Raw genomic sequence first — 144179 nt, forward strand, 5'->3', positions numbered from 1 at the left:
GAATCAACAATAAGTGGGACACAATCATTAAGTGGAACGACATTTATTGGATATTTCAAACTTTTTTAACAAATCAAACTGAAAAATTGGGCGTGCAAAATTATTCAGCCCCCTTAAGTTAATACTTTGTAGCGCCACCTTTTGCTGCGATTACAGCTGTAAGTCGCTTGGGGTATGTCTCTATCAGTTTTGCACATCGAGAGACTGACATTTTTTCCCATTCCTCCTTGCAAAACAGCTCGAGCTCAGTGAGGTTGGATGGAGAGCATTTGTGAACAGCAGTTTTCAGTTCTTTCCACAGATTCTCGATTGGATTCAGGTCTGGACTTTGACTTGGCCATTCTAACACCTGGATATGTTTATTTTTGAACCATTCCATTGTAGATTTTGCTTTATGTTTTGGATCATTGTCTTGTTGGAAGACAAATCTCCGTCCCAGTCTCAGGTCTTTTGCAGACTCCATCAGGTTTTCTTCCAGAATGGTCCTGTATTTGGCTCCATCCATCTTCCCATCAATTTTAACCATCTTCCCTGTCCCTGCTGAAGAAAAGCAGGCCCAAACCATGATGCTGCCACCACCATGTTTGACAGTGGGGATGGTGTGTTCAGTGTGATGAGCTGTGTTGCTTTTACGCCAAACATAACGTTTTGCATTGTTCCCAAAAAGTTCAATTTTCGTTTCATCTGACCAGAGCACCTTCTTCCACATGTTTGGCGTGTCTCCCAGGTGGCTTGTGGCAAACTTTAAACGACACTTTTTATGGATATCTTTAAGAAATGGCTTTCTTCTTGCCACTCTTCCATAAAGGCCAGAATTGTGCAATATACGACTGATTGTTGTCCTATGGACAGAGTCTCCCACCTCAGCTGTAGATCTCTGCAGTTCATCCAGAGTGATCATGGGCCCCTTGGCTGCATCTCTGATCAGTCTTCTCCTTGTATGAGCTGAAAGTTTAGAGGGACGGCCAGGTCTTGGTAGATTTGCAGTGGTCTGATACTCCTTCCATTTCAATATTATCGCTTGCACAGTGCTCCTTGGGATGTTTAAAGCTTGGGAAATCTTTTTGTATCCAAATCCGGCTTTAAACTTCTTCACAACAGTATCTCGGACCTGCCTGGTGTGTTCCTTGTTCTTCATGATGCTCTCTGCGCTTTTAACGGACCTCTGAGACTATCACAGTGCAGGTGCATTTATACGGAGACTTGATTACACACAGGTGGATTGTATTTATCATCATTAGTCATTTAGGTCAACATTGGATCATTCAGAGATCCTCACTGAACTTCTGGAGAGAGTTTGCTGCACTGAAAGTAAAGGGGCTGAAAAATTTTGCACGCCCAATTTTTCAGTTTTTGATTTGTTAAAAAAGTTTGAAATATCCAATAAATGTCGTTCCACTTCATGATTGTGTCCCACTTGTTGTTGATTCTTCACAAAAAAATACAGTTTTATATCTTTATGTTTGAAGCCTGAAATGTGGCAAAAGGTCGCAAAGTTCAAGGGGGCCGAATACTTTTGCAAGGCACTGTAAGTGTATGTAAACTTCCGACTTCAACTGTATGTAAACAACCAAATGTTCAAGGACTTGAAGATTACAACGTGGCTGTGAGTGATAGCTACCTCCTGTTGAAGTAGTCCCCGATACATATTTGCACCGCATCACACATTATAAATATGGATTATTTAGTTTTTTACAAAAACTTTTTTCCCTATTTTTTTTCATGTGGTATGGAACCATGGACTATGTGGACTTAAAATAAGGTTGGACTTATGTTAATGCAGAATGGGTATGATGAACAGATCCTTTTTCTATTTAGGCAATATGGAACTTATGGACGTTATATCAGGTTTTGATTTAGGGGAAGGAATGGATGGGTAAGGCTGACTTTTTTTTCCTTTATGATTTTTTATATATTTAATTAGAAGATTGTACATTAGAAATACCAAGGTCGTTTTTTTATGTTCAATATGATAGGGCCTAATTGTAGGGGTTGGGTATATTATGACTTAAAAGTTGCTATATAGTGCGGTCCCTCTTCGCCGATGTGAATCGGAAGGATCAGCTTTTAAGATAAAACGTAATAAATATGAATATATTTAATATAGGGCTAAGATAAAGGATTAAATCATTAAAAACCTGCCTAGGTTCTCTATTGGAATACGCCTATATGATTCTAAAATAAATCTCAATACGAAAAATGTAAAGGATGATTATTCTTCCGATACACACCGGCAAATGGATGGATTAGGTATTGTCAACAGGGTTGTTGTCTCTAGTGTGTGGCAGGCTGGTTAACACTGGGATAAAGTGATTCAAGTTAACGGTAGAACTAATAAATTGGCTTATGGAAGCACTTATTAAAGCGAGAAAAAGGTATAGTATATATTTCTATATAAGCAATTTATTCTACATTATTGATCTTAATGATAATGGCATAGGTGTAAAACAGCCTTGTTGATAGAGCAATGATGATGGAATAAAAAACAGAATGTGTGTGGGTGGAGAGAGGGTTGGTTTTACAGGTTCACTTGCTCTGGATTGTCAGTACTGCATGTATGTGTCGGAATCGATGGGTATGCCTTCCCATAAGTGAGTGCCCGGGGTTGGCTTGCGGCGGCTCAGGCACAGCCATGGCACAAAACAACAGGATATAATGTGAAGCCTAAGACACATTTTTAGTTAGTCATTAGCGGCCGTTAGAATCTTTCTTCCTTTTTATGTCGGAATACAACAGGATACAATGAGGACTACATGAAATATATCTTGGATGTAATGGACATAACAAAGGACTGGTCTTGCGATATACAGTGGGGCAAAAAAGTATTTAGTCAGTCACCAATTCTCCCACTTATAAAGATGAGAGAGGCCTGTAATTTTCATCATAGGTACACTTCAGCTATGACAGACAAAATTAGAAAAGAAATCCAGAAAATCACATTGTAGGATTTTTTTTGAATTTCTTTGCAAATGATGGTGGAAAATAAGTATTTGGTCAATAACAAACAAGCAAGATTTCTGGCTCTCACAGACCTGTAACTTCTTCTTTAAGAGGCTCCTCTGTCCTCCACTTGTTACCTGTATTAATGGAACCTGTTTGAACTTGTTATCAGTATAAAAGACACCTGTCCACAACCTCAAACAGTCACACTCCAAACTCCACTATGGCCAAGACTAAAGAGCTGTCAAAGGACACCAGAAACAAAATTGTAGACCTGCACCAGGCTGGGAAGACTGAATCTGCAATAGGTAAGCAGCTTGGTTTGAAGAAATCAACTGTAGGAGCAATTATTAGGAAATGGAAGACATGCAAGACCACTGATAAATCTCCCTCAAACTGGGGCTCCACGCAAGATCTCAAAATGATCACAAGAATCCCAGAACCACACGGGGGGACCTAGTGAATAACCTGCAGAGAGCTGGGACCAAAGTAACAAAGCCTGCCATCAGTAACACACTACGCCGCCAGGGACTCAAATCCTGCAGTGCCAGACGTGTCCCCCTGCTTAAGCCAGTACAAGTCCAGGCCCATCTGAAGTTTGCTAGAGAGCATTTGGATGATCCAGAAGAAGATTGGGAGAATGACATATGGTCAGATGAAACCAAAATAGAACTTTTTGGTAAAAACTCAACTCGTCGTGTTTGGAGGACAAAAAATGCTGAGTTGCATCCAAAGAACAACATACCTACTGTGAAGCATGGGGGTGGAAACATCATGCTTTGGGGCTGTTTTTCTGCAAAGGGACCAGGACGACTGATCCGTGTAAAGGAAAGAATGAATGGGGCCATGTATTGTGAGATTTTGAGTGAAAACCTCCTTCCATCAGCAAGGGCATTGAAGATGAAACGTGGCTGGGTCTTTCAGCATGACAATGATCCCAAACACACCGCCCGGGCAACGAAGGAGTGGCTTCGTAAGAAGCATTTCAAGGTCCTGGAGTGGCCTAGCCAGTCTCCAGATCTCAGCCCCATAGAAATCTTTAGAGGGAGTTGAAAGTCCGTGTTGCCCAGCAACAGCCTCAAAACGTTACTGCTCTAGAGGAGATCTGCATGGAGGAATGGGCCAAAATACCAGCAACAGTGTGTGAAAACCTTGTGAAGACTTACAGAAAACGTTTGACCTCTGTCATTGCCAACAAAGGGTATATAACAAAGTATTGAGATAAACTTTTGTTATTGACCAAATTCTTATTTTCCACCATAATTTGCAAATCAATTCATTAAAAATCCTACAATGTGATTTTCTGGATTTTTTTCCCTAATTTTGTCTGTCATAGTTGAAGTGTACCTATGATGAAAATTACAGGCCTCTCATCTTTTTAAGTGGGAGAACTTGCACAATTGGTGGCTGACTAAATACTTTTTTGCCCCACTGTACATAAACAGTTTAGCCGGAGTTATAACACTATCAGATTAAATACATGGATAAAGGAAAAATACATAATTGGCTGCTTATTACCAAAGGGAGAGGAATTCAAAAACTTCACACTTATTATTCCTGGCATGAATTCATGCTTCATCGTTAGTTATTATAACGTTACCATCCTAACATACACACTTCAACCTTTACAAACTACACCCGAAGACATGAAAACTTAGCTAACACTGCGCGCGATTGCCTTCACTCCAAAGGTGTGTTGCTACGATAATGATCCCCGTTACAACAGTTATTAGCCACGTAGGTCCGCTTGTCTTATCATTTCCCCCACATAGCGAACAAATAAACAATTCAAACAAAAAAACATCGACATAGACTCACAGGTTAATTGTCAGTTACATTATTCCCCATGGTTTACAATTACTCCTTTGTTTAATCCAGTTCTGGTGTCCAATGATATAATTAACTATAATGAAGATCAATTTGAATCTGTTTATTCAGCATAGGTATATTTGTAACGTCTCTCCTCTTCGTCTGATGATGAGGAATAGGAATCATTAGACCAACACGCAGCGTGGTAAGTGTTCATTGTAAATTTAATTGAATAAACTGAACACTGAATGACAAAAAAACAACAAAAGAGAATGCACGAGACCGAAACGGTTCTGTCTGGTACAGAATACAAAGACAGAAAACAACTACCCACAAACACAGGTGGGAACAGGCTACCTAAGTATGGTTCTCAATCAGAGACAACAATTGACAGCTGACTCTGATTGGGAACCATACCACGCCAAACACATAGAAATACAGAACAAAACACAATGCCCACCCCAACTCACGCCCTGACCAAACCAAAATAGAGACATAAAAAAGGAACTAAGGTCAGGACGTGACAATATTGAGTATGTTATTCTTATTCTTGCGCCTTGATTAAGGGATAAGAATTGTGTGGTGGTTATGAAATATTATACCCTGCTTGGATATTCAAAAAAAGTATTTATATGTAATATGGACAAGCCTAATCGTAAATTAAGACAAAAATCTCCCAGGGCCTGCAGATTGATTTCACTCCTGTAAAATCAAAGTTCATTTTTGTTTATTTAGTTTAATTGTTTTTTTTTCACTGATATTTGCCCTTCATAATCTCTGCTTACCAGAAATGGTATTTTACACCCCTATTAAACTCCCGCTTGCTGAGTGACAGACGTTTCTTTTAAACTTCAATAATTTCTGTCCTACATTTGTCATGGTTCCTTGATTCTATAAAGTTGTACTGCACATTTTCAGTAACATATTGTTTCAAACCCTATCTCTGTTGTTTCAGAAGTTGATGTCACTGGCCATTTTTTCATGATAGAGACCCAGGGAGAACACACTGATTGGACCTGGTCCAAACTTTCTTCATTACTGATGCATGACATTTGTCAAGAGCAGACCAAGCCCTGGTGTGCTACTCTCAATAGAGTCATCTTGTTTGCCAAACAAAATAAAACATACGGTTGCACAATTAGGCTCTACTCAGAAGCGCTCTGTTAATAATCAACCAGTCTGTTAATTACTAATCAGGGAACAGGGGACCCGCTCTCTCCCTAACTGTACACTGGAGATATCTGGCAACACAGTGAACATGCCTCCCTATTCATCAAATGCAATTCATGCAAGTTCCCTCACAAACAACCCCATCCCAATGTTTCCTTTACGGTTTCATCATTCTCAATGAAAACAATAACAAACGCTGGTTGACGGACATGCCTTTTACTCTAGGCCCTGGTCTGCATGCATTTCACCCAAGGTTGATAGAACACCCTTTAAACATAGAACAAGGTTTTAGACATATAGTTGATACTTTATTACATATACTGATATCACAGTACTGAGAACAATAAACACATTTGAAGAAACTTTGATGTAAATTCATAAATAGCAGGCCTCCTTTTCAGCCTTAAACCATTTTTTCAAGCTGGAAGACGATGGCCAGAGCTTTCCCAATGTTTTGCACAGTGATTTAAGTCGTTGTTTCAGACAAAGTATGATATATTTGGACAAATCGGAAAAGCCCAACTCATTCAAATCCATGTGAATGTGGTGTATTATCCTATGATATGACATGAATTGTGTGTGTGCCATTCAAAGGGTGAGTAGGCAAGACAAAAGATTGAAATGCTTTTGAACAGGGTATAGTATAGTGGAGGCTCCTCAGAGGAGGACCATCCTCCAGCGCGAATCTCCTAAAAATATAAATAGTGAAACATTGAAAAAGTTATCCTTTAGATAAAACTAGACTAAATACAGTTGAAGTCGGAAGTTTACATACACCTTAGCCAATTACATTTAAACTCAGTTTTTCACAATTCCTGACATTTAATCCAAGTAAACTTCCCTGTCTTAGGTCAGTTAGGAACACCACTTTATTTGAAGAATATGAAATGGTATAGAATAATAGATAATTATTTATTTCAGCTTCTATTTCTTTCATCACATTCCTAGTGGGTCAGAAGTTTACATACACTCAATTAGTATTTGGTAGCATTGCCTTTAAATTGTTAAACTTGGATCAAATGTTTCGGGTAGCTTTCCACAAGCTTCCCACAATAAGTTGGGTGAATTTGGCCCATTCCTCCTGACAGAGCTGGTGTAACTGAGTCAGGTTTGTAGGACTCCTTGCTCGCACACACTTTTTCAGTTCTGCCCACAAATTTTCGATAGGACTGAGTTCAGGGCTTTGTGATGGCCACTCCAATACCTGGTAGTATGCTTGGGGTCATTGTCCATTTGGAAGACCCATTCGCGACCAAGCTTTAACTTTCTGACGGATGTCTTGAGATGTTGGTTCAATATATCCACATAATTTTCCTGCTTCACAATGCCATCTAATTTGTGAAGTGCACCAGTCCCTCCTGCAGAAAAGCACCCCCACAACATGATGCTGCCACCCCCGTGCTTCATGGTTGGGATGGTGTTCTTCGGCTTGCATGCCTCCTCCTTTCTCCTCCAAACATAACGATGGTCATTATGGCCAAACAGTTCTATTTTTGTTTCATCAGACCAGAGGACATTTCTCCAAAAAGTACGATCTTTGTCCCCGTGTGCAGTTGCAAACCGTAGTCTGGCTTTTGTATGGCGGTTTTGGGGCACTGGCTTCTTCCTTGCTAAGCGGCCTTTCAGGTTATGTTGCTGTAGGACTCGTTTTACTGTGGAGATAGATACTTTAGTACCTGTTTCCTCCAGCATCTTCACAAGGTCCTTTGCTGTTGTTCTGGGATTGATTTGCACTTTTCGCACCAAAGTACGTTCATCTCTAGGAGACAGAACGTGTCTCCTTCTTGAGCGGCTGTGTGGTCCCCTGGTGTTTATACTTGCATACTACTGTTTGTACAGATGAACGTGGTACTTTCAGGCGTTTGGAAATTGCTCCCAAGGATGAACCAGACTTGTGGAGGTCTACAATTTTTTTTTTCTGAGGTCTTGGCTGATTTCTTTTGATTTTCCAATGATGTCAAGCAAAGGGGCACTGAGTTTGAAGGTAGGCCTTGAAATACATCCACAGGTACACCTCCAATTGATTCAACTGATGTAAATTAGCCTATCAGAACCTTCTAAAGCCATGACATCATTTTGGGGAATTTTCCAAGCTGTTTAAAGGCACAGTCAACTTAGTGCATGTAAACTTCTGACCCACTGGAATTGTGATACCGTGAATTATAAGTGAAATAATTTGTCACAAAGTAGATAACCGACTTGTCAAAACGATAGTTTGTTAAAAATGAATTTGTGGAGTGGTTGAAAAACGAGTTTTAATGACTCCAACCTAAGTGTATGTAAACTTCCGACTTCAAGTGTATATTCACGTCACCAAATAATGGTTTAAACTTTTGCGATACATGGCTAGTAGAAACTCTAATTTGCAACTGTTGGACACTGTCTGTCACCTCAAAATTTTCAACTGTTGGACACTGTCTGTCACCTCAAAATGTTATCTCGACTTGTGTGCACCTACATTGTAAACTTTCATTCATAGGCTAGGTTGTAGCAACCTCATGATGGTATAGGGAAAATCTTATATCATGTAGCCTAAACCTATCGATGTTACATTGAACTGGGTGAATGAAATATGAATGAAAATCATCCAATATGCTGTAATAGAAATAAGTCCATGTTCCCCAAAATATAATCCTCCTTCATCTTAAACGGCACGGACCACCACTGGTATGGTAGTAGGTGCCAGGCGCACTGATTGATTTTAGTGTGTCAAGAACTGCAACGCTACTGGGGCTATCATGCTCAACAGTTTCCTGTGTGTATCAGGAATGGTCCACCACCAAAGGACATCCATCAAACTTGACACAACTGAGGGGAGCATTGGAGTGTCCATTGGCCAGCATCCCTGTGGAATGCTTACAACACCTTGTAGAGTCCATCCCCCTACGAATTGAGGCTGTTCACAGGGCAAAAGGGCAACTCAATATTAGGAAGGTGTTTCTAATGTGTTGTCCAATCAGTGTATATTTTGCCTTGTGTTTTAGGTTATTGTCCTGCCCAGAAGGTGAATTTGTCTCAGTTTCTGTTGGAAAGCAGATTGAACCCAGTTTTCCTCTATGCATACCAGCAAAGCCACTACACAACACTAAACAATACGTTAATTGCACTATAACAGTGACAAAATGGTGCCCAAAAACTGTTAACTGTCACAACAGCAGTCCCAACACTTTACCACTACTACACCTGGCTATCAGCAGAGCCCCACCTGGCCATGAAATATTCATTAATTTACTGCCTTTAAAAAAACATAGCTGATATGGCTGACTTGCTTCTACAAATGTGGTTTCTACTGACAGTTGAGATGTACAAACTATGGCATAAGGGGACGACAAGCGGATAAGAGGCAATCCGTAATTTCGAATAAGACATTAATGAATGAGCTAGGACAGACATAGTCAATATCACTACTTGTTCAGCATTTTTTAAATGTACAGCAACAGAATTCAGAACATGGGCTGTTCTTTCATTGTTCTTCCTGTACACCAAGTCAGAACCGTATGATAAATAAAGTGGCAATATAAACAGACAAGGAAAGTTCTTACAATGTTTGATGATTACATTGCTCTAAAACAGGCTATAGGCTACATCTACACCACCAAGTCAGAACAGTAGCCTGTAACGCCTTTCGTCGGAAGGAGTGGACCAAAGCGCAGCGTGAAAAGTGTTCATGATTTATTTTAGTATCAAAAAACACTCAAACAAAGTAACAAAACGAAAGCGAACAGTTCTGTCAGGTAACAGTGAAATACAGGTGGGAAAAAGGCTACCTAAGTATGATTCCCAATCAGAGACAACGATAGACAGCTGCCTCTGATTGGGAACCACACTCGGCCAAAAACAAAGAAATAGAAAACATAGAATGCCCACCCCAAATCACACCCTGACCTAACCAAATGGAGAAATAAAACGGTAAGGTCAAGGCGTGACATAGCCGAAATTAAGTGGGGAAAATAGACCAAATTATTAGGGTGAGGCACATGGGCTACTAACAGCTTACTACACAACATACACTTAGCAACAGTATACAGTACATATTTCCCTGGCATATTACATAATTTATGCAGCAGCATACAATACATTTTTGGACTCACCTTGTTGTGCTGTGCTCACTTGAACAGGAAGGTGGCGCGGCGGTCCTTCGTGGGCATATTTTGTCATCAAACTTTGTCGTCAAAGTCTGGCATTCTCTGGATTTATGGTGCTTTCAAGACAACTGGGAACTCGGAAAAAAACAAGGTCGAATCATGATGACCTCAGTGATCTTCAGGTCGTAGCTGTAGGAGGCTCGAGTTCCCGACTTACAATTCTGAGTTGGATGACCGTTTAAAACCTATTTTCCCAGTCGGAGCTCGTTTTTTCCCCGAGTTCCCATTTGTCTTGAACTCACAGAAGACAGATTTCCCAGTTCCGAATTAGTTCCCGAGTTTTATCTATAATTTCTCTTCCTTATTTCTCTTCATTTGACAAGGATTTAAAAAGATTTTCCAGTAGATTGTCGACTTGATGAATAATGATGACTGCTAGCTAAAAGTATGATGTTGACATGATCAGTCCAGTCAAAGCTACTCTACATGTAACGTGATTTGACGTAATTTTATCTGTGGCCAATGACCCTGAGTCTTTTTGGAATGGAACTTCTAATGTAACTCTATGGCAGCACCCAAGGGGCTTGAATTTTCGAGCTCTACCCTTAAATTTGGCAGTGGTGTAGTGTCCCCATGAGTGACAGAACACTGAGCCAATCACGGTGCAACTAGAGAACATTACCAACCCCTACGCTTCGTATTTGGTCCCACCACCACAGAAAGCACTGAGCTAGGCTGAAACACCTGGATTTTGGAGCTGCCTTACTCAAGAAAGCAAAAGAGAGACCATGTTTGTATGGAGGCTTCATTAACTCAATTATTAAACATCTATTTTATTACATTGTTTGCAAACGGATATGTGACAGGTATTAATGTCAAAATAACATGCAAAACATTTTTTTATTTGCTCTGCCCCACCTGTCCTGAATGGCAGATCATCACTGTTCATGACATAACATTTTTTTCTTAGCAATATTTTCAGCAGTTTTACTTACATGAGCATGTTTTGGAATATTTTTTTATTCTGTACAGGCTGAGTGTATTGATACACCTTCCAAAGTGTAATTAATAACTTCACCATGCTCAAATGGATATTCAATGTCTGCTTTTTATTATTGTTTTCACCCATCTAACAATGGTGCCTTTTGCAAGGCATTGGAAAACCTCCCTGGTCGTTAAAAAAACATGTGACACTATTATTGCATACTGAGTGAGTCCATGAAACGTATTATGTGACTTGTTAAGTACATTCTTACTCCTGAACTTATTTAGGCTTGCCATAACAAAGGAGTTGAATACTTATTGACTCAAGACATTTCGGCTTTCAATTCTATTCATTTGTAGAAAATGTGAAAATCAGAATTACACTTTGAAATGATGTGGTATTGTGTGTAAACCAGTGACACAAAATCTAAATGGAATAAATGTTTAATTCAGGCTATAACACAACAAAATATCAAAAAAGTCAACCGGTGTAAATACTTTCTGAAGACAATGTATATGATTTTGCACAAATTACTTAAACTGAGTGAAGATGGCTCTGTTAGCTAAGTTGGATGGAGCAAGGTTCTTGCTTCTTGCATGGGCCATATAATTGCTCAAAGCATCAATTTAATGACTATACTATGTTATTATTACTTCTAATGAGTTCCCTAAGTAAAAGTTAAACACGAGACCTTTTTTCTGTTGAGGAATAAGCAATAATTATGAACATTATGACAATGGCATGAAATTAATTTATCCCTTGAGATGTTTGGAAAAGGGAATGCCTCTGTCTTGCATCATGGTGGTGCTATGGAGAAAATGTATAAATCCACAACCCATCCCTCCCAAACCTTTACGTTCTCCATCAGAGGACAAGTTGAGGTTAGTTCATGACTTCTTATTCATCTTTGGGATCCAGTATATTGTCATGAATTGTTGTTCTGTGTGTATATCAAGGCGTTGTTTTCTTCAACATTTCAGAATTGAAAACAATGACCATTCCTCAAGCAGGCCACACTGAAAAATGCAGAATCTGACCGACCTTCCAGGCAATGCCATCAACTCACAGAAGAGTCTGTCTGTGATAATCAAGGTGTGTGTGGTGATCCCTTTCTTCTGCATCTTTCTCTACTGCATTGTGGTCATGCTGCACACCTTCGCCTCCCACAGACAATTCCTGGACAACTCCCGATACATCCTGTTTGCCTACATGCTGATCAATGACACTCTGCAGCTCCTCTCCTCTGTCCTCCTCTTCCTCTTCATTGTTGGCAACGTGAAGTTTGCTATCGTCTACTGTGCCCCTCTACTCTTCTTCTCCACCTCCACCTTCCACAACACCCCTCTGATCCTGGCAGCTATGTCCCTGGAGCGCTACGTGGCCATCTTCTATCCTCTGCAGCGTCCAGCTGCCTGGCACGCTGACCGTATCTGGATCATCATCCTGAGCCTGTGGCTGGTCAGCTGCATCCTGCCCATTGTGGACTTCTCTCTGGGAAAGCCTCAGCCTGGCGTGAATGTCCTCTCCACCCCGGTGCTCTGCAGAACCATGGTGCTCAACTCGTCCCCTGTCCAGACACTGTTTAAGATGTCCCTGAATGGGCTGTTCTTCGCGGTGGTATTGGCCATCATCATGTTCACCTACATGAGGATCCTGCTGGAGACCAGGAAGATGCGTCAGGACCGGGCGTCGGTGGCCAAGGCCATGCATACAGTGCTGCTCCACGGCTTTCAGCTACTTCTGTGCATGATCTCCTTCACCCAACCGGTCACAGAGAGCCTCATCAGTGTGTACTCCGGCTTGCTGGCCGAGCACATCTCCTTCTTCATCTACTTCTGCTTCATACTGCTGCCGCGCTTCCTTAGCCCGCTCATCTATGGCCTGAGAGATGAGAGCTTGAGGTGCTACGTGATGAGAGATGTACTGTGCTGCTCACACAAACACAGGTTCAGCGTCAAGGTCAGGGTCAGCCCCAGAGCCCCGGCCACCACACAGACACTGGGTCAGGGTCAGCCCCAGAGCCCCGGCCACCACACAGACACGGGGTAAGGGTCAGCCCCAGAGCCCCGGCCAATCTGTGTATTAGTCAATTAAAATATCTCAAAAGAGTAAAACCCTGGCTGGATGAAAGGGGTGTCTTTAAAAAAACGTTTTCTTCAAACACAGAAGCTTACTTTGGCATTGAGAAGGTTGCTTTACAGTAAACTGGAACACCAGATGTCATTATTATTCCAAACTTGTCAAGTTGTGGACATGTTGCTGGTGCACAGATACTGTAACTTGAGCCACCGGGCTAGATGAATGTGCGCCCATAGGAAGACTTGCAGTTTCTTTGGCAAAATAAAAAGATTGATATTGAAAGCAATAAGGGTTAGATTATTTGACATTCAGAGAGTTATTATAAAACCATTTAATGAGACTAATATACGTAGAGTGGAAAGGCGGAGGGACTGAGCTCATTAACACATTATAATTCCAAAGTGCAAACTGTTGCTATAAAGTTGGAGCAAAACCAGTTTTCCTAATTACTATACCTACCTACTGTAACATGAATTTTCATTAATCATGCACCTTCATGTATGAGATTGTTATTAATAAATTAACAAGCGTTCTCAAACATTCCTCCTGATGACAGATGATGTGAAGTAATGACTGCTCATATCTCAGCTGTCAGAGCAGCTCGTGCTCTGCTGAGATAGAACATTGGGGGAGAATCACACAGAATGGCAGGACCGGTCAAGCGCAGCTTTCCTAACGTAGGACAGTTTTGAGTTAATTTAAGAAATTGACATAAATGTCATAATTTTACAGCAAGACCACAATGGCGATTAGAGTCGACCAAAAATCTGCTGCAAGTTTAGGCAACATTTACATTTTAAACTTCATCCAGGACATAATGTGCGTGCAAAATGCTATATTATTTCAAATCCATTTACAAAGTCTGTTTTACAATCAATTCGATTATCTTTGGTGAGATGTATACGTCCTTATTGAACGTCAAACAAGCCATGAATGTTGAAAGCCAACTTATTGATAATTTAGAAACTGATATCGAACATGATTCGGAGAGACTTTGAAGACATCAAAAGGTGAGTGACAGTTGGATAGATACAGTGGTGTAAAGTACTTAAGTAAAATACTTTAAAGTAACACTTAAGTAGTTTTTGGGGTATCTCTAATTTACTATTTATCTTTTTGACAACTTTTAGTTTTGCTCCACTACATTCCTAGAGCGGACTCACTAAACACAAATGCATTGTTTGTAAATGATGTCTCTGTGTTGGAGTGTGCCCCTCACTATCCGTAAATTAAAATAACAAGGAAATCATACAGTCTGGTTTGCTTAATATAAAGAATGTGAAATGATTGATACTTTTACTCTTTACCTTTATTATATTCCGCTCCATACAATTTCATGATACTATTATCTTCTAGGTAACTAGAAGGAACTTAACATTAGTAATTCATTAAATATACTATTAGCCTATCATGAACTCAAAATGCATTCTAGGGGCAGGTTGATTTCCATGGAAAGCCTCATGCATATATCATTGCATGGTTGTCTCCCCCTTGTCCATCTATCATGGTATTACCGTAGAGTGAAGTCTTCTCTCTAACTTATAACTGCAAAGGTGTCAGAATTGCACAGTGAGGTGTACAATGGACCATCAGCTGCTATGGCAAACCCTTTGGTGGCGTTTACTCTTATCAAGCTCTTGCAGTCCGTGTGGCTGAATCCAGTCTACAGTGATGAAGCACAAGAGAACACCAAATGTTATGTCCCTTTTAAAAACACACCTTGTCATTATAACTGATATCCCCACTTGGTGCCTGAGGGGCTACATGAGGGGAGATGTCCTGCGCTGCTCACACAGACACAGGGTCAGGATCAGCCCCAGAGCCCCGGCCACCAAGCCCAGGCTCAAATGAACTGGTACACAAGCAGAGCCACTGGTCAAGTCAATTACTTTATTTGAGCCTGTACAGACTAGTAGCCTAGATATGCTACCTATTGTAATGCACAACCTCAACTTTTTGTATATTAGTCAATTAAAATATATCAAAAGAGTCCAACCCTGGCTGAATGACAAACAGTATATCATTATAAAGCATGTGTATTTTCATTCTTAGATGTTAAGTCCCCCTTATGGGAGCTGACTTGAATTGTCACATTTTCTGGCCTATCCAGACAAAGAATCGATTTGCTCTCCCTCTGAGTGATGAAGCCCAGACTGGGAGACGGCAATTGAAATGTGACAGTTCTGCAAATCCAACAGTTGTGGTTTCATCTTTCTGTGATATTACCAGCCGGATTTACGGCTCTTAACATAAAAGAATGCTGAGCAATTTCATAGAATTTAGAACTTTCTCTTGGTCACAAAGGAATGAAATCACATTGGGCCTCTTTCCGACCTGAGTTTAAATGGAATGTAATTCCGTTTTTGTTCCGTTCTCTCTATGAGTATTCTGACCTTGAACTTAAGCATGAGAATAGCATGCTGTTCACCTGCTATTCGTTTGGGGTGGAGATCAAATAAATGAAGGTTTGCCAGGTGTGTCTGATACGCCGTATTCTGACCTTGGCTTAATTCCCTAATAAAAGCCTTGATGTTCATCAGTCCACGGTAAGACAAATTGTCTATAAATGGAGAAAGTTCAGTGGGACGTGGACCCCACTTCACCATAGTCCTTGTCCGCCTCTTAGCCCGCCTCCGTGGCCTCTTTAGAGCGGCGACCCTCGCCGCCGACCTCAGACTGGGGACCCTAGCAATGGGTCCCGAATGGACGGGAGATTCCGGCAGCGCCGGAGTGAAGGACAACTCCGGCAGCGCCGGACAGGCGGGAGACTCCGGCAGCGCCGGACAGGCGGGAGACTCCGGCAGCGCCGGAAAGGCGGGAGACTCCGGCAGCGCCGGACAGGCGGGAGCACCTGTGGGGAGGAGACAGAGAGACAGCCTGGTGCAGGGGGCTGCCACCGGAGGGCTGGTGTGTGGAGGAGGCACCGGATACACAGGGCCGTGGAGGCGCACTGGAGGTCTCTAGCTAATGGTCTGCACAACCCGTCCTGGCTGGATGGTGACTCTAGCCCGGCACGTGCGGGGCGCAGGCACAGGACGCACTGGGCTGTGCAGACACACGGGAGACACAGTGCGCAGCGCCGGCGCAGGATATTCTGGCCCGAGGAGACGCACTGGCTGTCTGGAGAGCAGGGCTGGATCCTCACCCTAGCCCGGCAGATGCCGGGATGTAGCGCACCGGGCTAAGCCCGCGTACTGGGGACATCGTGCGCTCCACCGCATAACATGGTGCCTGACCAGTACGACGCCCGCCACGGTAAGCACGGCTTGGAGAGCTGTAGCGCTGAGCTGGCACAGGACGTGCAGGGCTAGGGAGGCGCACAGGAGGCCTGGTGCGTGGGGCTGGCACAGTCTTCACCAGACGGCTAGCGCGCACCTCAGGGCGAGTATGGAGAGCTGACTCAGGTGACATCAAATCCCAGACACGCTCCGTCGGGCGGATGTCGTGCCTCATGCACCAACACAGCAACTCCCTCATAACTCTCTCCTCCAATCTCCCCATCAACTCCTTCACTGTCTCTGCTTCGCTCCCTTCGCTCACCTCCAATTCCGCCCTGACCGGCTCTGGTTCCATCCTTGGCTCCTTACGGTAACACTCCCCGTGTTCCCCCCCAAGAAATTCCTCGGGCTTCCTTGCCAGCCGTGTTCCCTGGTATCGCTGGTTCCCTTTTCTTGCTGCCTCCGCTCTCCTGGCTGCCTCCACCTGTTCCCATGGGAGGTGATCCCTTCCAGCCAGGATCTCCTCCCATGTGTAGGATCCCTTGCCGTTCAAGATGTCCTCCCATGTCCATTCCTCCTTTTCACCATGCTGCTTGTTCCTTTGGTGGTGAGTAGTTCTGTAACAATTCTCCTCGTCATCTGAGGAAAAGTAGTCAAGATCGGACCAATGTGCAGCGTGGTATGTGTCCATGTTAATATTTAATAAATCAACTGAACACTGAATAACAAAACAACAAAGAGAGTGAACGAAACAGTCCTGTAAGGTGCAAACACACAAAACAGAAAACAACTACCCACAACCCACAGTGGGAAAACAGGCTGCCTAAGTATGATTCTCAATCAGGGACACCAATTGACAGCTGCCTCTGATTGAGAACCATACTAGGCCGAACTCAAAAACCAACATAGAAAACAAACATAGACTGCCCACCCAACTCACACCCTGACCATACTAAAACAAAGATATAATAACAGAACTAAGGTCAGAACGTGACAAGGACAACGACCCAAAACACAGAAGTAAATCAACAACAGAAGAAAATACACCTTCTGGAGTGGCCCAGTCAGAGTCCTCACCTCAACCCGATGAAAAATTCTGTGGCATGACCTGAGAGCGGTTCACACCAGACATCCTAAGAATATTGCTGAATTGAAACCAAAATTCTCCCTGACCATTGTGCAGGTCTGATCTGCAACTACAGAAAACGTTTGGTTGAGTTTATTGCTGCCAAAGGAGGGTCAACCAGTTATTAAATCCAAGGCTTCACATACTTTTCCCACCCTGTACTCTGAATGTTTACACGGTGTGTTCAATAAAGACATGAAAACATATTGTTTGTGTGTTATTAGTTTAAGCAGACTATGTTTGTCTGTTGTTGTGACTTAGATGAAGATCAGATAAAAGTTTATGACCAATTTATGCAGAAATCCATACTTTTCTTGCCACTGTATATCATACTAAATGGGTCAAATGTGATCAAAACGTAGGATACTATACGTCTTACAATTTCTATTGTATTGTACAACCACTATTATATTTAGTATGATTCGTAAAGTAACATATCATACTAAATAAAGTGGTACGAATTTTGTAAATTATAATACGTTTTGCTCTGTGACCAGGTTGGTTCCACCATTTCATCATAGAGTTATCCAGAGGGCACTCCTAACATGAATTTCCTTTCTCCACCTTTATGCCCCAGACTGGGGAAATTCTGAACAGTGCGGCGGCACAATTTTTGAAGTTCACATTTTGCCTTCAATCTAAACATTTGTCTTCTGACATGGGTGCCCAGGCTTGAACTCAATGGGATTCACAAGCTCCTCACTTGACATGTGGAGATGTGGTTGAGTGGGTCACATTACAAATAAATGTGTCCCTCTTTCTGCCCTACAACTCAGGATTTTTATTCCTTTCCCTTTCACTCCTTCTCTGTATTCTCGGTATAATTATAATCTGTCTAAATAAAGCATTTACAAATAAAGGTGAAATTCCACACAGGAGAAGGTAGAATTCCTATTCAGACTTGAGATAAGTTGATTTAACATAGACTTAAGTAAAATAAATGTCCATGTTTTACTGACTTAAGTCTATGTATCTCAAGTCTGAATCGGGCCCCATGTGCTCAGTGTAACATGGGTGGTTCAGCAGAACCACTAAGACTGAAGACTGGCTGAGTGGAGTAAGACAGTCTTTTGAAAAGCAGGAGACCCAGGTTCAAATCCACAGTCACACAAATACTAGCTTTATACTATACATGTTACCTCTTATGTAACTCTAAACATATTGATTATATCCTCATTTATAATCTCACAATGAGCCTAGCAACTGTAGTAGCCTACAATTGTCATACCTGCTCCTGCTCGAAGGCTCCAGGCTGCCCTTCGTTATGCACACCTGTCGCCATCATTGCGTGCAGCAGTACTCACCTGGACTCCTTCTCTTTGTTGATTGCCTCGTCTATAATTGTCTGCTCACCCGTTTGTTCCCTGTGTCAGCATAGATGTTGTTATTTTGTCCCTTGTCCTACTTCATGTCCGTTGTCTATTAAATGTTCTCCCTGTACCTGCTTCCTGTCTCCAGTGTCGATCCTCACAGAATGCTGACACCAAAATTGGAAGCATCAGGGTGGGTTTGTTTTTTGTTGGTGACGTCGGGACCGGATGCTGTCACCGATGGAACCGGGGGTGCCTCAGCTAGCTCGTCGGGCTTCCATGCCGGCTCGAGAGGTTTTCTTGCCCCGGTGGGCTCGGCAGGCGCCCACCCCACGTCATGTTGCAGCCGGCCATCTGGCCCCCATGCCTCAGCCGGTTTGGCAGGCTCCCGCGTCGCAGCGGGATCGTCAGGCTTTCGTGCCGCAACTGGATCGTCAGGCTCCCACGCCTCAGCCGGTTCACCAGGCTCCCACGCCTCTGCAGGTTCGTCAGGCTTGTCCAGCACCCATGCCTCGGCTGGCCCGTCAGGCTCGCCCAGGTAGGACGCCGGGTGGCGCCCCTAGAGGGGAGGGTACTTCCCTTTGTTGTCTGCTCCCCCCATTTGTTCCCTGTGTCAACATTAATGTCGTTATTTTGTCCCCTGTCCAGACGCTGTTCCTGTCCTGTTTCATGTCTGTTGTGTATTAAATGTTTTCCCTGTACCTGCTTCCTGTCTTCAGCGTTGATCCTCACAATAATAAGTGCCACGTTCTACCCTAGGAACATTATTCAAATAACCTCAATACATAAAAATAAATGGTCAGTGACAGTTTAATGAGAGGGTTGTAATAATCCAGGTCGTAATAGTCCAGGTCCTGAATGCCATCTGCTTGATCATCTTCACCGTCTTCAAAAAGGACAAACACACGCTGAATCTTCTTCGCTCACACACTGCTGGTTGACTGCCTGTACTTAATAGTGGCTAACATCTTGCTCCTACTTAGTTTCTTTGCTGTCCCCATGCCAGTTGCAGTGTGTATTATCATCCGTGTGTTTATGAGTGTATTGACCTTTGCCACGCCACTGACACTGACAGCCATGAGCCTGGAGCGATATGTGGCCATCTGCATGCCTCTGCGCCATGGAGAGCTCTCCACTGTACGCAGAGCCATTCACTGCATCCTACTCATCCACAGCATCAGCGCCATACAGTCCATCATAATGGTCTCCATCTTCCTTGCCTCAGTACCTCTGGACTTTTACACTCTGGACAAGCAGTGCTCAGTGGAGATGCTTGTTGTACATAGGTGGCAGGGTCACATTAGATCAGCAGTAAGTCAGTTCTACTTTCTGGTCATGTCCATCACCATTGTGTTTACCTATGCTAGAATAATAGCAGTTGCTAAAGAGGCATCATCAGACAGTATGAAATCTTCCTCTAAAAGTCATAAAATGGGGATCCTCCACTCCATCCAGCTGTTCCTCTGTCTGATCCAGATGTGATGCCCATTCATCTAGGCGGCTGTCTTGCAGATTCATTTCAGAATTTTTATTAGTGTAAGGTACTTTGATTACATTGTTTTTATTCTGGACCCACAATGTCTGAGTCCACTTGTCTATGGCCTAATGTCACGACTTCCACCGAAGTCGGTTCCTCTCCTTTTTCGGGCAGCGCTCGGCGTCGCCGGTCTTCTAGCCATTATCGGCTAGAAGACCGATGATGAAAAGTTTTTATGTATTTTGTGGATTGAATAAGAGAATATTTGTTGATATTTAAATAGCTTATTATATGAAAAGACATCACTTACTGGAACAGGTTAACAGAGATTTTTTGTTGTATTGCATGATGTACTCATTAATAATGTCTTTACTGTTTCAGATTTGGATATATAAAACATGACTTGCAACAGCATGTAACAACGTATTGGATTTAATTATCACATGATCTTGTGGTATTGAAATGCACTTTTCTTTGTCAAGTCCCCAGACAATGACGTACTGTGTTAATGTCTTGGTACATATGCACAGCTCTGTTAAATGCACTTATGTATGTTTTTAGGTCTACAGCATCAATAATTATATGCATTGCAGTGAAATGTGTTCTTCCCCCCAAAAAAATGTCATAACATAAACCATGTACAGTGCCTTCGGAAAGTATTCAGATCCCTTGACTTTTCCCACGTTGTTACGTTACAGCCTTATTCTAAAATGTATTCAATTGCTTTTTTCCCTCATCAATCTACACACAATACCTCCTAATGATAAAGCAAAAACTGGTTTTTAGACATTTTTGAAAATGTATTAAAAACTAAAACTTAAATATACATTAACATTTAGACCGTTTACTCAGTACTTTGTTGAAACACCTTTGGCAGCAATTACAGCATTGAGTCTTCTTGGGTATGATGCTACAAGCTTGGCACACCTGTATTTGGGGAGTTTCATCCATTCTTCTCCTCAGATCTTCTCAAGCTCTGTCAGCTTGGATTGGGAGCATTGTAGCACAGCTATTTTTGATCTCTCCAGAGATGTTCGATGGGGTTCAAGTCCGGGCTCTGGCTGGGCCCGGACTTGAACCCCGAAGCCACTCCTGCATTGTCTTGATTGTGTGCTTAGGGTCGTTGTCCTGTTGGAAGGTGAACCTTCACCCCAGTCTGAGTTCATGAGCTCTCTGGAGCAGGTTTTCATCAAGGACCTCTCTTTTCTTTGCTCCGTTGAACTTTCCCTCGATCCTGACTAGTCTCCAAGTCCATGCCGCTGAAAAACATCCCCAGAGCATGATGCTGCCACCACCATGCTTCACCGTAGGGATGGTGCCAGGTTTCCTCTAGACATGACCTTTGGCTTTCAGGCCAAAGTTCCATCTTGGTTTCATCAGACCAGAGAATCTTGTTTCTCATGGTCTGCGATTCTTTAGCTGCCTTTTGGCAAACTCCAAGCGGATGTCATCTACCTTTTACTGAGGAGTGACTTCCGTCTGGCCACTCTACAATAAAGGCCTGATTGGTGGAGTGCTGCAGAGATGGTTGTCCTTCTGGAAGTTTCTCCCATCTCCATAGAGGAACTCTAGAGATCTGTCAGAGCGACCATCGGGTTCTTGGTCACCGACCTGACCAAGGCCCTTCTCCCCCGATTGCTCAGTTTGGCTGGGCAGCCAGCTCTAGGAAGAGTCTTGGTCATTCCAAACTTCATCTAAGAATGATGGAGGCCACTGTGTTCTTGGGGACCTTCAATGCTGCAGACATATTTTGGTACCCTTCCCCAGATCTGTGCCTCGACAAAATCCTTTCTCTGAGCTTCTATGGATAATTCCTTCAACCTCATGACTTGGTTTTTGCTGTGACATGCACTGTAATTGCAGGACTGTATGTAGACAGGCGTGTGCTTTTCCAAATCAGGTCCAATTTACCTGATTTACCACAGGTTATCACAACTCAGGATATGACCCAGATCCAGACACGGGAGGCCGATAGTGTCACATTCTGACCTTTATTTCCTGGTCAGGGCGTGAGTTGGGTGGGCAGTCTATGTTTGTTTTTCTATGATTTGGGTATTTCTATGTTTCGGCCTAGTATGGTTCTCAATCAGAGGCAGGTGTCATTAGTTGTCTCTGATTGAGAATCATACTTAGGTAGCCTGGGTTTCACTGTGTGTTTGTGGGTGATTGTTCCTGTCTCTGTGTTTGCACCAGATAGGACTGTTTAGGTTTTCACTTTTCTTGTTTTGTTTAGTCTGTTCATGTATAGTTGTCTTTATTAAAAACATGAATAACCACCACGCTGCATTTTGGTCCGCCTCTCCTTCACCACAGGAAAACCCTTACAGAATCACTCACCACAACAGGACCAAGCGGCGTGGTAACGGGCAACATCAAAAGCAGCAGCAGGAGAAGAAACAGAGGCAGCAGCAGCAGGAACAGCAACAGTGAGGTCAGGATTTCGGGACATGGGAGCAGAATCTGGACTACACAACTTGGGAGGAGAAAGACAGGTGGGCGGTCGACCCAGGCAGAGTGCCGGAGCCAGCCTGAGATTCGATGGAGCAGTGTGCGGAAGGTTACAGGAGAATGAGGTTGGCGAAGCAAGCACTACGGCGCGGACGGAAGCCCGAGAGTCAGCCCCAACAATGTATTGGGGGGGCACAGGGGGAGTGTGGCAGAGTCAGGAGTCAGACCTGAGCCAACTCCCCCCGTTTATCGTGAGGAGCCAAGGAGGAGCTCAGAACCAGAGCTGGTGTTGGAGGTGAGCGAAGCAGAGACCGTGAAGGAGTTAATGGGGAAATTGGAGGAGAGAGATATGAGGGAGTTACTGGTTTGGTGCAAGAAGCACGACATTCGCCTGACGGAGCGTGTCAGGGATTTAATGGCACCGGGGTCAGCTCTCCATACTCATCCTGAGGTGCGTGCTAGGGGTCTGGTGAAGACTGTGCCAGCCTCACGCACCAGGCCTCCTGTGCATCTCCCTAGCCTTGCACGTCCTGTGCCATCTCAGCACTACAGTGCTCCTAGCAGTGCTAACCGTGGCGGGCGTGGTGCTGGTCAGGCACCGTGTTATGCGGTGGTTCGCACGGTGTCCCCAGTACGCATGCTTAGCCCGGTGCGCTACATCCCAGCTTCCCACATCTGCCGGGCTAGGGTGAAGATCCAGCCAAGGCGGTTGGTGCCAGCCCTGTGCTCAAGAGCTGCAGTGCGCCTGCACGGTCCGGTCTATCCGTCACCACCTCCACACAACAGCCCTCCGGTGGCAGCCCCCCGCACCAGGCTGTCTCTCCGGCTCATCCTTACAGGGGCTCCCGCCTGTCCAGCGCTGCCGGAGCCTTCCTCCTCTCCAGCGCTGTCGGAGTCTCCCGCCTCTCCAGCGCTGCCAGAGCCTTCCTCCTCTCCAGCGCAGCCGGAGCTTCCCGTCTCTCCGGCGCTGCTAGAGCCTTCCTCCTCTCCAGCGCAGCCGGAGTCTGCCTGTTCGGCGCTGCCAGAGCTCCCGCCCCTCAGTCCAGAGGCGCAAGAGCCCCTCATTCCAGAGGCGCCAGAGCTCCTTAGTCCAGCGCTGCCAGAGCCTTCCTCTCCAGCGTTGCCGGAGCTTCCCGTCTGCCCAGCACCATCTGAGCTACCCGTCTCTCCAGCGTTGCCGGAGCTTCCCGTTTGCCCAGCGCCATCTGAGCCACCCGTCTGCCCAGCGCCGCCTGAGCCACCAGTCTGCCAGGAGCCGCCAGTGCCCCCAGTCTGCCAGGAGCCGCCAGTGCCCCCAGTCTGCCAGGAGCCGCCAGTGCCCCCAGTCTGCCAGGAGCCGCCAGTGCCGCCAGTCTGCCAGGGGCCGCCAGTGCCGCCAGTCAGCCAGGGGCCGCCAGTGCCCTGTCTCCGTCTCTCCTTCACCACAGGAAAACCCTTACAGATAGTACAGTTCTCAGATGATTTATTAGAAGCCAGGAAGCCACGAGCCAGGAAAGGGCAGGTTGAGGGCAAGCAGAGGTTTGTGATCAGGTCCAAGTCAGGCAGGTAAAGGACAGCAGGCAGGCTCGGGGTCAGGGCTGACAGAATGGTCAGAACCGGGTAAACTAGGAAACAGAACTAGAGAAACAGGAAGGCGGGAGAGAACGCTGGTAAGACCAGACAAGACAAACTGGCAACAGACAAACAGAGAACACAGGTATAAATACACAGGGGATAATGGGAAGATGGGCGACACATGGAGGGGGGTGGAGACAGGCACAAAGACAGGTTAAACAGATCAGGGTGTGACACAGGTGGGCTCCAATCAAGTTGTAGAAACATCTCAAGGATGATCAATGGAAACAGGCTGCGCCTGTGCTCAATATTGAGTCTCATAGCAAAGGGTCTCAATACTTATGTAAATAAGGTACTGTATTTCTGTTTTTTATTTGTAATGCATTTAATGCAGTTTTCGCTTTGTCATTATGGGTTATTGTGTGTGGATCGCTCAGTTTTTAATTTTTTTTTAATCCATTTTAGAATAAGGCTGTAACGTAACAAAATGTGGAAAAAATCTAGGGGTCTGAATAATTTCCGAAGGCACTGCATGTTATGATGACTTGATCAGGAGAATAATAAAATACCCCAGTTCCTCCCAAGAAAACCTGCAAGGAAATCAAATATTTACTGTACTAGCTTCTCATAAAGTGCACTTGATTTGATCTTTAGGCCAGAAACCCACCCGGCCTCTACAGTGGTAGGGGAAACACTAACATGTCTTAATGAACCTGTTTCCCGGTTAGAGTATAATCAACTGTTATTGGAATGTTTTCATGTCTATAGTCCTACATTATTACTACTCATATAATGTCCTCTTTCTCTACACGTCTGAGTTGGGTTTCTTTTGATATTCAAACTTTTTTATTGATTAATAAGGCAGCCCCAACATTTTTCAGGTGTGTTCCCTTACAAAAAAGTCACTAACTTTTTTGGGCTGTTATAATTTTCACGAGTCAGACATGGTTTTCGGACACGTATGTGAAGTTTCCCATTTTAATTCTTCACGTTTTTCCCTCATGATTTATTTTCCCTTCACATATTTATTTTTCACTACTTCGAGCTACATCTGGTCTCCCATAGAGGGACCGACCAAAACTGACCGTGCTTAACTTCAGAGGCAATCCAGCAGTGGGATGCAGGGTGAGATCAGTGGCATTTCTAAGATTTTAAGACATTTGGGCTTTGCCCAAAGCCAGTAAGGGATCTGGGGTTATCCTCCCCTGGCATAAAAAAATAAAGAATTTTAACAGCTAAGTGCATGAATTTGATGCACTTTGATATGAACATTGAGAGATTAGAACATTGAGAGATTATATATTTTTCACTTAACTTGTCTCGTGTATCCTCATCTCTCTTCCTGTCCTGTTTGGAAAAAGTTTATATAGCAAACAATTGTTTTAATAGTAATTTCACAGGCTTTTTCACCTCAACTGCAAATGTTTTGTAAACCATGTTTTACGTTTTCACTGTATTTCACCTGTTATAATTTGGGCAAATAAATAAAACAAATTAGAATCTATAGAGCCGCTTGAAGTGACGTAGTCTACTCTGTGCTCATCAAACCCTCTCCATCTCTTCTGTCACTTTCTCGGTGTCTTGTCTTTTGCTGTCTTGTGTCTTGTCTGTTGCTGTCTCAGGTTCTTGTTTGTTAGTGTCTCCTTTGTCTATCCTCTTCTGTTAAGGCCTGTTTTGTTCTTCTGGTGTCACTCCCCATCATATCCTATTCTTCTGTTGCTGTCTCTGTGTCTTGCCTGTTGTCTCTCTCCATCATATCCTACTCTTCTGTTGCTATCAAGGAGCTTGAGCAATACTTATGAGCATGATGCATTTTGACAATGGCATGAAATGAATTTATCTCTTGAGAAATCAAGACTACCAAAAACTGTAGAATAAGGAAATGCCTCTTCCCGCAGATGTTTTGTGTCATAGTGGTTTATGGTGAAATATGTATTAAACGCCCACAACCCATCCCTCCCAAACCTTTACGTTCTCCATCAGAGGACAAGTTGACGTTAGTTCATTATATCTTATTCATCTTAGGGATCATGTACAGTGCATTCGGAAAGTATTCAGACCCCTTGACGTTTTCCACATTTTGTTACGTTACAGCCTTATTCTAAAATTGATTTAAAAAAAAAAACAATTCTCATCAATCTCCACACAATATCCCATAAGGACAAAGCAAAAACAGGTTTTTAGAAATGTTATCAAATTGATTAAAAAAGAAATATATATATATTTACGTAAGTATTCAGACCCTTTGCTATGAGACTTGAAATTGAGCTCTGGCGCGTCCTGTTCCCATTGATTGTCCTTGAGATGTTTCTAAAACTTGATTGGAGTTCACCTGCGGTAAATTAAATTGATTGGACATGATTTGTAAAGGCACACACCTATCTATATAAGGTCCCACAGTGCATGTCACAGCAAAAACCAAGTCATGAGGTCAAAGGAATTGTCCGTAGAGCTCCGAGACAGGATCGTGTCGAGGCACAGATCTGGGTAAGTGTACTAAAACATTTCAGCAGCATTGAAGGTCCCAAAGAACACAGTGGCCTCCATCATTCATGGAAGAAGTTTGGAAACATCAAGACTTCATAGAGCTGGCCGCCCAGCAAAACTGAGCAATAGGGGGAGAAGAGTCTTGGTCTGGGAGGTGAACAAGAACCTGATGGACACTCTGATAGAGCTCCAGAGTTCCTCTGTGGAGATGGGAGAACTTTCCAGAAGGTGAACCATCTCTGCAGCACTCCACCAATCAGGCCTTTATGGTAGAGGGGCCAGACAGAAGCCACTCCTCAGTAAAAAGTACATGACAGCCCGCTTACTCTCAGACCACGAAAAATACTTTCCGAATGCACTGTATATTGTCATGAAATTTTCTGTGTGCATATCAAGGCGTTGTTTTCCTCAACATTTCAGATTTGCAGACATAGACCATTCCTCAAGCAGGCCACACTGAAAAATGCAGAATCTGACAGACCTACCAGGCAATGCCATCAACTCACACAAGAGTCTGTCTGTGATAATCAAGGTGTGTGTGGTGTTACCTTTCTTCTGCATCTTTCTCTACTGCATTGTGGTCATGCTGCACACCTTCGCCTCCCACAGACAATTCCTGGACAACTCCCGATACATCCTGTTTGCCTACATGCTGATCAATGACACTCTGCAGCTCCTCTCCTCTGTCCTCCTCTTCCTCTTCATTGTGACAACGTGAAGTTTGCTATCGTCTACTGTGCCCCTCTACTTTTCTTCTCCACCGCCACCTTCCACAACACCCCTCTGATCCTGGCAGCTACATGTATGTCCCTGGAGCGCTATGTGGCCATCTCCTATCCTCTGCAGCATTCAGTTGCCTGGCACGCTGACCGTATCTGGATCATCATCCTGAGCCTGTGGCTGGTCAGCTGCATCCTGCCCATTGTGGACTTCTCTCTGGGAAAGCCTCAGCCTGGCGTGATCGTCCTATCCACCCTGGTGCTCTGCAAAACCCTGGTCCTCAACTCATCCCCAATCCAGACGCTGTTCAAGGTGTTGCTCAACGGGCTGTTCTTCGCTGTGTTGGCGGCCATCATCGTGTTCACCTACATGAGGATCCTGCTGGAGACCAGGAAGATGCGTCAGGACCGGGCGTCGGTAACCAAGGCCATGCACACAGTGCTGCTCCAAGGTTTTCAGTTGCTGCTGTGCATGATCACCTTCACCCACTCGATCTTAGAGAGCCTCATCAGTATGCACGCTGGCTGGCCTAGCACATCACCTTCAACTACTTCTGCTTCATTTTGCTGCCCCGCTTTCTCAGCCCAATTATCTACAGCCTGAGAGATGGGAGTCTGTCCTGTGCTGCTCACACAAACACAGGATCAGTCCCAGAGGCCTGGCCACCAAGCCCAGGGTCAAAATAACTGGTCCCGAAGTGGAACTGCTGGTTAAATCAATGTTTTTCTTTGAATCTGTACAGACTAGTAGCCTGTTTTATGTTAAAAGGAGTAAAACCCTGGCTGGATGACAGCTATAATTTCATTATAAAGCAGGTGTCTTTTAACACTTATATTTGTTGGTTGCTATCTAACAAAACTGTACATTTTTCTTGAAACAGAGAGGCTTGCTTTGGAATAGAGAAGATTTCTTCACAATTTGAAAAGACTTCCAGAAACCGTAAACTTGTTCACTAGGTGTCACTGTAATTCCAAATTTATCAAGAGGTGCAGCTTGGGTTACCGCACTGGCAGTGGTGAAGAAAGTATTAAATTGTCACACTTGAGTAAAAGTAAAGATACCTTAATAGAAAATGACTGAAGTAAAAGTTCATGTAGATTCTATTTGATTAGATAGATTGAAATTGTACGTTAAACATCATAGCATAGTTGAAAGATATGTGTTGAGTAGAAACACGAAGTGGGTGGCCAGCAGAGATAGACGGGATGGGCTGAGGGAAGCTGAGGGTTGGGATGTGGAATTGGAGACAAGTGGGAGTGGAGTTGCTGTGCGAGAGAGAGAATGATGGACAAAAGATAAAGGTGAAAAAAGTCTAAATAAAACATAATAAAAGTATATTTGAATGACACTAAGTGGCAGTGTTTTTACAACTAATGCCGGTTTTCCTGAGGCTGATGCCGTGCAGGTGTTTGTACACATGCATATGCACACACTCTCATTCAAATAAACACATACAAGAACACACACATACGTGTAATAGTGCCAGACATGCACACAAACATATACAGTTGGCATTGCTGTTATGATTTCAGTTGTCCTTGATGTCCTTTGTTTTAAATGTATTATTAATTATTTGCTGTTTTCTTCTGTCTTTACCTTTTTTCCCTTTAGTTCATTCTCTTGGTTGTTGGTGCATTGGGGGGTTCTTGGGGGTGGGGAATGGAATTAATTGTATTTGTTTTCTTCCAGGGGGGACTGTAGGAGGGGTCTTGAATGGTTGAGGGACAGCTATTGGGGAACTGCGGGGGGATCTTGGAGGATTCGGGTGTCACAAGATTGTGATCATGAAAAAGGAAACTATGACATATATTTTATATCACTATCATGCACACGCACCCTCACACATAAGGATGGCTCTGTTGCGTAATGACTGATACATGTTTGATCGTGTCTTGATGTTGTATTGTTTGTCCTTCATGTTCTAATAGTTTAATGTTACCCCTTCCTTGTGTTTTTTGTAATAAATCATTTTTCAAAAATTAAAAAGTAAAGTTATCCAGTGAACTACTCCTTGAGTAAAAGTCTAAAAGTACATGATATTAAATATACTTAACTATCAAAAGTAAATGGAATTCTCAAATGTTCTTAAGTATCAAAAGTAAAAGTATAAATAATTTCAAATTCCTTAAATTAAGCAAACCAGAAGGCACAATTAAAAACATGTTTTATTGAGAGATGGCCAGGGGCACACTCCAACACTCAGACATGATTTACACACAAGGCATTTGTTTTTAGTGAGTCAGCCAGATCAGAGGCAGTAGGGGTGACCAGGGATGTTCTCTTGATAAGTGCGTGAATTGGACCATTTGCCTGTCAAAATGTAACGAGTACTTATGGGGGTCAGGGAAAATGTATGGAGTAAAAAGTACATTATTTTCTTTAGGAATGTAGTGAAGTAAAAGTTGGCAAAAATCTAAATAGTAAAGTACAGATACACAAAAAAACTACTTAAATAGTACTTTATAGTACTTTTACATAAGTACTTTACACCACTGGGCACTGGATGAATGTGTGCCCATAAGAAGACGTTCAGTTTCTTTGGCGAAATAAAAACACTGATATCTAAAGCAGTAAGGGTTAGATTATTTGATAGTCAGAGTTGTTATAAAATCATTTAATTAGACTAATATATGTTAAGTAGAATGCAGGGACTGGGCACATTTACGCATGACAATTCCGAAGGGAAACTATTGCAATACATTTTGAGCAAATCCAAATCCTAAAATACCTCATGTAATAGGACTGTTCATTAATCATGCAAATTCATATATGAGATTGTTATTGTTGAACCATTCTTCTTGATGACAGATGATGTGAAGTGGTGAAAGCTGATCTCTCAGGTGTGAGCAGCACGCATTGTTGAGAAAGAACATTGCGGAGATTCACACAGAACGGCAGGACCGAGCTAAGCTTTCCCGTAGGGCAGGTTTCAGTGGTTTGAAACAAGAAACTGCGCTACATTTAATAGATTTAAAGCAAGACCCATTGATAGAGATTAGAGTTGACAAAAAATCTATCGCAAGCATAGGCAACTTTTTAAACGTCATAGAGGTCATCATACGCGCGCAAAATGCAATATTATTTCAAATCCATTTTCTCAGTCTGTGTTATAATCAATATGATTTTGATTCCATTATCTTTTGGTGAGATGTATACGTCATTATTGAACGTCAAACAAGCCATCATTGTTGAAAGACAACTTATTGATAATTTAGAAACTTATATTGAACACGAATCGCAGAGACTTGAAGACATCAAAAGGTGAGTAACAGACAGGGAACGTTGTCATGATGCACGTGTGCTTGATAGTTTATCACTCGTTTATGTTGTAGGCTTACTTATTAAGGTTTAGAGGGTGTTGTTTTAGAAAGAAAGAGAACAAATAAAGCTAAATAATTGTGTCTAAGAATTAGTAAGCTATATGTTTGGGCTGTGTGTCCTTTATTGTGTTTTGTTCCATATAATTTCATGATAGGCTACTATTATCATCATACTTAGGCCGTTGTATTCCTTGCAGAACATATGCCATTGATGAATCACTGGAATGGAAAACCTCATGCATACAGTGCCTTGCGAAAGTATTCTGCCCCCTCGAACTTTGCGACCTTTTGCCACATTTCAGGCTTCAAACATAAAGATATAAAACTGTATTTTTTTGTGAAGAATCAACAACAAGTGGGACACAATCATGAAGTGGAACGACATTTATTGGATATTTCAAACTTTTTTAACAAATCAAAAACTGAAAAATTGGGCGTGCAAAATTATTCAGCCCCCTTAAGTTAATACTTTGTAGCGCCACCTTCTGCTGCGATTACAGCTGTAAGTCGCTTGGGGTATGTCTCTATCAGTTTTGCACATCGAGAGACTGACATTTTTTTCCCATTCCTCCTTGCAAAACAGCTCGAGCTCAGTGAGGTTGGATGGAGAGCATTTGTGAACAGCAGTTTTCAGTTCTTTCCACAGATTCTCGATTGGATTCAGGTCTGGACTTTGACTTGGCCATTCTAACACCTAGATATGTTTATTTTTGAACCATTCCATTGTAGATTTTGCTTTATGTTTTGGATCATTGTCTTGTTGGAAGACAAATCTCCGTCCCAGTCTCAGGTCTTTTGCAGACTCCATCAGGTTTTCTTCCAGAATGGTCCTCTATTTGGCTCCATCCATCTTCCCATCAATTTTAACCATCTTCCCTGTCCCTGCTGAAGAAAAGCAGGCCTAAACCATGATGCTGCCACCACCATGTTTGACAGTGGGGATGGTGTGTTCAGCTGTGTTGCTTTTACGCCAAAAATAACGTTTTGCATTGTTGCCAAAAAGTTCAATTTTGGTTTCATGTGACCAGAGCACCTTCTTCCACATGTTTGGTGTGTCTCCCAGGTGGCTTGTGGCAAACTTTAAACAACACTTTTTATGGATATCTTTAAGAAATGGCTTTCTTCTTGCCACTCTTCCATAAAGGCCAGAATTGTGCAATATACAACTGATTGTTGTCCTATGGACAGAGTCTCCCACCTCAGCTGTAGATCTCTGCAGTTCATCCAGAGTGATCATGGGCCTCTTGGCTGCATCTCTGATCAGTCTTCTCCTTGTATGAGCTGAAAGTTTAGAGGGACGGCCAGGTCTTGGTAAATTTGCAGTGGTCTGATACTCCTTCCATTTCAATATTATCGCTTGCACAGTGCTCCTTGGGATGTTTAAAGCTTGGGAAATCTTTTTGTATCCAAATCCGGCTTTAAACTTCTTCACAACAGTATCTCGGACCTGCCTGGTGTGTTCCTTGTTCTTCATGATGCTCTCTGCGCTTTTAACGGACCTCTGAGACTATCACAGTGCAGGTGCATTTATACGGAGACTTGATTACACACAGGTGGATTGTATTTATCATCATTAGTCATTTAGGTCAACATTGGATCATTCAGAGATCCTCACTGAACTTCTGGAGAGAGTTTGCTGCACTGAAAGTAAAGGGGCTGAATAATTTTGCACGCCCAATTTTTCAGTTTTTGATTTGTTAAAAAAGTTTGAAATATCCAATAAATGTCGTTCCACTTCATGATTGTGTCCCACTTGTTGTTGATTCTTCACAAAAAAATACAGTTTTATATATTTATGTTTGAAGCCTGAAATGTGGCAAAAGGTCGCAAAGTTCAAGGGGGCCGAATACTTTCGCAAGGCACTGTATATCATTGCATGGTTGTCTCCCCTCTGTCCATCTACCATGGTATCACCTTAGGGTGATATTCTCTCTAAACCTTTAGCACTTATAGACTCTTTCTGCAGGTTTTATGCAAAGGTGTCAGAATTGCACAGTGAGGTGTACAATGGACCATCAGCTGCTATGGCAAACCCCTTGGTGGCGTTTACTCTTATCAAGCGCTTGCAGTCCGAGTGGATTAATCTGATCTACAGTGATGAAGCACAAGAGAACACCCAAGGTTGTTTCCCTTTATGACTCTCTTTAAAAACAAATCTGGTCCTTACAACTGACATAACCTGGGACATAAGTTTGACAAAGGTCCATCCCCGCTTTTTGTGTTCTGTCGTCACCCCACCCCCACTCACTTCGCCGTGTTGTGTTTCAGCCTTCAGGTCTGGTTATGAGGAGGTAGAGGAGGAGGGAAGCTTGCCAAAACTGGAGGACCTTCAGGGGGCGGCCAATGGGTTGATGAGACTGCAGGATGTATATGCCCTTCAAGTGGGGGGACTTGTGAGAGGTCACTTCCAGAGGATCACTAACGGCAACCCCATTGACATCTACAGTCCCACAATATCTGTTCCTCTTTCTGGGGATGACTGCTTCCTGGTCGGGAAGGTAAGCCACCAATAACCCACCCATTTTATCATTGGCTGCACCTGATTCTCCACCCTTCTCCTCTTGCACACTGTCTCGCATGGATCTAACAATGATGAAAGCTCCCTCCAGCCAATGGTTACACAAATCCCACACGTAAGCTGAACAGGCATAAGCACTCTTTCATTCCCATGTCCATCATACCTGAACGTCAATAGTACGCCACTGACTAAGGGAATGTACAATATTTATTACTTACAGTATGTGGCTTTATGAGAAGTGTGTATGATAAGGGTAATGTGCAATGTATGTGTTGTGTTGAGTGTGTAATGTACACTGTCTTTTGGGTCCTGGTCAAAAGTAGTGCACAATAAAGGGAATAGGGAGACATTTGGAAGACGGACGAAGTCTTCCTCGTGATGAGTCACTCCTCAATGGATCCTACTGTTTATGTACAGTGGCAGTGCACACGGTGCACTGTGTGGGAGAGACAGTATGGAAAATACATCATATCTGTTTAGGGAAGTCTACGAATGTGGAGTAAGGGCCTTTGCCTTCACTTGTGCTAACACCAGGATTATCTGACTGTGACCATGTGTAAACAAATGCTCCGTTTGGCATGTTGCATGCAGTAATAGTTCTTCAACTGCACTTTTGTGGTGGCTAAAACCTAGTCGTTAAAACCAGCAGGGTTATCTAAGGGTTAGCTTTATTTCTCACGTTTCCAGGGCCCGTACAAAGCCTCAGCCACCATCAACAATCATAGTACTTCTCTTCAGCTCTAGAGAATGATATTTACAATGCTAAAAAGGTGTTCACTCTTTCCTTCCAACATATATTTTGAGTATGGTGTATGGCTGTTCAGGAAAAGAATGTGTCTCAATTTGTCATTATAAAATCTTTCTGTTGTTTTCTAATGCTAACATCCTGTGGTTTTGTATGGTAGGTTGCCTATGAGCTGGAGGACTACTACCACTCAGTGCAGTGGCTGGAGGAGTCAGTGCGTCTGTTCCGAGGGGCGGGGAGGGGATGGAGCCCAGAGAATGAGGGAACTCTGGAAGATGCTCTGGATCACCTGGCCTTCTCTCACTTCAAGGTGTGTCTATTTTGCACATAGAAATACAAGTCATTCTGATTTTGAATGTGATTCTTTAAAAAATAGACCTACTGGTTGAAAATAGTATTTGTAGAGAGATGTGATTCTTTCAGCATTTTGTTGACCAAATGTAACTTTTTTGTTTTGCTTCAGACAGGAAACATCTCCTGTGCACTGAGTCTCTCTCAGGAGTTGTTGAACCATGGTAAGCCTGTCTAGTTAAAACATCCCACTATAGTGTGGCCTGGGGTGGTCCAGCAGTCTAAACTGCTCCCACTGGATCTCATGGGGTTTACTCCGGCCCACTTCCTTTTTCTTTATCCTGTCCAATGAAAATAACATTCTGAAAAAGGAGTAGGACTGCCCCAATCCATAAAAAAACATCCCACTACGTATATCATGGTCACCATCTGCTTTGTATATCAGCCTATTTCCCCATACGGTAGCTGAACCCTGAAGTACTGTATACTTACTGTGCATGATGCAGACATGGACCTGGACCTTACAATTCAGGCCTCCTTTTAATAAAACGACATACATTGACCAGGAAAACATCTGTACTGCTCGCTTGTTTCTATTTTACCAACTGTACGCTGTGATTTGTTTCTCCAAACTCATGGTATCATATTGATGGTATTAACATGATTCCCTTCCTGAAGATCCCATGAACAGGAGAGTTTTGAAGAATGTAGAGAAGTATGAGCGACTACTTGTTGACAATCCACCATTACTGAGCGCTGACACTGGGTTGAAGAGGCCTAACACCACCTATCTACGGACAAGGAACACCTACGAGAGACTGTGTCGGACACAGGGCACTCCGGTATACTCATCTATAATATTGTAATCTCCTCCACCCAGCCGGCTATATGCGGAAGCAATTGAGTGATACAGTACATTTGCTTTTAGAAATGCTCCAAACAGAACTGAAATCATGCTGTCCTTTTAAATGTACGACACCATATGAGACACCATATGTGGAAAACTAAGACTTGGCTACATTCTGGAGCTCACAGAGAAAGAAAATAGTTTTTAAAGTTCTGAGGATGAAAAGGAAATACTGCTGCTTTCTTTCCATGTTTCGGATCCGGTAATGACCTCAGATGCCCTTCTCTCCTCACAGCCAATGCGTTATGAAAACCCCCGGCTGTTCTGTGACTATTTCAACAATGACAGTCCTGGGCTACTACTGCAGCCAATCAGACGTGAGGTGCTGAGCCTGCAGCCATATGTGGTCCTCTACCACAGCTTCATCACTGGCTCAGAGGCAGAGCGCATCAAGGACCTCGCCCAGACAGGGGTAAGTGTCTATCTACTGCCATGGTGTCACCCCTTTTACTCAGAAAAGGCCTATCAGGGCAGTATGTATCAAGCATCTCGAATAAGAAGTGCTGGTCTAGGATCCAGTCCTCCCTGTCCAGTCTTATTCATTATGATCTTAATGGCTAAATGGATCCTAAATCAGCCATCCAACTCTGATGCTTGATGCATATGGCCCCAGATTCTATTGTCATGACATTGATTCTGATTACCACATTCACTTTCCAAGTCCATTCAAAATGACGAGTGTCTTTTAAATAACATAACTGATAGAAGAGATCCTCCTTTGTCATGATTAGTTTTTGCGCATCTGAAGGATTATTAAATGTATTACATGTCAATGGCCTATTTTATGACTCCAGTAAAGATTGAGCAGGAGAGTGACTCTACACACAGAACACTGTTTGTTTTGGCTCTGCTGGGATAACGGTTATTTTAGGAAATTTCCAATCTGCTTTTTTCCCCCTGTGGTCTGGCTGCTTAGACTGCCACTGAGGTGCTAGTTTTTCACCCGAGTAATAGTTACAGCTTAGATTACAATGGCAGGTATGATAGGATTGATAGGTATGATAGTATTGTCATTTCTATTCTTGCATGTTTGTGATCTCAAATACTTAATCTATCAAGGGCTTTAGAAAGGCTCAGTCTCTGTTCTGTGACCTGGTTGCAATATTTACAATATTAAGAAATATTAACAAATAAGTAATAATGCCTGAGAAGCCGATGTTTGTTGGATATATTGGCCCAAGAACAAGCCGAGGGCCGGCAAACCGTGCCAATATATCCAACAAACACCGGCTTTGAATGCATAATCACTTTTATACAACGGGTTACCAGCATATTGAAATAATGATTGACATATTTTCATTAAAAAACATAATTTTGATTAATTTATTCGTACTATTTCATCTTTCCGCAAGATATATAGTCCTGACACAAATCTAGGGTTGCTAGAGACGCGACCCTTTCGTGAGTTATTTTTGTTCTGTATCTATGGACGCGACCCAGTTGTTTGTTCTAAGTGTTCAATTGCCATACAGAATAACAACAGTAGGTGCATTTGTTTAAGCTGTCTTTTAGTGACATTTATTTGGATACATCCATAACAATGAGCTAATGAGCCATGATTTCGCCTGGCATAGACAATGTGCTCTCTCGTTAGGACACTGTTGTTCAGAGGAGCTAGCCAACAACACAGCTAATACAATAACTTCAAACTGAAGCTGGAAAGACTGTAAACTAGTTGCACTTCGTTTCGTTTTACCTTTTTCAATTGCTTCTTCTTTGTATACATCTATAAAAACGATGCTAGCTGATTCATGATTTCGACTGGCTGAGAAAGCTGCCTGCTTCTCTTTCTCGTCTCGACTCCCGACCCCTACACGTTCATTATATTACTGTGGGACAGTTGGAGATCGAATTTGAATATTGAAACAATGACAGTGAGGTTTATACAAATCTCCGCTGTTGAAAACTAAATATTAGTCTAAAAGAAATGTGAGATAGTGTCTAGATTATTTTTGTAGTGGAAATCAAGTTTATAACTTCCCTGCATGGGCTGATGAGACAGTGGATTGCGCAGTCAGATGGAACTGAGTAAATGGGCATTTAAACGTCATAGATTTAGCCCGCTAAAATATGTCCAAACTGGTTTGGAAGAAGAATGTCTGCGTTGTACTGATGGGCTCATTTTAATGACTGGAATGGAATTAATGGAACGGTATCAAACACAAACATATGGAAACCAAGTTTGACTTTGCTCCATTTATTCAATTTTAGCCATTACAATGAAAGCGTCTTCCTACAACTCCTCCCACCAGCGTTCATTGGCTGACTTAGTTTTTCTGGCGAGATGCTGTAACCCAAATGATCTCCTAGATTTTGGGATGTTTTGGCATTGTTCAACAGGTTTTCCACCCCTTCTTCAAATTAAAATCCCTCCACTCATTATGTCAACATTTCATGGCGCTCTGGTGGGTTGATTAAAACCAGGCCTGGCCTGTGTCTCAAATTGCACCATATTCCCTATATAGTGCATTACAAAAGTATCACACTATATAGGGAATAGGGTGCCATTTGGGACTCGCACTGGAGTATTAGTCATTTGGAGCCTGGAGCACATGCGGTACTCCTTGCCCTGAGCACATAGACACATACATCATTGCCTGAGCATTGGTATTCAGGTGTTCATGCTTGGCTCCAAGGGTTTACTATTAGCTGTCTAGTTCAAAGTATTTAGAGAGGGTGTAGATAGAAATGGCAGTCAAATATTTCCGTCAGACACAGCTTCATTGGAAAATTACTGCGGTTGTTGAGTTTTGACGTTCATTTTTGTATGTTATTTACTGTGCTCTTTCAGATGTTTTCTTCTCTATCCTCACACCATTCATGTTTCTCTTGTCAGACAGAGCCCTGCAATTTGATCCTACAAAGTTACTGCTGTATAAAATGATTGAGTATTGAAAGTCTTCTCTCTTTTTGTGCCATAAGTTAAGGAGATCTGTGGTGGCATCTGGAGAGGAACAGGCTACTGCAGAGTATCGCATCAGCAAGAGGTACTACTATCAGAAACATGTCACTATTAAATGTATAGTTTACAGTTCCTTTTCATAACACTGCAAGCAGTAATAAAAGCACCAGCAGAACAATGCACCCTCACAGCAACCAGTGAATATACCGTATAACACTATAACATGCTTGGGCTAATTTTATGGTGCACATGTGATTTTCAGGCTTATTAGTTATAACATGTAATGTATGATAGTTAACTGTGGGATAAACTTTAACTGTTGAATGGAACGTAGCTGAACACCTCTGGAACCTACAGTATCAGTGGAAGGTGAAGTGTACATTATTGTTTTACATCAGGTAGAGCGACGAGTCAATCTGCATTGATCGGTTGAGGACTGCACATCAAGAAGGAATGACGCCACCTGTCAGAAGACAGAGTGTACAAAACATCAGGTCGAGCTCAAACCAAGACAGTGACATGATCTGTATTATGAGAGTGTGTGTTTTGTTTTTCAGTACATGGCTAAAGGACACAGCCCACCCTATCATTGGGAGGCTGGACCAGAGAATCACCTTGCTCACAAGTCTCAATGTGCAGCCTCCGTTTGCAGAGTACCTCCAAGTGGTGAACTATGGGATTGGAGGACACTATGAACCTCATTTTGACCATGCAACTGTGAGTGTTTACTAAACACTTATTACTAAATGAATAAACACTTAATGCAATAGTGAACCCTCATTTTGTGTGTTAGTGTTGAGTGATGGTCTGTGTCCCAAACATCACCCTATTTCCTAGTACAAGGGTTCCTAAACTTTTACACTCTTCCAGCATTTTATTTGATTTAACTAGGCAAGTCATTTAATAACCAAATTCTTATTTACCTTGACGGCCTAGGAACGGTGGGTTAACTGCCTTGTTCATGGGCAGAACGACAGACTTGTACCTTGCCAGCTTGGGGATTCGATCTAGCAACCTTTTGGTTACTGACCCAACGCTCTAACCACTAGGCTACCTGTCGTCACCTGCATTTGGGAATGTCCCGCGCCCCCCCCTGTGCATGCCACGTCTATTTCTATGGGCACAAGCCCTGTTCATTGCACAAACTGCTCACACCCCTCTTGCTGGCGGAGAGAACATTTTGCAGGTTTAAAGCTTATTTCCTGTAATTATACACATCTTGTCATGGCTGTAGAGAAAATGTTGCCGTTTTAAAGGACATTTTCTGGCAATTCTATAGATTTTGCCATGTCTAATGTGTATTCGTCTGATATTTGAGTGACTCGAACATTAATCCAAAATCTATGGACTAAAAAAATCTAGCTACAAAACGTTAGCTGACATGGGCTAGTTGATGTGGACATTTCTGACAGGATATAAATATCTCTCTAAGGTCTGCAATAACTGACATGACAAGAGGAAAACTACCCAATTTCGAAATTGCACCTTTTGCATTCTAGTATTACAACTTATTTTGGGGAGGGGGACCCGCGCTCCCCACCCCCCTCTGCTGGGCGCGCCCCACTGTTTGGGAACCACTGCCCTAGTACACTACTTTTGACCAGGGCTCATAGTTCTCTGGTTGAAAGTAGTGCTCTGTATAGGGGAATAGGGTGCCATTTGAGACGTAGCCATGGTAAGGACATGATATATTTATGTGTACTATTTCCTACATGTAACCAGTCAGCATCAAGCCCCATTTTTAGGCTCAACACTGGGAATCGAGTGGCAACCTTCATGATATACGTAAGTGTTTTATCTTGTTATCCTGTTATGTGCATGCTTGTCTCATTTGTGGATATACAGTAAAGGCATCTTTGGAGATACTGTACGCTATATCGCTTCAATCAGAATTAGAATTCAGTATTTTCTTATTGAAATTGCAATGAGATGTCAAACTTCAAGTTTTTTATAATTTTTGTATTTATTTCACCTTTATTTAACCAGGTAGGCTAGTTGAGAACAAGTTCTCATTTACAACTGTGACATGGCCAAGATAAAGCATAGCAGTGTGAACAGACAACAATACAGAGTTACACATGGAGTAAACAATAAACAAGTCAATAACACAGTAGAAAAAAAGAAAAAAAGAGTCTATATACATTGTGTGCAAAAGGCATATGAGGAGGAAGGCAAATAATTACAATTTAGCAGATTAACACTGGAGTGATAAATGATCAAATGGTCATGTGCAGGTAGAGATACTGGTGTGCAAAAGAGCAGAAAAGTAAATAAATAAAAACAATATGGGGATGAGGTAGGTAAATTGGGTGGGCTATTTACCGATGGACTATGTACAGCTGCAGCGATCGGTTAGCTGCTCAGATAGCAGATGTTTAAAGTTGGCAAGGGAGATAAAAGTCTCCAACTTCAGCGATTTTTGCAATTCGTTCCAGTCACAGGCAGCAGAGAACTGGAAGGAAAGGCGGCCAAATGAGGTGTTGGCTTTAGGGATGGTCAGTGAGATACACCTGCTGGAGCGCGTGCTACGGGTGGGTGTTGCCATCGTGACCAGTGAACTGAGATAAGGCGGAGCTTTACGGAGCTTTAGTTAAGGTGGTATGAAAAAGAATGTCTGCTTGTGAGATTTGGACAAACTCCACACTCCTTATTCCGGCATGGATGGCTTTTTTTTGACGTGTGCACAGTGGCTAGACTAGACACAACTCAGTGAGAATGTTGTCATCCTCCACAGCTCAGCTCTGTGGACGCAGGTGGGTCCACAGCCTTCATCCACGCTAACTTTAGCGTTCCTGTTGTGGAGGTAAATGCACTGCTCACATCAGCTGCTGGCTAAACTTGTTTAATGTCCCAAATGGCACCCTATTCCCTACAGAGTGCACTACTTTTTACCAGTGTTTATCAAAAGTAGTGCACTCTATAGGTAAAAGGATTCTATTTTGGACATGGGCTTTACCTTCTTGTTTATCCATCAAAATTGCTTCAAGCCAGAACACATACCCTCCTAAACATTCACTCTGTGCAGGTGTTAAAATGCCATCAAAAATAATAAGAGATTCTTTCCTCAGAAAGGTCACATCATTTCTTAAGATGTTTTGAGTAGGACTGTTCTTATGACAGAAGGCCTGATGAGTAAAGAGGAGCCATAGGCAGTGCCCCAAATGGCACCCAATTCTCTTTATAGTGTACTACTTTTAACCAGGGCCCTGTACATAATATTGGGAATCTGATGCCATTTGGGATGCATCCACAGTGTAGTGTTTGGTTTAATAAATGAGCTGCTGTTGAAAAGACACAGGACCTCACCAGGTTTTAACCTATGAACCTGGATTTTATTGAGGTTTCACTTCCTTTCCTCAAGTGGTAGAAAAAATTTCTCTCACTGGGCACCCTTTCCCTCATATCAATGTCAAATATGTTGTACTTGGAGCACAGCTATGCACGTGGGATTTTAACATACATACAGTGCCTTGCGAAAGTATTCGGCCCCCTTGAACTTTGCAACCTTTTGCCACATTTCAGGCTTCAAACATAAAGATATAAAACTGTATTTTTTTGTGAAGAATCAACAACAAGTGGGACACAATCATGAAGTGGAACGACATTTATTGGATATTTCAAACTTTTTTAACAAATCAAAAACTGAAAAATTGGGCGTGCAAAATTATTCAGCCCCTTTACTTTCAGTGCAGCAAACTCTCTCCAGAAGTTCAGTGAGGATCTCTGAATGATCCAATGTTGACCTAAATGACTAATGATGATAAATACAATCCACCTGTGTGTAATCAAGTCTCCGTATAAATGCACCTGCACTGTGATAGTCTCAGAGGTCCGTTAAAAGCGCAGAGAGCATCATGAAGAACAAGGAACACACCAGGCAGGTCCGAGATACTGTTGTGAAGAAGTTTAAAGCCGGATTGGGCCTGCTTTTCTTCAGCAGGGACAGGGAAGATGGTTAAAATTGATGGGAAGATGGATGGAGCCAAATACAGGACCATTCTGGAAGAAAACCTGATGGAGTCTGCAAAAGACCTGAGACTGGGACGGAGATTTGTCTTCCAACAAGACAATGATCCAAAACATAAAGCAAAATCTACAATGGAATGGTTCAAAAATAAACATATCCAGGTGTTAGAATGGCCAAGTCAAAGTCCAGAACTGAATCCAATCGAGAATCTGTGGAAAGAACTGAAAACTGCTGTTCACAAATGCTCTCCATCCAACCTCACTGAGCTCGAGCTGTTTTGCAAGGAGGAATGGGAAAAAATTCAGTCTCTCGATGTGCAAAACTGATAGAGACATACCCCAAGCGACTTACAGCTGTAATCGCAGCAAAAGGTGGCGCTACAAAGTATTAACTTAAGGAGGCTGAATAATTTTGCACGCCCAATTTTTCAGTTTTTGATTTGTTAAAAAAGTTTGAAATATCCAATAAATGTCGTTCCACTTCATGATTGTGTCCCACTTGTTGTTGATTCTTCACAAAAAAATACAGTTTTATATCTTTATGTTTGAAGCCTGAAATGTGGCAAAAGGTCGCAAAGTTCAAGGGGGCCGAATACTTTCGCAAGGCACTGTATATACAACATTTGATTTTCATTGAGGTACAATGTTTAGGATTGTCAAGTAGAGGAGGAGACTATACACATTCCAGGCACAATAGTGGCCCACAAAATCCAGGCAAGATTTGAAATGTTTTCTTCCAATGTTTTTAGTGACACATTTCCAATGTCTCTTGTGTTCCAGAATGCTGCCCTATTCTGGTGGAACCTCCATAGGAACGGCCAAGGAGATGGGGACACTCTGCATGCTGGCTGCCCTGTGCTTGCTGGGGACAAATGGGGTAAGAGGCTTTAATGAGACAACTGGGAACGCCACATAGTTCCTATAGAAAAACACACAGGTACAGTGAGCAGTGTCAGATGTGGAACGCTAAGGACCCTACGTCTATTCCAGTAGCCCCTGCCTGTCATACTGAAGTCACAGCTGGAGCCTGGGGCCACATCTGCACTGCATTATACAGATAGAGTTGGGGACAATATAGAGAAGAGGTCAGGCACTGAGCACTGCTCTGGGATGCTAAACATGTGGGCCTCCATTCCACATCATTTAACTCCATCTTGGATCCCACAGTCAGTGACAAGGCTAAAGGAAACACAGAGGGGTATCAGTAATTAATGTGAGTGGCTGCTTCTGAGAGACACTTAAAGGAGAAAGTATATACTTTTTATTTTTTATTTTACTGTGTGTTCATGTATTTGAACTAAGATTATAACAAGGAAATAAGGCCCCATTTCCCATTATTGACTGCCTCGCCTGGTTCACTAACTACTTCTCAGATAGAGTTCAGTGTGTCAAATCGGAGGGCCTGTTGTCCGGACCTCTATGGGGGTGCCACAGGGTTCAATTCTCGGGCCGACTCTTTTCTCTGTATATATCAATGATGTCGCTCTTCCTGCAGGTGATTATTTGATCCACCTCTACGTAGACGACACCATTCTGTATACATCTGGCCCTTCTTTGGACACTGTTTTAACAAACCTCCAAACGAGCTTCAACGACATATAACACTCTTTCCGTGGCCTCCAACTGCTCTTAAATGCTAGTAAAACTAAATGCATGCTCTTCAACCGTTCGCTGCCCGCACCTGCCCGCACGGCTAGCATCACCACTCTGGACGGTTCTGACTTAGAATATGTGGACAACTATAAATACCTAGGTGTCTGGCTAGACTGTAAACTCTACTTCCAGACTCACATTAAGCATCTCCAATCCAAAGTTAAATCTAAAATCGGCTTCCTATTTTGCAACAAAGCCTCCTTCACTCATGCTGCCAAACATACCCTCATAAAACTGACTATCCTACCAATCCTTGACTTTGACGATATAATTTACAAAATAGCCTCCAACACTCTACTCAACAAATTGGATGCAGTCTATCACAGTGCCATCCGTTTCGTCACCAAAGCCCCATATACTACCCACCACTGCGACCTGTATGCTCACGTTGGCTGGTCCTCGCTACATATTTGTCGCCAAACCCACTGGCTCCACACCATCTACAAGTCTTTGCTAGATTAAGCTCTGCCTTATCTCAGCTCACTGGTCACCATAGGAACACCCACCCGTAGCACATGCTCCAGCAGGTATATTTCATTGGTCATCCCCAAAGCCAACACCTACTTTGGCTGCCTTTCCTTCCAGTTCTCTGCTGCCAATGACTGGAACGAATTGCAAAAATCACTGAAGTTGGAGACTTGTATCTCCCTCACTAACTTTAAGCGTCAGCTGTCAGAGCAGCTTACAGATCGCTGCAGCTGTACATAGCCCATCAGTAAATAGCCCATCCAACCAACTACCTACCTCATCCACATATTTGTTTTTATTTTTCTGCTCTTTTGCACACCAGTATTTCTACATCCTCATCTGCACATATATCACTCTAGTGTAAATTGCTAAATTCTATTGGCTTATTTATTGCCTTACCTCCTTACTTCATTTGCTCACACTGTATACAATTGTTTTTCTATTGTGTTATTGACCGTACGTTTGTTTATGTGTAACTCTGTGTTGTTTTTGTCGCACTGCTTTGCTTTATCTTGGCCAGGTCATAGTTGTAAATGAGAACTTGTTCTCAACTGGCCTACCTGGTTAAATAAAGGTGGGGGAAAAAAAAAAATATATATATATATATATATATATATATATATATATGTATATAGTTAAAAAATTGATGGCTCCATATAAAAATATAAAAATGTGTGTCTACACTTTTTGGTGATTTTAATGTCAGTGAATTTTTAACAACTCTTTTTTACACACCTGTATATGATATTTTATGTTTGTTTGACTACTCTGTGACATACACTACTAACACATACTCTCTGTTGTCCATGCCCTGTTCCAGTGGCTAACAAATGGATCCATGAGTACGGCCAGGAGTTCCAGAGACGCTGTAGCCCAAATCCTGAGGAGTGAGAAGAGAGAAAGCAGCTGCTGGGACCACTTGGAGTACAAGAACCAGCCTCCACAATGGAGCCATGCGCGCCACGCAGGCAGAGAGGGAGGGAACGAGAGAGGGAGCAAGAAAGGGCATGCTAGAGCACTTGAGGCAGGGGGAGAGGAAGGCAGCCAAAGCAGCCTGCATCTGTGATTGGAGCTTCAGGCACTGCTGGAGGGGGCTGGAATGGCAGGGGGCTGACTTGGTTTTGGGAAGGAGGAGGTGGTGGGGGTGGAGGAGGGCATTTGGCAATCAGCCCCAAAAGCAGAGTGGCCTCTTGCTCCCACTCCCCAGTCAGTCCCTGCTGGAGCAGAGCTCTCTCTGAGAGAGGCCTCTACACTCACACACTGGGCTGGTTTCAGTTAACGCTGCTAGGCTGTTTGGCTCCGGTGTCAGTTTGTTTGAAAAAAAAAAAAAGTATAATGCAGCCTTTTGAAAACTGATGCACTGAATCTGTCAGGATGCGCTTCACACGGACTGATCTCATTAGCACAGCGCTAATCTTTACCATCACAATTTATTTCGTATTATATTTCTCTAACCATCTCACACCTTAAGAATGTAGTTAAGAGCGGCGCTGTGATTCAGAGGAAAAAGGTTATTGTGACTTTTTCCCATTCATGCTGTCAGTTCAGGAGATGAGGTAGTCATCTCTCCCACTGAGGGGCTTGCTGACATTTGGTGTGCTCTCTATTGCTCATCTTCTTGTAGCTAATGGGGTGCATATGAGTCAAACCTGTTTAGTCTTCTAGCTCCCATTCAGAGGCATAATTAATTAGTCATGGTCTGTAAACCAGATAATTGGATGAATGCATCTGCTTTAGCACAGAGTCTCTGACCTCACTACAAATCCTAGGTATCTAGCTGCATACCAGCAGGCCAAAATATGTGTTTGTATGTAGGTCAAAACACCTCTGAAAAGAGTGCATACAGGCTTTCACACCTAGTCTATGAGGGAGTGAGGAGTGAAATGTACTGTAGGCTCCCAGGGGCTTCACTGTCAGTATGATTCTTTGGGCTGGCTGCTGCCTTTTGAGTGACAGGGAGTGTTGAAGGGAGAGGGGTTCAACAAGGATAATATCTCTGCCTGCTGGGATGTAAGGAAGTATTCCTTCCAGTGCACAACCCCGTACCACCCCTACCCTTTAGACACACACCACACACAGATACAAACACAGAGGTCGTATACTACAGGAATGCTACATGCTCCCAGCTGCATTCCTTAACAGTAGACCTTGATTGTTCCCCCTGGAGTGGATTGACAGGAGGCCCATGTTTGATAAAATGCATGGAGGATGGAGGTTATGCCTTTGGAGTTTCTCCAACCAAGAACATTTCTATTCTATGGAATTCTCAAACTTTATATGATTTCAAAATAAATAACTTCAATAAAAATATGTATGTCTGACTCATTACTAAGCAGTTAAAACGAAACATACACAAAATAATATTTACTCTGCGTACAGTCCGCAGACTATTTATAGTTGACCTGACTAATATGTGAGCACAAGACACATACAGTTGAAGTCGGAAGTTTACATACACCTTAGCCCAAAACATTTAAACTCAGTTTTTTTTACATTTCCTGACATTTAAAAATTCCCTGTCTTAGGTCAGTTAGGATCACCACTTTACTTTAAGAATGTGAAATGTCAGAATAATAGCAGAGAGAATGGTTTATTTCAGCTTTTATTTCTTTCATCACTTCCCAGTGGGTCAGAGGTTTACATACACTCAATTAATATTTGATAGCATTGCCTTTAAATTGTTTAACTTGGGTCAAACGATTCAGGTCGCCTTCCAGAAGCTTCCCACAATAAGTTGGGTGAATTTTGGCCCATTCCTCCTGACAGAGCTGGTGTAACTGAGTCAGGTTTGTAGGCCACCTTGTTAGCACACACATTTTCAGTTCTGCCCACAAATGTTCTATAGGATTGAGGTTAGGGCTTTGTGATGGTCACTCCAATACCTTGACTTTGTTGTCTTTAAGCCATTTTGCCACAACTTTGGTAGCATGCTTGGGGTCATTGTCCATTTGGAAGACCCATTTTCTACCAAACGTTAACTTCCTGTTAAGGTGCGTGAATGAGGACCCAAAAGCGAATTAACAAAACAGAGCTTCTTTAATAACAAAACAAACGTAGGCTCAGATGGACCGGCAGATTCCGACAGGACAGGACAAGGTTGCAGCAAACATGACGATAGTCTGGTTCAGGCATGAAACACAAACAAGAATCCGACAAAGACAGGAGCAGAAACAGAGAGAGATATAGGGACCTAATCAGAGGGAAAAAGGGAACAGGTGGGAAAAGGGGTGAATGAGGTAGTCAGAGAAGACAAGGAACAGCTGGGGGAAAGAGGGGAAGAAACGGTAACCTAGTACGACCAGCAGAGGGAGACAGGGTGAAGAGAAAGGACAGAAACAAGACACAACATGACAATACATGACACTTCCTGATTGATGTCTTTAGATGTTTCTTCAATATATCCACATCATTTTCCTACCTCATGATGCCATCTCTATTGTGAAGTGCACTAGTCCCTCCTGCAGCAAAGCACCCCCACCACATGATGCTGCCACCCCCATGCTTCACGGTTGGGATGGTGTTCTTCAGCTTGAAAGCCTCCCCCTTTTTCCTCCAAACATAACGATGGTCATTGTGGCCAAACAGTTCTATTTTTGTTTCATCAGACCAGAGGACATTTCTCCAAAAAGTACTATCTTTGGAAATTGCTCACAAGGATGAACCAGACTTGTGGAGGTCTACTATTTTGGGGGGCTTTGGTTTTGGCTGATTTCTTTGGATTTTCCCATGATGTCACGCAAAGAGGCACTGAGTTTGAAGGTAGTCCTTGAAATACATCCACAGGTACACCTCCAATTGACTCAACTGATGTCAATTAGCCTATCAGAAGCTTCTAAAAGCCATGACATCATTTTCCGGTACCCTAAATCAGTGATTAGAGTGGAAGCATGAAACAAAGCAATAGAACTGACTTTGAGGTCCAGATTTTAATTTGAGGGCTCAAGCAAATCTGGATTTATGTATAAACTGCTCATCAGGACCTTGATTTGCTGAAGTAGGTGTGTAAAGAGCAGGTTTTGGAGCAAAAGCCTGCAAACTCAGTAGTTCTCCAGGAGGCGATTCCACAAATAATTGATGACTAGGATTTGTGAACGTTGATTTTAGTTTCACCCTCTATGACGATGGTGGATCAAAAAATTACTGTATTGTACAGAAAGAACAGTGCTGCACTGCTGCTCTCTGGTGGTAACTGGTGCTGGTAATGAGTTGGGGTGGAGCAGGGTTGCCATGTCTGCTGTTTTCTGACAAAATTGTGTACTTTGAAAACAACGTTGCGGATGAAAATGTATTGGTCGCGGGTTACAGTTTTTTGAGCTACTTCTAAATTGCACCGCGGCCGCCATGGCATTATTTTCACTTTGACTTGCTGCAGTTGACTATCAGTAAGAGGCAGTCTTTTACTGAGTGAGTGGTGGGGAGGGGGAGGGCTGGAGGGGTGTGTGTGCGTTGAGACTGAGCGCTGCGGCAGGCAGCCGAGTCACGTGAGTGACCACTTTTTTATAGACATCGGTCAAAACAAATCAAATCGTATTTGTCACATGCTCTAATACAACACGTGTAGACATTATAGTGAAATGGTTACATACAAGCCCTTTACCAACATGCAGTTTTAAGAAAAATAAGAGTTAAGAAAATATTTACTAAATAAACTAAAGTAACAATTAGGGATACATGATATATCGGTAAGCATATCAGAATCAGACGATATTAGCAAAAAAATGTCAACATCGGCATCGGACTGATGTCTAGTTTAACGCTGTTGTGCAAAACCGATGTCAAAGCTGATGTACATACCTATATAACGTAGGTAGATGATGTAATGACGGCACAAAAAATACAGCGCTACACGTGCATTCCTAACCTAGCCCACAATGTCTGCTGTGTGGATCTATTTAGAAGTTTCAAAGGAAGATAACAAAAAGGCCGTTTGTGCTGCTATTATTTCCAGAGGAGGGGATACAGTGAAATCTTTAAATTAGGGATGCACCGATATGACATTTTTGGCCGATACCGATAACCAATATTTTCCTTGACAAAAAACCCGATACCGATACAATAACCAATATTTTAAAAAATTGCGGCCTTTTAAGTATTCTAGTACAGATAGTTGAAACACACACACTTCCCAAAAAGTAATTTTGTTGGCATTTACGTATGTCCCCATTCCCAGTGAAACATAATCAAAACGTATTTCTTTCACTTACTTCCTGTGCGGTTTCGTTGTTCATTTGTTCAGTCATTTCATTCTCAACCAGGATTTCATCATACATACACAAGCAGTGAAGTTTCAGCTCTGACAGGCCTCCTGTCGTGGGTTCTCTTCCTCGGTGCACACTGTCATTGTGTCTGTGTCTATCTGGTCCAGCTGTGTCTGTAACATTTCACGTCAACCCTGTTTCTTGTCTGCATCGAAGTAGCGGTCCTTGTACCTAGCATCGAGCATGGTGGCGACACAGTAAAGAGGCTCAGAGAGAATTTCACCGAATCGCATGTTCACAGCATGAGAACCAGCACATTCTTGAGCATGCGATACGGCTTTCCTCAGTACAAAATCCTAGTCGACCCACTGTGGTGTCAGACTCAGCACACTCATGGGGCTCACATCGCTGGTCCAAATGTCAGCCGTGAAGCTAATAGCAGTTACGCCCATAGCAAGTAGCTCATGGATGTACGCTTCAACAATACTGTGTAACTCCGCCAGGGCAACATCTGAAAAATAGCGCCTACTTGGAAGTGTGTCCTGGTGCTCGAGGTGCTGGACCAGTCGGCGAAAGCCAACATCATTCACTACAGAGAACGATTGATTGTCAAGGGCAATGAATTCCATTATCTTGGCTTTAATGGATTTCGTCTTTAAGTTGTCTCACAGAAATGTTCTTACTCTTTCAAATGCCTGCTCGGCTTGAACTTGTTTAGTTGTTGGAATTGTGTGCTTAGTTTTTTCTTCTTTTGTTCTAAGTAGTCACTAAACGTCTGGGGGTGATGCACTTTCAAATTAGTAATTAGATTTGTGGTATTTGTTTATCAAGTTGTTTCAAAGTTTCGCTGCTCAATGTTATTCATACAAGTCCAGGATTTCAGGGCCCATAGGGCTCTGGTCAAAAGTAGTGCACTATATAGGGAATAGGGTGCCATTTGGGATGTATCCTTCCAGTAGGGTCAACCATTTTGATTGTGTCCTTTAACACCTTGTTGATGATTGATGGTTGTGAGTCCTGTGTTGTCTCCTTGGCAGGCTGTCTTCTAGCTGAGCGTAGTGGAGGGCTGCCTAGATGTTGTGTGTCCTACGTAATGGCGGACTCTGCTGAACCAGTCACCACAGCTCCCATAGCAGACAGTCACTGCCCTGTTTGAGACCGCCAGCATGAGTACAGGTAGACTACCTTTGTACCATCTATATACGTAGCTTACTCCAAAGGTTTAGACAACACATACTGTTTATTTAATATTCCATTTTAATGGGCCCAAAGATTCAATGGTTAACAATTCATATTATTGATTGTTTGGATGATTATGAACAAATGTGCTGATGAGATTATTGGAACCAGCTTAGTTGAGAATGCCCTCTGTCAGACCATGTCATGATGAACTGATCTACTGTTTGATAAACACAGGCTACTTCTTCCGGATCCACAACAATCCCTTGTGTTCAAAGTCTGGCATAAAGGAGGTACAGTACAGCAATGTAGTAACACACAATAACACACACACAATAGTAACTCTAGCTAACAGACAACAATTCTTGATGTTTTAATATGTGGAATGCTCTTCTTCATTGGTCTTGCCTTTTTAGATGTGGAGTGGGTGATTGGGTTTGCCTCAGTGGACCTGTCCCCTCTCCTGTCAGGCTTCCAGTCAGTGTGTGGCTGGTACAACATCACTGTCTTCAATAGCCAGTGACAGCTCAAAATGTCTGTCTCCCCCCTGAAGGGAGTCCAGGAGCTGCGGGGTCAGAGACAGGCAGTGTGTGACGACTGCAACAAAGACACCTCAGTGAGTACAGCAGTGGCTTTCACTGTTAGTCTGACCCTGAGATGGGAGAAACGGTATTAGGTTCTTCCTAAAGCATCTTAGCATTTAGTAAGTAGCCTTGTCTGAGCCATAACGGCTCATAATAATCACAAAAGGATTTGAGTGCATCAGTGTTTTCTTCTACTTGAAGATCTGTGTGGGTTTAACAGCCGTGGTGTGTGTGTTTATTTGTCAGGCTCTGTTCCAGACCCTCCTCCTCTAGTACCACACCACAGCCACCCACATACAGCAGCTTCCCCTCCCACATCAGCCACTACACAGAGCAGAGGATCAACTCCACACCCCAACAATCTCGACAGGCTGCTGTCAGAAAGGTACTGTAGGGCTCGTCTCTCTAGCTCTGTCCCTCACAATTCTTTCTTTAACATGTAAGAAATGATTTTCAATGAGAAGCAATATAAAGTGTATGGTATCATACACACCTGCCTGAAATTCACTTTGGAGAACCACTTTAACAAATGTAATGGTTACATTGGGGGGGTAGTGGGCCGTCCCACCAGTGCTGCTGCGAGGGACGCCCATCCCTCCAGCTCAGTTCTGTTCTCAGCACTCGGGTACTGTACCTCCTTCCACACCTCACAGGCTGTGTCCCAAATGTAATCCTATTCCCTATGTAGTGCACTACATTTGACCAGGGCCCACAGGGCAGGACTGTGTTTACTGTATACCCACACAGAAAGTTTCACCAATGTAACTTTTCAGTCAGGAATGTGCTTGTTGTGTTTTTGGATGACATCCAGAGGTACTTCAGCTGTGAGTTGTCCACCCCTACCTTCCTCTCTCCAGACTGGATGAGCACAGGGACAGACTCCTCCCAGCTCCTCCTCAAGTCCACCCACCTGGTTGGGGATGTTAATAACCTCATCAGTGGTGAGATGCTTTCACATCTCCTAGATGGTACCTTATTCCCATAGGGCTCTGTTCAAAAGTAGTGCACTATATAGGGACTAGGGTGTAATTTGGGACACAAACCTTGTGGCGAAATCCTGCACGGAGCCTTCACTATGCGCTGCCACTTTAAGAGCGCATCAGCAGTAAGGAAGGAGGAATTAAATACTGCTCTTTCAGCCCTCTGGGAGGGAGCTCTTGGTTGGCGCTACAGTTTGATTGGGTGTGCTATGCTGCAGATGTCCTTGTTCATTTTCAGCGTGTGTAGTTTATGAAGTATTTAACTCAATCATTGCTGTGACCGCTCTAGGTCGTGGTTGTTATCGTTTGGGACCGCAGCCGGTTATGGATTAGTAGCAACTTTGTTGCGAAGCTTCCGGCACACCTGAAGACCACAGCTAAGATCTCTTGTTCTTCCCTCCATCGTTCCAGTGCTTTACCCTGCAACAGACTTTCTATTTTTCAAATACACTTCCCATTGAAGTTCATTAAAGCTGGACTATAATTGCCCTGCCAGAAGTATTTGGGTGCATATTTTAGTTAAAAGGAAGGTTGCTTTCAAGTTGTGTATTGTATTTTAACTGTATTGGGATGGGGTGTACTAATGACATGTGGCAGAGAAGATTGTGGACATTTTAAGGCCTTTGTTTTGTCTATGAACACCCCCCACATTCATACCTTCTGCACTCCTCCACTGGAAGGTAATACAGATTATTGTAAATCCTCTGATGACAGGGTTCTTGTAAATTGTTTCTAATGAAGTTACCGTTCAATTGATCTGCCATTTATTATTGTATGAGACATTATTGATGGGGTTACCCTGTGCTGTGAAGTGTGTCTTCTATTTTCTCTCCACTGGCTATCTGGCAAACAGGCTACCCTTTAGGCAGTCTCTTCTGCTGATGTGTGTGGGTCTGATAGTGGTACTCTCTCTATTCTACTCTTTTCCTTTCGGCATGGTTAATACCTGCCTGGCGCTCAAACAAAATCTTTATATTTACCCCTCTCTAATAAATACCGCTACAACCTATCCAAAGGGCGTCCAAAATCTGTTACTTAATGTGTAAGTCTTGGGGATTTCCTTGTTGATTACATTATTATTATTACTTATTACAGTCAGGCCACTCAACACTTCCCTCTCCTTTCTAAAAGGTCTACAGGAACATAATTGCATGGAGACGATACTGTAACGTCTGCTTCCAACTCTCACACTCAAACACGTAGATCCCCCTGAACACAGCTCACTTTCCAGCTCACACTGTCAAACACACAGATCCCCTGAATGCTGCTCACTCTCCAGATCCCAATCCCCTGAATTCTGATCACCTGTTCACACACCTGTATGTCATCGCACACTATTTAGTTCAGTTCTTTGCACCCTTTTATTGTGAGGTATTGTTTGTTTTGTGAGCTCTGTTTTTCCCGTAATTTAATCCTGTGTATGATAGTTTTGGCCTGCCTCACTAACGACGCCTTTTGCCTATTCCCTGCCTGTACTTTAGCCTATCGGATTTCCTGTTATCTCCCGGACGATGTTACTAGCCATTTCCCTGCCTGTACTGTTGCACTTTTGGACCCCTTGTGTATGACCTTCTGCCTGCCCCTGGACCCAGCTACCTGCCTCCTCCTGTGTATGACCTTCTGCCTGCCCCTGGACCCAGCTACCTGCCTCCTCCTGTGTATGACCTTCTGCCTGCCCCTGGACCCAGCTACCTGTCTCCTCCTGTGTATGACCTTCTGCCTGCCCCTGGACCCAGCTACCTGCCTCCTCCTGTGGTTTTATACAATTAACACCTGCTGCACCCTGCACTTAACCAGCTCTCTGTCTCCCATCGTGTTCATTACAGATGAGGAGGCAGTGGTGTAGCCCAGGCCTCTGAATGAGGTCACATCTCTAACAGACAGAACCAGCCCCTTGTCCCGCCTGCTGTCAGACCCAGACCTGGCCTCTCTGGATAGGCTGGAGGCACCAGAGGAGCACCAAGCCTTAGACTACTCCTACCACCCCAGCCTCACCCAACAGGGGGGGAGAGGGAGAAGTTGGGTCTACAGACTGACACCCTGGAAGCTTGGAGCTCTGGTGAGCCCATAGGCAGTACACTAGAGGAGAGGGAGCAAAATGTTTTATTTCCTTAACTTACCTTATTTGCACTCACTGTATATAGACTTTTTGTTTTCCTTTGTTCTACTGTATTATTGACTGTATGTTTTGTTTATTCCATGTGTAACTCTGTGTTGTTGTATGTGTTGAATTGCTACGCTTTATCTTGGCCAGGTCGCAGTTGCAAATGAGAACTTGTTCTCAACTAGCCTACCTGGTTAAATAAAGGTGAAATAAATTTTTAAAAATGAACACAATGGTTGACATTTAAATATTTGCAGTGAAGACAGAAGAGACCAAGAGAGCAGCAAAGATATTTGCATCTCATTTTAAGGATGAACATTAGCACTTTCTCTAAATACTATTTGATATTGTGTCGTGATGTATATACGGTTGGGTGTATGTTTTCTAAAGGTTTATGAATGTCCACACATCTTGATTAGTCGCTGCTCATGTACAGTGCTTTCTAATTATGTAAAGAATGTGAATTTAATTTAAATATTGGTTTTATTAATTAAATGGTTTGCCAGTGTAACTGATGTTTTTCTGTGTATTTATTATTGCTGTGTGCACCCATGATCAAGGATTGTCACAGGGGAAGAAAAAAATTCAAGTAGTCAACAGGATTGACAAACCTGTCTGGTTGTCCTTGTTTTTCCAACAAAGGGATAAACAGTTTGTTCTTAAAGTGATGTCACCTTTGTTTGGATTTCTGCAGGTGTCCGGGTTAGTGGGCTAGTGTTCTATTCTGTGTCCCAAGGCAGTCACACACTATTCAAGAGCCACTTCTGTTCCTGATACCAGAGACTGCTCAGGCACACAGCCTATCAAGGACATGTATGCATTGGCTGAGTAGATGGGTGGCCACACCACTTATGGAGTGTTACATGATTATTATAAAGTCTAAGTTGGGTCTATGCTATTTCAACTAGTCTTATTGCCTTGGCTCCCTGCTGCAAATTAAATTCATTGTTTGTAAGACCTACGGTATCTTGCAAATCGGTTTGTTCAGTATTACTGAAGGTTACCAATTTTTGATAGATATAACTAAATGCATGTTTTTAAGGTTCAACAGAACATTGACTGTTATGATCTGTGAAACTGACATAATTTAGCATAATGTATTTTGCCTTAGACCGCTGCGCCATTCAGGTATGCTGGTATGGTCATTGCAATGTAGCCATGCTTTACATAATGATTGCGTAAAGGTATTCTGTCTTGATTAAATAGTCACTAGGATTACTCTCAAGACAGATGAATTAACACTCGTGTTTGTCTTTCTTAGATCCAAGGCGATTCCAAGTCCTCTGAAGGGAAGATGGTGAAGTACAGAGGTGTGGTTTGGCACCATCAACACCATAGTGAAGACGGAGGGGCCCAGGAGTCTCTACAACGGCCTAGTGGCGGGTCTCCAGTGACAGATGAGCTTTGCCTCGGTCCGCATCGGTCTCTGACTCCATGAAGCAGTTCTACACCCAGGGAACAGACAGTACGAAACATACATTTTCAGTATAAAATATCAGTTTATTGATCTCTCAATCACATTTTTATCTGAGTTGGTGGAAGTAGAATATAAGGAATGTGGCTGAAAGAATATGGCTTGGTGTTTTATGACTGCATATCTCATCCTCGCTACTCCTCTCTACTCTCATAGATGCAGGCATTGGGAGTCGGCTGGTGGCAGGCTGTACGACCGGGGCCATGGCAGTAGCCTTTGCTCAGCCAACAGACATGGTGAAAGTGCAGTTCCAGGCTCACGTAAGGGGAGCCGAAGGGGAAGGGGTAAAGAGATATAGCGGCATCATGGATGCCTACAGAACCATCGCCAGGACTGAGAGCATCAGAGGACTCTGGAAAGATAGGCCGACTGCAATTAGAAACACTACTTTTGCTTTACATGCATAAAAAGAAGATTCTGAAGTTATAATTGACAGTTTCATTAAAAATGTATCTTCCAGGTTGTGGCCCAAACATAACTCGTAACGACATAGTGAACTGTTCGGAGCTGGTGACTTATGACATCATCAAGGAACTTATCCTGAAGTATAACATCATGACTGGTAGGCAGGCATTTGTTTTACACCTACACGTTTACATTTTAATAGTTACAATTACTTCAAAGTGTATATTAAGTAATATAATTTGTAAGTTTTATATATTTTTTATTTTTACAGATAACCTGCCCTGCCATTTCACGGCAGCCTTCAGTTCTGGATTCATCACCACTATTGTGGCGTCTCCTGTAGATGTAGTGAAGAACCGGTTCATGAACTGTTCAGCTGGAAAATACAACGGTACTATTAACTGCGCTGTTACAATGATGAGAAACGAGGGACCCAAAGCCTTCTATAAAGGGTGTGTAGTGATCAAAAGCCAAATTGCTTTCAAATCATCTTTAGCTGAATCAAGACAATTCCAAGATATGAACAGTGAATTAAGCAAATCGTTCTGCTTGGTTAAATAATCTGATTCTCCTTCCCCTTCAGGTTCATGCCTTCTTTCCTTCATGTTGGCTCCTGGAACATTGTAAGATTTGTCACAAATGATCAAATCAAGATGCATGTGATGAGATCTCAGCAGTCTCTTTATCTAACCTGTATCATCCTGACGGACTGCTGTGTGGATTTCTCCTACTGACTATGATGTTCAAAACTATGACCGCTTGTACAGGCAGAGCACATCTTCATTTAAAGGAGGAACCACACAAGTATTAGCCTGGTCCCAGATCTGTTTGTGCTCTTGCCAACTCCATTGATGTCCTTGTCAAGCCTTGACAATGATTGACAAGGAGTTGGCATGATGGCACAAACAAACTGGCACTCAGGCTACGAGTCTGACTTCTGTACAGGAACATACACCCCCTGCAGGGATGTGTGACCCCACGTGTATCCATGATGCCTTGTACCAGAGACTATGGGCCACACACAGACTATTGATACAACTTTGTGACTCAATAATGGAATTAATGGCCCGACAGACTAGCGTCGGTTTATGTAGCTTGTGTTTACAGTAGGTTAGGGATGATATATTATGCTTCCCCGCTGGTCTATAAGGTTCATAATGTGACCATCAAATGTTATTTAAGTTATGTATTATGCCTATTTGTAACGTGAGAACTTTTCCTCAAAACATCCATAATCATTTATTTTTTGTTTAATGCCTAATCCTGGTGGTTTTGTATTCATAACAAATAATCCAACATTCTAGTAAGCAATCCAATGCCATAACCATTAGCTTTTAGATAAGGAGGTGGTACTGTTCATATTACCACTGCATGTGAAGTTGTTTTATAATACTTTATTACTGCTGGTATACAGTAACTGACATTTTGGAACAAGTCTTGAAGAGTCCAAAATAATTATGAATGTTGGATGTCCTAAATATGTTATTTATTATGTCATGTTGTGCTATTTTAGGAGTAAAATATAATTTATTATTAGTAAAATAACTACATGGTTATTTGGTTGTCTGTTGTAGCCTTTTTCTGCTTAGTGTTCAGAGTTGAGTGCCAAATGACTCCGTATTCCCTATTGAAATCACATGTATTTGTCCCATACTTAGTAAACAACAGGTGTAGACTAACGGTGAAACGCTTACTTATGGGGCCTTTTCCAACAATGCATAGTTAAATATAAATGTAAAAAAAAATGTAAATAGTGACATGAGGAATAAATACACAGTGAATAACTAAGTAAAAAGAAATGAAGCTAATTACAGGGAGTACCTGTACTGACTCGATGTGCAGGGGTGCACTACTTTTGACAGGGCCCATGGGGAATAGTGTGCCATTTGGAATGCAGAACACAGGTGCTTGTTAGTTAGAGAACATTCACAGAACTAGGTCAGCCAAAGCTGCCCCACATGTATTCTTACACTATTAAACCCCTCTAAGAGTCACCCAATACCTACTATACCAACGGATAGTGACACAGATACCCCATAATCCCTATACACATAGCTAGTTGTTCTAGGAAGGAAACATAAACACCCTCATGAAGATGTATTCCTGAGTGATAGCCTTATTTGGTACTGCTGTGCATTGAAGAGGTTCCTTACAGATACTTTTCAATGATGGGATAGTGTCATTAAATCTAAACTCCTTTAGTAATTGTGATCCTTTGTAGCATCATTTGTTGCATGCAAATTGTATCTAGTGCTCACCTATTGAAATAAAATAACTTGAGCCCATTAACTTCAACCAAGAAAGGAGAGACACAGAGATGTGGAGTTGACAGGCGCATGATGATTAGATGACAGATGAGAAAATTGCCCAATTTGAGCCGCTTAGGACAATAGGGGCTGCTGACATAGCTGTAACAGAAGTAAGCTGTCTGACAAAGGCCTTCACATCCTCCGCATCACTAATCAGCCCCTGTAAACTCACTGGCCTCTCTCTGACAGCTAATTAGTGCAGTGAGCTTGATTAGGCTAGATGGCAGTCTGGCTAACCCTATGGCTGATCAGGCGAATCCTTGGTCTGGTGATCCACGTAACTGGGGGAACAAATGACAGCCACTGAGTACTGTAGACAGTGTTAGTCATTCAATGGAATCAGGCAACTGTGCTTTCATTAAAAAAATGTCAAAGACTCCACTCACCCAAGTCATAGACTGTTCTCTCTGTTACCGCACGGTCCTAGCGCCAAGTCTAGGACCAAAAGGCTCCTTAAGAGTTTCTACCCCCAAGCCCTAAGGCTGCTGAACATCTAATGAAATGGCTACCTGGACTATTTACATTGACCCCCCCCCCCCTGTATTGTAACCTGGATTTTCGGTACAATGATTCAACATTAGGTTTGGATGTAATAAAAAGTATAGTGAACATGTGTAATTTTGAGGCTTGAAGAAACTGTCAGTTTGACAGTTCTAGATGTGGTCCTTGGCTGACCTTAGCAAGAGTCTCTGTGGAGAGAGGATGATCTGAGCTATCAAATATAGCTAGGTGAAGCGTTCAAGTTCACCTTGTGACCCACTGCACTGAGGCACAGTGAGTTCAGGGTTTTCCTAACCCAAGAAAGCATTGATGCCTACAGTATGATGTTCCAATGACATGAGGGGAGCCTGGATATGAAACAAAACCCACAATGTGTTTATTCAACGCTCTTAATCAACTTGTTTCTTTTGTCAATCAATTCTCAATGAACTTGTTTCACATGTGGGGTACTGTTTTACAGACACAATCATAAAGTACACAAATTCATTATAGTCCAGAGAGTAACAGTTGATGTCTTTTTTTACCCAACAGTGTCAATGTGGTGGTGGGTCCTGCTGAAGATGTCTGGACTGTATGTTGTTGAGTCGCTGCAGACGTACAGGCCTGGCTGGCCACCTGGGAGCATGTCCCTTTCCATACACTCTAAGGCCCACAGGTTGACATGTGTCAAAAGGTGAGGCTACAGGCCTCATAAGTTGAGCATTGTTGATGATGTGGTCACTCAGGGGCGGTAGATATGGACCCATCCGGAAGTGGACCGGAGCAGAGCTGACAGAGTGGTAGACATTAGGCAGAATAATAGCAGGGGTGAGGCCATAGAAAACATGGCAGATATTGGGATGGGGGCTCAGGGGGAAGTAAACTGATGGCTCCCTACTATTGTGATTCTCAGTGGGCCTTTGGGGTTTGTGTTCAGGCTTGATAAACTCTTGGATTTTCTCTGCCTGAACCAGACGAATATGGTAGAGCTTACAAGATCTTTGACATGACTCCACAAAATGCTCCAGGGATATTTTCCCATCTGTGAATCTCTGTGAGAGAGCCTATAAGATAGAAAGACACAATGTTTGGTATAGTCTACTATTACACTCAAATATGATATTAATATGATTGCTTAATTGATCATTTGATCATTTGTGTTACACAATTAGTCCAGCCTTACATCACATTCTTCTTCAGAGTGGGCCAGCTTGTTCAGAAGAAGCCACTGGACCATGTGAAGGCTTTGTTTCTCTACTAAAACTACCAGAAAGGCAACAGTAGATTTGTATAATGAAAGGGGCATAAGCACAGTTGTGACTAACTGACAAAATTGCAGAAGTAGTTAGTGAAAATGGCAAGTATTCTGAAACTTTGATGTTCCCAAAAATAATACAAAACAATTTGACTCACCAAGTTGGTTCTGTTTGGCTTGGATGATATTGGTGAATTTCTCCAGTTCCTGGTACTTCTTGGCTAACCATAGCTTACCAGTATTGAGCTCTGGCTCATGAGAGAGACTGGTCTCTGCCAATCTACTGTTGGAGACCAACACAGTCTCCTTTGCTCCCTGAAGCCCCTGAAACTGGACAGGATAATGACATTCAAAAAACATACAGTACATTCGGAAAATATTTAGACCCCTTCACTTTTTCCACATTTTATTCTAAAATTGATTAAATAAAACATGCTCCTCATCAATCTACACACAATACCCCATAATGACAAAGCGAAAACAGGTTTTTAGATTTGTTTGCAAAATTATAAAAAATAAAAAACAGAAATACCTTATTTACATAACTATTTGGATCTTTGCTATGAGACTCAAAATTGAGCTCAAGTGCATCCTGTTTCCATTGATCATCCTTGAGAAGTTTCTACAACTTGATTGGAGTCCACCTGTGGTAAATTAAATTGATTGGACATGATTTGGAAAGGCATAAGGTCCCACAGTTGAAAGGGCATGTCAGAGCAAAAACCAAGTCATGAGGTTGAAGGAATTGTCCATAGAGCTCTGAGACAGGATTGTGTCGAGGTACAGGGGAAGGGTACAACAAGTGTAATTGAAGGTCCCCCAGAACACAGTGGCCGCCATCATTCTTAAATGGAAGAAGTCTGGAACCACCAAGACTCTTCCTATAGCTGGCCAAACTGAGCAATTGGGGGAGGGCCTTGGTCAGGGAGTTGACCAAGAACCCAATGGTCACTCTGACAGAGCTCCAGAGTTCCTCTGTGGAGATGGGAGAACTATCCAGAAGGACAACCATTTCTGCAGCACTCCACCAATCAGGCCTTTATGGAAGTGGCCAGACGGGAGCCACTCCTCAGTAAAAGGCACATGACAGCCTGCTTGGAGTTTGCATAAAGGCACCTAAAGGACTCTCAGACCATGAGAAACAAGATTATCTGGTCTGATGAAACCAAGATTGAACGATTTGGCCTGAATGCCAAGCGGCATGTCTGGAGGAAATCTGGAACCTTCCTTACAGTGAAACATGGTGGTGGCAGCATCATGCTGTGGGGATGTTTTTCAGCGGCAGGGACTGGGAGACTAGTCAAGATCGAGGGAAAGATGAAAGGAGCAAAGTATAGAGAGATCCTTGATGAAAACCTGCTCCAGAGCTCTCAGGACCTCAGACCGGGGTGAAGGTTCACCTTCCAACAGGACAATGACCCTAAGCACACAGCCAAGACAACGCAGGAGTGGCTTCGGGATAAGTCTCTGAATGTTCTTGAGGGGCCCAGCCAGAGCCCGGACTTGAACCTCATCGAACATCTCTGGAGAGACCTGAAAATAGCTGTGCAGGGACACTCCCCAACCAGGCTGACAGAGCTTGGGAGGATCTGCAGAGACGAATGGGAGAAACTACCCAAATACAGGTGTGCCTAGCTTTGTAGCGTCATACCCAAGAAGACTTGAGGCTGTAATCGCTGCCAAACGTGCTTCAACAAAGTACTGAGTTGAGGGTCTGAATACTTATGTAAATGTAAAATTTCTACAAACCTGTTTTTGCTTTGTCATTATGGTGTATTTTGTTAACATTGATGAGGGGTAAAAAAATAAATTTAATCCATTTTACAATAAGGCTGTAATGTAACAAAAACATTTGGAAAAAGTAAAGGGGTATATTTTGTCATATCTTACTAATGATACTAATTATATCCTGTATTTGGTCATATTTTACAGGAGCGAATAACTATATTGCAATATTTGCTGACCTTAAAAAATATGCCCATTCTAATGTAAATTAAACGTTTCATCATTAAAAAACAAGAAGGAAAACACTCTTTATACACACACAGTAACCACATCAAACTGTGTGTAAGATTTTCGGTAAATAAACGGGAAATACCTTTTGGCTGAATCTGATGATCTGGCTAATTTTTTCTTCATCCCGCAGAAGCTCCCGCAATTCAACAGTCCTCAAAACCCTTAATTGGTCAGTTACTGACTTTGAGTCGAAATGCCAAGGCATCATGTCCAAGCAACAGACCTTTGATATGGAAATGTTCCTTTATTTGGACCCCATGATGCGCACCAGATGCTTAATTACGCACGAGCATCACCCAAGTCACCCGTAATGTCATGACAGTGACATTATCTTCACCATCAAACTGCAGTTTACCCGTCCAATGAAGAGCAACATAGAAAGCGCTCTAAAATAAAGATGGTATGTGTCGTCCTCTACTGTAGGTTTTGAGAAGCACACGCGTTTCTGAGATGAGTACTGTATTACCAGTACATCGCGGGAGGGTCGTAACTAGTTACCCCAGCCACAAAGTCATAAACCCCGCCTATTTGTAGGGGTAGCGTTCAGGCTCACTCTAAAGACATCAGGGCCAATCAGAACACTCCGTTTCCTATACGGTCATTGCTATTACGTATCCTTTGGACGTCACTACATTGAAGTTAGTACCACCCTGCATCCCACTGCTGGCTTACTTCTGAAGCAAAACAGGGTGGGTCCTGGTCATTCCCTGGATGGGAGACCAGATGCTGCTGGAAGTGGAGTTGGAATGCCAGTGGGATGCACTTTTTCCTGTTTTAATTTTTTTTTTTATGTCCCATTGCTCCAGGGCAGTGAGTGGGGACATTGCTCTGTGTACGGTCTTTCAGAGGGGACACTGAACAGGTGTCCTCTGTGGACACGAATATCCCATTGCCTTTATCGTAAGAGTAGGGTTGTTAACCCTGGTGTTCAGGCCAAATTCCCAATCTGACCATCATGGCCACCTAATCATCCACAGCTTCCAATTGGCTCATTCCCCAGGTCTTTGCTGTAAAGGAGAATGTGTTCTCAGTCAATTTACCAAAATAAAATGTAAATGGTTAGGGTTTGGGGTAGCTGTGTGAAGCTAGCCACAATAAGGATTAGCCACATTAGTGGAATTTGCAGTTTGCCTTTAAAATAAAAGTTCCCCATTGAAAGTGATACAAATAGTGGAATAGTGCCATCTTTGAACTAGATAACGCTAATCAAGGTTGGAATCAATTTTGAGACTGCAGCTTCGAAATATCAGCCTACAGAGAGAAGGACGAGATTGGTCACCCACCGGTTGATCGTGATTCAACATCGATTAATTATTGAAATAATGAAACCGTCGACCGCATAAGTTGTGTTGCCGAGAGCTTAACTGATAATGAAAAAACAGAGATCTTATATAGGCCCTAAATACTTAGTCAGTCATTTTTACCCTTCCCATAAGCCACCATGGTCCGTCCATCTCCTGGTTATCTGCACTGGATGTTGTTTTACTAACAACTCCGCTTAGTTTCCCAGATGCCAGGATGATGAGACAATGAGGCATTGTTCTAAACTCTTCCAGGCTCTCTCTATCTCGGGTCACAGACACCACATCTTGTCTATAGAATGACAGCTTTTAGGTTTTTATCACCAAGTCATTGTCAGCTCAAGCTATCCCTAGCAAACCCCATTTCCTTAATCAGACGCCCAGACTAACTGCAGGAAGCTAGAGTGGAAACCATCTCTTTAACACAGCATTAGCAGAACATAAATATCTTACTGTTTGTTAAATAAAGAGTTGTTAAATATCCACCAGGTAAATATGTATTTTTTCTGACACACCACTCAGCGCTACAACAAGCACTGCAGCATTAATGAATGAGTAGGAAAGTGTATCTATAGGCTTGCATTGTTGTTGTTGTTATTATTAGCAGCTTGGGTCTTTTTTAATATCAAGGAATATTTCTCTTTTTCTGTTCATAGGAGTAACAACATGAATGTGTGGATGAGGCAAAAATAATGTGGTGCGACTCGAGATTCGCCATCAGTTGGAAGATGGTGCCCCTTTTTGGTCAGTGTCAGTGGAGGAAAGGGAGAGGGGAGGGATGTTGAGAGGCAGACCTTCAATCTGCTGCTCTCTCCCTCTGCTGAGACTGACCATCAGATACAAGCACCATCAGCCCAGTAAAATAAAATATTGAAATGTATGCTCACTCAGCTGTGCCTCACAAGTACTGTAATACAACAATGGATCTACTACCAGTGTGATCATATAGCTTACCTCAAATTTTAGAATATAATGTTTAAAAAAATGGCCCGAACAACAATGCATTGGCAGGGCAATTCAAGCAAAGCTAATATGCAGTGATAATGTATTGGGCCTATAGCTTACTGCAAATAACTAATCTCTATAGTACTGTTTTTAATTGGTTAATGTTGCATAGGCTTACGTCATGTTTAACATTTTTTTAGTGGTAGATCTCGGGTTGCATTTTGTCTCAGAAAGTGACCTTGACTCAGTGATCTTAACACTATCAATGTTTCCCTTTACTGTGGCAATTGTGAACGAATCAATGCAATACCATTTTGTTGTAGGCGGAACTCATCTGAGTAGGATTCTATTACATTGACACGCATGACTCAGCCCACACTCTACACAGGCCGGTGTGGCACAAACAATCAGAGCTGAAGTAGACCTATATGCAAATAAACCATTGCCATATATGGATTTGTGCCATTTACTTTCAACTGGATTGTGTTTACAGCATGAGTGGTCATGAGTAGATGCACATGTTTTAAGATCAAAGCGAGAGCTGCATGTAGCCACGTGCACATTTTGTTCATATCCTTTGCTAGTTAGTGAATTATTAGCACAGGTATAGATCATTTGTAATCAAAAATAGGGGAGTAATTGCTTTCTACAAGAGCACAAAAGGTATACATTTTTGACATCTTTGAAAAGCGAGTAAGGTAAAGAGCTTTATTTTGTCTTAAAGGGTCAGTGTTGTATTTTGAGACAGGCTGTAATAAACTAAGTAGCTAATAGACAGAGGATAGTATAATTTGTCTGATTCTCTGTAATAATGGTATGAGAATAATAATGCATTTTATTTTGTAAAGTGGTTTCTTGCATCAAACAACACCACAGTATTTTCAGTCACCTCCTTGTCAAAAGGTCAAGTGGATAAACAGGTTAATGTCAAGTCCTGCATGTTTGTTTCAAAAGTCTCATGGAATGTAGGCCTACATTGAACACCACACATTGGATGCTACTGTAGGCTGAATGATAGAACAGCTATTTCCATGTTAAAATGTTATGGGATGCATTTTCTCCATTGTTTTTGATGGTAGGCCACTCTGGTAGGCCTACATTATGATCAAATAGCCACAGTAGCCTACATGACCTCTGTTAAACCTGTAACTTAAAGTGGGTAGAGCCTCAGTGTTCACAGTAAACACGCACTGGAATTTGCACAGAAGTTTGCGCTCAGCAGACCTGAAATTTGCTCAGTGCCTGAAAGAATTAGAGTGAACATTAGTTGGAATGTTGTTATATAAATTCAACAAAAGACAATAATTAGTTAATTTGGCACAAAAAAGTAAAAATCTGTTGAAATCGCACTGTGGCTGAGGGTGGCAGTCATTAGAATTGCATTGGGGGCATACTTACAGTATGTGCACTGTACAGCCTTACTTATGGATCTTGGGTCCATGAATTGGGGTATCAACATACTCAGTGACACCCACAGATTACAATTCTGAAGAGTTTACACAAATATTAGCCTAGCAGGTGATATTAGGGAGCTTGAGCTGTGGGAAATCACCTCACTAAGAAAGCCTATTGTGCATATTGACATTCATATTGCACATTAAGCTCACCAGTCAACCTATTCCACGTATATTGAACAATCATATTGCAATGTTCAGCCTTACCTATGGATCTTGGGTCCATGAAATGGGGTATCAGCCTACTCAATATGATATAATATACATACAGCAGGTTGACTGGTGTGCTTAATGTTGTTAATTTCTCACCGGTTTCAAAGTTCCGCAATAAGTGCTAAGATGCTCATATTTGTGTAAACTCCTCAGAATCTGTTGGTATCACTGAGTAGGCTGATACCCCAATTCATGGATCCACGATAGGTAGGTAAGGCTGTACAGTGCATATAAGTATGCCCCCAATGCAATTCTAATGTCTAATACATCCACAGTGCAATTTCTACTGTTTTGTACACGTTATTTTATTTTGTGGAATTTATATAACAACATTCAAACCTTGTTTAACATTATCTAGTCCAAATATAGCATAATACACTAGTATTATCCATTTGAAACACTTTCAATGGGGGACCTTTATTTTTAAGGAGAACTGCAAATTCCTCTATAGTGGCTAATCCTTATTGTGACTAGCTTCCACACAGGTCAGTCTACCTACTGCAGCAAAACTGTACACAGTATTGCCTAAACCAGTTAAGAATAAGATAACTAATAACAATACAAGTAAATAGCTATATCTTAAATTGCTGCAAAATGTGACTGGGCTTGTTGTAAATTAACTTTACATCATGTCTATTCTAGTTTGATATGTTGCTGTCACAACAAGTTATTACATCTGATTAGCGCAAACCTCACCGCTCAGGCAGTATCGATCAGAGAAGAGGTTACAGGAGAATGCATCCACATCGGTCTCTGGATTAATGACATACTGTACCACTGTGAGACAAATGCAATGGAGGGGTCTTTTGCAGCCTGGTTTCATCCAAGACACTCAAAGTAGTATGATATGTTATGTTTGGTATGGTTACATAAGACAGGCAATAACAAAAACAGGATGGTTGGGCGGGGTGGATGGATGGATAGGCGTATAACACGAACGTCTGACAACCCAACAGTTACGTGTTTGAATCTCATCATGGAGAACTTTAGCATTTGAGCTAATTAGCAACTTTGCAACTACTTACTACTTTTTAGCTACTTTGCAACTATTTAGCATGTTAGCCAACTCATCCCCTAACCCTAACCTTAACCCTTTAACCTAACTCCTAACCTTAACCCTAACCTTAACCCCTAACCTAGCTAACATTAGCCATCTACTGTAGCTAACATTAGCGTTAGCCACCTAGCCATCTAGCTAACAGTAGCCACAACAAATTGTAATTCATAACATATCATACATTTAGCAAATTCGTAACATATTGTACGGATTTGTACGAACTGCAATTCGTAACGTATCATACCAATTGTCATTTGTACCATATCACAAACATTGGCACACACACACACACACACACACACACACACACACACACACACACACACACACACACACACACACACACACACACACACACACACACACACACACACACACACACACTACATACACATTGATTTAGTAATGTAGATATGTGGTAGTGGTGAAGTAGGGGCCTAATGGCACATAGTGTGTTGTGAAATCTGTGAAAGTATTGTAATGTTTGAAAATTGCCTGAATTGTTCTGGACCCCAGGAAGAGTAGCTGATGTGTTGGCAGCAGTTAATGGGGATCCATAATACATACAAATACAAAAATACATGAAATGAATGATGAACATTCACAAATTAATACATATCATGTATTTCAAATCGTTTGATACAATTCTATTGTTTTGTATTAGAAGTCATCCAAACAAACACTATCTTCAACCAGTTCTGGTTGGTTGATTGGTATTCTCTGTTCAGTGTTGGAAACTTTTCTCCAGGGGTTTTATGTAACACTTGAGCCAATTTGTTCTGAGGTAAACAGCAAGCTTAAGAACTTCCTGGTGCACTCAACTCAGCTAGAAATCACATACAGATTAGAAGGATGTTCCACCATCAAGCCTTCCCTTCCAGTGGTTTTCCTAACAGCAATCTCATGTCTCCATTATGGCTGATTTAACTGTTTCCTGGCCGTAACTCCCAGTATGTGTCCCAAATGGGACCATATTCTCTACATAGTACACTACTTTTAACCAGAGCCCATAGGTATTTGGTCAAAAGTAATGCACTATGTAGGGAATAGTGCCATTTGGGACACAGACCTAATGTCCCGATGCTTTGGCCCACAGACCTAATGTCCCGATGCTTTGGCCCAGGGGTGGAGTTGATCAATGTATACACTGACTGCCACCCTCAGAATAACCTTAACGAGGCTAAATACGGCCAGGGTTTATCGTTAAGGCTGGAGTAATCCTGTAGTCCTTGGCTCAGCAGTGAAAGTCCTGACCTGAGACACAAAGGGGTTTTCCTCACTTAAACATCAGCAGGACAGACCCTGCAGCTTATACACACTGAGAAGCAATGTAGGATCCTCAAGCTGTGTGTAAGTAAAACAGCCATAATATGAATATGCTTCCTTTATGTAATTTGCAGAAAATCTGATTTGTGTGGATGTGAACGTTTTAGTGGTGGATTTGGAAGGGATTTGCAGTTAGTGCTATTTGTGTTGACAGGAATCGGTAGGCAGCAGAGCTCAGGTGGTTGTCATCTATGATGCATTTAGACATATTATTTCCATGAAAAGTCATAGTCATTTAGTTTTGTATTGTACATGTAGAAATGTACAAGCCAATTACAGTTCATTCAATTGCCATACTGTTTTTTTGCTTACTTACCCTTTAAATAATAAGCTATTTCTAGTTCATGTGCATGCCTTAATTCTACAAAATAGCATTTGGAAAACATTTTCGATATTCAAAATTGGAAAGCCAGTTGAGTGTAGTCTCCCATATCGGGGAGATGTTACAGTTGAATCTTGGTTAAGTAAGTAAGCCTTGACTGAGGAATCTCTAGGGCAGAATCTCCTATTTCTGTAGCAAGAAGCAGCTTGATGAACAAGTACAGAACGCTAATGAATGTCGGTTAAAATGTACGATTTAATGTTAATTATCTAATTAGCTGGCCCCTATGACATCTCTGACCTTTCTCTGTGATTGAACCGGGAAAGGAACGGGGTCAGGGATAACCATGAGTGAAGACACTGATGGACTGACAGAGCTGGCAGAGCTGGACTCTGAGCACAATGCAGAGCTGGCTGACATGGTGGCCGCCATGAACGTGGCATCCAACCGGATGACCCCTCCCAACGGCCACCGAAGGCCCCTTGCACCAGCGCGCCGGAAGCTGTCATTGTCAGACAGGAAGCTATCATTGCAGGAGCGATCAACCCAGCCGCGAGAGGCTCGACAGCCCACCATCGAGTCCAAGCGGGTGTCCATTTCAGATTCCCAGGTCAGAGGTCAGGCCTGTGTCCCAAATGGAGGTCAGGGTTCTGTCCTGAATGGCACCCTATTCCTTATATAGTGTACTACTTTTGACAAGGGCCCATAGGGGAATAGGGTGCCATTCGAGACACAGTATATGGGGGATAGGGTGCCATTTAGGACCCATCCATGAAGTCTCAAAAGAAATAGGCATGAGCCTAAATAATGTGTAGTCAATGTGCATTATCCCACCACCAAATGCCCTTCACTTTGTATCTCCCTAGGATTGTATCCAGCTCAACCAATACAAGTTGAAGGATGAGATTGGAAAGGTAAGAAAGGAAAAGTTAGAATAGATGCTGAATTTGTCTGACAAGAGAAAACATTATTTCATAAAGAACTCTTGTGTAATAAATCAAAATGATTCTGTCAGACTTTCTTCTTTTTCTATTGTAGGGCTCATATGGTGTGGTGAGATTAGCTTACAATGAAGATGATGAACAATACTATGTAAGATTCTCTGCACATTTCGTTCTTTATCATCTCCTTTGTGGGAGCAGAGAAATGTACAGTTCCTCAACTCTCTTTTTTTGGCCTTTTTGACGATTATACTATAGGAGCAAACTGATCATGTCTTTCCTTGCATAGGCAATGAAAGTTTTTTCAAAAAAGAAGCTGATGAAGATGTGTGGATTTCCTCGTAGGTGAAAATATTCCTTTTAAGTCTAGTATGTGCTTTGGTACTGGTATGAACATGAACTGGTGATGATCACCACTATATATAATGGCGGTTGGTTATAGGACGCCCCCCTCCCCGAGGAGCCAGCACAGAACAGGGACTGCCACCCAAACCCCTGGGGCCACTGGAGAGAGTCTACCAGGAGATCGCCATCCTGAAGAAACTAGACCACCTTAACATTGTCCATCTGGTGGAGGTGAACACACTGACATACATAAGTGGAAGATTTAAAAGGTTCATTTAGTTCATTTACATTTAGTTTTATTAATTTCAGAGATTTACACCTTCCAATTGTAGGTTCTTGATGATCCTGCTGAAGACAATCTCCACATGGGTAAGTATGCATTCATCATGTCAGTGCACTGAATGGTGATACAAGGTGTTACATGGTAAACTATGTTTTCTGTTGTATCTCCTTGTACTAGGTCCATAGTTTGTATATTATAATAGTCTGTCCAGTTTGATTATTACATAGAAACTAATATGACTAGTCATTTAATTCTCTGTTTGTTTATTTTCTAGCCTTTGAGTTACTGCCAAAAGGGTACGTTTTACTCCTTTCTGAAATATACTGTATTACATTACATTATAACACTGGTCCTTTGTAGCTCAGTTGGTAGAGCATGGTGCTTGTAATGCCAGGGTAGTGGGTTTGATTCTTGGGACCACCCATATGTAAAACATAACTACGCATGTAAGTCACTTTGGATAAAAGCATCTGCTAAATGGCTTATATTCTTATTATTATATTATTATACTGTATATAACACTTAAATTAAGAATTTTGTTATTTATATATAATTCCTCCAGTTACTAAATTTGGTGAATATAAGGTATCCATTTTTAAGGAATATAAGATACCAATGACAAGCTTCAGGCATTGTTATTGGTAGGAAGACCACTGTTTGGAAGATTATGGTGGTGATGCTTACTTACCTTTCTCTGTCTCTGTTGCTTTTCCTGGGTCCTAGCCCAGTGATGGAGGTGCCCTCAGACACTCCCTTCACAGAGGAACAAGCCCGCTTTTACTTCAGGGACATCATCCTGGGGATTGAATACTGTAAGTCCTCCACCTGGATTTCGTCTCAAATGGCACCGTGTTCCCTATATACAGTAGTGCACTACTTTTGACCTGAACCCTAAGGGCCATGGTCAAAAATAGTGCACTAAATAGGGAATAGAGTGCCATTAAGGACGTATGGCCTAATAGTATTCTGCTCAGAGACCTGCAGCATACTGCTAACCCTGCTCATGTTTTAGCAAGACATTGGTTTGCAAGTCACTAGTCAGATCCTTCCTGAAAAGACAGGATCAGTTGGTGCTTTGACAGCTGAATGTCAAAACCTAAATCAAATGGGCAATGCTGTTTGTATACTTATAAAAGTTTATCTAAAAAAAGAGAACTAAATCAGTGTTTCCTGTCCTTTTTCCCTGGTCCTATTCTCTCTTCCTCCTTCTCAGTGCACTACCAGAAGATCATCCACAGAGACATCAAGCCTTCCAACCTGTTACTGGGAGACAATGGGCATGTGAAGATTGCAGACTTTGGTGTCAGTAACCAGTTTGAGGGGAGTGATGCTCTCCTGTCCAGCTCAGCAGGGACTCCAGCCTTCATGGCCCCAGAGATGATGACTGATCATGAACAGAGCTTTACTGGCAAGGTTAGACACTAATTGCTAATTTATCTAATCAGGTCACTCATCTTTGATTGTATCCTAGAATAATATTTACCCCATGAAAATGTATTACATTGACTGGTATCAAAAATACTTAGAAATTGACTTGGTATCAAACGTCAACATTTTACTGTACTGTAAAATATACAGCAAGCTCTCTTTGTAAAGTAATGGTCAATGTTCATGTTTGTTAGGCCTTGGATGTGTGGGCCATGGGAGTCACCCTGTACTGCTTTGTCTATGGGAAGGTAGGTTCTGTTATTATCATAATGTACGGTATTCTGCCATGGATTTACTGTGTCCATTATGCTGAGGACTACAACTATATTTTGATCAACCGTTGCATCCCACAAAATAAATACATTTAATGGTTTATGTGGGAAACAGACAGCATGTGTATGCATGTAGCCTATCGTTTTATAGCAGCATTTTAATGCCTTTTCTTCTTCACTATCTTCCTATATCAGTGCCCTTTCATCGATGAATACATCATCGGCCTGCACAATAAGATCAGGAACAGGCCTGTGGAGTTCCCAAACACGTGAGTTCCACTAAGGGACACTATTTACCATGCAAAAACAATTTAGTCTGTTCTCTATGCACCACTCTAAAATATGGGTAGAACTTCACATTATAGCATGTAATAACTTGATAATAACATAGTAATAGTATTGTTTTAACGTTCCTAGCCATTCACTGCTACTGTAGTTACTGTACTGTAGATGGTTCTATTCTATTTGGTGGGTGGTCATCTCAGTCACTCTTTGGTACCACAGGCCTGAAGTATGCAAGGAGTTGAAGGAGCTTATTATAAGGATGCTGGATAAAAATCCTGATTCAAGGATCACCATTCCTGAAATCAAGGTAAAAGGGGGCAGATCTAGACCTTCAATAGTGCCTATAAAAAGCAAATCCTTCATGAAACCATCTATGACACTTCAAATGAATGTTTTACTGTCCTGGTAGAGCTGTCTTATATGTGTTGTGGGACGATTGTGTTTCCCCTCCTGTTTGTTGCCAGGAGCACCCGTGGGTGACGGAGGATGGCACTGACCTTCTACCCCTGGAGGAAGAACACTGCACCGTGGTGGAGGTGACTGAGGAGGAGGTCCAAAACTCCATCAAACTCATCCCCAGTCTGTCTGCTGTGGTGAGTCAGTTCACTAGTGTCCTGTCCAGGGGATATACAGCTCTTGTTCTGGCTCGGACAAGACTTACTTACTAACTTACCCATCTATCACAAATAGGGCCAGGAGTTTTTGTGTTTTAACAAGGGAAAAAGTTTGGGACCTACACCAGGGCCCAGAGTTTTTCCAGGTCAATACCTATGGTCAGGGAACATTTTTGTCATAAGGCAGATTGCTACAGTGAATATGTTTCCCAAACGGCAGCCTTTTCACAATATAGTGCACTACTTTTGACCAGGGTTTATAGGGCTCTGGTCAAAAGTAGTGCACTATAGAGAATAGGTTGCCTTTTGGGATGGACCTCTGACACTCACTCTCCCCACGTTAGATCCTGGTGAAGTCCATGCTGAGGAAGAGGTCTTTTAGTAACCCCTTTGAGTGTCACAACAGGAGGGCAGAGAGGTCTATGTCTGCTCCAGGAGGTCTCCTTGCGTAAGTCCCCTATAAATCCTCCTTATCTGCTTTCTTTATCTGCCGATTTTGGGATTAGGAAACAAACAAAACAAAACAAAGTGACAGAAATACACAGAGTCGGTTAGATATATAGGCTACTGTAAATGGGCTTAACACAAAAGAAGCGTACATATACAGAATACTGTAAGGACAGGTGTATGGCAGAAGACTGAAGCTACAATGAGAAACATGACATATAGTGAGTTCCAAATGTATTGAGACAGTCACACATTTTCTGTTGTTTTGACTCTGTACTCCAGCACTTTGGTTTTGAAATTATACAATGACTAGGAGGTTAACGTGCAGACTGTCAGCTTTAATTAGAGGGTATTTTGTTAGATTTTTAGCATTCTGTGTAACTTACTTTTTTCTTTTTTTTTTTACTTATTGTGTACATAATGTTGCTGCTACCGTCTCTTATGACTGAAAAGAAAAAACGACATTGATCCATCTAATATGGCTATGAGAAGAGGAGACACAAATACAATAGGACGTCCATCTAACCTGGGGGAAGAAATTCTTGTCCAAAAACAAACTTTCAAGTGGCACTGATCCAACAATGATAAAGAGTGAATATACACACTCACTGTGGACATGGCCAATGCTCTCCACTCGCAGCAATAAGATAGGCTACACTGTTCGCTAAATTAAGTTGATAATTTTGATAACTAAAAGACAAGAGTATTTTCTTTGTCTTCTCTTTACAGTAATAACCATTTGCTTTCCAAACAATTTTCCTGCAATTGTATTTTGAAATATTGCAATATACAGTGCCTTCAGAAAGTATTCAGACCCCTTGAATTTTTCTAAATTTAGTTACAGCCTTATTCTAAAATTGATTAAATCGTTTATTTTTCCTTATCAATCTACACACAATACCCCATGTTTTGCTAATTTATATTTAAAAAATGGAAATATTACATTTACATAAGTATTGAAACCCTTTACTCAGTACTTTGTTGAAGCACCTTTGGCAGTGATTACAGCCTCAAGTCTTCTTAGGTATGGCGCTACAAAGCTTGGCACACCTGTATTTGGGGAGTTTCTCCCATTCGTCTCTGCAGATCCTCTCAAGCTCTGTCAGCCTGGTTGGGGAGTGTCCCTGCACAGCTATTTTCAGGTCTCTCCAGAGATGTTCGATCAGGTTCAAGTCCGGGCTCTGGCTGGGCCCCTCAAGAACATTCAGAGACTTATCCCGAAGCCATTCCTGCACTGTCTTGGCTGTGTGCTTAGGGTCGTTGTCCTGTTGGAAGGTGAGCCTTCGCCCCAGTCTGAGGTCCTGAGCACTCTGGAGCAGGTTTCCATCAAGGATCTCTCTATACGTTGCTCCGATCATCTTTCCTTCGATCTTGACTAGTCTCCAAGTCCCTGCCGTTGAAAAACATTCCCACAGCATGATGCTGCCACCACCATACGTCACCGTAGGGATGGTGCCAGGTTTCCTCCAGACATGCCGCTTGGCATTCAGAACAAAGAGTTCAATCTTTGTTTCATCAGACCAGAGCATCTTGTTGCTCATGGTCTGAGAGTCTTTAGGTGTCTTTTGGCAAACTCCAAGCGGGCTGTCATGTGCCTTTTACTGAGGAGTGGCTTCCGTCTGGCCACTCTATCATAAAGGCCTTATTGGTGGAGTGCTGCAGAGATGGGTGTCCTTCTGGAAAGTTTTCCCATGTCAACAGAGAAACTCTGGAGCTCTGTCAGAGTGGCCATCAGGTTTTTGGTTACCTCCCTGACCAAGGCCGTTCTCCCCCGACTGCTCAGTTTGGCTGGGCAGCCAGCTATAGGAAGTGTCTTGGTGGTTCCAAACATCTTCCTTTTCAGACTTATGGAGGCCACTGTGTTTTTGGGGACCTTCAATGCTGCAGACATTTTTTGGTACCCTTCCCCAGATCTGTGCCTCAACACCATCCTGTCTCGGAGCTCTACGGACAATTCCCTCGACCTCATGGCTTGGTTTTTGCTCTGACATGCACTGTCAACTGTGGGACCTTATGTAGACTGGTGTGTGCCTATCCAAATCTTGTCCAATCAATTGAATTTACCAAAGGTGAACTCCGATCAAGAGAAACAGGATGCACCTGTTTTTTGTTTTATTTTTAATAAATGTGCAAAATAATGGAAAATCTGTTTTTGCTTTGGTGTTATGGGGTATTTTTTGTAGATTGCTGAGGATTTTTTTTTTTTCGTCCATTTTAAAATAAAGCTGCAACGTAACAAAAAAGTCAAGGGGTCTGAATACTTTCCGAAGGCACTGTACCTGGCTGGGCCCTACTTTTCATTGACAGTTGCAACTCAACACTCATATATTTGGCATTTGCCGCGTGCGCTGCCCAAATTCCGACTGTAGGCAATGTGATTTAAAATCGACAGCTTATTTTTTTTTAAATAAGCTAATGATCCTCTGTGGCCAAATCATGCTTTCTGGTGTAGTAGCCTCTTTTGAACGACTTCATGTATTTATGTCTCGACAGGAATAGGCTAATTAGGCTATATAATTCTGGTAATTCAATTTACTTTAGTGGAAGCTGGACGCGTCGTCTATGGTTGTACAACTAACTTGATTGATAGCCTGAAATGGCTTCTTGGTAGCTAGTTACGAGGTTGGGAGATTAGGAACCTATCTGGGTTAGCTAATGCCAACTTCATAAAATGTCAAAGTGGCTAGTAGTATTACAGAGAAACAACAAAACAAAACAACAAAAAATGACAAATCTGAGGGGGCACATGCCCCTGTGCCCTCTATGAGCATGACGACTCCGATGCCACACACAGCTGTCTTCTTCTCACACACTTACAGTTCAGCTCAGTCAACTACATCAGGGCACACAACAGCTTTGATGACATTGCTAAGTGGTTTATTAGATTGTGCCTTAACGAAATATGCTAATATTAATTAGTCCATCATAAATGTTCAGATTTTTTTTCTACAGTATCTATCTCCATCATGTAATGTAACTTTATGATTACATTGCTTATTTACCATTGATGTGCAGTCTTTAACAAGCACATATTTGCTGATATTGTCCTTTTCTTGTCTATCTCTTACCCATTGCAGGGACTCTTGGGGGCGACTGGAAACCGAGGTTCATCCTTCATTGAGGTAAGAGCCCTGGTTAAAAGTAGTGCATACTATATAGGGAATATTTTGCAATTTGGAATTGGGACGCAATGCCAGTCTTGTGCTAACAGGTTTTCTTCTGGGGTTTGATCACTATCATTCTACTCTATGTGATTCTATTTCTATGGTCTCAGTACTGTCTTTTTATGCGCTGCTGAGAGTTGATGTGTATTGGACCTGATTGGTAATGCTGTTCCTGACATGCATGGCATTTAATGCAGAGTTCTTCTTGTCATGACCCTTCCCCTTCTAGTTTCCTTTAACAACACATAGTAACAAGGAAACAATAAACAGGTTGTCCCCCACGAATGATGCAGAGCCCCCCCCCCCCCCCCCCCCCCCCCCTTGGGCCAATTAGTGACATTTAGTGACAATTATACAAATGTATGTCGCGGGGATTAATGAGAAAGATTTTTTTTTAAACACATTTTTTCCCTTGCTGGAAATCAAAACTTGATAGCTCACATTGGACGGGATGTTAGAGACCAGACTCCACTGCCTGATAGGGAGATGCATTGATATAAAACAGGACTTATCATGAGGAGATGCATACATTTTTTTTCTCGTTTTGTCATTGTTGGGTATTGTGTGTAGATTGATGATTAATTGATTGATTTTAAAACCAGGCTGTAACGTAAAAAAATGTGTAAAAAGTCAAAGGATCTGAATACTTTCTGAATGCACTGTCAGTATAAAATGTCATGACTGTAGCTCAAAAGGGACTGGAGATATGCTTGTAAAACATTTGCTGGGGTAAAAAAAGTATAGGTTCTGGAAATTGTAATAGGCCGAGATAGTAGGTCCTTATGGGACACGTGTTGCTCATGAGGAGATGCTTTGCAAGTTGCAAAAGTATTCAGACCCCTTTGAGTTCTTCACATGTTGTGTTAGGATGGATTTAATAGTAATGGATTTTATAGTAATTTGTCAGAGGGGGCAAAAAAGTATATATTCTGTATAAATTACATAACTAAAATATAGTCATTGCATACGTTTTCAGACCCTTTTTTAGGCAAGCCTAAATTAGTTCAGGAGTAAAATATTGCTTAACAATCACATAATAAGTTACATGGACTCACTCTGTGTGAAATAATACGTGTTGACATGATTTTTGAATGACTAAACCTTCCTCTGTTCCTCATATATACAACATCTGTAAGGTCCCTCAGTTAAGTATTGAATTTCATGCACAGACAAAACTATAAAGACCAGGGAGCTTTTCGAAAGCCTCATAAAGAATGGCAGTGACTGGTAGATGGGTAACAACAACATACATAGAATATCTCTTTTACTATGGTCAAGTTAATAACTATGATGTGGATTATATATTAAACCACACAGACACATCAAAGATACAGTCGTCCATCTGAACTGAGCTTTAGGACAGGAATGAAACTGCTCAGGGATGTACGGGTGGCGGGTAGCCTAGTGGTTAGAGTATTGGGTCAGTAACCGAATGGTTGGTGGATCGAATCCCTGCGCTGACAAGTTGAAAATCTGTCACTCTACCCTGAACAAGGCAGTTAACCCACTGTTCCTAGGCTGTCATTGTACGTAAGAATTTGTACTTAACCGACTTGCTCACTTAAATAAAAAATTGCCGATGCGATTGGTGGTTTTAAAACAGCTACAGAGTTCAATGTCTTTGATGGTAGAAAACTGTTACTGGCTCAATACCGTTATAGTACTCAACAATAATGACCTAAATGACAAAAACATACATCTTGGTTTTAACAAGGTAGTAAGGTATCAAATCCAAAACAACACATCACTGAGTAACTGCCTTGTGTTTATGCATGGTGGTGGCTGCATCATGGTATGACATCAGCAAATGCTGGGGAGATTTTCAGGACAAAAATAATCGGTTTAGAGCTAAGCACAAGCAAATCCTAGAGGAAAACATGCTTCAGTCTGCTTTACACCAGAGACTGGAAGAGGAATTCACATTTCAGTAGGACAATAACCTACTACACAAGGCCAAATCTACACTGGAGTTACCAAGAAGACAGTGAATGTTCCTGAAAATCTATGGGAAGACTTGAATTGCTATCTAGCCATGATCCCCAACATCTTGGCAGAGCTTGAATAATTTTGAAAAGAAAAAGGGCAAATTAAATAAAACTAAAATCAAATCAATTTTTATTTGGCACATGCGATGAATACAGAGCTAACTGTGAAATGGTTACTTTACAAGCTCTTAACCAGCAATGCAGTTAAGAAATCAGAGTTAAGAAAATATTGACTAAATAAACTAAAGTAAAAAAAGTAACACAATAAAATAACAATAACGAGGCTATATACAGGGGTAACCATTAAACCATTAGACCTCTCACTAAAGGCTTCAGTAATACAAAAGTAATACAAAAGTTATACTTAAATCCAAACTGGTTCTCTAGCAGATTAGTAAGAATGTCTCACGCCATGTTCAAGAATGTCCCTTTTCCAGATTACAACATCTAATTTCTGGTTATTTGAAAATTAAATAATCTCCAAAATATCACTATTTTTAAAACAAGCCATAGAAAGTTGGTTGCAATTTCTGTTTAATCCACCAGAAAAGACAGAACAAATACTGCAACAAAAAATATGGTTAAACTCAAATATACTAATAGAAATAAGGTAGCATCTTTGTAAATTAGATCACAAATAGGACTGATGGAGTTACGTCACACATGCAGCTAAAAATAATATATGGAAATGTCTGCTCTGACCCAAATTACAACCAACTAATTGCAGCATTACGGCAAAAATGGAAGACGCCAGTGAAAGAAGGAAAAAGTAAGGAACTTGACTGTCGGCCCTCCATTAAAGTCTAAAATTGGTTAAAGAAAATTGTGATCAATAAAAAGGTATACCAATTTAATTTAAGGACCCAAAAAATTGACAGCTCTGCCTGTCTCCTAGAGATGAACGTACTTTGGTGAGAAAAGTGCAAATCGATCCCAGAACAACAGCAAAGGAACTTGTGAAGATGCTGGAGGAAACAGGTACAAAAGTATCTATATCCATAGTAAAACAAGTCCTATATCGACATAACCTGAAAGGCCGCTCAGCAAGGAAGAAACCACTGCTCTAAAACCGCAATAAAAAAAGCCAGACTACGGTTTGCAACTGCACATGGGGACAAAGATCGTACTTTTTGGAGAAATGTCCTCTGGTCTGATGAAACAAAAATAGAACTGTTTGGCCATAATGGCCATTGTTATGTTTGGAAGAAAAAGGGGGAGGCTTGTAAGCCGAAGAACACCATCCCAACCGTGAATTACGGGGGTGGCAGCATCATGTTGTGGGGTTGCTTTGCTGCAGGAGGGACTGGGATCATGAATAGATGGCATCATGAGATAGGAAAATTATGTGGATATATTGAAGCAACATCTCAAGACATCAGTCAGGAAGTTAAAGCTTGGTAGCAAATGGGTCTTCCAAATGGACAATGACCCCAAGCATATTTCCAAAGTTGTGGCAAAATGGCTTAAGGACAACAAAGTCAAGGTATTGGAGTGGCCATCACAAAGCCCTGACCTCAACCCTATAGAACATTTGTGGGCAGAACGGAAATAGCGTGTACGAGCAAGGAGGCCTACAAACCTGACTCAGTTACACCAGCTCTGTCAGGAGGAATGGGCCAAAATTCACCCAACTTATTGTGGGAAGCTTGTGGAAGACTACCCGAAATGTAGCAATGCTACCAAATACTAATTGAGTGTAAGTAAACTTCTGACCCAGTGGGAATGTGATGAAAGAAATAAAAGCTAAAATAAGTCTTTCTCTTTGCTATTATTTTGACATGTCACATTCTTAAAATAAAGTGGTGATCCTAACTGACCTAAGACAGGGAATTTTTACTAAAATTAAATGTCAGGAATTGTGAAAATCTGAGTTTAAATGTATTTGGCTAAGGTGTATGTAAACTTCAGACTTCAACTGTAGTAATACTTTTTGCAACCATTTTTATATTTAATTTACATTCTGTAGAAACTATGAGAATAGAAAGGTTCAGAACTTTTGTGAAACGTCACAGCACAGTTGAAAAAATATATGGCAAATAGAAAATTAGATAGATGGGAGGGGTTGAGTTCAGGTGAAGGTTGGGACTAAAAACAACAAGATAACTAATGTAAAGTATACTGAGTCCATAAAATGTACAGTATATAGGTGCAGACTTTTGTGAAACAGCACAGTTAACAATATATGTCTAATAGAACTGGATGGTCTTCAGAGATAGATGGGAGGGGTTGATGGTAGCTGAAGGATGGGATTAAAAACAAACAAGAGTTAACTATTGTAAAACACATTGTGTCTGTAAAATGTATATAGTATGTATAAACTGGAAGTAGAAGCGTTGTTGTCCATTAATTTACTCCAATTTGGGGAGGGGTGGTAGGGTTAGGGGAAAATAACAAAGGGAAATATATTGAAAATAAAAGTACATTCCATTGAAAATTACGTTGATGGAAGCTGAAATCTAGCTGCAATATAAAAAAGATTTTTAAAGAAGAAAAAAAAAGAATTACCGAAGACTCACCGGCGTAATCGATGCCAAAGGTGTTTCTAGGTGTTTCTAACATGTTATTTAATAACATAGTTATTTCATTTCTATTCATCTTTTAAAAAAAAATGTTTTATCCCATTTTGTAACATAATAAAACGTGATGAAATCCAAAGGGATCTGAATACTTTTGCAAGACATTGTATGTACAAAATCTCATGATTGTAGCTCAAACGGTACAGGAGATATGCTTGTTAAAATGTTGGAATTTGAGTTGATTGCAATAGCGCCTCCCTTGGGCCAATCTGTGTAATTTTGTAAATGCCGAATCTCTATGGCAAGACACATCATTCACCCAAGTTTCGCCAGAATATGTTGTGTGTGACTAACATATGTGCAAACGTACTGAGACCGATCCATAGTCGTCCCCCCTGACCCGATTTCATCATGGGGGACAATAAAACATGTGTTGCCCGCAGGAAATCAAGCAGAGAAGGAGAATTGGATGGAAACGGAGAAGGAGAGTTGGAGGACCTTACTGAAGATGATGGTGCACTTGCAGAGGGCTGCTGGTAAACCCTTTTTTCTGATAGACCTGTTTAAATTAGGGGACAGACCTGTTCAAAGCAAACTCTTTGCTGTATCTTCATATAATATGTAATATTAATGTAATATATTTGAAGAGAGATCCAAATGAAAGAGCTCACCCTTACAGTCTTTTAGAAAGATTTGTGATAACTACAGTACAAACCATGTATTAGGTTTTTAACTTTTGTCTTATTCCATCTGCGTGATGTTTGTGTCTGCTGTTAACAGAGGGTTTCATTGTCTGTTCATGATGTACTGTACTATATTACTCATAATGGTCTGAATGCCTTTTGTACTATTAGCTCTGTGTTTTCCAAATATTACACCTATGTATTGAGCTGAAATGTGGTTGTTACAATGTAAATATGTACCATTCTAAAGAAGTCATTTTTGCATGCTTTCATACAGTTGATGTTGAAGATAATTAAAGGTAGCAAATGAACATTCTTGTTTTTTCTCTGGATGGCTCTCTCTAGCATGATGTGCTGGCTCTTGTACGCAGGTGTTATTAATGTCCTATAGTGCAAGCAATCTTTCATCTTGGGCCGTTTCAAAAGAAAGAGTAGGACTAAAGGCTTTATTTTTAATATATATATTTTTTACTGTTTTACAAATTGAAGTGAGTGATATCACATCTAGATGTCAAATGGACTTCTGGAACATGTGTCAGAATAGCTTTTAGGATTTAAGAGGGAAAAACAAGTTACGTCGACACAAAGTCTGCATTGTGAGGAGCTCAAATGTGCAGCTTATTCTGAATCATCTTAGCTGACATGAAAGTAATATAATATCATAATGTAAACACTTGAATAAAAAAAAATCCACCTGTTTTTGTTTTCGGTCAGACTTTTTTAAATTGGTATTTCTGAAATGCTGAAGTATACCACATCATTTCCAACAATATGACCACCTATTTGTTCAATAGTTCATATTGATATTCCCTCATGTCACCGCCCAGTAGGCTATTCAAGTATGTCTCTCTGACACCATCCACATGCTTTTGTAACAAAAAACTAACTGGAATAACACTTGTATTATTGTGGCAGGGTAGGAACCTTAGTTTTGGTCAGTGTTTCCCCTGTGACCTTAATTAGGATGGGACAGGTCAAACGTATCAAAGCGCCCCTGTGACTTGTTTAGGTAAGAGATTTTGTACTTGAAGTTGGTGGAAAATGTGTCTGAGAACAATGTTGTTTTTAATAAATATTTGTGGTGTGGTAAATTGCTCTAAGGTTTGTGTTTACTTTGATTATCAGTGTTTGTTTATTCAAAATTGACAGACAAATAGTCATTGGCCTTATGTTCAATGTCCCTGTTTCTTTGTAAATATACCACTAGATGGCACCTTGTGTCTGACTGTATCATCTATTGTGCCTCAGGTCAGTTTTTTCTTCTTCATTGTTCTTCATACAGAGGCTATGTTAGGCTTGCTTCAGACAGACATGTCATAATGTATTTGACACCAACTTCCTTCTGTAGAATGATCTAATACCACTTGCCAATGACCACAATGAAACATCATGCCATTTGTCCCATTCTTTTTTTCTGTCAACAGTCAGGGAACACAATGCATGTAAAGGTGTGCCCACTTTTGATAAGAGGTGTACAGATGAAGTCCTTATGTCTCTGTCATGCACTCCTCAGCAGGAAGAGGTGCAAATAGGTATGTTTATCCTGTGATTGAGTACTAAAGAGCCATTTATCTCAAGGGGCTGTCATACTAGTCATATGTGTTATGGCAGGGGATTTGGCATGACACACAGTCTCTTTATCTAAAAAAAAAACACTCCAGGAGTTAAGTTTCCCTATACTGAAGTGTGTGACTTCCTGCACAGGTGTCAGGGGTACATGCTGCATGCACAGCCTCCATGTGAGCTGTAACCATATAAAAAAAGGCATGTTCATTATATGTCCATTCATGTATTGAAACATGCCCATCACTTTGGACCATACTTAATCATTCTTTACATTAGTTGCCATTTTTGTGATCAGTTTAATTTCCCATTGCTATACATGGCACTCCTCGAAAACCACAGTGGAACGTTTCTGAGCAAGGGTTACTGTGGAAACAGTTGCCAAGCAACACCACAATAGTTTCTCTGTTTTTGATCGGACCACACCTTAGAAATAGAATGCATAAAACTGACTTGTTTCTCCACATTAAACATCAAAATCCATTGGTCTACTGATAGAGGTACAATTCAGTTGATAATTGATTGTTATGTTACACCTCCCCTGTGTGCTCGGGAGACCACCAACCCTCCAGCACAGCCTGTCTTCTTTGGGAGAACTGTATGGTGTATAGCTGATCATTCTCTGCTCTCTTGCCAGTGACATCTGCCATGACAGCCTCAGCAACAGGCTGAGCCAGCCAGGCCAATGCAGAGGCCAAGTGGGACTCCCCCGGCCCAGCTAAACCCATTACAGCTGTTACAACCCAGTCAGCTCCATCATGGGCTTGGGTTTCTCAGAGTCCATTTCGCATCCCCAACTCTGTCAGTCTGTTCTAAGTCACTCACGACTCCAACATGCTAGCAGTCATGTTGCCCATGTCTCTTTCTCTCTGAGCTTCATATAACTGACTGGTTTGCAAAACCCAGCCTAAACACACTAAGGTCTCAGTTGAATTTCACACAAAGACAATGCTGGTGTCACTGACATGCTATCAAGTCCTAAACACACAAATTAAACAATCACTTTCAGACCAGCCAATGCGCCAGAGAGCTCATCTCTCGGCTATACTCCTTGGTAGACTGTTTTCACAGTCCTTCTGTTCATGATGATTCACAGTCCTTCTTCTCCAAGATCGCATAGCAGTTCAGACGTCTTTTGTCCTCGTCTTGTCGTGTCCTGTATATATATATATTTACAACTTTTTTCACATACATTTTATTTTTATTTTCCATCAACTCATCTTCTAAACACTCTCCTGCAACCAGCCTCACCAATTTATATGTATAAAAAATTATTATTTACCTCAGATCTGTAATCCTCCAAGAAGCTAGCCAGAAACTCCAAGAAGCTAGCCAGAAACTAGCCAGAAGCTAGCCAGGAGCTAGCCCAGAAGCTAATCAGAAGCTAGTTAGCTTCTTTACTGGCAAATCGTTAGTATTCAGCAAACCACGGTTTGTGGTCATCAGCTATCCTTTAGCTCGAAAATCTATCGCCAGTTTTGTACGGCGCAGCTCGGAACGGAACATACCGGACCAATTTTTCTCTCCATGTCCCTGGATTTCAACTGCTCTCTGGACATTCATACCCGGATCTCACAGCTAGCTAGCTGCTATCCGTGTGACAGTCGGCTTTCGTCGATTCCGGAGCAAACATCGATTGTTCCGGTGCTAGCCAGCTCCGTCAATCACTCCTGAGTTCCATCATTCACTCCTGGGCTGCAGTCACCTATCCGGACCCGTTTCACTGCCTACGCGGAGCCCCACCGGGCCTTCACAACTGGACTGCCGACGTTATCTACCTGAAGGAGATCCGGCTGGCTCCTCTGTCGCGACGTTACCTGAACGCCCATCTGCGGCCCGCTAACCGTTAGCTGTCTTACCGGCTGCTATCTGAATAGACAATCGGACAATTTATTTATTTTTATTATTATTATGTTTTCTTCTCGGGCCTCTATAACTATATCTATTGTTCTTATTTTTGTTGTTGTTGTGTGATTTGGATTAATCCCCTCTACCTCACGGAACCCCACTAATCTACTGACCGAACGCAAGAGGTGGCTAACAACAGACTCCATCCTATGCTAGCTTGCTACCGGTTGGCTTGGCTAGCTGTCTAAATCGCCGTGACCCTCAACCAACCTCTCCACTCACTGGACCCTTTTGATCACTCGACTAAGCATGCCTCTCCTTAATGTCAATATGTCTTGTCCATTGCTGTTCTGGTTAGTGTTTATTGGCTTATTTCACTGTAGAGCCTCTAGTCCTGCTCACTATACCTTATCCAACCTATTAGTTCCACCACCCACACATGCAATGACATCTCCTGGTTTCAATGATGTTTCTAGAGACAATATCTCTCTCTTCATCACTCAATACCTAGGTTTACCTCCACTGTATTCACATCCTACCTTACCTTTGTCTGTACATTATACCTTGATGCTATTTTATCGCCCCCAGAAACCTCCTTTTACTCTCTGTTCCAGACGTTCTAGACGACCAATTCTTATTGCTTTTAGTCGCACCCTTATTCTACTCCTCCTATGTTCCTCTGGCAATGTAGAGGTGAATCCAGGCCCTGCAGTGCCTAGCTCCACTCCTATTCCCCAGGCGCTCTCTTTTGACGACTTCTGTAACCGTAATAGCCTTGGTTTCATGCATGTTAACATTAGAAGCCTCCTCCCTAAGTTTGTTCTATTCACTGCTTTAGCACACTCTGCCAACCCGGATGTTCTAGCTGTGTCTGAATCCTGGCTTAGGAAGACCACCAAAAATTCAGACATTTTAATTCCAAACTACAACATTTTCAGACAAGATAGAACTGCCAAAGGGGGCGGTGTTGCAATCTACTGCAAAGATAGCCTGCAGAGTTCTGTCCTACTATCCAGGTCTGTACCCAAACAATTTGAACTTCTACTTTTAAAAATCCACCTCTCTAAAAACAAGTCTCTCACCGTTGCCGCCTGCTATAGACCACCCTCTGCCCCCAGCTGTGCTCTGGACACCATATGTGAACTGATTGCCCCCCATCTATCTTCAGAGCTCGTGCTGCTAGGCGACCTAAACTGGAACATGCTTAACACCCCAGCCATCCTACAATCTAAACTTGATGCCCTCAATCTCACACAAATGATCAATGAACCTACCAGGTACCTCCCCAAAGCCTTAAACATGGGCACCCTCATAGATATCATCCTAACCAACTTCCCCTCGAAATACACCTCTGCTGTCTTCAACCAAGATCTCAGCGATCACTGCCTCATTGCCTGCATCCGTAATGGGTCAGCGGTCAAACGACCTCCTCTCATCACTGTAAAACGCTCCCTGAAACACTTCAGCGAGCAGGCCTTTCTAATCGACCTGGCCGGGGTATCCTGGAAGGATATTGACCTCATCCCGTCAGTAGAGGATGCCTGGATATTTTTTTAAAATGCCTTCCTAACCATCTTAAATAAACATGCCCCATTCAAGAAATTTAGAACCAGGAACAGATATAGCCCTTGGTTCTCCCCAGACCTGACTGCCCTTAACCAACACAAAAACATCCTATGGCGTTCTGCATTAGCATCGAACAGCCCCCGTGATATGCAGCTGTTCAGGGAAGCTAGAAACCATTATACACAGGCAGTTAGAAAAGCCAAGGCTAGCTTTTTCAAGCAGAAATTTGCTTCTTGCAACACTAACTCAAAAAAGTTCTGGGACACTGTAAAGTCCATGGAGAATAAGAACACCTCCTCCCAGCTGCCCACTGCACTGAAGATAGGAAACACTGTCACCAATGATAAATCCACCATAATTGAAAATTTCAATAAGCATTTTTCTACTGCTGGCCATGCTTTCCACCTGGCTACTCCTACCCCTGTCAACAGCACTGCACCCCCAACAGCAACTCGCCCAAGCCTTCCCCATTTCTCCTTCTCCCAAATCCATTCAGCTGATGTTCTGAAAGAGCTGCAAAATCTGGACCCCTACAAATCAGCCGGGCTAGACAATCTGGACCCTTTCTTTCTAAAATTATCTGCCAAAATTGTTGCCACCCCTATTACTAGCCTGTTCAACCTCTCTTTCGTGTCGTCTGAGATTCCCAAAGATTGGAAAGCAGCTGCGGTCATCCCCCTCTTCAAAGGGGGGGACACTCTTGACCCAAACTGCTACAGACCTATATCTATCCTACCATGCCTTTCTAAGGTCTTCGAAAGCCAAGTCAACAAACAGATTACCGACCATTTTGAATCTCACCATACCTTCTCTGCTATGCAATCTGGTTTCAGAGCTGGTCATGGGTGCACCTCAGCCACGCTCAAGGTCCTAAACGATATCTTAACCGCCATCGATAAGAAACATTACTGTGCAGCCGTATTCATTGATCTGGCCAAGGCTTTCGACTCTGTCAATCACCACATCCTCATCGGCAGACTCAACAGCCTTGGTTTCTCAAATGATTGCCTCACCTGGTTCACCAACTACTTCTCTGATAGAGTTCAGTGTGTCAAATCGGAGGGTCTGTTGTCCGGACCTCTGGCAGTCTCTATGGGGGTGCCACAGGGTTCAATTCTTGGACCGACTCTCTTCTCTGTATACATCAATGAGGTCGCTCTTGCTGCTGGTGAGTCTCTGATCCACCTCTACGCAGACGACACCATTCTGTATACTTCCGGCCCTTCTTTGGACACTGTGTTAACAACCCTCCAGGCAAGCTTCAATGCCATACAACTCTCCTTCCGTGGCCTCCAATTGCTCTTAAATACAAGTAAAACTAAATGCATGCTCTTCAACCGATCGCTACCTGCACCTACCCGCCTGTCCAACATCACTACTCTGGACGGCTCTGACTTAGAATACGTGGACAACTACAAATACTTAGGTGTCTGGTTAGACTGTAAACTCTCCTTCCAGACCCATATCAAACATCTCCAATCCAAAGTTAAATCTAGAATTGGCTTCCTATTTCGCAACAAAGCATCCTTCACTCATGCTGCCAAACATACCCTTGTAAAACTGACCATCCTACCAATCCTCGACTTTGGCGATGTAATTTACAAAATAGCCTCCAATACCCTACTCAACAAATTGGATGCAGTCTATCACAGTGCAATCCGTTTTGTCACCAAAGCCCCATATACTACCCATCATTGCGACCTGTACGCTCTCGTTGGCTGGCCCTCGCTTCATACTCGTCGCCAAACCCACTGGCTCCATGTCATCTACAAGACCCTGCTAGGTAAAGTCCCCCCTTATCTCAGCTCGCTGGTCACCATAGCATCTCCCACCTGTAGCACACGCTCCAGCAGGTATATCTCTCTAGTCACCCCCAAAACCAATTCTTTCTTTGGCCGCCTCTCTTTCCAGTTCTCTGCTGCCAATGACTGGAACGAACTACAAACATCTCTGAAACAGGAAACACTTATCTCCCTCACTAGCTTTAAGCACCAACTGTCAGAGCAGCTCACAGATTACTGCACCTGTACATAGCCCACCTATAATTTAGCCCTATTAACTACCTCTTTCCCAACTGTATTTAATTTATTTATTTATTTTGCTCCTTTGCACCCCATTATTTTTATCTTTATCTTGGCCAGGTCGCAATTGTAAATGAGAACTTGTTCTCAACTTGCCTACCTGGTTAAATAAAGGTAAAATAAAAATAAAAAATAAATAAATAAAATGATTCTTAATAACAAAACGTTTCATGGAATTGTTTTTGAAACTCAATGCAAATAATTGCTGATTACACAGACAGTCTTCTCAAAGTATTTGTTTTCATTTACAAGGTCTTGACAAATCTCCACAGCTGTATACTGTCTCTGTTGGGTCTGCTCTCGGTCTCTCCCTCAGACCAACCAGAACCAACTATAGATAGCAAAACAGGAAATGCACAATTATACGTTTCAATCAAAAAGGTCATGATTTACACGATCAAAAAGTGCAACAACAGGAAATAAAATGACTATTTGCAATGCTCAAGCCAAGCCTTTGTTGCTACCAGTGCGTTTTGCAGTGTAATCTTTTGGGCGTGTTGTTGCTTTTGTACCATGAGGTCTGTGCAGTAGGTACTGTGTATTATTTACGTGCCTGCTGTGTGGGCCCACAGCATGTCACACCCAGCATAGGGAGATTACCTCTAACGTCCATGGTCCTGCTACTTGTCATTTTTTCAGTGTTTGGTACAATACATGTTTTGTATGTATGGTTTTTGAAAGCCCATAAAACTACTGGACAGACAAAGCTAGAATATATGCTACATTTCTTAGTCATGTACAGTGCTGCAGCCTATAGTTAAGGGTCAATGCCAAATCTTTGTTGGTAAAGGTATCCCAGAGCAGATGCAGGAGGGAGACAAGCCTTTTAATATAGCAGCCCAATACACATACAATATACTACAGCCAGGTGCACTCTAAAGCATATACTGTAGACCGAACTCAATGTGGGCACCGACTGTCATACACATACTGTACACACTGAAGATACACTCCAAACCCCAATGTGTCTGTCATAACAACAGGAAAGCACGAGGAGAGAAGAAACTAACACGGTTACGTGCCAAGACACTTCACCAGGAAAATGACATGAGTACAAAGCAGAACGTTTGGATAGTTATCAAACTGTAAATGTAAATTAACATCTCTTGGGTGATGATTGCAATGATACGTCCTAAATGGCACACTGTTCCTTATATGGTGCACAACTTTTGACCAGAGCCCTTTAGGCCTTGGTCAAAAGAAGCACACTACAGTATAGAAGGAATAGGGTGCAATTTGGAATGCCGATATGGACAATAATAACTTCTGCCACATGAGAGTACTCTCCTCTGATACAAACATTTTCAGTCTCCTGGCTGCAGCCTTCTCCCAGGTGTGGACTCTGAGAAGGTGACCACTGCAGAGGGTGTGCTCAGCGCCGAGACCCCACTGCCCTTGTCGCTCTAAGTAAACTCCCCATGAGTAAGCTTTTAAACATTGTGTCATTTTGCAGGCACCAGTTCTCAAGTGCAATTCATAGCTAATAGCATCTTCTTCAGTGGCTTATATTTTATACCTTAAATTGCATTGTTAGTGTCACTTCTTGTAGTCCAAACCTTTATCTATTCCCTATCATGGTTGTCTTTAAAAAACGGACAGAACTGACAGACATCTATTATGTTATTCTTTATTAATATTATGATGATTGGGACTAGTGACTAAGACCTAACAACCAATCAAAACAGGAAGAGTGAAGCATACAGATCATCTGCAGTAGATATTGGTCAACTGGAGAGAAGCGCTTACAGACTATCAGTACCAATTCAACTAACTAACTAACTAACCCTAGCCCTAACCTTAACCTGTATCCTAACCCTAAACGTAACCCTTACCCTAACTCTAGCCCTAACTCTAACCTTAACCCTTACCCAAACCCTTATTCTAAACCTTACCCAACCCTAACTGTAACCTTAGAAAGCAGTTTCTGATCAACAGATAGATTGTTGATAGCATGACTATCCAAATAAAGTGTGACTGTGCTTTTTCTATATAACTGACCATGTCTGTACACTTGATGATGTATGCAGGTGAGTTGGGAGATAAGTCTACACCTGGAAGTCAGTATTTCTGCAGTCTCATAAAGTTTCAATCCTCTGATTTCAAATAGATTTACTGTACAGTGTTTTGAATATAGTGGACATTTCCAGTTAATTATACGAAGAGGAGTGGCTAAGGATAGTTCTCTGTGCGGTTGGTGTCATGGGAGGTTTCTTAAAACCTTCCGCTGAACATTCTGGTTCATTTGATAAATAATAAACAGCGAAGTAGATAAATGTTAATATGAATGAATAATTAATTTTGTAGCAGTCATGAATACGATTTGTCTTTATTTTGTGATGTTGAAGAATACAGTTGAAGTCGATAGTTTACATATACTTAGGTTGGAGACATTAAAACTAGTTTTTCAACCACTCCACGAATGTCTTGTTAACAAACTATAGTTTTGACAAGTCGGTTAGGACATCTACTTCGTGCATGACACGAGTCATTTTTCCAACAATTTTTTACAGATGGAATATTTCACTTATAATTTACTGTATCACAATTCCAGTGGGTCAGACGTTTACATACACTAAGTTGACTGTGCCTTTAAACAGCTTGGAAAATTCCAGAAAATGATGTCATGGCTTTAGAATCTTCTGTTAGGCTAATTGACATAACTTGAGTCAATAGGAGGTGTACCTGTGGATGTATTTCAAGGCCTACCTTCAAACTCAGTGACTCTTTGCTTGACATCGTGGGAAAATCAAAATAAATCAATTGTAGACATTCACAAGTCTGGTTCATCCTTGGGAGCAATTTCCAAAACGCCTGAAGGTACCACATTAATCTGTACAAACAATAGTATGCAGGTATAAACACCATGGGATCACGCAGCCGTCATACCACTCAGGAAGGAGACGCGTTCTGTCTCCTAGAGATGAACGTACTTTGGTGCGAAAAGTGCAAATCAATCCCAGAAGAACAGCAAAGGACCTTGTGAAGATGCTGGAGGAAACAGGAACAAAAGTATCTATATCCACAGTAAAAGGAGTCCTATATCGACATAATCTGAAAGGCCGCTCAGCAAGGAAGAAGCCTCTGCTCCAAAACCGCCATACAAAAGCCAGACTACGGTTTTCAACTGCACATGGGGACAAAGATCGTACTTTTTGGACAAATGTCCTCTGGTCTGATGAAACAAAGATAGAACTGTTTGGCCATAATGACCATCGTTATGTTTGGAAGAAAAAGGGGGAGGCTTGCAAGCCGAAGAACACCATCCCAACCGTGAAGCACGGGGGTGGCAGCATCATGTTGTGGGGGTGCTTTGGCATCATGAGGAAGGAAATTTATGTGGATATTTTGAAGCAACATCTCAAGACATCAAGCAGGAAGGTAAAGCTTGGTTGTGGCAAAATGGCTTAAGGACAACAAAGTCAAGGTATTGGAGTGGCCCTCACAAAGCCCTGACCTCAATCCTATAGAAAATGTATGAGCAGTACTGAATAAGCGTGTGTGAGCAAGAAGGCCTACAGACCTGACTCAGTTACACCAGCTCTGTCAGGAGGAATGGGGAAATATTCACCCAACTTACTGTGGGAAGCTTGTGGAAGACTACCCGAAAAGTTTGACCAAAGTTAAACAATTTAAAGGCAATGCTACCAAATACCAATTGAGTGTATGTAAACTTCTGACCCACTGGGAATGTGATGAAAGAAATAGAAGCTGAAATAAGTAAAACTCTCTACAGTTATTATGTAATTTCACATTCTTAAAATAAACTGGTGATCCTAGCTGACCTAAAACAGGGAATTTTTACTTTAAATGTCAGGAATTGTGAAAAACTGAGTTTAAATGTATTTGGCTAAGGTGTATGTAAACGCCCGACTTCCACTGTATATACAGTATATTTCACGAGCAAAGGTAACAGACAAATCTGAGTAGGAGGAAATGAATCCTCAAAACAGGTCAGCAAATCTTGAAGTTTGATAAAGGATTAGATTGGGACAATTATCTGATAGAATGCCTGATTTGACTAGTTTCAAACTTCTCAATCAATAAGGTTTGCCATTCCCAACCCCGCAAGCTGTGGTTATCTGTATCCCAACATGGAACTATGAAAATGCTTTGTTTTGGTACTCCTAACTTACATAATAGTTGTATCTTTGGTACTCGTAATTTATTGCATGTAAAATATACCAGAAGACAAGTAGATGCATTAGATCACCATGCATTTTGTTATTCATAATCCAAAATGTGAAGGGAAAAAAAGAGAATACCAGTGGAGCTCCAGAAATGTCATCCTATTAAAAAGCTAGAGGTACTGTAGAATCTGAGTACACAGATAATTCTAATAACAGTACTCTCTGCCTGCGGCCTGTGAGTAGACACTGAGTAGACTGGGTACATCAATGTGACAGCCCACCACAGAGACTAGACTACTGTGTCGTCAGTCCATCAGAAACCAACATACTATTGTATAACAAGCAAAAATCTCTGAGCCAAATTTAGCACACCACCTCCCTCTACGTTATGATAGTCATTAACACTGTAAATAAACACTTTGTAGCACAGCAGGCTAGCTTCAGATTCCAAAGTGGACATAGCAGGCAAATGATGTAATAACATTACTGTAAGAATAGAATACAATAGCATAGTTTATTCTGTCAAAGACTATTAACACATGTAGTGCATGGTTCAGATGGTGCCCGTGAGGTTTCCTCTCTATATACTGTACACACAGCTTTAGTCAGGATTGAATGAAAACACAAAACATGTATTGTCTTGAATGAAGTTTATACAGTTGAAGTCGGAAGTTTACATACACCTTAGCCAAATACATTTATACTCAGTTTTTCACAATTCCTGACATTTAATCCTAGTAAAAATTCCCTGTCTTAGGTCAGTTAGGATCACCACATTTTTTTAAAGAATGTGAAATGTCCGAATAATAGTAGAGAGAATGACTTATTTCAGCTTTTGTTTCCTTCATCACATTCCCAGTGGGTCAGACGTTTACATACACTCAATTGGTATTTGGTAGCATTGCCTTTAAATTGTTTAACTTGGGTCAAACTCTTGACGAGCTGGTGTAACTGAGTCAGGTTTGTAGGCCTCCTTGCTCGCACTCACTTATTCAGTTCTGCCCACAAATTTTCGATAGGGTTGAGGTCAGGGCTTTGTGACGGCCACTCCAATACCTTGACTTTGTTGTCCTTAAGCCATTTTGCCACAACTTTGGAAGTATGCTTGGGGTCATTGTTCATTTGGAAGACCCATTTGCGACCAAGCTTTAACTTCCTGACTGATGTCTTGAGATGTTGCCTCAATAGACCCACATCTTTTTCCTTCCTCGTGATGTCATCTATTTTGTGAAGTGCACCAGTCCCTCCTGCAGCAAAGCACCCCCACAACATGATGTTGACACCCTCCCCCAGTTCTATTTTTGTTTCATCAGACCAGAGGACATTTCTCCAAAAAGTATGATCTTCGTCCCCATGTGCAATTGCAAACTGTAGTCTGGCTTTTTATGGCGTTTTTTGGAGCAGTGGCTTCTCCTTGCTGAGCGGCCTTTCAGATTATGTCGATATAGGACTCGTTTTACTGTGGATATAGATACTTTTGTACCTGTTTCCTCCAGCATCTTCACAAGTCCTTTGCTGTTGTTCTGGGATTGATTTGCACCTTTCACACCAAAGTACATTCATCTCTAGGAGACAGAACGCGTATGACGGCTGTGTGGTCTCATGGTGTTTATACTTGCGTACTATTGTTTGTACAGATGAACGTGGTACCTTCAGGCGTTTGGAAATTGCTCCCAAGGATGAACCAGACTTGTGGAGGTCTACAATTGTTTTCTGAGGTCTTGGCTGATTTACAGTGCATTGCGAAAGTATTCGGCCCCCTTGAACTTTGCGACCTTTTGCCACATTTCAGGCTTCAAACATAAAGATATAAAACTGTATTTTTTGTGAAGAATCAACAACAAGTGGGACACAATCATGAAGTGGAACGACATTTATTGGATATTTCAAACTTTTTTAACAAATCAAAAACTGAAAAATTGGGCGTGCAAAATTATTCAGCCCCTTTACTTTCAGTGCAGCAAACTCTCTCCAGAAGTTCAGTGAGGATCTCTGAATGATCCAATGTTGACCTAAATGACTAATGATGATAAATACAATCCACCTGTGTGTAATCAAGTCTCCGTATAAATGCACCTGCACTGTGATAGTCTCAGAGGTCCGTTAAAAGCGCAGAGGGCATCATGAAGAACAAGGAACACACCAGGCAGGTCCGAGATACTGTTGTGAAGAAGTTAAAACCGGATTTGGATACAAAAAGATTTCCCAAGCTTTAAACATCCCAAGGAGCACTGTGCAAGCGATAATATTGAAATGGAAGGAGTATCAGACCACTGCAAATCTAATCTGGCTGTCCCTCTAAACTTTCAGCTCATACAAGGAGAAGACTGATCAGAGATGCAGCCAAGAGGCCCATGATCACTCTGGATGAACTGCAGAGATCTACAGCTGAGGTGGGAGACTCTGTCCATAGGACAACAATCAGTCGTATATTGCACAAATCTGGCCTTTATGGAAGAGTGGCAAGAAGAAAGCCATTTCTTAAAGATATCCATAAAAAGTATTGTTTAAAGTTTGCCACAAGCCACCTGGGAGACACACCAAACATGTGGAAGAAGGTGCTCTGGTCAGATGAAACCAAAATTGAACTTTTTGGCAACAATGCAAGACGTTATGTTTGGCGTAAAAGCAACACAGCTCATCACCCTGAGCACACCATCCCCACTGTCAAACATGGTGGTGGCAGCATCATGGTTTGGGCCTGCTTTTCTTTAGCAGGGACAGGGAAGATGGTTAAAATTGATGGGAAGATGGATAGAGCCAAATACAGGACCATTCTGGAAGAAAACCTGATGGAGTCTGCAAAAGACCTGAGACTGGGACGGAGATTTGTCTTCCAACAAGACAATGATCCAAAACATAAAGCAAAATCTACAATGGAATGGTTCAAAAATAAACATATCCAGGTGTTAGAATGGCCAAGTCAAAGTCCAGACCTGAATCCAATCGATAATCTGTGGAAAGAACTGAAAACTGCTGTTCACAAATGCTCTCCATCCAACCTCACTGAGCTCGAGCTGTTTTGCAAGGAGGAATGGGAAAAAATGTCAGTCTCTCGATGTGCAAAACTGATAGAGACATACCCCAAGCGACCCCAAGCGACTTACATATATTAACTTAAGGGGGCTGAATAATTTTGCACGCCCAATATTTCAGTTTTTGATTTGTTAAAAAAGTTTGAAATATCCAATAAATGTCGTTCCACTTCATGATTGTGTCCCACTTGTTGTTGATTCTTCACAAAAAAATACAGTTTTATATCTTTATGTTTGAAGCCTGAAATGTGGCAAAAGGTCGCAAAGTTCAAGGGGGCCGAATACTTTCGCAATGCACTGTATTTTGATTTTTCAATGATGTCATGCAATGAGCCATTGTGTTTGATTTTGGCCTTGAAATACAACCACAGGTACACCTCCTATTGACTCAAATTATCATAAGCTTAAGATTAAATCATAAGCTTCTAAAGGCATGACATCATTTTCTGGAATTTTCAAAGCTGTTTAAAGGCACAGTCAACTTAATGTATGTAAACTTCTGACACACTGGAATTGCGGTACAGTGAACTATAAGTGAAATCATCTGTAAACAATTGTTGGAAAAATTACTTGTCATGCACAAGGTAGATGTCCTAACTGACTTGCCAAAACTATAGTTTGTTAACAAGAAATTTGTGGAGTGTATTGAAAAACTAGTTTTAATGAATCCAACCTAAGTGTATGTAAACTTCCGACTTCAACTGTATGTAGCTTGGTTATTACTGTAGCTTTGGTATTTTTTCCGGCAATTAATCATACATTATCTTCCTTAATTATCTGTCAACACCTTAAGCAGGACTGCCTTTTGACACTAAACTCCAAACTAGATGGTCAAGAAGTTCATTGTTGGGCCTCCCGAGAGGCGCAGCGGTCTAAGGCACTACATTGCAGTGCCAGAGCCATCACTACAGACCCTGGTTCGATCCAAGGCTGTGTCGCATCCGGCCGTGACTGGGAGACCCATGAGGCGGCACACAATTGGCCCAGTGCTGTCCGGGTTAGGGGAGGGTTTCACCGGCCTGGATGTGCAGCTGGATTCCAGGTTAAGTGTGCAGTGTGTCAAGAAGCACTGCGCCTTGGTGGGGTCGTGTTTCGGAGGAAGCATGGCATGTTATCGGTTATTTAATCATTTGTTAATGCAATATAAACCCTTGAAAGTGTTACCATGTCAATAGAGCTCACAGAATAGGTATTGGTTTGACATGATTTATCAGTGATTTGTACATAGAGAGAACTTATCTGGTTAATTTGATTATACTTTAGTATTGTAATTGACTATGATGTCTAGTCTGTTGCCTCAATCCAGGAAATCATCAGATAATCAACAGATAAATCATTTTGCAACAATGTGTTTCCTCGACTATTTTGATAGTTTCATGGATACTTTCACAATCTCTTGGCCACTGTATGAATGTTGGTTTTGTCATCCTTGGTGCAGATAATGTAGTGCACTACAACGCCGCTTGGGGAACAGGTTGGTGCTGCTGAATTCTAATGCTTCCTCTGCTGCTTGAGCTTTCATCTTTTTTTGCAGGATGCTATAGGTGTCTGAACAGTGCAGCAAGGAACTGGGGCTAATAACGGGAGGCTTATTATAGCCCTAGCAACAGGAACGGGATTGGTGGCTGCGCAGGGTGAGCCTATCAGTTATTGGCTGGCAACGGAGACAGATCCAAGCACAGAAATTAATCTCATGAAAGCTTCAGTACAGCAGGCTGCAGTAAGAGACTGCAGTATAGTGTTGGGGGATCGAACAACTTGCCACTTCAGCTTATCAGTCAGTTTGGGGTGCAGTTTCCGTATTGGAATAAACAGATGTGCATGAATAATTGGCGTGTGTGAAAGAGAAACTACTGTCAGGGAATGGCAAATAGTATTGGCTTATAGCATCCACATGACATAGATTTATTGTCATGTAAATTAAATATAGGTGTTGAGTAAAGAATACTATATTTCACCCATAGGAAGAGAGTACAGTATACGTGGTCTCTATTGTTATAGCCTAGAAGTATGCTTTGATCCATATTGTGATGTTGTAGATGATGATGAGCAAAGCACCTTATCTCTCTCTCACACACACATACACATGCACACACACACAGTTTCTACCGACACCTACAAACATGTTTGAACTTTAATCTCTGACCCAGCATCTTTGACCCAGAACATGAACAGCACATGAGTGTTTCAAATAAGAGCACAGTGTCCCAAATGAGTTTCTCTGTCACACTGTCTATGGTGCACTAAACTCCTTTTTAAAATGTCTATGGTGCACTAAACTCTCTAAATGTCTATGAGTAAAATACTGGAGGGGACAGGGAACATTGTAGCACCAAGTAAAATACTGGAGAGGATAGGAAACATTGTAACACTGAGTAAAATAATGGAGAGGACAGGAAATATTGTAGCACTGAGTAAAATACTGGAGAGGACAGGAAACATTGTAACACTGAGTAAAATAATGGAGAGAACAGGAAATATTGTAGCACTGAGTAAAATACTGGAGAGGACAGGAAACATTGTAGCACCGATTAAAATACTGGAGAGGACAGGAAATATTGTAGCACTGAGTAAAATACTGGAGAGGACAGGAAATATTGTAGCACTGAGTAAAATACTGGAGAGGACAGGAAATATTGTAGCACTGGATTCATAGGATGAAGTATGGTGAATGAACTGGTATGACACTAATAAATAAATAAAATCTATATACTGACAAACTACTAACTTGAATGAGCAACAGATAGCAACGAAGTTTCTTAATAACATCCTCCATTTTTATGGTAGTCGATTTGTTGACAAGATTATGTGCCTACAGTCTACATGTTTTCTGTTGTATAGCCATGGTCCCAAGCCTTTACTTGATTCAATGGAAGTTTAATTTAATTTCAGAGAAAAGAGAGCATACATGTTACAGTGGTGTTCTGCCTGAACTTACAGACACAAGGATCTGAATGAACAAATTGAAAATAAAATAAAAACACAAACAAAACATGTACTTAATGAATGAACCATCCCTTCTGATGTGTCCAAAAATCTACACCAAGCAAATTAAAGTTTATTTCAGAGGAAAAGCAATCTGAATTGTTAACTCTCACCATCTACGTTGACATACAGAGAGAAAAGTAACATACAGGGTTCCAAAGTGGCCTTGTATACCAGAAGGGACTATGTAAATTAATGAAGTACCAGGTTTAATTACATGTGTTAACTGTACTTACTAAATGACATGTGTTAACCGTTCTTAGATTAGCATGGCAAAAATGGAAGGTATAACACTGTCTCTCTGTTGATGGCACTAGATGAATGGCATAAAGTAACACCCTAGGTTTATGAATATAAATATCTAAATCGGACACACCTCAAGGTGTTTGGGTTTGCCAGGGCAGATAATGGCCAGATAATAAATTGCTGAGTTTTGGCCAATTATGATCAAGATTATAAATCTAATAAAATCTAGAACATAGCAGCAAAATGGAAAACAAGATCCTCAGCAATATCTATTCGGATACATGGTTAGCTCAGAGGATGTGCGATGTACAATGAGTTAAAGAATAAATGGCGTCCCAAATGGCACCCTATAGGCACCTATAGGCACCCTATAGTGCACTACTTTTGACCAAGACCCCATAGGGCTCTGGTCAAAAGTAGTGCACTATATAGGGAAGAGGGTGGCATTTGGGACACTGTTAAAGTCCTAGATCATTTAGATCTGTTCTTTTGTCCTCGTGGGAATCATTCAGTTGGGACATTCAACCCTCGGTGGTAAATCATGTTAACAGTGTATGACAAATGACTCTCCCTGTCTGCTTCAACCTGAAGTCCTAATAGCCAGCTATTATTTGACTAGCTTTTGCATTATATTGCATGAGCATAAATGTGCATTCACTGCACTGGAGTCATGCAAGTTTGTGTGGATCTAAAAGCATAAGTGGGTTTTTATTGTGTTGTTATAATTCTCTTTTTCCATATATGGTTATGGAGGATGCCTATGGAGTATGCTGAATCAACTATTTCAAGAATAGCATACTAGCAGCACACACGAGGTTACAACAAAACACAAACGTTGACTTAGTGACATTACAACAATACACCAGACTGCCATGGAAATGGTGCATTTATAAATTGTCATATAGTTTTTTTAAATTAGAATCATAGTTCTCGTTTCTTGTGCAACTGCTACATAATGACTCACATTCAAGATATTCGTCACTCAAACAGCTAAAAGGTATAAAAACAAACCAAAAAAATGTATACTGTCAGAAATATATTGTGGTCCATGTGGTGAATTCATAACAGAAACAGATTCTGAAAACTTCACCATTGTTCAAACTGGTTAATAACATGACAAAATAAGTCATCAAATAGTTCAAAGAACAAAGTATTTGTTTTACAAAGCCATTATTATAATTTAATGTGACAAAGCCATTATTATAATTTAATGTGACAAAGCCATTATTATAATTTAACATGACAAAGCCATTATTATAATTTAATGTGACAAAGCAATTATTATAATTTAACATGACAAACACCAGTTGGTAAGATTAAGCAATCACCGGTGTGTTTTTCCCCTTCCATTAACAAATTAAATACATATTGCATGTCACTATAGCAATGCTCATAACATGTCCATTTTTACGATCAACATTTTGATATAGCAAAAAAAATAAAAATATGAATAAGTTATAAATAAGAAATAATCAGACAAAGCCTATGTTTTCTCAATCATATGAATACTTAACACCCACAGTATAAGTTAATAAAGTCAAGCTACTGTATGTTTAAATACTTCACCAGCATGCACAATACTGAATAATCGATATTATTGTAGTAATCATCTTACACTGAAGAAACAGTGTAGTAGGCAAGTGCATTTAATAAAACAAACACAGAAGTAAACCACAAACTCCGCAGCTGCTTTAACATAATGACTCAGTTTTAAACTGTCTCTGCCTTTAGATAGACTCTATTGGAGGTTAAGCCATGGTTCCAGTATCATATTTAGAGCTGTCAGAGGACAGTCACATTAGATTTAATGCCAAATATACCTAAAACTAGAAGTCATGTGAAAGAGTAAATTGATAACAGTATTTTATCCTTTACAATAAACATCAAACATTTTAACCAAACATCTGCATTTGACTTTTTCTAGTTGATTTGGTCAGATTAATACTATTAGCATTTTCTTGGCTGTCCTGCACTCCCTTCAAGAGTGAGTGATATAACTTAAAGGGCAACTCCGCAACTTTTCAAACCTCATATTCATCATCTCCAGCACTAAACCAATGTCTACATATGTGAAAATGTATGTTTTGTTGACTTAAAAAAATATATAAAAAAATAGCATTAAAATGTTCTACCTGATGACATCAAAAGTGTCAACATTTTAAAAACTGTGATTTTGAATGAAAAACGAAACACTGCTCTTGATAGTATCACTGATCTTTAATAAGCTTATGTATCGGCCTCACGGCCTTCATCAGAGCTTTTGTGAGGTTTTTTAAAACTAGCACCTTTATGTAGACCTAGCCCCACCCACATCGAAAGGGGTTGGAGGCGAAGGAAAAACAAATAAGTGCTACCAGATACGCATGTCATAAATATTCAAATGAAGTGTGTTATTAAGACGTATTAAACACGCCTGTAAAACCACAATGAGGACAGACCTACCGAGCAAGTTTTCATTGATCATTAGGTACAAAAAAAATAGAGGCATAATTCATGTTCAAATTCACAACAAAAAAAGTGATTTTCAAACACTATGAGATTTGCGGTGACGTGGGGAGCAAGAACCCATCTCTGGCTAGAAATTCTGTGACGTCACAGAATCATTTTTTTAGGACCTTTCTTCTTATCTTTTTAACCACAGATCATAGAAACGCAATGTTTTCACATAAGTAGACACTGGTTTGGTGCTGAGATAATGAATATGAGGTTGAAAAGTGGCTGAGTTGCTAGTACTGGAACCATTGCAAACTATTTGCAAACTTCCCCCCTTCCTCAAGTGTCTGCATCTCTATCATGCATAAACCTAACTAAGCAGCTTCCCTTGGTACGACACCAGTCCCTATGCCAGTGTGAGACTGCCAAACCAATCCAACAACAACCACTTCAGGATTGACTGACATTTCAGTGGTTTTGGCAAATGTCAAAGATAAAATCAAGAAGACGGAGGCCCTTTCAACCATATATATCGATATATATATTAGCCTAAGATGTAACCTCCCCTCACCTTTCTTTTGATTCTTTTATTTTAACACATGGAAAAATAAAGAACTGCTGCGGTAAGATCATCAGCAAAAGCGCCTGCCAAAGCCCACCGGCCCTTCATTATATATCTTTTCTAAGTGTGGTTTATTAATCTTTGTTGCCCTCCCCTCCCTCATCATCCTGCTGGTCACTTGTCCACAGTGTTAAGTTGTCTCGGAGCAGCTGCATGATGAGAGTGGAGTCTTTGTAGGAGTCCTCGTTCAGGGTGTCCAGCTCAGCAATAGCGTCATCGAAGGCGGTCTTGGCCAGATGACAGGCCTGCTCAGGGGCATTCTGGATCTCGTAGTAAAACACAGAGTAGTTGAGAGCCAAGCCGAGGCGGATGGGGTGGGTGGGCTGCATGTGCTCTTTGCTGATCTCATGGGCCTCGTTGTAAGCCTTCTCTGATGACTCAATGACGGTGGCCCTCTTCTCGCCCGTGGCCACCTCAGCCAGGTAGCGGTAGTAGTCGCCTTTCATCTTCAGGTAAAACACCTTGCTCTCGTGCTGCGTCTCGTTGCAGTTCTTGATCAGGTAGTTATCCAGCAGGTTGAGCACGTCCTGACACACAGTCTCTAGCTCCTTCTCAATCTTCTCTCTGTAGGCCCGAACCATCTCAATCTTTTTCTCATTTCCATCTGAAGAGGTCTTCTGCTCGATGCTAGAGATCACCCTCCAAGAGGAACGACGGGCCCCGACCACATTCTTATAGGCCACAGACAGGAGGTTCCTCTCCTCATTAGATAGCGCCTCATTCAGCTCTGTTACCTGGGGAGGGGACAGAGCAGTGGTCATAAATGCACTGTGTAAGACAGCCAATAACCCCCTAGTTTATGCATTCATGAATTTAAACAGTTATTTTTCAACAATATCACGTACAGAAGGTATGGTTTTACATTAAATCATATCAGAGCATGTCACAACCCTATATAGTATCACACCTATCATATCTACTGTACAGTATGATCTGTTAGAATTCAAACTGGATGCACATACAGCACTGCATTAGGAATGAGCAAGATTCAATTAGTTTCCATGGCAATCAGCTCACTTAGTGCACCAGTAGATCAAACTGCCACGTGGACAGCTAATGCTGGCAAGTGGAGAACCAGATTGAAGATAGTGAGAGAGTGGGGGTGGGGGTTGGGACTGGAGAGAGGGCAGAGGGTTGGAGGTAGCTATGTTCCCACAAGGAATCCAGGGGCAGCTGCAGTGTAAGTGTAGACGGTCAGTCGATCATCGCACAGGCAGTTCACGTGTCTCCCTGACCTTCTCCTCTGCTTTAAACTGACCTTTCACCTGTCTAAAACCCTATGTAATGCTGTCACCCTGGACATGCTTTGAACCTACTACTTGACTCTATACGTACAAGGTGGGAGGTAATGTGTTAATCCTGGGAATGTCAAATAGTGTACAGTAAAAAGTACAACTGTTCAGTAACCTTTGAACTTTTAACGTTGTATATCCTGACGACTTGGTCTAAATGCTACACTTCATTCTACTAACCTACAAGGTATTTTAGTGTCTGACTTAAAGACATTGCGTAGCAAGTAACAATAAATATTCTCAAGATTTATTATAATGAACCCACACACAAATGTCACATATACAGTATCTTACCTGGGTCATTCTAACAATTCGGTGCCTTTTGAGATGTGTAACTTGGTGGGAAAAAAGGTTTGATTTCACCTACTTTCAACATTGTCAAAGATCACATGTTTAACATAATAAAATAAACATGTTTTAAAATCTCAAGAGGCTAAATAAAAAAGTCAAATAAAGTAACAGGGTTGACCGTAACACAGCTGACATCTTAAATCAGCCATAAATTCCCTTTTGACAGGGGGAATGGATGTTTGTGTACAACAGGAAGGGTCAATTGAATGCAAGGTTCAAAAAAGTAAATGAAATTGTTAAAAAATTCCTAGTCAGTCTATGGATAACACTGTTGACGTGTTACGCTCCACACACTCAGGTTTCCACCACAAAACACCTGAAAATGGCCAGAAAGAGTAGAACCAGCTCACCTGCTTTACACTATGATTTCACTATTAGATGTTCAATGTTTATTTTTTTATATCTATTTAACTCTGCATTATTGGAAAGGGACCCTTAAGTAAGCATTTCACTATTTGTCACATTCTTCGTAGACAACATATGTAGACTAACAATATTTGATTTGTTTATTTTGATCACATTTTTTTTAAAGGAATAGGATAGACCTTAAAATGAAGGGCAGGATGTTGTTTTTACCTTAAAATGAATCAATAATCACATGAAATAAAGAATAATATTCAGAAATGATCTTTTCAAAACAACAAAATAACTAGGGCTTTACAATAACGATGAAATTCTGGGGTTAAGTAGGTTAAAGTCTTCCTGGAAATCACAGACAGTGCACAGAGGGACATGTCACAATGCTGAATCTTTATTCATGTTAAAAATCTGATTCATTGAATTATTCATGTGGTCTATATTAAAGGGCATTTCATTTAATATAACTTGCTTTTAAAATGCAATATTTGCGCAACATTTATAGTTAAAATATCAAAGGGATGCAAATGACACACGTTATGGAACAACCCCCATATGTGTGTTGAATCACATTAAGAGCAACTGAAAAGACCGGAGACGATCAATATCACTTCCAATCCACTTCCAGATAACCTTACATTGATAAAACACACGTATTTATAGCCACCTAAATCAATATCTGCAAAAATAATTAGATTATCTAGATTAGAACTATAGAGAGGGAAGATGCTGACAGCAAAAGGCTACAGAGGAAATGTAGCTTAATGGGTGGCCCATTCAAAGTGCTCTCTCTCATTGACGTTGCTCCTTTCTGGTGAGCTGATGTGACATTACCCTCCCAGCCTGATAGAGGAGCATAAAGAATGCGGCTGATAGGTGACATCACAGCCATCGTGTGCATGGATGACAGAATATTTCTAAACAGGCCTTTTTCCTTCCCAGCTTGAAATGCAAGAACATACAATTCACAGCTCAAATGCCATGGCATTACTAAGCAAATTTGAAATGACTAATTGTTAGTCCATCTGATTGTAATGGATCCGTAAGAAACCTAATGGACAGAGGGTGCAAAAGACCACAAGTGATGTTGGAAAAGCCCATCATATGCATTTCTTGTCAGTGAATCATTGTACCAAAATGCTGATATCAGTGAATATAACTGAAGAGAGGCAGCCTACCATACTGATCTGAATACCTAATTGCCAAGCTGAACAATTATTGATGGGCTGGGTAAAAATCTGTCACGACTATCCTGAACACATTATGCTACTGTAAATACATGACATAATAAAAATAAAGAAATGTCTTCAATGACATTCGATGCATTCACTGACAAAGCAGCACTGGAACCAATGCAAACATGTATGCAGGATAATATTGTACTGTACAAGGTGAGATCTGAACATAAAAGTATACTTCTCATTGCTTTTTCCTGCCATCAAGAGAACCCTGGCTGCAGTGGCAAGGGATTTCCCATTGGAGAGGGGAACGAGTACACACCACTACACTGCCAAAGGCCCTGTTCTGACTGCATGCACTGACACAGCAGATTGCTTAAAGGGAAAGGAATCCTACAGGCCGACATCACTAAAATGCTATCGCTTGCAACAAGAAATCTGCAGGGGAAAGATATCTAAATTATGCAGGCGATGAGACAAAGTATTACTAGAAAGTAATAAATGGTTAAGATTTAATTTCATTATGAGAAAAAGTTGTTGAGTACCGTTTTAATACTAAGGCTAGGCTACATAATGATTGGAGGATACTGGGCATATAGGTTTAGGGCCTAATGACAATGCATTTTCACACTGTGAGACCTGTATCAATAAACCAAACAACAACCTAAATTTCATTAAAATTGCTTTAAAGAACACACAACTCAACCATATCCAGACATACAGTATGTCTAGAGGCTACTGCACACGTTGACATTGACACACAATGTGACATACAGGTGCATTGCAGAATGATAATGTAGCTCAACAACTGAACGCAAAAGGATCAATATCCAATCTGATCATTGACTCACTGCAATATGACAAAATACAGAACATTCTAAAGAGAATTATGCTGCCTCATACATTTGTTTTGTGTAAAGAGCTGGAAACTGAATACCATGTATGCAGGAATAGATCCTCATCCAGAGAACATCTGTAGCCTATATGAACAGATATACAGTACCAGTCAAAAGTTTGGACACACCTACTTATTCAAGGGGTTTTCTGTATTTTTACTACTTATTGGCTGCTTTTCCTTCACTCTGCAGTCCAACTCATCCCAAGCCATCTCAATTGGGTTGAGGTCAGGTGATTATGGAGGCCAGGTCATCTGATGCAGCACTCCATAACTCTCCTTCTTTCACTGCCTGGAGGTGTGTTTTGGGTCATTGTTCTGTTGAAAAGCAAATGATAGTGGGACTAAGTGCAAACCAGATGGGTGCAGAATGCTGTGGTAGCCATGCTGGTTAAGTGTGCCTTGAATTCTTAATAAATCACCAGCAAAGCACCCCCACACCTCCATGCATCACGGTTGGAACCACACATGCGGAGATCATCCGTTCACCTACTCTGCGTCTCAGAAAGACACGGCGGTTGGAACCAAAAATCTCAAATTTGAACCCAACAGACCAAAGGACAGATTTCCACCGGTCTAATGTCCATTGCTCATGTTAATTGGCTCAAGCAAGTCTCTTCTTCTTAGTGATCTCCTTTAGTAGCGGTTTCTTTGCAACAATTGGACCATGAAGGCCTGATTCACACAGTCTCCTCTGAACAGTTGATGTTGAGATGTGTGTTACGTGAACTCTGTGAAGCATTTATTTGGGCTGAAATTTCTGAGGCGGGTAACTCTAATGAACGTATCCTCTGCAGCAGAGGTAACTCTGGGTCTTCCATTCCTGTGACGGTCCTCATGACAGCCAGTTTCATCATAGCGTTTGATGGTTTTTGCGACAGCACTTGAAGAAACTTTCAAAGCTCTTGAAATATTCCGGATTGACTGACCTTCATTTCTTAAAGTAATGATGGACTGTCGTTTCTCTTTGCTTATTTGAGTGTTTTTTGCCATAATATGGACTTGGTCTTTTAGCAAATCTTCTGTATACAACCCATACCTTGTCACAACACAACTGATTGGTTCAAACACATTAAGAAGGAAAGAAATTCAACAAATGAACTTTTAACAAGGCACACCTGTTTATTGAAATGTATTCCAAGTGACTACCTCATGAAGCTGGTTGAGAGAATGCCAAGAGTGTGCAAAGCTGTCATCAAGGCAAAGGGTGGCTGCTTTGAATAATCTCAAATATATGCATTTGTTTAACACTTTTTTGGTTACTACATGATTCCATGTAGAAAATAGTACAAATAAAGAAAAGCCCTGGAATGAGTAGGTGTGTCCAAAATGTTGACTGGTACTGTATGTATGTATGTATGTATGTATGTATGTATGTATGTATGTGAATCAATAGAGGACACATTTAATTTACAAAAATGTATTTAAAATATGACTATTATTACTAGGCTATTATTTAATTAAATCTAGATATTACAGGAAGAACCAATCAATATTTGAGCAACCTCACGTGGCAATATCCTAAAGACCAAATTCTAAACGATCTGAATGTAATAAATCACATAGGGATATTAAATCCCACTGGGCATACACTGGTTGAATCAAAGTTGTTTCTACGTAATTTCTATGAAATTATGTTAAAACCAACGTGGAATAGACGTTGAATCGACGTCTGTGCCCAGTGGCATAGAACATTTATCAAATGTTGTAATGTGAGGGTCACGTTTGACAGAGAAATCAATGTTCTTTGGTGCCTCCGAATACATTTCGTGGTAATATTACTCCACTGTATTTATTTTAAAGGCACGAGACAGGCACCGCCCAAGCACTGCCCAAGGAGCATTCGATAGCAAATATTGATTGCCTTTCTTGAATGTTTGAGCTCCAAATTTTGGCTATTTTATTCGTTATAAATAAACAGAGATCGAGCCCTATGAAACAGACGTGATATTCTGAATGGTCTAGGCTAGTATTGGTGCATCTCTATACACATTACATCCATGAAAAATCTCCAGGAATGCAATCAAATATCTAAATAGAGAATTCATATTTATTAGAATTACATTGAGAGAATTCAATGTTTCATTGAACACCATATCACATACCTTATTCATACAGTAGTCAATTCACATGCAATGATTTTGGAGGAGAGACTTACCGATTTCATGGCAGCTGCCATATCATCATACCTTTCAGCCTGTTCAGCCAGCCTGGCTTTCTGCACCAGCTGCTCGCGATCAACCATTTTAATATTTAGTTAGTGTGAACGTTATTCTATAGGTTTTGGGATGAAATTATATGTGTACTACTCGCAATGCTGTGAAACTCTATGTGAACCTAGGCTGCAGCTGTTCGGTGCAGTCTGTGCTAGTGCGGACGGGACACCCTTTCTCGTTCCTCACACTTTCCCCTGACTGCGTCATCACTCAGAAAGGTGGGTGTCTTGCTACTGATGAAACAGTCCTTATATGGGAATCCAGAGGTCCTGCATATGTGGGATGAGAGCGAATCAGATTTCCTGTTTCATTCCCACTAGGCAAGCAATGGCTATGTGGGAAAATGAGTCCAATAGGTATCCTTAGTGACTCTAAACCTAACCCTTACCCTAACCCATAACCCTAAGTCTAACCTTAACTTCATGTCCACACCCCGGCTCAACCATAACCTCATCCATAACCATAACCCTAGCTTCAATTCCACACCCCAGCTCAACCTTACCTCTACCTGACACCGGTCACTGAACTAACCAATCACAGTTACCAACGCAAAGGGTGACCTCTCCTGGCAAGATAAGCTTAATACAACTATTTATCATATGCTAGTGCCACAACTTGATTGTGCTGCCTGTTTCCTCTGATAAAATCAGATTCTATCCTTGTAACCCAACTGGAAGTCTTGCCAAACATTTTTGAAAGGTCATATATCCTTATTCATATTCAATGGGTATTGGAAGTCCCAAATGGGACCTATTTCCCTATATAGTGGTCCGTTTTGGACACCAAGTAGTGCACTATATCACACACAATGTCAGTGCATTAAAATCAAGTTTATGCAGGGAGATGGAGTGATGGAGAAGGGACCTCCTGTTTTCTGTACATTTAGTCCAGTAGCACCAATCCAATGAGTCATTCAGAACCCCCTCTGCTGATACAGCATGGTATTACATCATGACTCAGTGCAAATGATGGATGAATCATCACAGCCTGTGCAAACTCATTGCATTTGAGAATCACTAAGGGGTGAATCCTAACTTCCCATTGACATTAATGCATGACTAAGTGAAAATTCAACCTAAGTGGAAGTTTAGTATTCACCCCCAAACATGACGTATTTTGACTTTTTTGACATAGTTTCAGAGCACTGTAGGTGCAGGTAGTATATGTTTGTCAGTCACACAAGTCTCAATATTAGCTGGAAAGCAGTCCTGCTTTTTTCTAAGTGATAGGAGCATGAAAAAGGTATGAGCATGGATCAGAAAACCAGTCAGTATCTGGTGTGACCACCATATGCCTCCTGCCTCTCCTTCGCATAGATGTTGATCAGGCAGTTGATTGTGGCCTGTGGAATGTTGTCCCACTCCTCTTCAATGGCTGTGAAAAGTTTCTGGGCAGAATGGCGAACATGCATTCTGCAGAATTAGCATAATAAAATAATCCCCATAAAAACATGTCTGTTTAAGATAGACATATCTGTTTATTTGCATGGGCTGTGTATATGACCCCTCTAAGGTATCCCCTTTCCCGTTTCTTTCCCTTCTATGGGCTAATAGCAGTAAAGCCAAATTCAATGTTTCATCAAATCATTTTTGTCTGTATATTTTTTTATACTTAAAGGGATCCTTAAATTCAAAATCAAATACACACAACAAAAACATAAATGCAACATGAAACAATTTAAATGATTTCAGTGAGCTACAGTTCATATAAGGAAATCAGTCAATTGAATGGAATTCATTAGGCCCTAATCCATGGATTTCACATGACTGGGAATACAGATATGCATCTGTTGGTTACAGATACCTTAAAAAAGGTATGAGCATGGATCAGAAAACCAGTCAGTATCTGGTGTGACCACCCTTTGCCTCATGCCTCTCCTTCGCATAGAGTTGATCAGGCAGTTGATTGTGGCTTGTGGAATGTTGTCCCACTCCTCTTCAATGGCTGTGAAAAGTTTCTGGATTTTGTAGGAACTGGAACACGCTGTCGTACACGTCAAACCAGAGCATCCCAAACATGCTCAATGGGTGACATGTCTGGTGAGTATGCAAGCCATGGAAGAACTGGGACATTTTCAGCTTCCAGGAATTATGTACAAATCCTTGCGACGTGGGGCCGTTTTGGTAATGAATATAGGCTACAAGATAGGGTAATTCACATATTAAAAACAGCCTATGTGAATGCACCCGTACACACAGCTGTTTTAACAAAATAATGCAAAAGCTAAAAGTAGTAGCCTAGTTATTTATGCATGCAAACAAGTACTGAAAAGCAGTTTGGCTTACACTCTAAATATTAGGGGTTCAACAATGGTTCTTCTAAGATCCTCAAAATTCTTTGAAGAACCTTGGGGGGGCACTGAAAATGCCCCCCAAAAGGTTCTTCTAAGACCCCCATAGGAGGTGGGGTTCATCGAGGAACCTCCTTAGTTGTTAGGAATTTTATGAATAATAACTAAACAATATCCACATTTTAAATAGAACTATAACTAATTACGCTCTACTCTGTTTTATTATATCTGATTAATAAAATTAATTCATAAGGAAGGGATTGTGTAGATGAAACAGTGGGTAATTAAACATAATAAATACCATTCCAGCTAGGTTGGGGAGGACTGGATTGTGGGTTTTAAGTAAGCAGAAAGGATCGTTAACCTATGGTTGAACCGACTCATCTTAGCTCTGGGATGTTTAGATAAGGCAGTGTGTGTTTTCCTAGGTTTTACATTATCTGGAGCTGTCTGCTGAATAGTGATAGATGAAGACTTCAGAAGTTTAATCTTGATTTAACTGTGTGTCTGGAGTGAGCGAGCAAGGGGGTTGGAATGAAATTTTAAACCTGTTGGGTCCTGGTCAATAGGAGGAAGGACATTTTATAACCTATGACGTCATATTTTGTAAATAAACTGTTGTTCGTGGTTTCATGGCAGCGAGCTCCGAGAATAAATACTATTATCTAATTTTGAAAAGACTGGTCTCTGTCTATTTTATGCAAATAGGAATCTTACAAATTCTTATAAAATAGACTGAGTGATTTAATTAATGTACAATTATAGGAATTATGAAATTCCAATGACATTAGTTGATGGGGATTCTTTCAGGAAACTAACTGTCACGCCCTGACCATAGTAAGCTGTTTATTCTCTGTGTTGGTTGGGGCGTGAAAGTGACTAGGGTGGGTCATCTAGGGTTTTTGTATGTCTATGTTGGCCTGATATGGTTCCCATTCAGAGACAGCTGTTTATCGTTGTCTCTGATTGGGGATCATATTTAGGTAGCCATTTACTCATTTGTGTTTGTGGGATCTTGTCTACATTTAGTTGCCTGAGTGCACACCAGTAGCTTCACGTTTTGTTTGTGCTTTTTTGTTTTGCTGAGTTTCGGTTTATAAAAAATATGTGGAACTCTACTCATGCTGCGCCTTGGTCTACTCATTACGAAGATCCCACCAAAAATGGACCAAGCAGCGTGTACAGGAGGAGTGGACTTGGCAAAGGACCCTGGACGCAGGCCGGGGAGTATCGCTGTCCGAAGGAGGAGATTGAGGCAGCGAAAGCGGAACGGCGACGTTATGAGGAGTTATACCAACAAAGCAAGTACGAGAGGCAGCCCCCCAAAATGTATTCACAGCCCGGTGCGCTCTGTTCCAGATTCCCGCAGTTGCCGTGCTAGTGTGGGCATTCAGCCAGGACAGATTGTGCCGGCTCAGCGCTCCTGGTCTCCAGTACGTCTCCTCGGTCCAGGATATCCTGCGCCGATTCTACGCACTGTGTCACCAGTGCGCCTTCACAGCCCAGTACGTCCTGTGCCAGCTTCCCGCACTTGCCAGGCTGGAGTGAGCATCCAGTCATGAAGGGTTGTGCCAGCTCTGCGCTCTAGACCTCCAGTGCGACTCCACAGTCCTGTACGTCCTGTGCCTCCTCCCCGCACTCGCCCTGAGGTGCATGTCATCAGCCCGGTACCACCTGTACCGGTCCCATGCATCAGGCCTTCAGTGCGCCTCCACAGTCCAGTACGTCCTGTGCCTCTTCCCCGTACTCGCCCTGAGGTGCATGTCATCAGCCTGGTACCACCTATGCCGGCACCACGCATCAGGCATCCAGTGCGCCTCCACAGTCCAGAGCCTCCGGCGACAGTTCCCAGTCCAGAGCTTCCGGCGACGGTCCACAGTCCAGAGCCTCCAACGACTGTCCACAGTCCGGAGCCTCCAACGACGGTCCGTGGTTCGGAACCACCAGCGACGGTCCAGAACCACCAGCGGCGGTCCGCGGTCCGGAGCCACCAGCGACGGTCGGCGGTCCGGAGCCACCAGTGACAATCTACGGTCCGGTTCCTCCAGCGACGACACACGGTCCGGTTCCTCCTGCGACGATCCCCGCACCAGAGCCACCATGGAGGAAGATGTCGGATCTGCGAGCGGAGTGGGTACTTCGTCCCACACCGGAACTGCCCCCTACGGTACATGCTCACCCGGAACCTCCCCTATTGAGTCAGGTTTTGCGGTCGGAGTCCGCACCTTTGAGGGGGGGGGAGGACTGTCGAGCCCTGACCATATTAAGCTGCTTATTCTCTGTGTTGGTTGGGGTGTGATAGTGACTAGGGGGTGTCATCTAGAGTTTTTGTATGTATATGTTGGCCTGATATGATTCCCAATCCGAGACAGCTGTTTATCGTTGTCTCTGATTGGGGATCATATTTAAGTACCATTTACTCATTTGTGTTTGTGGGATCTTGTTGACATTTAGTTGCCTGAGTGCACACCAGTAGCTTCACGTTTCGTTTGTGCTTGTTTGTTTTGTTTTACTGAATTTCGGTTTATTTAAAATATGTGGAACTCTACTCATGCTGCGCCTTGGTCTACTCATTACGACGAACGTGACACTAACTGCCCAACTGAAACATTTGGATTTGAATATGAAAGGACAGCAGGTGCAGGCACTTAACTGAAACTTGTAATAAAGATCTCCTCAATTTAAGATAAGGTTTGTCTCTTGTATGATTACATATTTTTTTACTTTACCTTTATTTAACTAGGCAAGTTAGTTAAATGACGGCCTACCCCGGGCGATGATACAGCCTGGAATCAAACCAGGGGCTGTAGTGACGCCTCTTGCACTGAGATGCAGTGTCTTAGACCGCTGCACCACATGGGAGCCCACTTGGGGGCCCCATGTGTTACATCTGCTTCTGCCACGCCCTATACTGCTCATCCTGTGTCTCCTTGACCTGCCGCCACTCCCCAGTGCTCTCTCCCGCTCTGTGGGTGTATGTGATTGTGTGAGTGGAGACAGGTGTGCTGGAGTCAGAGCAGATCCCCACCAGTTGCAACCTGTTCCATAATCAAGACATCTACAAATACTCAGCCCTGCCACTTCCATGCTGCCAGATCGTAGCCTCTGATCAGTCAGTCTGTGTTTTAGTCATTGGCTCATGCATATATCCTGTTTTCATGTTGTGCCTGTTTTCCCATGCCTGACACTGTTTTCTCTCCGCTACAGTTCAGTCCGCTATGACTCTGGTCACTATCTCCAGTCCCACGTCTCGTCAATCCTGCCACCTTGCCCAGAACCCCCACTCCACTGTTTCCTTGGATTCCGCTCTGGACCTGCTTACCCAGCCCCAACTCCCCTTGATCCAGCCTCAGAACCTAGACTCCTGCAACCCGCCCAAGCTTCCCCTGGCCTGCAGCCCATCTTTCCCCTGCTTTTCAATAAATACCTTACCCCAATCTCCTGGTCTGTCTGCTCTTGTGTTCACCTGCTCCGCGTAACACCATGAACTAAATAGATAGTATCATCATAAATAAATATCAATCTTAACATGTTTAGGCAAATCTTTCTAAAAACAGAAAATGGACACAATTCAATAGAAATCAATCAACAAAGAGTTAAGAATATGTACTGTAGGCTATAAGAATATGTTGAAGGCTAGCTGTATTGGGTGCAGATGACTGAACTGCACCCATTTGTGTCTGTGTCTGCAGGTATACAGACAAGGAGGCATACAAAGGTATGTCAATTGGTTTGGTATGTTACATTTACCATCCTCCTCCCTTCCCTTGTCAATGAATATCCCATAGGCCTCTACATTATGGACAAGGTATGTGTATGAAAACCATTATCAAAAGAGTTTTTTTTTTCATTCACATTTACCACAAAACAAGGTATGAATACTGTTGTGCATGTTTTGTTAATCATCTGTATAATTACTATTTTTGGGGGGGATTCACAGACTTCCCTCTCCCCACACCTCTGAATATAACAGGAAACCTGTTCGATCACCATGCACTGCAAAATCATTCTGGCTATGGATACAGAGAACATCAACGTCAACACTCCAGAGGATATACCCAATGGACTTGGGGCTCTGCTGGGAGCTTACCTCATATTAGTTTTTTTTATTCTGCTTTGCCACTAAAATCATAAACACTGAGAACTAAAATATTGTGTTACTGTGTATTGTTAGTATTATTAATAATAACAGGGAAGGGGGGTAGTAAAAAAATTACTTTTTGGGGTTCCCCCACAGTTTCAATTTGAAGAACCCCTAAAGGAAACTCCAGGACACTTTTCTTTTAGAGTGTAGAATACCAACATCACTGTGAATGTAAACAAATGAATGCAAACGGAACAAAACATCAGTACCAAGAGGCCTAGTAAACAAAATGTCAGATCAATATGAAACAATCTATATTTAGGTTAGTTACATTAACAGTAAACAAATGCAGTAAACAAAAGGCAAATGGAGATCCAAATAACCAAAACATAGCCTACAGCCTATTGCAGTGAGATGCCATGACCAGCTGTCTAGCAAAACAAATAGGCCTATAGGCCCACTTCAAACATGGAAAACCATACTGCTCATGAGTATAGCAACACGTGATATGACACAATATACTCCTGTGGATTAAATTCCACCAACGTAACCAGTTAAGCAATTCCAGCCTACCGTACACACATTTCCAATATGTACAGTTCCATTTACAACCACGAAAACCAATAGGCTACCACGAAAATCCTAATAGAATGTATTTCTAAATCAAATCAAATTAAATTGTATTTGTTACATACACATGGTTAGCAGATGTAAATGCGAGTGTAGCGAAATGCTTGTGCTTTTAGTTCCGACGATGCAGTAATATCGAACAAGTAATCTAACCTAACAATTTCACAACAACTACCTTATACACAAAAGTGTAAAGGAATGAATAAGAATATGTACATAAAAATATATGAATGAGCGATGGTCGAACGGCATAGGCAAGATGCAGTAGATGGTTTAGAGTACAGTATATACATATGAGATGAGTAATGTAGGGTATGTAAACATTATATAAAGTAACATTGTTTAAAGTGGCTAGTTACACATTTATTACATCAATTTTCATTATTAAAGTGGCTAGAGATGAATCAGTATGTTGGCAGCAGCCACTCAATGTTAGTGATGGCTGTTTAACTGTCTGATGGCCTTGAGATAGAAGCTGTTTTTCAGTCTCTCGGTCCCCGCTTTGATGCACCTGTACTGACCTCGCCTTCTGGATGATAACGGGGTGAACAGGAAGTGGCTCAGGAGGTTGTTGTCCTTGATGATCTTTTTGGCCTTCCTGTGACATCGGGTGGTGTAGGTGTCCTGGAGGGCAGGTAGTTTTCCCCCGGTGATGCGTTGTGCAAACCTCACTACCCTCTGGAGAGCCTTACGGTCGTGAGCGGAGCAGTTGCCGTACCAGGCGGTGATACAGCCCGACAGGATGCTCTCGATTGTGCATCTGTAAAAGTTTGCGCTGCTGCGCCTTCTTCACCACGCTATCTGTATGGGTGGACCATTTCAGTTTGTCCGTGATGTGTACGCCGAGGAACTTAAAACTTTCCACCTTCTCCACTACTGTCCCGTCGATGTGGATAGGGGGCTGCTCCCTCTGCTGTTCACTGAAGTCCACAATCATCTCCTTAGTTTTGTTGACATTGAGTGTGAGGTTATTTTCCTGACACCACACTCCGAGGGCCCTCACCTCCTCCCTCTAGGCCGTCTCGTCGTTGTTGGTAGTCAAGCAAGGTGATATGGTCCTTGACTAGTCTCTCAAAGCACTTCATGATGATGGAAGTGAGTGCTATGGGGCGATAGTCATTTAGCTCAGTTACCTTCGCTTTCTTGGGAACAGGAACAATGGTGGCCCTCTTGAAGCACATGGGAACAGCAGACTGGGATAAGGTTTGATTGAATATGTCCGTAAACACACCAGCCAGCCGGTCTGCGCATGCTCTGAGGACGCGGCTGAGGATGCCGTCTGGGCCGACAGCCTTGCAAGGGTTAACATGTTTAAATGTTTTACTCACGTTGGCTGCAGTGAAGGAGAGCCCGCAGGTTTTGGTAGCGGGCCATGTCAGTGGCACTGTGTTGTCCTCAAAGCGAGCAAAGAAGTTGTTTAGTTTGCCTGGGAGCAAGACATCGTGGTCCGCGACGGGGCTGGTTTTCCTTTTGTAGTCCGTGATTGACTGTAGACCCTGCCACATACCTCTCGTGTCTGAGCCATTGAATTGCGACTCTACTTTGTCTCTATACTGACGCTTAGCTTGTTTGATTGCCTTGTGGAGGGAATAGCTACACTGTTTGTATTCGGTCATGTTTCCGGGTCACCTTGCCCTGATTAAAAGCAGTGGTTCGCGCTTTCAGTTTTGCGCAAATGCTGCCATCAATCCACGGTTTCTGGTTGGGGAATGTTTTAATAGACGCTGTGGGTACAACATCACCGATGCACTTGCTAATAAACTCACTCACCGAATCAGCATATTTATCAATGTTATTGTCTGATGCTATGCGGAACATATCCCAGTCCACGTGATCGAAGTAATCTTGAAGCGTGGAATCCGATTGGTCGGACCAGCGTTGAACAGACCTGAGCACGGGCATTTCCTTTTTTCATTTCTGACTATAGGCTGGGAGCAACAAAATGGAGTCGTGGTCAGATTTTCCGAAAGGAGGGCGGGGAAGGGCTTTATATGCATCGCGGACGTTAAAATAACAATGATCCAAGGTTTTGCCAGCCCGGGTCGCGCATTCGATATACTGATAAAATTTAGGGAGCCTTGTTTTCAGATTAACCTTGTTAAAATTCCCAGCTACAGTAAATGCAGCCTCGGGATATGTGGTTTCCAATTAGCATTGAGTCAAATTAAGTTCTTTCAGGGCCGTCGATATACACGACTGTGATTATGATTGAAGAGAATTCTCTTGGTAGATAATGTGGTCAGCATTTGATTGTAAGGAATTCTAGGTCAGGTGAACAAAAGGACTTGAGTTCCTGTATATTGTTATGATCACGCCACGTCTCGTTAATCATAAGGCATACACACCCGTCCTTCTTTTTACCAGAGAGATGTTTATTTCTGTCGGCGCGATGCGTGAAGAAGCCAGTTGGCTGTACCGACTCTGATGACGTATCCCGAGTGAGCCATGTTTCTGTGAAACAAAGAACGTAACAATCTCTGATGTCTCTCTGGAAGGCAACCCTTGCTCGGATTTCGTTTACCTTGTTGTCAAGAGACTGAACATTGGCGAGTAGTTCCAAGATCGTCAGGAACAGTAGGAGGTGGAGGGGACTGTGAAGCCATTATCCTGGCGGCACCTGTGGAAGGGTGGGTAGGCTCTGTATGTGGAGCTATCTGGAGCTTGGCAGCATCTTCGCTGCTGGGCTTGGCGGTGGGCTCGGTGGTTTGATGCTGCTGCTCATCACTCTCCTTCTCCTTTTGGCTTTGTTTGGGTACTTTGACAAGGCCAATTTCTGATATCCATCGTGGCAGTGGCAGATTAGCTGGTTTGATCTAGCTAAATAGGCTAAGGCTTAAAACACTAACACTTTTTACAGCTTCTAAGACAATAACTAAAGTCTGTAGTGGTGGGGCGTGAGGTAGAGTTGTGTGAAGCAGCTTCAATGGTAAACTTGACTCTGACCTTATACAGTGGGGAGAACAAGTAGAGCTGAGAGGGGGTTGCTCTCACTGAAGTGAAGCGGGAATTCAGCAACTCTTGGAAGAGAGTGGAAGTTAATAAAAATGCTTCTTTAAGGTTAAAACTACCACATTCTGGCCCTTAACCTTCATCAGGGTTGCGCTGACTCACATAAGGGCTGATGGAGGGATGCTAGGAGTGGATGTGTTTCTGTACACTGATGGACTGAGAATTGCTACACCAGAGGATATTAGGCAATGGGAGCTGGTGACCACCAACCAGGTGTCAAGTCAGGTGTCTCAGGAACCCTGAGACCACCGTCGAGGAGCTCCCTTTTGTGCCAGGACAGATCCTTAAGGTAATGTACTGAGAATACTGTAGTGTAGAATATCAACCTTTGTGTTATAGCTGTTTATACCAGGTGTCTAAACTGTCTATAAAAAATTATTGACAGTTTATAAACAACTTATAAACTCCTTTTGTATACCTTATACCTTGTATACCTTATAGAGTTACTGTACTTCCTATTTTAAAGGGGTAGATATGATCAAACCAAGTTTGAACACGGCTGGGTTAATATGAGGTAGGCAGATTCTAAGCAGTTATATAGTATGTTGGATTTTCTTTTTTATCAGTCCTAGATGCTGGTGTTTCCTGTTTGTTCTCTGTTAATGCGTAGGCCTACTTGATGTGCAAAAGCTGTGGTTTCCTCATTTCCTGTCAACTTTTGCAACTGGTTGATGTTGAACTGATAACTTTCCACTCATGTTCCTTTCTTTTACACATGCACAGTAGAGCTGTATCATTACCAAACAAATCTCAGGAAAACAAAATGGCTGACTCCTGTCTCTGTCACTGCCAGGTGTTTGGAGATGAAGATGATGATGATGATGGTTTCTACCACTGGGAGTCTGGTGGTCTGTCTGGTGCCATGCCTAGTAACATGGTATCTGTGATCCCAGTGGATGATGACTACCTTAAACATCAGCTCATACAGTAGGGTTTCCTGCCTATCGACCACACCTGTACAGGTATCTCTTTCTCTCACTAGCTCTTTCACTCTCTTTCGCACTCTCTGAAATAATTTACATGAGAAACAATCTGAGATTTCTTAATGATGACAAATGACATTGGCGTGCATCCCTAATGCACCCTTTATACACCAGGGCCCTGGTGATAAGTAGTAGACTATATAGGGAATAGGGTGCCATTTGGGATGCATTCCTAGATTATGATCTAATCATTCAGCTCTTGACCTCTGTGTTTCCCATCAGATCCAAGTGAAGAGTCAAGCGTGCTAATGACCTGGTCGTCCGCAGGATGGTGGCCATCTCTGAGTATGACCCTTGGGAAAGTTCCCCCAACATGGACAGCGACATGAGTGTGGAACCTCCACATGGATGTCCAAATCCACTATAACTTTCTTATTTTGGTATTTTGAATTTAGTGAACTCTAGTTATTAGGTAATCACAGTTACAGGGCCTTACTGTGCATATTACAGCTACACCAAATGAACAGTAACTTTTCCCCAAAAACATTTTCTTGTAGGCTGAGTCGTGTGTGTTATGTGATATGGATGAAGATGGATTATATTATGTGAGTGCTGATTAAGTAGTCTTTGGAGAAATTAAACCTTGTTTGCCATTGGTTGTATATCTAAATGATGAGTGCTTTGCCAATGTCTAATCTCCATCCAGGGGGACCTTCATGGGCTGAGAGGTCTGGTGCCATCCAACTACCTGGAACCACTACCATGGAAATAGGATTAACAAGGAACATCGGATACGTGAAATTATGCCAAGAATTGGAATTAGATAAAATGAAAAAATGTACATTTTTTAAAGGATATCTGAAGGGATATGTTTCACTGTGTCAAATATCCAGATTGTCATATTTTTTCTTCTGCATAAATACTTGTGACCACATAAATCTCCTCCATAATTTGTAATGATCATTGGATAGTTTTTTTGTTGTTGCCGTTTGCAGGTCATCATGCACAGTAACGTAGTAGACAGATTTTGCTCTGTCCAAAGAAGTCCTATGAACTACAAACCTCCATCTTCTTTAATAAGATGAAGAACACTTAAACAAACTATACAAAATAACAAAACGAACATGACGCTATGATACAAAAGTGCAAGCACAGGCAACTAGACATAGACAATAACCCACGAAATACCCAAAGAAGATGGCCGCCTAAATATGGTTCCCAATCAGAGACAACGATAAACAGCTGCCTCTAATTGTGAACCAATCTAGACAACCATAGACTTACATAAACACCTAGATAGTGAACACCCCCATAAACCTACAAAACCCCTAGACAGTACAAAAACACATACATCACACTTGTCACACCCTGACCTAACCAAAACAATAAAGAAAACAAAGAATACTAAGGTCAGGGCGTGACAGTACCACCCCCCGACCACGGATTAGAGGACGCCACTGGACTGATGGTCGAGTCTGGAGTGAGTGGCGCCTCTGGATTGGAGGGAGACTCTGGCAGAGCCGGACTGGAGGGAGACTCTGGCGGAGCCGGACTGGAGGGAGACTCTGGCGGAGCCGGACTGGTAGGTTCCGGACTGCGACCCGTCGTGGTAGGTTCCGGACTGCGGCCCGTCGTAGGAGGTTCTGGTCTGTAGACTGTTGCCGGGTGCTCTGGACTGGGTGCTGTTGCCGTACGCTCTGGACTGGGTACTGTCGGCGGACACTCTGGACTGGGTACTGTCGGCGGACACTCTGGACTGGGTACTGTTGCCGGACGCTCTGGACTGGGTACTGTCGCCGGACGCTCTGGACTGGGTACTGTCGGTACCGGGCTGGGGTACCGGGCCTGACCAGTACGAAGCCTGCCACGGTAAGCACGAGGAGTTGGCTCAGGTCTCCTACCTGACTTAGCCAAACTCCTCGTGTGCCTCCCCCAAAAAATGTATTGGGGCTGCCTCTCGGGCTTCCGTGCTAGCCTTGTACCCAGATATCGTCGTCGTTCCTCCTGTGCTCTCTCCACCTGCTTCCATGGCAGGGTCTTGTCCCCTGCCATTACCGCCTCCCAGGTCCAGGATGTTTTACCGTCCAGTCTTTCGTCCCGAGTCCTAGATTCCACAAAGCGCTGTTCCTCCTTATCACGCTGCTTGGTCCTTTTATGGTGGGTTATTCTGTCACGTTCGTCGTAAAGAGGAGACCAAGGCGTAGCGTGATATGAATACATCTTCTTTAATAAGACGAAGAACACATAAACAAACTATACAAAATAACAAAACGACCGTGACGCTATACTATAAATGTGCATACACAGGCAACTAGACATAGACAATAACCCACAAAATACCCAAAGAAGATGGCTGCCTAAATATGTTTCCCAATCAGAGACAACTATAAACAGCTGCCTCTAATTGAGAACCAATCTAGGCAACCATAGACATATTTAAACACCTAGATAGTATGCACCCCCATAAACATACAAAACCCCTAGACAGTACAAAAACACATACATCACCCATGTCACACCCTGACCTAACCAAAACAATAAAGAAAACAAAGAATACTAAGGTCAGGGCGTGACAGATTGTTATACAAAAATCTACAATTGTTGAATGACCATAAACCATGGAAAGCAAACCATGAAGAAACACTATTTATTTATTTTCATAAGTACAATATTGCAATCAAATCTCCTTTTATTTGAGAAACATGATTGAATACTTAACGGGAATATTTATTCAGAGGACTGCATATCTAGTACATAAATTAAATACAACTTAAACATAGACCAAGGTCTCCAAGCTTTTCAGAATCTTTCATTGATGTCACTGGAGTCCCTGATGTGTTTTTCTCCGTAGCCAACAGTACACTCATCCATAAAGTAGGAAACACTACACTGTGCAGAGGAGTTTAGTAGTACTCTCTACTTTATGGATGACTGCACTGTACATCAGTATCTTCTCGTTGCTGTGGCAGCTTCATGTTTGGTGCTGCTCAGAACCCCTCCTCAGTCCAATCCGTAGAGCAAATTCAAGGTAAGAAACTAACTAAATCGTCACAAAAACAGTCATGTTTTTTGTAATACATTGCGGATGTGTAACAAAATGATCTAATCATTTATAAAAGTGTACTAAAATCATCTCAACCAGTAGAACCAGTAAAATGTTACAATATTTTTGTAATACATTGTCTTTACTGCCACCATACAGTAAAACTGTCCTCTGTTTTATACAAAATTATATTCAATGAATCTATTAAGCTACATCAATCAGTATATCACACAGTCTTACCGTCTTTCTCTCCTCTATCCCAGCAGAAACAGAGGTGTTCTTATTAAGCCTCGTAGTCACGTGGTGTAAACCACAGGAAGAGGTTCAACAGTCTCTCTACAGCGATACCTCCTTCTGTCTCTGAGATACACCAACCAATTTACGCCCATACGGCCCACATAGACAGACATCTTCACTACTGACAGAGAATGTGTCCCAAATGTCACCCTTTTCCCTTTATATTGCAATACTTTTGAACAGATACCATCGTGCTCTGGCCAAAAGTAGTACACTATATAGGGAATAGGGTACCATTTGGGATACAGGCAGTGACAGTGCCCCCCCCCCCCCCCCCCCCCCCCTTTCAAGGACATGCAAACAGACGATACATCAACTATTAAAAATGAGCTACTTAGATATTGTGAAATTGATACATATTTTATTGATCACTTTTCAAATTGATTTAACGTACTTACGTGGTGTCCATGTTGACTATAGTCTAGAGGAGAGATCAACAGCTTAGGATGTTTTCGTCTTATAATAGAATATATCCACTATTAAAGGGGTGAAGTATAGGTAAAAGAACAGTCTCGTGAGGGTTTCTCAGACATGCTATAACTAATTGATTCATAACCTGTTTTGTGCAGATATCAGCTTCATTGCATTAAAAGACTTGATAGGATAGGTTACACTGTTGCTTGTTCTCTTGTCTTCTAATGCACTTTGCTAACAGACAGGAACCCATACCTCTACCCAGTTTACAGCAACAGAAGAAGTGCCATCTGCAATAGGCACAACTGAAACACGTGAGATGACGTTTAAGTGAGATATGCCCGATGTGGTCAAGACAACCTAAACCTCAGAGTCAAGTCAAGTGAGAGAGGAGGAAGTGGGTGATGGGTGGAAACTGTGTGTGCAACTGTGCAAGATATTTTTGTGAAACGTTGACAACACACCGCTGTTCCAAACCTACACTCTACCTTTTCTTTGTTTAGTTGAAGACAGTTGAAGACCTACCAGTTCTCTCACATTGAATGATTTCAATGGCCATCTTACTAGTATTTCAACATCCCTACACTGTAATTACACTTTACTTGCCTATGTAACTACCATGTAATAACATAGATATTACAGACACATGGTAAAGTCATGATCCTTGAGTAGCTCTGGTTCAGGGTGTTGTGTGCGACTTTAGCCTCCTTGAAGGAGTCCTATAGCAATAGCCAAACATGACTTTGCAGCTAGGAGATTATTCCCGTGGCTCAACGCACTGTAGTGCTATTTCTGTGTAACATGGGACTACTTAAGGTGAAATGGATAGTGTAGCCTACCTGTACCTAAATTAAATCAGTGGCTATTATCCACAGGTTGTTGACAAAGGATTGATTGAATTAGGATTAGACAAGTATGAAATTGTTAAGTGTGGGGTATCCTGAGTAACCTGACCTGGATATGGGAAGGATAAAGTCCACAGAGAGGAAATTATATTTTCAGTCAAAACACATGGTTATATGACCACTACCTGCTTTGTGCAGTGTGAAGTTGGTCAAAAAGGATGAAGAAAGGAACGGAGTGTGTGCTGTTCCCCATTACTGACACTTGCTGGATTGTAGAAGAAATGACATAGAAGATTAAATCACATATAGCCTTTGTACTGCCCTCTGCTTAGTTAGAGTGAATAAAGTTAAGTAAAAATGATATGTTTACAGCTTTAACTGATTGGGTACACCTAATATAAAAAGGACATGGATGTGCTTTGTTTCCGGACAAAATAGATCAGAATTCCAGTGCTTTGATACTGATTCTCAACAGTTGTGTTGTTGGTTCTGTGGAAAAGCACAGGTCAAATAATGACACAGACTGTTCAATAACAGGAAGTTGATGTGAATGAAATATATTGTTTTTTATGATCAGGAGATCTAATAAGAGTGTAATAACAATGCTTGGTGTAATGCCCTCAACTATTATTTTAATACATACAAAATAAGATAAAAGGAAATCTCTATGTGCATCATTAATGCTGTCTCCTTAATTGTTGAATAAACTGTAACAACTATAATTTGGCAAGCAAAGTGAACTTTATTGAAAACAACTGCATTGCCGTCATACACAAACATATTCTGGGTTGTTTGGGTTGTTGATGCTGGGTTATTTATTCTGGGTAATTGAGACTGAAGGCATAGTTTAGTAAGAGAGTGGCTTTCAGATAGTTCATTTTAGACACCCGTGAGAGTAAATATCATTCCTGTCAATCTGTTCTGTTAATCACATGTTAAGGTTGAACACTGACTTCATTGAGGCTTACATAAGTGTATGAGTTCCTTAAAAGCCTCTGCAAATCCCATTGTTGGGATGGATACCACCTTATTATAATATCTAATAAATAATGAATTCATATTCTAGAAGAATGTGTAACATGCAAAAAATTAAGATGAAATGTTCAGTATGTAAACTTAACATGATGAACAGGAATGACATTTACTCTCACGGGTGTCCAATAAGATCTATCTGAAAGCCATTCCCTAATAAGCCACGTCTCCTGAAAATAACCTAAGGATTACATTCAAAAAGACCCAGCTGATAGGTCAACCCAGCATGAAAGTAAAAAATACCAAACTGAAGGTTAAATAAAACCATGTTTGGGTAATTCCAACCACCCAACATGTTGGGTTATTCATACAACCCCACTGGCTGGGTCAAAATAAATCAGCTTGTGTTCTGTCCAATATTTACCCAGTGCTGGGTAACCAAAGAACCCGATTTGGATTGTTTTAAACCCAGCATTTTTTAGAGTGTTGCATTTGAGATTAGGATAATATTGGGCTCTCTCTAATTCACTGATACACATATCCAAAGATGCTAGTATTTATTTGGGCAGTGGGAGTCCAATGGCTGATATCACAGAGGTGATGAGTAGCAAAGTGCTGACTAAGATAACTTGACTTCCAGAGCGATACACCGGGCGACCATTCAACGGCTGGACTGGGCGATAGGTTCCCACCATAGGCTTTCCATCAGCAAACTGAAGCCGAGAAAATGCATCAAGCTGTAGGACACAAAGATTTTTTAAAAACATGTTAGAAATACAGTAAAAAAAATACAACTCAATAAAGACATACAAATAACAACTTTATGGACTTTATTTTGCAATACATGTACTATACATTCACTGACAACAGGTATAGGTATAATGTCAGGTATAAAAGTGACCTAGGTAAGGTGAGGTGTAATGTCAAGCATTATACACCTGTTGCCTGCTGAGAGGAATGGTATTTTTGAACACGGTCCAAACTACAGCTTCTTCACAGGGAGGTGTGGTAAGAGAGCCCTGGTAGCGGAAGTAGCTGGTCATATTACTCTGAGAGGGGATGAACATGTCCAGGGACACATCACTCAGGGTAGTGTTGGAGCCTAGAGGTGGACACAATAAAGACAATAGAAAAAATACAGGGTCAAACTATCTTAAGTGGCCCCTATGGAACTACACAGTAATAATTTAAGGTGAAGTGTTGCCCAATACAGTTGATGTTGAGACCTGTAAATGGTCTACAAAATAGGCTACTGTTCATATTGCTAGTGATTGCTAATAGCTTTATCGAAGACACTGTGGTTAAAAAACAAGGGTTTTATTACTTTGTATCTAAACTATCAGCACACTATCACATAGGCCTATCCCTGTATGATCTGGAACATGCATCATTTAGTACCTGGATCCATGCTATAAAAGACACATAACAATGATTGTTGTCTATAAGCTGACTTACTGGGCATATTGATTGAGTTCAGAGCATTTATGATGGATTCGTATTTTTTGTTGGAGCTTCCTGATTGCTGAAAATATAAGAGATATTATCAGGATTATCAGAGAGTATCATTTATCAAAGGTCATATAAATCCCATTTTGTCATGTTGTAGAACATTTTATAAGATTAAGCTGAAAAATACCTCGTAAAAGAATCCCAGAACTCCAACCCCTGCAAGGTCTTTCAGAGCTTCATCCAAAGAGTTGTACTCCTCTTTTATATTTACTATATGCAGCTGTTGACATCAAGAGATATCATTGACAAATATGTCAAAGATTGCAATAAATGTGAATTTGCAAAAGTGTACATTAATGTGATTTATGTATAATTACTGTACACATAATGTAGTTCACAAAAGTTAAATTAGAATGGCTGATCTGAATGCTCATTTAAATTCATCAAGTAAGTAGTACAAAATTGACTTGGTTTCCTATTCTACAGGCATAGTGCGAATGAACACAAACTTATCATCATCAGCATAGCGTCTTGCTTCTTCTTTTCTTTCCTATTAGCCATGTGTGGGATAATAATAACCTTAAGGCCCGTCATTATAACTCCTTTCCCCCAGCATGGGGGGTTTGATGCCAGCTGCCTAGCATAGGGATATATGTCATCAGCATCTGGCTCTGAGGAACATTCCTCCGAGACAAGGCCTACCCAAACTATTCAAAATTCCATATTGCATTCTGTTTTCCATTCAGTTAAGCCTGTACTCGATTGAACTGTATCTAAAAGACCTAAAACTATGTGATAATCCTAAATAAATATCAGGAGTTTTAAAATACATGGTGTATTATGGGAATGTTTCCTTTATTTTGGTCATCAAACCTCCATGGGATATCGTTCTCCATCGATGGTGTGTTCGGATCCAGGGCCACCATCCTTGCCCAAGTGCAGGTGGAGCTGTATTGCCTTGTATGGCACAGCCAGATCTCCACCCTGTACTTTTGCTGTGGCAGGCAGGTCCACTTGAACTGCAGAGAGATGAAAGCTTTAGTCCATGTAAAATGAGATATGTAGAGTCCAAGGACCTTTGCATGTACTGTACTATTGTAATGTTAAGCCAATGTTATGGAGCTTTGAGCTTAAATCAGATCTGTGAAATACCAAGGCATTGAGTGAATAAGCCTTGCTATTTGTGTTCAATTCAACTACAATACACCATGCTGATAATAGTGTATCATTTGTAGGGTGGTTCTGTACTGTAAATGTAAATGTAGCATCTATATCATTTTGAAATCTGAAAATTCTCCCCACCCTAACCATGTGAAAAGAATTATGTAAATAACAGTCAATGTTTACTTTTTATTTGGGGCTATGGCAGTCAATTGAAAAACATTGTAACAATATTTCTGATTGGCTTCTCAACTTACAATCACATACTTTTAATGTGAGGCTATGACAGTCAATTGCAAATTAGTCTGACATAATGTTGCTTATCTCACCACCACTAATGAGATGGGTGTGGCTTGATGCATGTCATGCTGGAGCTCCTCAAAGTCAGGAGGCATGGTTGACAGTACGCACCTCATCTCTGCTGTCACATCCAACCTGGATCGATATTTGGTTTTAATGCAGACGAGAGCAATGAATCCAGCTTCACAAATATGAGCTGGTAAAGAGTACCATGAGTTTTAATGCTCAGAGGGAGACGGCAGGGTGTTCCTTTGTAGTGACCCGTGAATGCGTTGTCTGCAGCATTCGGTCACATGACATCTTGATCAGCTGTTCAATTTCAGTTACCGACATGTCAACAGAGACAGGATCACACAGTCAAATGGATTGGGAAGTAGGTCACAAGGTGCTCTTCCAAGCGTTGGAGGTGAGCAGTCATCACTCGTGTGGGACACTTACTGATGCTGTTGTCTGTTAGAAACATGCACAGCTGAGGGAAGGGGGCATGGTTTGCTTTTGACTCTACAATAATAATAATTTCCTCTGAATCCACTGATTCGGTCACTCACTCATCTGTAGAATGTTTTTGTATTTCCCCTGCATGCTTGCGTCGTTCAGTTTCCCAAATATGTCTGTTACATAGGCAAGGAGACACATTTTCTTTTCATTAAACAGAAAGTCAACCAAGTCTGTTTTTTTTTTACATCCATTGTGAATGACAACAGTTCCTATCTCAATACAAAAAAAATCTTTCCAACACTCCCCCTTGGTAACCACTAAGCCTGGTGGGAAATAAAACATTGTCCTGCTCTGATCCTACTTGTCCACATTGTGTTGTGAACAGGCATGTGTGCAATGGATGTGGTTTGATGTAGTTTACAGTCGAAGTTACCTGCTGCAGTATATCTCAGAGTTCTGTGCCCAACTTTTTTGCATCCAGTTGCTCTCGGTGTATTATACAATGTGTCCATATGACAGAGGGAGACACATTCATAACTAGAGTGCAGAGGCCTGCCCGTCGTCCTGCCATAGATGGTGCCCCATCTGTGCAAAAGCCCACCATTCAATCCCAAGGAATCTGTTTTTCAAGAATATAGCCACATAGCACACTGAACATCCCCTGTACCGTTCCATGCTCGGGAGATACATTAGAAACTCACCAGTGCGACCATTGTTTGTGATGAGACTGTGGAAGGCCTCTTGGTACCCAGCGAATGTGAATGGTGTAAGGCGTTCATCTGGTAGAGTTCTTCTTGTCACAATGTTAATGGGGGACTGGGCTTTTCCGCCACAAGCCCCAGCAACCGTTGGCCAACCATCAGGTCCTTCACATGAGCAACGAGACAGAACATTGGTTATGTTTAAGAACTTTGATCCCAATGGGTATTTTAGCATATGTACTGAATGTATATGGTTTACCTATGCAGTTGCCACCACATGTAACCTGGGACTGGTAGCACCAATCTGGAGAAGGGATTTTTTGGACATTAACCATTTTTTCCCATTGAATGCAATGTATTGACAATGTCATATATTGTTAAGTTTTCCTTTTTGAAAAAATGTGACAGGATGAACATTTATGAACATTTGAACATCTTGGCCATGTTCTGTTATAATCTCCACCCGGCACAGCCAGAAGAGGACTGGTCACCCCACATAGCCTGGTTCCTCTCTAGGTTTCTTCCTAGGTTTTGGCCTTTCTAGGGAGTTTTTCCTAGCCACGTGCTTCTACACCTGCATTGCTTGCTGTTTGGGGTTTTAGGCTGGGTTTCTGTACAGCACTTTGAGATATCAGCTGATGTACGAAGGGCTATATAAATACATTTGATTTGATTTGATTTGATGACGTTTTCCTATGATATCATGTTGGGACATCATTAATTATCCAATGGCATAAATAAATGTTGCTTGAGTATTTCACTTCCTAAATAAAAAATAAATGACATAAGATGTGTTGTAAAGTCCAATGTTATTAGTCAATCAGATAGGCAGCTGTAAAGGAACACAATTTTAGTGGCTTTTGACAGAGACCATTACTCCAAGGCAAACAACCACAGAGGTAGGCCAAAGTACAATTAAACGTTCTTGATTATAAATCCAGCTTTTACAACAATGACAATACACAGTATCACTACGGTCCGATTAGAAACGTATAAGGCGCTAGGATTTAGGGCTAACTATGAGAACCGGCGCAAACTAACACAACAGTGTATTCACTCACGGAGCAGTGACCAATGCTTGTTCGTCCGGTTCTTTCCGAGCAGGGTTCATTCGTTCAACTCTACCCGAACAGGGTTCATTAGTCGATGGCTGGTTTGGTCATCAATGGCAGATTTGGTTGTCGTTGCTGCTTGCTGGACTGTCTCTTGCTCTACGACAGGCCTGCTGGGTTGTAGCGTCAGGCGTGTCAGCATGTTCTGGCCAATAACTGGAGTCACGCTTACATGCTGGAAATAAGCTCTTTACTTTAGTAGTGCTATTGATGTCGTTGTGATTTGTGTCTTTTACCCAAAGCAGGTGGATATCGGAGAGGAGCAGCAGCAACGAGGTGGACGTCCGTCAGTCGATGTTCCATATATGTTAATTCATGGCTTTGATGTATTCACAATTTTTCTACAATGTAGAAAATATTAAAAAATAAAGAAAACCCCTTGAATGAGAAGGTGTGTTCAAACTTTTGACTGGTACTGTATATTTTACTCTGTTTGAGAAGATTGCCACATCCCTAACATGGCCGCACGATATCTGGTCACTGCTCCTCCAAAGTGTTCTTGTGAGAAAAGCTCAGAATCTGTATGCCGCTTTATCTCTTGATCAGAGTTCAGATTATGACACTGTTAAAGCTGCTATCCTTAGGGCTTATGAGTTGGTTCCAGAGGCATATAGACAACAGTTCTGTAAATTGTGAAAGACACAATTACAAAGTTATGTTGAATTCGCAAGGGAACAAGCATGTATTTTTGATCGGTGATGTGGTTCACAAGAGGTCAAAGACCTTGAGGATTTAAAGACACATACTCCTCGAACAGTTCAAGAATTGCCTTTACGAAAGGGTTGCTACCTGCATTTATGACCACAAGGATCTCACTCTTGAGAAAGCTGCAGTCCTTGCATATGAGTTTGGGTTGACACATAAAACTACTTTCACAAACAAAGCACCCAGTAATTATCCCTACCCAAAAAGCAATCTAGAGGATTCACCTCCTACTGCGAGGTTTCAGATTTTTCCCCAGTGCCAAAGATAAGGATCGTCAGAAAACTGATTCTTCGTATTCTCCAGTTTGTCATTACTGCCGTGAGAAAGGACACATTGCCTCTCAGTGTCCTAAGTTGAAACAGAAAAATGAGAGAAGAAAGCAGTTTCTTCTTGTGGGAGCACTCCAGACCATTAAGGCTCTGGTTGGGACTAGTGTATCTCCTAAACAAGGTTTTGGATCAGATGTGTATGAACCCTTTGTTTCAGACGGGTTAGTGTCTCTGATGAGTGATGATGCTGTTAAGCAGCCTGTGAAAATACTGCGAGACAGTGGGGCAGCTCAGTCCTTTATTTTTTAGGGTGTTTTGCCTTTGTCTGACACTTCTGCAACTTGTTTCTGGTTATTTTGTTGTAGGAGTGAGGCCTAGCCTTCTGGTGAAAAGGGTCTCGTTAATTTTGGGCAACAATTTGGCTGGCAGGAACGTTGTGTCAAATCCTGTCATTTGTAGGGAACCCAGAGTGGAGGAACCTGACGGGTTATCGGAAAAGTACCCTAGAGTGTTCCCAGCATATACCGTTACATGTGTTATGTCTAAGAAGAAAGCCGAAAGCCAATCTAGTATTGAGGAGGATGTCAGTAATTCCACCATGTTCGATCTGTCTAAGACGTTTATGTGTGGTCCTAATTTTGGTAAACCTCCTGAGTTGGCCTCTTCTTTGAAAACCCCAAAGGTGAGCAAATTTGTATGACCTCTGACAGAAGAGAGGGTCCCTACAATAGACACGATGTCTAATAAGCAGCTCATTGCTGAACAGAGTAAAGATGTTTTTCCTCGCCTCTCTTTTTATTAAGTTGATATGTCCAGAGGAGGGGTTTGATGAAGAGTTTGATGGGTTACTTTGACAGACATGTTCTGATGAGGAAATGGCGTTCTTGCACCACTTCTGGGTAAGACGATTAGCCCAGTATCTCAAAATTGTCAATCCAGTTACACTTTGACAAGAGATACTGAGGTTGGCTGATGATGGTAGTATGGCTGGTCAATAAGATCATATCCTGATTAACCATGACCATGACCATATCTTGGGTAACTTCTTTTGGCCTGGTCTGAAACAGGATGTTCTCAGATAAATGTACTAGAGCATTACATTGACGTTGGGGACTCTGCCAATCAAACAACATGTCTATCGAGTGATTCCTGAAAAGATAGAAAAAATCTGCAGTGAAGTGGAGTTCATGCTTGAGCACGGCATTGCCCAACATGGCAACAGTCCATGGAGTTCACCCTATAAATTAGTAACTAAGGCAGATGGGCCTCTGTAGTTTTGTTCAGATTTTTTGCAAACTCAATGCAATTACTAAGTCAGATTCGTACCCTTTGCCCCGGGCCGACGATTGTGTGGGCCGTGTTGGCACTGCCAAGTACGTTAGTTAGTTCGACCTATTGAAGGGATATTGGCAGGACCCTCTAACTGAGCGTACCAAAGAGCTGTCTGCTTTTGTCACTCCTGATGGTTAATTTTCTTACCTTCATCTTCCATTTGGTTTGAGAAATGCCGGAGCCATGTTTCAAAGGCTCATGCACATAGTGCTACGTGGTCTGGAAAATGCAGAGGCGTATTTTGACGATGTGGTTGTATTTAATGTCACCTGGCCAGAACACCTTCAGAACATTGAGTCTGTTCGAATCAATTTTTCCCTGCCAACTTGACAGTGAACCTGTCAGAGTGAATTCGCCCAAGCATCAGAGAAGTATCTTGTGAAGGTGGTCGGGCAAGGGACGGTCCAACCGGTCTTGCAAAAGTGGAGGCCCTTAATAATAACCTTCCAGTGCACAGATTCTTGGGAATGGCTGGCTACTACCGGGCATTTTGCAAGAACTTGCCCAGCATGTTGCTCCAATTACAGTTTTGACGAATCCGAACGTCGTTTTCCGTTGGAGCCCAGACTGTCGGGAGACTTTTAAGAAGACAAAGACTCTTTTGGTCTCTGTATCAGTGCTAGCTGCTCTGGATTTCCATTGTCTATTTGCTTTGAACGCCAAATGGCAGCAATGTAGGAGCAGGTGTGGTGCTTCCACAGAAAGAGTACAACAATATCGAGCACCCTGTGGGGTAATTTTCAAAGAAATGGGCCTCATATCAGAAAAACTACTTGACTATCGAGAAGGAGACACTCGCTTTGGCACTGGCTCTTCAGCACATCGAGGTTTATGTATTGGTCTCTACCCCTCTTGTGGTCTATACCAATCATAACCCTTTTATTTTCCTGCGAAAGACACGCTCCACGAATACCCGACTCCTTTGCAAGAGTCTCATATTTCAGGAGTTTCCCCTTGAAATCAGACATGTCCGTGATAAGGACAACTTGGTTGCTGATTGTATTTCAAGGGTGGGCAGTCAATAAGTTTAGTGTTTTGTGTTTAGCCAGTGTGTAGCTCTGGCACACATTTTGTTTTGGCTGCACGTTTTGGCGTACTGGAGACAAGTTTTGTTTCGGTTGGGCTCATCACAAGGGGATGAGAGTTACAGAAAGTTACAAACATCAAAATGTACCTGTTTTTCAAAATGTCAGATTTTTAGGCAGCTATATAAAAATAAATAAGTGAAAAAAGTTATAGAAAATTTTATAAAAAAGAAGAGATCTGTTTTGTCATGTATGAGAGACCGCCAGTTATCACCATGTTTTTATTGGAGAAAGTGATACATTTAAGTTTATTTTATAAAATGGATGTTGTTTTCTGTTGGTAAAAATATGGGATATATTTGCTGTCTTACCTGGAAAGGTGTTATAGGCTTTGGGGTCTTGCACAAGGTAGTTTTTGATTTCAAGGTTGGTTCTGTTTAGGTGTGGGCTTGCTCTGATTGGCCATTGGTCAGGATGTGTTGCACCTGTCACCTAGTTAGTCAGTTGTTAGTTTCACCTGTGCTGGTTTGATCCACTTGGGCGGCAGGGTAACCTAGTGGTTAGAGTGTTGGACTAGTAGCCGGAAGGTTGCAAGTTCAAACCCCCGAGCTGACGTTCTGCCCCTGAACAGGCAGTTAACCCACTGTTAGGCCGTCATTGAAAATAAGAATTTGTTCTTAACTGACTTGCCTAGTTAAATAAAGGTCAAATTTAAAAAACATTTATTTTTAGCTCAATACTATAAATTGGTGTGTTGTTTTTTTTTTTGGGGGGGGGGGGGGGGGGGGGGGGGATTTAGTGGGAACTTATGGTGGGTTTCTTTTAAGACCCAGACTATTGTTGCTAGTGAATTTTTAGTGGACACCCCCATGAGTGTCTTTGAGAACCCCTCCTAAAACCCCACCTGTTTCGTTCTGGTTGCCGTGGCTTATTTGTTAGTTCCCTATTTCTGTTGAGCTAAGATATTTTATGTTTTTCGTATTTATTCATGCATTTCCATGGTATATATTGTGAAGCTGCAAAGTACCAAGCGTTTGGTTTGTAGGATATTTAACTAGTTATTTTCCACTCAAGCATAGCTTTGCTGTAGTTTAATTTATTTTAGTAAGGAATAACTCAAGGTTTAGCTAACTACATTTTCACTGAAGCTTCCCAAACATTGTACACCCAATGCCAATTACACAAATACATCAAGTTTCAACCCCTTTTAGGTACTAAGATTGAATAAATCAAACAATTAAAAAAACTCACCTGCCCCTTGAATCTTCACAATGATGGCGAAGAAAAAGGAAATAAATAAATGCATTGTGATTTATGTTTGCTTATGTCAAATTCAATCAGTTATTTTCTAAATGATGCCACACGCAGAGCATCTGGTAAATAACTGTTAGGTGGCAAGGTTCTCTAGAAAAGGCAACCCCTCCCACTAGGTTGTATCCATACCTGTTAATATTAAATATTAGTGAGATCTCCTTGTAGGCTATTTCCTCAGCACTACTCTTAACAGAGAGTTGGCATATCATATGATGATTTGAGATTTGGTGTACTCTCACATGATGAGTAAATATTAACTATTTCAACTGTGATGAATACAACTAGCTATGATATTTCACCGATTTACTAAAGGATTGATTCATCACCAGACCAAGCTACTCTTTAGAAGTAACATGTCATATGTAGCCTACGGGCCAAAAAATTAATTATTGACTTTCACCTGCATTCTGTCACAAGGTTTGCATCACAGGATGTTTTACTGCCCTTAGGCCTATTATAACTAACTACAGTCTAATGACTGTAGTTAATGAAACCCGCTTAATTACTTTTATGATGTGCTCCACATTCCTCACAATAGAATATGATCTTGTAGAAAACATTCTGTGTCAAATGAAGCACATTTGTCAATTACTCTCAAATGGCTTCACCATGGTGTTTTAACCTATGGAACATTGTGCATGAAGTCCTCTTATCTCTTGATTTTAGAAACTGTCAGCAGTGTCAGAGCTTCTGGGCACAGGGATGGATGTGTGCATGAACAAAGCTGGCCTGGCCCATCCTCAGTCACTGCAGAATGGCAAAACCGATGGCTGGAGGACGTGATTGATGTAGGCGTCACTGTCCATGTTTATATATGGAAGCCCATTCCCACCACCCAATACATTTTTCAAATGTTGATACTATCTAAAAATGTTGAGATAAAAACAGAGAAGAAGTCGAGACTTTGGGATTATAAGGTTCTATCTGCGCAATACATAGTTCTGAGATATTCAGCATTTACGTTTTCACATCCCAGATTTTCACATCTCAATTCTTCTTTCATAACCCATTAAGGTCCTCACCATAAAGGTAACTAAAGTGCGATTATCAAAATCCTAAGACATTTGTAAATCTGTTTTCTTAGGGGGTTGCAATCACAGATTGAACCTTATGCCTCTGAAATGTCAATCTATTTAAATAAGGTTCTATCTGCCACAAAATGTTAATTATTTCAATTTCAATAGAAAAGTGCAGCCATTTAAATATTAAATATAGAGAATACTCTTCCTTCTTTCTAATCACATCATCAAATATATGAATTCATATTCATTACACATTTGTTAAACTGATAGTTCCCTAAAATGACTCTACTGTATATCCTATGGATAACTAGCAACATTGCTAAAGCTTAGCTCTGGATGACTAAGCTAATATGTTTGTCTGTTCTCTGACACTCAAAGTCAGTAAACTACTTGCAACTTATCAATGAAATGTGGTAAGTTTGTATTTTTAGTGAAATACCCCTTCCATGCAAGTTTTCGTGTGGATATAGAACAAGACAAAAACAGCAATGCCTCTGCTAAGGGCCATAAACATTATCTAAGGCACTTGTTTTTATTTGTTTATACCATAAAAAAGTTTACGTTATGGCCATTCTTCTGAAAAAGTGGTGAAAAAAATGTAAGTAATTTAAAAAGAGTACCAGAACCTATGATATGAATAGTCAAGGACTTGGGACTATAAGGTTATATCTGCCAAAGTATAGTTTTGAGAATTTTTCCCAGATCTCAGAGCTATTTTGTGATGTCTTCAATCAATCAATCAATAAAATATTTATAAAGCCATTTTTATAAAGTGCTATACAGAAACCCAGCCTAAAACCCCAAACAGCAAGCAATGCAGATGTTGAAGCATGGTGGCTAGGAAAAACTCCCTAGAAAGGCAGGAACCTAAGAAAAAACCTAGAGAGGAACCAGGCTCTGAAGGGTTGGCAGTCCTCTTCTGGCTGTGCCGGGTTGAGATTATAACAGTACATGGCCAAGATGTTCAAACGTTCCTAGATGACCAGCAGGGTCAAAGAATAATAATAATCACAGTGGTTGTAGAAGGTGCAACAGGTCAGCACCTCAGGAGTAACTGTCAGTTAACTTTTCATAGCCGAGCATAAAGAGACAGCAGGTGTGGTAGAGCAAGAAAGAGTCAAAAACAGCGGGTCCAAGACAAGGTAGCACATCCAGTGAACAGGTCAGGGTTACATAGCCGCAGGCAGAACGGTTGAAACTGGAGCAGCAGCAAGACCAGGTGGACTGGGGGCAGCAAGGAGTCATCAGGCCAGGTAGTCCTGAGGCAAGGTCCTAGGGCTCAGGTCCTCTGGGAGGGGAGGGAGAGGGAGAGAGAGAATTAGAGGAAGCATACTTAAATTCACACAGGACACCAGATAAGACAGGAGAAATACTCCAGATATAACAGACTGATCCTAGTCCCCCAACACATAAACTATTGCAGCATAAATACTGGAGGCTGAGACAGGAGGGGTCGGGAGACACTGTGACCCCGTCCGACGATACCCCCAGACAGGGCCAACCAGGCAGGCTATAACCCCACCCACTTTGCCAAATTACAGCCCCCACACTACTAGAGGGATATCTTCAAACCACCAACTTACTACCCTGAGACAAGGCTGAGTATACTGTAGCCCACAAAGATCTCCCTCACGGCACATGCCTGAGGGGGGCGCCAACCCGGACAGGAAGATCACGTCAGTGACTCAACCCACTCAAGTGACGCACCCCTCCTAGGGACAGAATGAAAGAGCACCAGTAAGCCAGTGACTCAGCCCCTGTAATATGGTTAGAGGCGGAGAGAAGGGAACCGACCAGGCAGAAACAGCAAGGGCGGTTTGTCGCTCCAGTGCCTTTCCGTTCACCTTCACACCCCTGGGCCAGACAACACTCAATCATAGGACCTACTGAACAGATGAGCCTTCAATAAAGACTTAAAGGTCAAGACCGAGTCTGCGTCTCTCACATGGATAGGCAGACCATTCCATAAAAATTGAGTTCTATGGGCTAAAGCCCTGCCTCCAGCTGTTTGCTTAGAAATTCTAAGGACAATAAGGAGGCCTTTATCTTGTGACCGTAGCATACATGTAGGTATGTACGGCAGGACCAAATCGGAGACATATGTATGAGCAAGCCCATGTAATGCTTTGTAGGTTAGCAGTAAAACCTTGAAATCATCCCTAGACTTAACAGGAAGCCAGCATAGAGAGGCTTGCACTGGAGTAATATGATCAAATTTTGGGGTTCTAGTCAAGATTCTAGCAGCCATGTTTAGCACTAACTGAAGTTTATTTAGTGATTTAACCGGGTAGCCGGAAAGTAGAGAATTGCAGTAGTCTAATCTAGAAGTGACAAAAGCATGGATGAATTTCTGCATAATTTTTGGACAGAACGTTTCAGATTTTTGCAATGTTATGTAGATGGAAAAAAGCTGTCCTTGAAATAGTCTTGATATGTTTGTCAAAAGAGAGATCAGGGTCCAGAGTAACACCAATGTCCTTCACAGTTTTATTTGAGACAACTGTACAACCGTCAAGATGAATTGTCAGATCCAACAGAAGATCTCCTTGTTTCTTGGGACCTAGAACTAGCATCTCTGTTTTGTTCGAGTTTAAAGGTGAAACATTTGCTTCCTTATGTCTGAAAAACAGGCTTCCAGGAGGGCAATATTGAGTATTCACCGTGTTTCATCGAAATGTACAGCTGTGTATCATCCGCATAGCAGTGAAAGTTAACATTATGTTTTCTGAACGACATCACCAAGAGGTAAAATATATAGTGAAAACAATAGTGGTCCTAAAACGGAACCTTGAGGAACACCAAAACTTACAGTTGATTTGGACAAACCATCACCATTTACCATCTTCACGATTGCAGTCTCAGTGCTATGATGGGGTCTGAAACCAGACTGAAGCGTGTCATATACATTATTTGTCTTTAGGAAGGCAGTGAGTTGCAACAGCTTTTTCAAAAATGTTTGAGTGGAATGGGAGATACGATATAGGCCGATAGTTTTTTATATATTTTTTGTCTTTTTCAAGAGAGGCTTTATTACTGCCACTTTTAGTGAGTTAGGTACACATCTGTTGGATAGGTAGCCATTTATTATGTTCTACATAGGAGGGCCAAGCACAGGAAGCAACTCTTTCAGTAGTTTAGTTGGAATAGGGTCCAGTATGCAGCTTGAAGGTTTAGAGGCCATGACTATTTTCATGAATGTGTCAAGAGATATAGGATTAAGTCTCTCCCTTGATCCTAGGTCCTGGCAGTGTTGTGCAGACTCAGGACAACTACGTTTTGGAGAAACACGCAGATTTAAAGAGAATTTGCTTTCTAATGATCATGATCTTTTCGTCAAAGAAGTTCATGAATTTATCATTGCTGAAGTGAAAGCCATCCTCTCTTGAGGAATGCTGCTTATTAGTTAGCTATGTGACAGTATACATTTTTTGGGGGGGGATTGTTCTTATTCTCCTCAATTAAGTTGGAAAAACAGGATGATGAAGCAGCAGTGGTGGAGTGCCTTTTTCATGAATCAATAAGTACAGTAAATCACCTTACATTCAATCATTTTTTATTGACAACCCAGGATTGTGTGATTGGATTGCAGATAGAACCTGATACCACCAAGTTAATTGGTGTTTACGCAGAGAGAGAACATTCTGAGTTTTACTTTCCTTTAAAAAAAATCTGACACATCTCACATGTAAATGACCAACTAAAGAAAAACTCGGCTATCTAGCTGTCTGGCTGGACGGACCTAGCTGGCTGGACGGACCTAGCTATCTTGCCAGCCGGCCGGACCTAACTATCTGGCTGGTCGGTCGGCCGGACCTAGCTATCTGGCTGGTCGGTCGGCCGGACCTAGCTATCTTGCCAGTTGGACCTAGCTACCTGGTTGGCCTTTCCTATGTAGGCCTTTCCTACGCACTTCTCATTAGTTGGCATTCAGACTTACCTTTTGCAGGTCCGTAACAGACTTTGCAGGTGTGGTTCACTTACGTGCCCTGAATAGATTTAATTAAACTGCTGAAAACCCTCCCACTTGCTGGCCAATATTTTTGTGTCAAGTTTTCATTCAATAGGGTTTTCAGTACATTTATCTAAAGCCATCCCTTTAGATGTGGTGTACCTTTAATTTACATTTTCTCAACAGACTCACTATAATATATTGAGAGAACGGTTCAGAATATTAAGGATCAATTTAAAAAAAGCCATGTAAATAAATACACACATATTTGTCTCCTTTTCCGCACCAATAGATTTGTATGTTATTTAGGGTTAGGAAAGTATTCATGAATAATAATACAAAAATAGTTTTTTTTCAAAAATAGAGCCTTTACACACAAAATATATTGGTGAAACAAAAATACAGTGGTTTTATTCATCCTTAAAGTTGTTATATTCAATTGTTCAATTAGAAAGTTAGAAAAGTCAACAATAGGGGTTGAACAGTAGTCCTAGAAATATACCCTAACAATCCTCACTCATTTGGTCTGCGTTCCATAATGATTCAGATAGGCTACATATTCCAAATGATTGCACAAGTTGTAATACTATGATCCACTAATGCTACTGTAGTGATCCTCAGGAATAACCAGATCAACGTGACAAAGGAAAGAAAGGTAAACTGACAATGTAATGGAATGAGGCAAAATATAAGTAAAGGGACAGTTATAAATGTGTGTGGGTATAACTGACAGTGGCTACCGATACTGGCTAATATGTAACATCAATAAAAAATAAAAAAAATACAGTGAAAAGTCTGGGAATTTAATTAAAACATTATAGAAAACATAAGTGCACTCAGTTGTTTGTAGGTTTGGACACTATACTGTCATTTGTGCATGGCTACAGAAGCCTATAGCTTTTATCTCCGAAATTTCATTCCTGCAAGTTTTAAGGCCAGCATTTCATAAACTTTACAGAGGTATGCTTAATGCTGATAGGCTTCAGTTTGTTGCTATATGACTGGTTTCACATTTGTCTCCAGCGATCATAACATAACATTTATCTAAAACAATTGTAATTTATATTTGCAATCAGTTTATCCAAATGGCTTACTCTTTTACCTAGATCTTATCAATAGCTCCTATCAAGTTGTAAATTACAGTGCATGGAGAATGGTGTTATTTCTATCGGGGGAAAGAAAGCAGACGCTGTTCCACTTGGAACCGACAGGTTGCTCGACTTTATTCATTGGTTCATGGCCCGTTAAGGTCTTGGATTTATGAGGGAATTAAGTCAAGGTCAGAATACAACATATCTGTAGACACACATCTTCCACACAAAAGTGCATTAAAGGGAATTAAGTTCCATTTATGTGCGTATAACTTTGGTCTGAATCGGCCCCTATGTGAATGACTTATTTTTGAGGAAAAAGTCAGATAGAACCTTATAGTCAGTCCCAAGGTCAAGAGGTGTCAATGTCCTTAGACTGTAGTAAGCTATAATACGCCTAAGTGCAGTAAAATGTTGTGTGATGCAAACCTTTTGACAGAATTCAGGTGACCTTGTCAATTATTAATTTTGGGGCCCATAGGCTACATATGACATGTTACTTCTAAAGAGTAGCTTAGCCTGGCGATGAATAAATTCTTCAGTAAAATCTGTGAAATATCATAGCTAGTAGTGCGGCTGGTTGGGTTGTGTATCGGAGGACGCATGACTTTCAACCTTCGTCTCTCCTGAGCACGTACGGGAGTTGTAGCGATGAGACAAGATAGTAGATACTACAACAATTGGATACCACGAAATTGGGGAGAAAAAGGGGTAAAAAAAATAATATATATATATATATATATATATATATATATATATATATATATATATATATATATATATATATATATAATCATGATATCTGTGCATACGATTGTTTTTGAATGTGTACGTTATAATTCTACTGCCTTCCTACAGTTTTTGGAAGTAGTGGACATTGCCAGGCACATCCCGCCACATGTTCACGTAAGTAGGACACTTGTCTAATTTATGTCTGTCTCAGTATTCTCTGCACATCACTTCCATCAATGTTTGAATAAACGTGGGAAAAGTTTACCATAATTTAACAAATTATAACTACTGTTCTCCCGTCTTTGCATATCTTGATTGTAGATGTTCAAATGCGACCTGTGGAGCAAGTGTCATAAAGCAGTCCTGCAGGAGGATCTGATGCACTTTGATCATCTCAAAGAGGATTGAAAGTTGTTTTAAAGCTGTAGCATTGTGGAGGTTTTGAATTGTGATTTGGGGTCTGATCTGAAAATAAATATTTGCCATGAAAATTATTGTAGGCTACACTGCAGCCCCTTTACAATCTGATACTTGAGATTATGAGTTTAAATAAAGTACATTTTCTGTGACATTGTGGAACAACACTATTACAATTTTCCATCAGTAATTAGATATTTTTTTAATGAATGTGTTAAAAAAAATAAAAAAAGGTTATATTTGAAGTGAATTTTGGGTTCGGAAGTTAATTATATAATAAGGTCCAATTAAACTGAATAACATGTTCTAGGAAAAATATTACAAAAAGAAGGCATTGAAAAGTAATGAAAAAACAAAATGTCTTATGTTGCATACCATAACACTAGAAAAATAATACACGAAGTATAATGCAAGGATTGCACTCTTACAATCCAAGGAGAGCTATGTAAATCTGTGACGTACCTCGCTTTCGTAGAGTTTGAGGGATTTTTCTGTTCCAGTCTTGTAAATGTACTTGCGCCTTGCTAGCTAACACATTCTGGACGTTGTGAAATGAATATATTTTCCATATCCCGCTTTGCTAATCAGTCAACTTAAAAAGGAGCCAGTCCTGACTCCCATCACATAGGTATGTACCGTTATGGGCAATGGGAGTCAGCCAGCTGTTTCTGACAATACAGCTGTATGATAGCAACAATAGATGTGGCTAGCTCGGTAGCCATCTCCTTCCATTGTTGTTATGCTAGCTAGCTATCTTGTTCTAGCTAAGAAGATTGCTACCTGCATATCCAGCCTGATATCCGTTGGATAGCTAAGGCTACCTTTGATTATTTTCAAAGTCATATGCATTTTTATCTTCGCTAGCTAGCTAAACCTTTGATGTCTAGCAATGTCCTCGCCCCCTGGCTATAGTAATGTGCTGCATCTTTCCCAGTCAGCCATGGCAGACAGAAGCGTTTTATCATCATAGTTTATTGTAGACTAATATTTAATTGTTTACTGTTTACATACTTTAAACATGTAAAATTATGGAATAATTTGTATAATCATGTCCCATAACATTATTTCCAAAGACTGTTCTTTGACACAAAAGCTAATGACAATCCTGTTGTTTATTATCTCTTCAACAGCCCCTAAACATGGATTTCATCGAGAGCGAAGCAGAGGAGTCTGAGGAGGAATTTGGGAGTACAGCATGTGAATAATTTTGATTTTATTTCAAAGATGTCCCTTGACAGAGTTTATCCTCACAACTACTCTAAATAAGAACCATGGTAACAATGTGCAGGCTGCACACAATGTCATGTGTAATCTTACTTGATGTACAACTTCTTGATTTGTGACTTAGATGAGGAAGAGGAACAGGAGAATACCGAGGACCAAGATGAGGATGGAAACCTCAGTGGTCTGATTGATGATGGTGTGGATGAAGGGGAAGGAGAGGAAGAGGAGGAGAAGGAAGGGAAGAAAGATAAAGAAGGAGATAGTGACTCTGGGGAGGAAATTGGACACCATAAGAGGAAGAGAAGTAAGTGGTCATTCATAAATTGTTCCAATATTTATTCCTGTCAGGGCTGCACTGTGATTGCTTCCTAGCCACGTTGTAGGCTGTTTCTTCGGTCTTTGAATAAACTATAATGGTGTAAACTCTTTGATTCTATTTTGATTTGTGACACCTAACAGTGTGCAGCAGAACCATGCATACAACAATAATCACCTTTGGTGTTTGAGTATCTTGTGTTTTCTGTCTACAGGCTTTGACGACCGCTTGGATGATGATGATATTGATCTCATTGAGGAGAATTTGGGAGTGAAAGTGAAAAGGGTATTTTGATGCCATTATGACAAGCAAAATGCATTGGCATCATGGACATTGTATAGCACACAGCTGAGGTCTCATGTCATGTCCCATAGTCCCACTCTCTAAAAATAGTATGTAAAAGGAGATAGACTCAAATGTTTTCCTGATACCTCTGCTCCTTCCTTATCCCCATAAACAGCAAAAGTTCCGTCGTTTGCGAGACATGTCGGACGATGAGGATGAAGAGGGAGATGATGACGTCAGGGAGGCCCATGAGAAGGACATGATAGCGGATGAGATCTTCATGGGGACGGGA

At 41.7% G+C, this 144179-nt stretch overlaps 7 protein-coding genes and 2 pseudogenes across 12 annotated transcripts in view; 6 read left to right on the forward strand and 3 right to left on the reverse strand.

Annotated features, from left to right (window-relative positions):
* The first annotated feature begins 12012 nt into the window (after window positions 1-12012).
* LOC110503356 (odorant receptor 131-2-like) lies at window positions 12013-13038 on the forward strand. Its single transcript, XM_021581719.2, has one exon. The coding sequence runs from the start codon at window positions 12013-12015 to the stop codon at window positions 13036-13038; it is 1026 nt and encodes a 341-aa protein (XP_021437394.2).
* Window positions 13039-14046: 1008 nt separating this feature from the next.
* On the forward strand, window positions 14047-28011 carry LOC110503357 (annotated as a pseudogene).
* A 2242-nt stretch (window positions 28012-30253) lies between these two features.
* LOC110503904 (prolyl 4-hydroxylase subunit alpha-3) lies at window positions 30254-46486 on the forward strand. Of its 3 annotated transcripts, none has more exons than XM_021582535.2 (13): window positions 30255-30669; window positions 32682-32849; window positions 32997-33226; window positions 34152-34301; window positions 34455-34506; window positions 34961-35124; window positions 35425-35601; window positions 38112-38176; window positions 38649-38808; window positions 39814-39876; window positions 40826-40894; window positions 42838-42934; window positions 44999-46486. In XM_021582535.2, the coding sequence occupies exons 2-13, from the start codon at window positions 32753-32755 to the stop codon at window positions 45067-45069; spliced, it is 1395 nt and encodes a 464-aa protein (XP_021438210.2). In that variant the 5' UTR covers window positions 30255-30669; window positions 32682-32752; the 3' UTR covers window positions 45070-46486. The 3 variants fall into 3 exon arrangements, 2 of the variants coding, with proteins under 2 accessions (XP_021438210.2, XP_021438209.2); XM_021582534.2 differs by having other exon boundaries at window positions 32695-32849; XR_005039400.1 differs by lacking the exon at window positions 44999-46486 and having other exon boundaries at window positions 30254-30669; window positions 32695-32849; window positions 40527-40894; window positions 42838-42912.
* Window positions 46487-51087: 4601 nt separating this feature from the next.
* On the forward strand, window positions 51088-57759 carry LOC110503358 (annotated as a pseudogene).
* Window positions 57760-59290: 1531 nt separating this feature from the next.
* On the reverse strand, window positions 59291-62501 carry LOC110503460 (vacuolar protein sorting-associated protein 37D). Its single transcript, XM_021581798.2, has 4 exons — window positions 62245-62501; window positions 60305-60476; window positions 60075-60154; window positions 59291-59955 (listed from the first exon to the last, which is right to left on the reverse strand). Exons 1-4 carry the CDS (start codon window positions 62368-62370, stop codon window positions 59446-59448), a joined length of 888 nt encoding a protein of 295 aa, XP_021437473.2. The 5' UTR covers window positions 62371-62501; the 3' UTR covers window positions 59291-59445.
* A 6625-nt stretch (window positions 62502-69126) lies between these two features.
* On the forward strand, window positions 69127-90208 carry LOC110503359 (calcium/calmodulin-dependent protein kinase kinase 1-like). The gene is made up of 15 exons (XM_021581720.2): window positions 69127-69390; window positions 69647-69694; window positions 69819-69872; window positions 70011-70062; window positions 70164-70297; window positions 70399-70435; window positions 70624-70645; window positions 71073-71161; window positions 71563-71762; window positions 71972-72025; window positions 72245-72318; window positions 72554-72641; window positions 72799-72927; window positions 73293-73396; window positions 90124-90208. Exons 1-15 carry the CDS (start codon window positions 69127-69129, stop codon window positions 90206-90208), a joined length of 1434 nt encoding a protein of 477 aa, XP_021437395.2.
* Window positions 90209-98824: 8616 nt separating this feature from the next.
* LOC110503905 (14-3-3 protein gamma-2-like) lies at window positions 98825-108757 on the reverse strand. Its single transcript, XM_021582536.2, has 2 exons — window positions 108481-108757; window positions 98825-102983 (listed from the first exon to the last, which is right to left on the reverse strand). Exons 1-2 carry the CDS (start codon window positions 108565-108567, stop codon window positions 102324-102326), a joined length of 747 nt encoding a protein of 248 aa, XP_021438211.1. The 5' UTR covers window positions 108568-108757; the 3' UTR covers window positions 98825-102323.
* A 16038-nt stretch (window positions 108758-124795) lies between these two features.
* Window positions 124796-135196, reverse strand: ca4 (carbonic anhydrase 4). Of its 3 annotated transcripts, NM_001124487.1 has the most exon segments (9): window positions 124796-124936; window positions 125655-125782; window positions 125984-126147; window positions 126501-126567; window positions 126682-126774; window positions 127368-127513; window positions 129095-129259; window positions 129354-129398; window positions 134789-134914. In NM_001124487.1, coding segments are annotated over 9 exon segments (879 nt in total). In that variant the 5' UTR covers window positions 134844-134914; the 3' UTR covers window positions 124796-124920.
* Window positions 135197-141492: 6296 nt separating this feature from the next.
* Window positions 141493-144179, forward strand: part of LOC110503906 (transcription elongation factor SPT6) — a 31395-nt gene continuing 28708 nt past the window's right edge. The window contains exons 1-7 of one of the 2 annotated variants that reach the window (XM_021582537.2): window positions 141493-141624; window positions 141772-141819; window positions 141967-142690; window positions 143193-143259; window positions 143411-143590; window positions 143817-143887; window positions 144063-144179. The exon at window positions 144063-144179 is cut by the window's right edge and continues 73 nt beyond it. In XM_021582537.2, coding sequence (XP_021438212.1) covers window positions 143202-143259; window positions 143411-143590; window positions 143817-143887; window positions 144063-144179 — 426 coding nt within the window. In that variant the 5' untranslated portion in view covers window positions 141493-141624; window positions 141772-141819; window positions 141967-142690; window positions 143193-143201. The remainder of the gene's footprint in view (window positions 141625-141771; window positions 141820-141966; window positions 142691-143192; window positions 143260-143410; window positions 143591-143816; window positions 143888-144062) is intronic. The other variant, XM_021582538.2, reaches the window with a different exon arrangement.

Source organism: Oncorhynchus mykiss, chromosome 24, assembly GCF_013265735.2.
Source record: "Oncorhynchus mykiss isolate Arlee chromosome 24, USDA_OmykA_1.1, whole genome shotgun sequence".
In the NCBI taxonomy this organism is placed as follows: domain Eukaryota; kingdom Metazoa; phylum Chordata; class Actinopteri; order Salmoniformes; family Salmonidae; genus Oncorhynchus; species Oncorhynchus mykiss.

Coding starts and splice junctions, on each gene's coding strand:
- LOC110503904 (XM_021582534.2), top strand. CDS start 30,479: ATGCAATATTATTTCAAATCCATTTTCTCAGTCTGTGTTATAATCAAT. Junction 30,670..32,694: donor AGACTTGAAGACATCAAAAG/GTGAGTAACAGA, acceptor CTCTTTCTGCAG/GTTTTATGCAAAGGTGTCAG. Junction 39,877..40,825: donor TGGCAACCTTCATGATATAC/GTAAGTGTTTTA, acceptor CATCCTCCACAG/CTCAGCTCTGTGGACGCAGG.
- LOC110503359 (XM_021581720.2), top strand. CDS start 69,127: ATGAGTGAAGACACTGATGGACTGACAGAGCTGGCAGAGCTGGACTCT. Junction 71,763..71,971: donor AACAGAGCTTTACTGGCAAG/GTTAGACACTAA, acceptor CATGTTTGTTAG/GCCTTGGATGTGTGGGCCAT. Junction 72,026..72,244: donor ACTGCTTTGTCTATGGGAAG/GTAGGTTCTGTT, acceptor TTCCTATATCAG/TGCCCTTTCATCGATGAATA.
- ca4 (XM_021581481.2), bottom strand. CDS start 134,843: ATGCATTTATTTATTTCCTTTTTCTTCGCCATCATTGTGAAGATTCAA. Junction 126,568..126,681: donor TTCTGGGATTCTTTTACGAG/GTATTTTTCAGC, acceptor TTATATTTTCAG/CAATCAGGAAGCTCCAACAA. Junction 126,148..126,500: donor GAACTCAATCAATATGCCCA/GTAAGTCAGCTT, acceptor GTCCACCTCTAG/GCTCCAACACTACCCTGAGT.
- LOC110503356 (XM_021581719.2), top strand. CDS start 12,013: ATGCAGAATCTGACCGACCTTCCAGGCAATGCCATCAACTCACAGAAG.
- LOC110503460 (XM_021581798.2), bottom strand. CDS start 62,370: ATGATGCCTTGGCATTTCGACTCAAAGTCAGTAACTGACCAATTAAGG. Junction 60,155..60,304: donor AGCCAAACAGAACCAACTTG/GTGAGTCAAATT, acceptor CCTTTCTGGTAG/TTTTAGTAGAGAAACAAAGC. Junction 59,956..60,074: donor ACTCTGAAGAAGAATGTGAT/GTAAGGCTGGAC, acceptor TCTATCTTATAG/GCTCTCTCACAGAGATTCAC.
- LOC110503905 (XM_021582536.2), bottom strand. CDS start 108,567: ATGGTTGATCGCGAGCAGCTGGTGCAGAAAGCCAGGCTGGCTGAACAG. Junction 102,984..108,480: donor TGGCAGCTGCCATGAAATCG/GTAAGTCTCTCC, acceptor TCCCCTCCCCAG/GTAACAGAGCTGAATGAGGC.